General features: G+C 42.9%; 4 protein-coding genes across 8 annotated transcripts in view; all 4 read right to left on the bottom strand.

Annotated features, from left to right (window-relative positions):
* Positions 1-23,583: 23,583 nt before the first annotated feature.
* On the bottom strand, positions 23,584-25,825 carry ACTA1 (actin alpha 1, skeletal muscle; the record flags this gene model as incomplete). 4 transcript variants are annotated; one of them, XM_081997479.1, is made up of 6 exons in its annotated part: positions 25,390-25,825; positions 24,894-25,218; positions 24,591-24,752; positions 24,177-24,368; positions 23,873-24,054; positions 23,584-23,727 (listed from the first exon to the last, which is right to left on the bottom strand). In XM_081997479.1, exons 1-6 carry the CDS (start codon positions 25,516-25,518, stop codon positions 23,584-23,586), a joined length of 1,134 nt encoding a protein of 377 aa, XP_081853605.1. In that variant the 5' UTR covers positions 25,519-25,825. The 4 variants fall into 4 exon arrangements, with proteins under 4 accessions (XP_081853605.1, XP_081853606.1, XP_081853607.1 ...); XM_081997480.1 differs by having other exon boundaries at positions 24,894-25,212; XM_081997481.1 differs by having other exon boundaries at positions 24,894-25,089.
* Positions 25,826-29,409: 3,584 nt separating this feature from the next.
* NUP133 (nucleoporin 133) lies at positions 29,410-64,295 on the bottom strand (the record flags this gene model as incomplete). The annotated part of the gene is made up of 26 exons (XM_081997848.1): positions 29,410-30,197; positions 31,256-31,344; positions 33,439-33,503; positions 35,534-35,614; positions 37,118-37,236; positions 38,604-38,739; positions 40,316-40,474; positions 42,094-42,227; positions 43,440-43,682; positions 44,641-44,740; positions 45,176-45,298; positions 46,294-46,518; positions 46,676-46,770; positions 48,388-48,551; positions 50,749-50,840; positions 51,992-52,149; positions 52,836-52,983; positions 53,844-53,991; positions 54,579-54,649; positions 54,732-54,887; positions 55,506-55,676; positions 58,279-58,410; positions 60,131-60,238; positions 61,334-61,437; positions 62,251-62,369; positions 64,111-64,295. 26 exons carry the CDS (start codon positions 64,293-64,295, stop codon positions 30,061-30,063), a joined length of 3,462 nt encoding a protein of 1,153 aa, XP_081853974.1. The 3' UTR covers positions 29,410-30,060.
* Positions 64,296-70,819: 6,524 nt separating this feature from the next.
* Positions 70,820-96,988, bottom strand: ABCB10 (ATP binding cassette subfamily B member 10; the record flags this gene model as incomplete). Its single annotated transcript, XM_081997651.1, has 13 exons — positions 70,820-71,245; positions 71,865-71,899; positions 73,409-73,452; positions 73,695-73,875; positions 75,174-75,253; positions 75,540-75,749; positions 79,170-79,265; positions 81,724-81,859; positions 82,662-82,808; positions 84,409-84,543; positions 85,987-86,189; positions 86,530-86,730; positions 96,649-96,988. The coding sequence occupies 13 exons, from the start codon at positions 96,986-96,988 to the stop codon at positions 70,954-70,956; spliced, it is 2,100 nt and encodes a 699-aa protein (XP_081853777.1). The 3' UTR covers positions 70,820-70,953.
* A 9,106-nt stretch (positions 96,989-106,094) lies between these two features.
* The window catches only part of TAF5L (TATA-box binding protein associated factor 5 like), a gene marked incomplete at its 5' end in the record, with an annotated part of 17,305 nt that continues 16,357 nt past the window's right edge, over positions 106,095-107,042 (bottom strand). For both annotated transcript variants that reach the window (XM_081997895.1, XM_081997896.1), the window contains one exon: positions 106,095-107,042. This exon is cut by the window's right edge. In XM_081997895.1, coding sequence (XP_081854021.1) covers positions 106,638-107,042 — 405 coding nt within the window. In that variant the 3' untranslated portion in view covers positions 106,095-106,637.

Genomic DNA, 107,042 nt, shown 5'->3' with positions numbered 1-107,042 from the left:
CAATCCCTTTTTTTGTGCAACACCACGGCAGGGATAATTGCTGATTTACGTGCCGTTTCTGCGAGGCAAGAAGGATGGGTAGCAGCAGGGCGCCTGCCAAGGGGAGGCAACAGCCTCTGCAGCAGCAGGGACCTCAGTGCATTTTGCATTAACCTGCTTTAAAAACCCATCTCCAGTGAACGCCGGAATAGGATGCCCCTAGTCCAGCCCTGCGTTAGGCGGCCGCGGTCGCTTGGGAGGTAAATGCAGAAAACGGGGCGGCCTCTGCAGCCGCCGTTGGCCTTTCTGCGCGCCCACACCGAGGCATGGCCACGCCGGTGCGACCGTGCACCCGTTCTGCACCAAACGGCTGCGCCCCTCAGCCCGTCAGCGATTCCTGGATGTTTCCTTCTCTCGCTCTCACACTCCGTATTTAAGGCACCGCACCCAAATCCTGCCCCTGCGGGACATGACCGCCCCGGGGAGGGTTGCTGCGGGGCCGTCGCCACCGTACTACACACGCCTCACAACACCCCTCTGAGAGGAGACAGCGAGGTCCCCCTTGTCCAGCCCCAGCCCTCCGGCCGACAGGTTGCAATCGCCCCATTTTGGGTAGCCACAAACCCCATTTCCCCCCTGCTCTGCGCAGCGGCCCTCCGTCCGCCTCTCCAGCCACCGCTCCAACACACGGGGGCACTGATGGATTTGCAGAAACAGTTCTAGGAAACGACTTTTTTTTTTTTTTTTTTTTTAAATAAAGAGGCAAACAGTATTTTCCCCTTGCCTTGCCTTGTGCCTCCCCTAACAGCCACAAATGAAAAAATACAAGCTGACCCAGACACCCAGAGTGGAAAACGCTGGCACAGGCTGTTCTGTGTAACGGAAGTGCTGGTGGCTTTCACCTGAGGGGACAGGGGTTATGGACAGCACCTCTGCCTGCGCAGCAAATTGATGCAATCCCCGATACAGCTGACACAACCAAACCGACTTACTTCAACCGATGCTCGGACCCAGCACAACAGAGCTCTCGGTTTTCACATGGACCGGCTGAGGATGTGCAGCCCCGCGGTGCCCCGGCGTGAGTGAGAGGGGCGCAGAGTTGCCCGACCCTTGCAGAAGCACTGGGCTATTCCCCTCCAGCCCTCACAGCCCCCAGCCCTTGCAGCTACGGCAACAGCCCCGTGACAGCAGGATATGGGGCAAGCCCAGGGTCCCCTGCTGCGACTCAGGAAAATGCAATCAGGAGAGGCCAACTGCACTGGCGTCCAGGGCCTAGTGCTGCCGCAGGACTGTTGTACTGCTGCCTTCATAAACCTACTAAGCTCCATTTTAAAACCAGTTAGAGTTTCTCCAGCTCCCTTCGGCTCTGCCGGCTGCTGGCGGCGATGGAGCAACAAGGGAATGGAGCCTGGGCAGCGTATCTACCGGGAAGAGAGGGACAGAAGTAGGGCTGCTGACGTGCCTATCATCACACACCAGCTTCAAAAATCAGGGAGGAGCTCCTTCTGGGTGCGCCTTCTCACCATGCTGTGCCACACACGGTGCCGTATCCGAGGCAGATGTACAGGAGCCCTGCCTGTGTGCTTCGCTGGAAGAAAACCAGGCAGATGCATCCATTCTCCCCCTCTCAGTGCTATCCTGGGGATTACATTTGGGAGCTACCTGGCGTATTCATTATCCCCACCGCGGGCTCCGGTGGCAGCTGGGTTGTCCCTGCTGCCTTCTCCCCTTGCCCTTAGTGGTACCTCTGTGGTCCCACTGCGGTTGAGCCGTGCCCTCAGCACCACCTGCTGTAACGGAGAGTGTTCCTTGGAAACAACAGGGGACAATTGGTATAAAAACACCTGTAACTGAAGACGGCACTAGAGAAGGCTGCCGTAGCAGCGCTGGCTAGAGGGGAGAGCAGATTACTCCTCAGTTAACTGGGACTCTGGTTTCTTACTCTGATACTCTGCTTAGTCTATACAAGCAGCTGACATTAGTGGATTTCATATAAATAAGCAAGGTCTGGGGTTTGCAGCATTTGCTTTCCTTTCTAGAAAATATTATTTTGTATGAGATGTCATTTTGAGCCAACCTGCACAGTTTTAGCTTGGTAGTTGTGGTTATGAATATGCTGCTGTTGTTCCCAGGTATCATTTTAGAGCAACAACCGTTTACGGCTTTTCCTTCCCAAATAACTTCTGTTCCCAGTTCAGGAAGACACAGCTGTATCAGAGGTACACAGATACTCTCTGATGGCTTCCCTTCCTGATAGAGAAGAAAGAGTTCACCTTTTGCAGGGCCAGACTTCTCCTGGGGTGCCCATAAACCTGCTGCCCAGTCATTAACCACTGTCTCAGCCATCACATATGAAATGCCAGAATAACAAACACCAGGTCCTGGCACACAGTCTGTTGGTGCCCATTTTCTGCATTTTTGCCCTAAATGCTGCACTCTTCAGAGCAGTCATCTAGTCTTCATATCAGCCTGCAAGATGTCAGCACTTTGTGAATAACATAGTACTGTCGTTAGCAGTTGCTCTCACTCCATTGCACAGTACTGGTTTTAGGGTTTCTATCCCTTGCTGGCATGAAAACGAGCACCCAGCCTCCCGTGTGCAATGAGGGAAGTTGCACCTTCACAGAATCACAGAATCACAGAATCATTAAGGTTGGAAAAGACATTTAAGATCATCAAGTCCAACTATCAACCCAGCACCACCAAGCCCACTAAACCTTGTCCTGAAGTGCCACATCCACATGTTTTTTGAACATTTCCAGTGATGGTGACTCCACCACCTCCGTGGGCAGCCTGTTCCAATGTTTGACCTTCACACTCCCGCTCCAGATCCTCCTTTGCAGCACAACCCTCCCATCCGAGGGTTTGCACACACATCCCACAGGGCTGGGAGGATTGGCAGCAGCCAGGCTCGGAGAATAACTGGGAACCATTTGTATAAAAAGACCTGTAACAGAAGTGTGCAGAGACACCCAGCAATGCTGATGTTGAAGAGCACACATTACCTAAGGCTGATGCAAGCACCAGCGGTGGCTGTCGGGCACGTTCCCCACCGCCTGCTGCAATCAACCTCCAGGCTTACAGGTGCAACGACCGCCAGGCAACAGGGCCTAATCTCCCTCTAGGCCAGCCACCATCCCAAATTAGCCCCAGAGACATTCAGCAGCTCTTGGAGGAGGATGCTGAGACTGTCCTGGGTAAAGGACAACTCCTCCCTCACCCCTCTAGCTAGAGCCAAGCAGCTCGTGATGTGCCAGACGAGAGTCATTCCCCATCCTGAACACAGCAGCTCTGGATGTTCTTCGCGTGGCTATATAAACATTATTACTTTTTTAATCCTAATGAGTTTTGGCTTTGACACTTCATGGCAGAGACTTCCACGGGCTGAGAGTAGCCAGTTATTAAACGATTCCTGAATGAGGAACTACAGTATTTATGAGGCTGATACTAACACTAGAATTTCCTCCCTTACATATTTTGCTGGGTTTTTCCCTTCATTAAAAACCCAAATAAAGACACCATTCCAACCATAACACTGAAATTCTAAACATGCTTTCTCCTTCTAAAGCACGTTGTCCCCTGAGGATCTCAGTTATATCTCTTAATCCTTATTATTGCTTTCCTACAGGTAGCGAACCAGGTGGCCAGGTAGGTCAAGAGTTTCAAACCAGATCCATGGCAGATGGCTGATCAGTGCCAAACCCCAGAAGCCCCAATTACCTCCGCTACCTCCCTTCAAATGGGAACACCATAGCTTCTTGTTAGGGAGGAGAGCAGCCTGGCCTGGGAAACAGTCTTATTTCTGTCTGAAATGACCACAGTGAAGTCAACAGCAGAGAGATAACCAGGTTTTTTATGCAAAAAGTAGAAGGTAATGAAAAATGAGCACAGATGTTATTTTGCAGAGTGCAGTCACAAAAAAACACAGGGTAATTGCATGGGTAGTTTACGCATGGTTTTGACTTGCAGTCTTTTGCTTATGCACCTCCCTGTGGCTCCGAGCAATAAGGGGGGCATAGTGGACAGTTTATATGTAGTAGGAGTGGAAAATTAGATGTCAACACATCTTTCAGATCAGCAGACTGGCGTCCAGCCAAAGCAGGAGCTGTCATGATCTGAAATTGGGCTGCTAAGCTATTGCTTGGGTAAAGTCTGGAGGAGAGAGAAAACAGGGAAAAGAAATAAGCTGTTTCTCATAAAGAACTATAATTTTTTAAGTATTTAACAGCATAAAATCAAAACCAGCAAGAATATTTTGCCAGGCAAGGAAAAAACACAGGCTTCCTGGACCTGTAAAACGCTTCCTTCACCTAGATCAGTGAAACTCTGCCAAATTCTAGGGGTAGCTGTCCCAATCACTTCACAAAACAAGCCGTCACGCTGTTAATAGAAGCCTGGTTAATCCCCCAGATGCAGGTTCTTTGGTTTCATGGGCTATTATCCCTTTTAGGTCTGTACCAGCTGCCCACAGGGTAACACTGTCATGAGAGAAGGGACAGAAGAGCCGGTTCAAATGCTGGTTAGCCAGTGGTAGTGCACTGGGCTGCAAAAGTTCCCCAGAACCACCTGACACTGTTATCCGGAGCTCTGGGAAATTTCATCATGGCCAGCATGGGCTGCGACCTGCCAGGGAAGCCCTGCAAGCCCTCTTCCAGCAGCTCTGAGCATAAATCCTGTTACTTGTGCACATCTCACATTTTTCTTGGAGCAGTTCGAAGCTTTTTGCCGTTAGAGATCTGAGTGGCTGTGCCTCCAAGCACCCACGGCAGCACAGTTTACAGCAAGCTCAGCAACTCCTCTGAGCCTTGTTGAAGGTCCACGCTTTCCATCCATCTTTCTAAGAGATGGAAAGAGAGATATAGCTCCTTGGGCTGTGTGCTAGGGATGTGAGCGCAGGAGCAGGGAGGGACATCTCCCACTGCTGAGTGTCCTCTGGCTGCTGCAGCCCCGAGTCCTGGGCTGGGCACCCAGCGAGGTTGGCTCTTCACCACGTGGTGTGAGCACAGCTCGTCTCTTAAAAACTCTTACCGTGGGCAAAGGACAAGGTCCCTGCTGCTTTCAGCCCTTTCTTTCCCTTTCTTTTCTTCCTCGCTCCTACCCCGTAAGGTTGCAAGGTTGCACACCGTTGCTGACAGGTCAAGGGGGTCCTGTCAAGGGAACAGATCTTACAGCCAGCAGTAACAGGGTGCTTGGTCAAGGCGCTGCCCCCAGCAACACATTTGCAGGCTGCCTACTCAGTCTGAGAAAAATCCAAGTTTCAATGCCAGCCGAAGAAGAGGCAGGAGAATCAGGATACATTCCCTGCTTGCTCTCTTTTTGTCTCCTGCCTGAGCAGCCGCAGTGGCCAGCAGGCTGGCTGGTGACCCTGGCTCGCTGCCCGGCTGCTGCCTGTCCCATGGCCGAGGCGAGGAACCCGCTCCCAGCTGAGCAGCTCCCCATGGGCAGCGCAGGGGACCCCGCTCTTGGCTGCACACCTGAGTGTTTTCTGCCACGGATGTGGACTTCCCCAGAGGTGGCCACAGCTCCTTACAAGCAGCGGGACACAGGCAGAGGTGACTGCGTGCTGACAGCAGTCCTTGCCCCACATGGCCCCACCACATCCCTTCTTCCCAGGTGGCCAATGGATGAGGTGTAAATCCAGATTCAGCTGCTCCCTGAAAATCCACATGTATTGGCTTGCCATCTCCGACCTAGGGCTCTTCTGAAAGTTTGGGGCCGCTTTTCCCAGCACAGCTCGGTGGCTTTGTGAATGCATGCCCGTCACATGTCACATGCTGCCGTCCCACTTCCCAACAGCCAGCCTCTCCCCCTCCAGCAAATTAACCCTTGTTCCCCCATGTCGTCCATCAGATTTGCTTGCGTCCCCCTGGTCTGTGCAGGCTGCCCACTTGCCTTTCTTTCCTGCAGAGTAAAATGTCTTTCTTCGCAGCTGGGCTATCACAGGCAGACCCAGGACCTCTCACGGATTTCCTGGGTCCAATCCTGCTCCAGAAAACCATCTCTGGGCTTTTTCATGCCTCTGGGACCTGGACCCTTCTAGCTTGTTCCTGCATCTCTCTCCCTCCAAGGTGCAGCGTAGGAGCAAGCTGGAGGAGCCTGCCCAGTGCTGGTGGGGATCTTCTGATTTACTCCTGCAGGGAAGGGGCTGACCCTACCTCTGCGCCCAGCTCCCTCAGGCTTCCCTCAGGAGGAAGAGCACATTTAGTCCAACGTTTCGGATCGTGCTGTAGGGACAGGCACTCTAGACATGGTGAGGAGGCAGGAGGAGTGCTGGAAGGCAATTTCCACATACATGTCCACTGCCTTGGTCCCCTCTGCCTCCCCTCACCCCTTCTTTTGCTTCCTTTCTCTCCCCCTCACCAGTTCTGCTCCACAGTGTCAACCTGGCCACGTCTCCACCAGGAACTGGGAGAGAAGCTGGAGAGGGGATGGGAGGTGTAAGCCTGTGGACACCTGCAGCCACCTCTCCTTCTCCATGCTTAAAGGGGATAGTTCAAAACAAAGAAACCCAGTCGGGGAGCGTCTGGGTTCTGAATGTCTCGCAGAAATAACCCGTGTTATTTCTGAAGTTCCCCTGAAAGAAAGGATAAGCAGGGATCGAGGCAGTTCTCTGTGTGGAGGGATCTCACTTCCATAAAAAAATCACCAAGGCAGAACTGGATCATGGTCCAAGCGGCAGAGCCCAACACATTCACTTACAATGTGCAAGACGTTGTCAAGTTCATGGTCTCAGTAACACCTACAGGATGCCAACTCCATGAGCCAAGGGCAGCCGGTGTGCACCCATTCAGGGAGAGGCAGGCAACGGCCAAGTATCTGAGCCCACACACTTGCCTCCAGCCTCACCTCAAGCTCGTAGTGCCACGCAAAGCTGTTCTCCCCTCGTGCTCCCTTCCCTCAGGAGCTCTGGGACAGCAATCTGGCCGCTGCTCAGGATTACTTTTACAGTTCGTGTTCCTTTTTCAATCCCAGGCACGTCTTCCTCTCCTCCTTTCGCCCCTGGACCGCAGCACCTGAGGGACTGGTACGGCATTTGCCACAAGCAAGGGGTTACAAATCTCCAGCATGGGCTGGCCACCTCTGAGAGCCAATCTGTCACTGGGAGAACACCAACTTTGGGGGAGAAATGGAGGTGCCTGGGCTGCAACCTGCTCCCCACCTCACAGCAGTGAGTGAGTGCTGCTGAAATGATCAGCTCTGAAAGAAAGAGCCGTGCTTCCGACCATCACCGCTGGGCTGGCGTCGGCCTCCAGATGATGGGGACAGAAGCCGTTCCTACGGCTTCGGGATGGCTTTTCCAGCATAGGAACCCGCGTGCCTCACCTCACGTGCAAACCTGGCACCTGCCTGTCATGGGGCCCAGTGCCATCCTGAATCTAACACCAGCCTGTACAACGAGATGGACCTCAGTTTCCCAAGCAGTAAACTGATGGGTAATAATAAATGTATGGTGGAAAATAATTTAATGCTTGAAAAAGCTCGACAGATTTTGCAATGAAAGGCCTAAGGAACAAGCTCAGCTCTAGTGCATATTCCTGAATATGATTTTAAGCACCAGAAATTAGTGGCAGCTCAGTGTCGACTCTTGGCTGATTTCAGTGTCAGTTTGTGAAATCTGTGCAACCTAATCTCATTGTTCCTCCCCCTGGAAGCGGTGGGTCTTCAACACAGATTAACCCCGTCCCAACGTAAACTCCATGTACGGACACCAGTGGCACAACCCTGTGCTTTGAGATCGTCCACTGAAGATTGCCACAGCCATCCTCCTTTTTTCTGAAGCACCTCCAGCACCAGCTCAGAAAAACCTGTGTGTTAAAAAAGCTCTTCCCCAGCCCACCTAGAGAAGCAGCCCCAAAGGACCTGCCGGCTCCAGCTGGGGACGAGGAGTGGAGGAGGATGCCACAATGGAGCAGGGAGCAGGAGGAAGGCCATGCAGGGAGCTCCCCAAGAGGGCGTTTCCCTGCCCTCAGCGGTCGGTGTGCAGGAGTCCCAGCCTCTCGATGGGGCAGTGCTGCGCCCTGCCAAGGTTTGGTCCCAAATAAAGCCAGTGGCATCAAGGGCTTGGCTCTGAACAGGGACCGGGCTCAGCTGCTTGAGCTGAGCTTCTAAACTGCTTCCAAAGTTGCACAGGGCCAGCAGAAAGAAACCGGGAAATGGTGGTTGGGAAGGCGAAGGCAGGCTTGGGAGCTGCGAGCAAGAGGCTGGGGGCAGGCTGGCGCCTCCCCCTTCCCTCCCCTTTGGCACTTTGGGAAGCACTCTTGTTTGGAGGATGAGTAGTCAGGCCCCATCCTCCCTGCCTCTCGCCCAGCAGCCGCCACCTTCGCTGCCTCTTTATGTCAGGGTAGGGGGACCTCGTGGGCAGCCTTCCTACGGGGAGCGCGATGGCAGCGTGCAGTCCGGACTTGGGGAACGGCACCCCTAATATGGTCTCAGCCACGCTGACTGGCTGGGGGCTCCCAGGGGAGGAATGGAGCCCCTTATAAAAGCACCCAGGTCCTCCCACGAAGGCAAACTTCCCTGGGCTTTAGCAGAGCTAGAGTGAGGCTTGCTCGATATGGAAATTTCATCCGCCTTTTGGAGATTATCCAGGCTTTCTTGGGTTTCACGCGGCGCGAGGCAGTGGCCTGGGCTGTGCGTGACCTGGTGGATGCCAGCAGAGAAAGCCCCTTTCCGAGCAGCGCGCGGCTCCTGCCGGCGTCGCTCTGCGGAGGAAACCTGCTGGCACCGCCCTGCCGCGGGCAGCCTGCCCCGCTCCCCGCTCCCGGCACCGCAGCGGCAGCGCACACCTCAAAGGGTGCAGACCAGTGTAACCGCGCCAGCCCCCATCTCGCTGCTCCCCTCCACGGCGGGTCCCCCAGCAGCTCTGCTTTGGTTTTCCTTCTACACCTGCCCAAGTGCCTGTTTGTGTGCTTACGCCGACCACCTCATACCCCACCCACATCCCCAGCAGCCTGCATGGCACCAGGAGCCGTGCCTGGGAACCACCCTGCCCTGCCGTGCCCAACGGGGCTGGACCCAACTTGTGCCAGTGCGCCCAGCACGCGCCGTTCCTCCCCTGCCTGGCTGGTGGTGGGGAGGTGGCCGCAGCAGGGGAGCCAACCCCGGCAGCCCCAATGGGGCCAGGGAGGGTGCTGGGCCAGGGGTGGGTCACGCGTGGGCTGGGGTGACTGGTGCACCCAGGTCCAGCCCCAGCTGTTCCCTAGGGCGCGTACATGGCGGACACTTGGAGGGCTGCGTGTGCCAGGTACCTGCTGGGATGTCCACCCCAAAAGTAGCGCCACCACCCTACGCGGACAACACGAAGAAGTGGCAGAAAGGACAGCGTCTAACAAGTCTTCCCTGCCCCGGCACATCCAAAAAAAAAAAAAAAAAAAAAAAGAAAGAAAAAAGATGAAGGAGGAAAACGTTTCGCTCATTTAGAGAGCGAGTCCCTGCCTGGCTCAGAAATATAAACTCGCTAGCTGCTGACTGCGTGTCGGGGCGGCCACCACCGCGGCAGCAGCCGAGGGCACCACAAACGTGCCGGCAATCATGCTGCTGTTCCCCGTTTAGAACAGGGCCGTTCGCCCCACAGAAACAGTGCTTCGAAGGGGAGCTAGCCCGGGCAGCTGCGGCTTTTTAAAAAAAAAAAAAAGGGCCTTGAACAAAATGTCACCACCATGAAGGCATATTCTCAGGTCTTACGGAGGAGTGTCAGGATGGAAGCGGACAAAAAGCATCACACACCTTTAAATGGACATAAAATGTGCCATCGGCGGGGTGGGATCTATTTTTAACCCTTTGGAGTCGGCGGATGTGCAAGCTCTGCTGCGTGCAGGTCTCCTCAGCTAGCGGGAGGCGTGCAGCAGCCATTTGGCTATCGGCCTGGGAAGTGCCGGTGTCGTCAGGGTTCACTGAGCCTCCAGCGAGGAGGGGGACTGAAGTCTTCCCTTCCCCTTCCTTTGGCTCGGTAGCAGCCCCAGCTAGCAGCCTGAGCACACGCGTACGTGCTAAGCGCTACCGACCGGAGACCGGCTTTGCACTTGTCTTTTTGGAAAGGGCCACGCTGGGTCCGGGCTTCTAACCTCGGCGTCCCGCCTGGCCCTGCCCGTGGGAGGGAGCTGGCCGCAGCATGGCCGCAAGGCAAGGCGAAGCAAGACATGGTGCCCGCCGACGGCCCGGCGGTAGCCACTGGCGGCAGGACAGTGCCACGGCGGAGGCTCAGCCCCTCGGTCGGCACCACCGCGAAGGCGGCGGGGCTGGAGGCCAACCATCCTGGCCTGCGGCCTGGCGTTGCCCTGCGCCCCGCTGCCCCTTCTGCACGGGCAGCAGGCGACATGCACCCGCCGACCCGCGCCTCCTCCATTTCTGTAATTGAACCACCAGCCTGCCTTGCTGCGGTTTAGTTACAGAAATGGGGCATCCAGCATTTTGTAGAATCTGCCATCGTGTCTCAAGGGCTTCCTCATTGCTTCCTGGGAGAACACCTAGCTGTTCAGCAAAGCACAGTACCGATTTAAAATACAGGAAAGCAAACACTAGAGCCATTTCCCCAGGTCTCTCCAGATGAAAATGTTAACATTTGTCTCCAGACGCCTGTTTGTCCCCTCTAGTGCTCTCCATCCTAAAATACTCTAGCAAAGCAGCCTCCCCACAAGGACACTCACCAAAAAGGCCAGTCGCTCTCCAACGGCAGCTACGGACTCTGCGGCATCCTTACGAAAAGGATACCTCAAAACTGCCACTGCGTGGCTTGGCACCATGGTTTTGGTTCTCAGAGACCGGGGAGCGAACACAAGCCGTGCCCAGAGGGAAAAGCCCCAGACTGAAACACTGCATCCCCTTCGGGCACCAGAAATTATCTTGAGAATGGTTTTGACAAATGGATGCCCTTGAAAAAAACCTGCGCACCACTTGTGAGCAGCTCCCCTGGAGAGCGCTGACATCTGTGTATACTGTTTATAATGAATTATCTACTCGGCACGGGGAACCTGCTGGCTCTGTAGAGTTGTGCTAGCCTGACTTTCATCTCCCCAGCTTGCTGGTATGAATCCAGCCCGAGCTGCCCGTGAACCGGACCCCTCCGTGCACCACCCGCCGTGGTGCCCTGAGCCCGCAGCGGCACCGAGGGGGGGAAGGCAGCTGGACCCCCTTGTCCCTGCTGCCCCAAGCAAAACAAACCGTTGGTGCCCAGAAACACCGCTGCAAGTGGCAGTCGGGCTGCACGTGGAGAATTACATCCCCTCCGAGGTGGCCACGGGCTGTTTTCGGAGCAGCGAAGGAGCTGGCTGTGCAGCTTGCCGGCTCCTGCTCCAGCACCGACACTCGCCCGCCACCCCGGCGAGAAAGAAGTGACTCCTGCTGCACCCGCTGCTTGCCCTGGGTTGGGGGTGAGGGGCAACATGAGGAAATGCAGGGGATGCAGAACTAAAAAAGCTGCACTGAGCTGAGCTCGCCGGAGAAGCTCAGTACCGGCAAGCTACGTGCTCGCTGAGAGGAAACACAAGTGTTACCCATGAGCAAACCTGAACTATGCATTTTGCTAGCAGCAGCTGACGAGGGGGTGGCTTTACTCCTGGGAGAGGAGGCCGGGCGTTTGGGACCCTGAGTTGTGCTCCTGGTGCTCCCACAGCTGTGTGGGCATCCCTGCTGTTCCCACGCTCCCGCTCCCCTACCCATGCAAGGGCGGAGCAGTGTCTTTCTCTGGCTGTGAAATACTAATTTATTTGTAGTCGTACCGCTGTCTGAATAGCCCTCGGTGACCGCTTCGGTACACTGTCCCCATGGTACTCAGACCGACTGCCTGCCCCGAGACCTCTGCGGAGGAAGATGCTCAGCAAAGCTGAATGAACACTATGGCAGCCCGGCCTTGCTAAACTGGGCAGGAAAGAAATGGCCTTCCTGTGAAGTCCTTCAGAGTCAAACAATGTCCACCAGAAAGCGGCTGGCTCCAGGAGGCACACAGGGAGAGGCAAGCAGGAATAAAACCACTAGCTTCAGTCATTAAAGTCTCAGAAACAGGCAACTCTGCAACCCCACCTATCTGCTTTCCAAGGAAGATTATGATTATGAACATGCTGGACTTGCCTACTTCAATATTTATAATTTTACAGCTACCCTCTAAGGCTCCAAGGAAGACAGAGAAGTCCAGGAGGCTCTCCTTTCCTCCAGAAATCACCCTCCATCCCTCCCCTATCAAACCTCTCCGGGGAGAGGAACAAGGCCACTCCAACCCAAGATTCTCCCTGAACATTGCTGGGGAATAAGTCTGGCCAAGAGGTACAAGTAGAAAGAGTCTTCATTAAATATGCCAAACAATGAGCAATTTCATTTTCCAAGAGATGGCAGCTGTCCCAACACAGGGCTCCGTGGCCAGCTGAGGCAGAGGGGCACCATGCCTGGCTACTTCAACGTCACCAGAGAACGAAATAGAAAGACCTCATCTGATCTGGTTTCCTGAGGAGGGCTTTTGGTTACCTGTTTTTTTGGACAGTCATTCTAGATGCTTTTCCCTTCCCATTGAGTCTAAATACCTACTTAACGTGTAGGGAACTTTGTGTACGTCTGTGTGTGCTACCAAACTGTGTTTTATTAAAGATCTTTGGGGCTCCAGGCTGCTTCTGAAGCATGCTGACTGCACCACCCTTCCTTCTGCGAAGGCAGACATGACCCTCAGGTCCCAGGGTGGCTCTGAAGAAGAGAACATACGTGTGTCCCACGTTCAGCCCTGATCTGTCGTTTGCCCGGTCATTTGTAGACGACCACCATGGAAAAATGACTGACAGGGGAAAAGATGATTATGCATTCATCCAAATCACCCTTTAAAAACTCTTTGCATGTCTTTGTCCCTCTTTGCCTGTTGCCTGTGGAGAGGAGGTGGGCAAAACAGGTGAGGAGTCTTCCTTCTGCGTTTAGTGGCACTGCTGCTGTGCTCCCCAGTACCATTCCCACTGCGTACCTCCTGCACCTTTGCCTCATCACCCCTGCTCTCCGCCAGCCTGACGGGAGACGTGCACCTTCTGCGTGAGCCACGGATTTGGATTGAGGAAAACCCCAAACAGGAAGGGTCCAGCTGGGTCCTTGCTGGGGGCGAGGGGCCCGTCTCTGCCCCACAGAAGGCAGTGGCAGGCAGGGCACAGGGAGCCTTTTCCTCCCTGTTGCAGGGAGCAACACAGATGGTGCCAGAAGACCCCATGCCAGAGGTGGACGCTGACACAGTGTCCGGGAGAGCGTCTGCAGCCCGGCCTCTGGTAACACGCTCTGTCCCCGACTCCAGCTGGAGTCCGGGGAGGAGGACGCAGCTCTAGAGATGCGGCCGCATCCCCTCCTGCGCCTCTAAGCCCTGTCGGCACCGAGGCACCCCATAGCTGGCAGCCAGCCGGCGGGCAGCGACCCAGAAAGAGCCCTCGCGTGCGGCAGGGCCCTGGGCAGATGCCGACGGGGACCCCGGCCGAGACTCCGCTCCTCTCCACTAGCAGGGGTGGGGATGAGCTCCGGCAGCTCCACGCCCTCCCTCCAGGCTCCATGCACGGGGAGCGAACCACCGTCTTGACCGCAGTTGGGTTTGTGGACATGCTTCCCTGGGATAACCTCACCCTGCTCTTCCCCTCATCCTAAAACACAGCCAGGGGCTCGGCTCAGACAGACCCTCGCTCTGCTCTTCTTTCCCCACCTTGTGCCCAGCAGGCTGAAGGCGACAGCCCCTGCCTCCCGGACTTTTTCACAGTGGAAAAGCCGAAGAGCGCATTAGCTCTGCTCTTCAGGAGGCGGCAGGCAGGCGGAGATCTGCCATGCCCTTTCTGACTTCCCTTACTCTTCTAAATTATTCCCTGCGTCCCATAATACGCCACCAGAATCCCTTCCGCAATTTGGAAGGCTTATTTAGCAAGTCAGATATAGCAAGGCATGACTTTATAAATAGAGAGGGGCATGGTTGGGGACTGTGCAACGTGACTCACAAGTCAAATTGCCAGTGAAGAACTTATCAGACATTTGCTTTAAATATTCATTTAGCAATACCAAACCCTGCTCACGGTTACACGTACCATATAAAAACACCGTTCCCATATGCAATCAGTATATTTATGGTAATTTCTCCAAAACTACTCAGAAGCCACTTACCATCTTGCTGGTCAGAGATAAACGAGGGTTGGAAAGGAAAACACCTCCTTGGAGCTTGAGCTTTGCTTCCAGCTCTGCAACTCAGCGCTCTTTCCCAGCGCAAAACCGATGGGACGATGGTTATGTCATAAAACATTTCCTCCTTAAATGTTGGGTTTTTTTGCACCCATGTATCTTATTTGCCAAAGCTACTATTCCTGTGGTCCAGACTTGTGGACGCATGGTCCAGACTTGTGTCTTACTGCTTTTCAGTTTTCTTCTAGACCCTTATTTGCTCAACTGGTCCTTAATTCAGACTGATTTTTCTACAGAAAATGGAGAAAAACAGATGTGAATTATGAAATCGGCAACAAAATCTCTACAGAACAGGCAATAGATTAAATGCATACACCTTACACATTTCAGAAAGAGAATATTTTTTTAATCTTTTTCTTCCAGCTGATCACTTCATGGCCTGCCAGATTCTGGACTTACAGCAATAAAATTAATTATTCCCTCTTCCTCCCTTCTGCTTCCTCATGTGATTGCTTTTATTGCTATGGCTTTGTTTCCTCATCTGGGACCTGGCCATGCAAGCACTTAGACATTAACCAAATCCATTGTCCTCTCCGCAGCTTCAGTAAGGATTACGTGCATGAATCAGCTCCAGCACGTTTGCAAATTGTTAAATCCAGGGTTTGTCCAACCTGGCAGAGGGTGTCTGAGACTGAATAAATGGGCTGAAACTTCACTGCAATGCTGGAATAGGCCAAACCTAACCTGCACAAATGATAAAAATTAATACTGAGTGTAATGTCAATACAGGACACCTGGGGGCCTTCTCCATCATTCCCGGGCTGCAGATCATCCCAAATGCCTTCTCCTTACGTGGCCCTGCCTCCGTGTCCACAGCTCCCAGTGTTTGGCCTGTCCTTGCTCGGACCCCCATGCCCAGGCACGAGCCTTCCCCACGCCATCTGCTGACCTTGCAATATTTTCCATGTTATTCTTTGCTCTCCCCTTTTTATTTTTAAACAATGATGCACGCTCAGCAGGTGCGCTCCCTGGGCCGCCCGCAGTCCTGCTCAGCCTTTGTCGTGGGAAGCTGCAGCCCATGAAGAAGCCAAGCCAGTTTGGGCAGAGCTACACCTGGTTTCTGGATCCTGGTCAAGGTGTGACAGGAGCTACGTCAAGTTGCTTCTCCATGCAGGAACATGTGCAGTAGGCACTAACCAAAAATAAAGCAAGGTGTCAGCAGAAGTTAAACACCTCAAGGATTAAATGACACCCTTTTTAACTTGGACTTTGGATTTTATCACCAAGTTCCACTTAATGCCATATTTTGCTGTCTAAGCAGATCAGTCTTCTTTATTAACCTGTCTGGCATTTAACCCTTCACATGTGAACGGGGGGATCAAAACCCCTCGACCATACGGTCTCGGCCAGGATGGGCTGGCTTCAGTGGGCTGACAAAAATTAAGGGAAGAGGGAGTAAATCTTAGAGCAGCAAGTCTAAAATCAATTGCCATGTTTTCCCTAAAACACTTATCCCAAGACAGATTTCTCGTGTTCTCCCTGAGTTGACTGGATTGAATACTGTAATCCTCCTAAATTTGCCACTTTTATTAGGTTTGATGAACAATCTTATTGCACAGGGCTCTCGCAGGCCAAGTATAGAGGCATCACACCCAGAGCAAGGACAGGAACTGCTGGTGTTTCGGGCTGCTGGTGTGAACAGCTCAGGAGGAAGAGTGCGGTCTAGGCTCTCAGCAAGGCAATAGACTTTCTGGAAGGACAGCCAGAGGGTGGCTACTGCAGCCTCCAGCTTGTGGCCACCCTTGGAAAACTTTCAGATTTCAAAACTTTGTCTGTGCCAGAAAACTGGGCTGCATGACTTTCAGAGCTAAATTTAGGATCGCAAGTATTTCACATTCCCCAAACACCTTCTATGACAATATCTCAAAACCCTTCATGGACATTAGCTGTTCCTCATTACCTTCGTTTGAGTTGAAAAACAGAAAAGCCACTTTACTGGCAACAAGTGGAGCCACGAGTGTTGACTTGCTCACGGTCACAGAGGAAAAAAACCATGATGAGCTTGGTATGGGAATGAAGAAAAGGGAAAGAAAACCAACCTCCAATGTAAACTGCTGGGTTCCTGCAAAAGCATGGAAACATGGCATATCACCTGCAGCAGTGCTGCTGGTATTTGGTAGGAGCAACACCATCACTACTTCAAAATTATTGGGGTTAGGGAGCTCTGGTAGGTCTCTGTTGGGTTTTTTGGTGGGGTAAGGATTTCCAGGAGAAAAAGTCCTTATGGAGGAAATATCCCGTTGTACAGCTTTTTGAAAAGCACCTCAATCCCAACACAACCACTCCAGATAACTCGTGGCAAGAAAGCGAATGGCCTCAGCACCTGGGCCGCGCTTCATTTTCAGCATGGGTGCAGCGCGGAGCACGCAGAGCTCCCCGCGGCGCCCTTCGGCTGTACTCCACAGGCCCAGTGACAGCACTGCCCAGCGCCCACAAACTCAACCCAGCTGAGACCCTCACGCCTCTGTTATTTTAACCATTCTTTGCGATTACAGTTGCTAAAGGGAATTAAAAAAAACTTACAGAAGCAGATACAGTTGCCCTGAGAAACCTTGTTGGCTTCTTTTAGCTTGACCTGCTTCAGGCCTCCTCCCGCTTGCATGGGCCCCGTCCCTCCCTCTGCAGACAGCCAGCTCCCCGCAGCTACCGGCGGGTTTGGGAAGGGCAGGGCCGTCCTGTCGTCACCTGCTCCCCCAGCAGGGCTAGCAGTGCCCTGGGTCTCCCACCGCGCTGGCGACCGGCCCTTCTGCCGCTCTCTGGGTGTCCCCTTCCCGGCGCCGCCTGAGCCGCCGCCAGCCCCGGCGACCTAAGCTCAGCACGGGCCGCTGTTAGTGGCAATGTAAACTCATTTCATTTTGCACTCAAGTAGATTAGGTGATGTCTGCGCCTGAGGGACCAGCAGGCGTGAGACGAAGGGGCACTACCCCCTGCAGCCCCCGCGGCGCTGCCTGGGGGAGCACCCTTCTCCCGGCCTGCCTGTGCCCGCACCAGGGCAGCTCTTCCCCTGGGAAAAGGCCAGAGCTGCAGCCATACGGAGGTCCCTTTACACTCAGGTACCCGAAGCCCTGCCGGCAATGCTCCTGCTTTGGTGAGAGAGGACAACTTAACCAGAAGGGGTACGAGGCATGACCTCCTTTTGCAAACACAGCTCAGGTCCTCACGCCTCTGCAAGCCAGGGTCAAGGGCTGCTGCCTGCTGCCACTGGCTCTAGGCTGCTCACCTCTAAGCACATGTGAGAGCCCTTTTACAAGACAGTCCTCCCCCTTTTCCCTCCAGCAGCTAGATTCCTCGGCTTCAAAGCCTTGGTTTCCCTGGAAGGGAGAGAAGCTGCTGGAAGCCGAGCAGTGAGGGCACAGGGGGGCAGGGAGAGTATGTTTGGAGGGTGTTACGGGTGGGAGGGATGTGCCAAGGAAGAAAGCTGCTTCCAGGGATCTATATATACGCAGCTCCCCGAGGTGGGGTTACGGAGAGGCTCATTCCCGGGCTGCCTGCGGCACTCCCCGAACAGCGGGGCCAGAGCTGTCCCCGAGCCACACGCTTTAGTTTCAGAGCACGGCCTTGAGCAGCCGAGGCAAGACGGCGCTTGGCTGTGCTCCCCGCAAGCAGAAGAGGATAAGCTGCCCGGGGTCGCGGCGGTGCTGGGGGTTGGTGCGCTGCTGGCCCCAGTCCTGCACCAGGCAGCGTAGTTTCAAGGCGGACAGGGTGCCCTGGGGCGGGGAAGAAGGAGACCCCGGGCAATAAAACATTTCTCCATCATCTGCTCAACTCCATCACACACAGCACGCATCCCCGGTGGGAGCCAGCAATGCTCCCGGCTTTCCCCCTTAGCAGTCAGAAACTGCTTTAGCTTTTGGGTCCTGAGCAAATGAAAACCAGAGCCTTTGCCAGCTGCAGTTACAACTCATTCCCCAGGCTTCAAGGCGGACCCTTTCGGTCCCCTCAAATGCTGTTCTGCCCCTGAGGGACTGAAGAGGATCCTCAAAGCTGCCGGCAACTCCCAGAAAAGAGCATGAGGCTGGGGGATGCTCCAAATGGCCCTGCCGCCAAACCTGCCCACCCTGAGTGGCAGCCGTCCCACGTGGGAGCCCTCCACGCCAGCACAGCCTGCGGTTGTCCATCAGTTGATCAATAGGTTGCAGTCACCCTCGTGTGCTCCTTCCTCAAGCCCCAGGTGATGCACCACGGAAGTCTATACATCTGAATAGCTCTTTTAATTAATTTTTAAAGGAAAACGCCTGTTTGGTTCAAAAAGAGAAAGAAAGCAAAAAAAGAGGGAAAGAGAGAAGGGAAAGAGAGAAGGGAAAGAGAGGAGGGAGGGAGGGAGGGAGGGAGGAAGGAAGGAAGGAAGGAAAGGAAGGAAAGGAAGGAAAGGAAGGAAGGAAAGGAAGGAAGGAAAGGAAGGAAGGAAAGGAAGGAAGGAAAGGAAGGAAGGAAAGGAAGGAAGGAAAGGAAGGAAGGAAGGAAGGAAGGAAGGAAGGAAGGAAGGAAGGAAGGAAGGAAGGAAGGAAGGAAGGAAGGAAGGAAGGAAGGAAGGAAGGAAGGAAGGAAGGAAGGAAGGAAGGAAGGAAGGAAGGAAGGAAGGAAGGAAGGAAGGAAGGAAGGAAGGAAGGAAGGAAGGAAGGAAGGAAGGAAGGAAGGAAGGAAGGAAAGGAAGGAAAGGAAGGAAAGGAAAGGAAGGAAAGGAAAGGAAGGAAGGAAAGGAAGGAAAGGAAGGAAAGGAAGGAAAGGAAGGAAAGGAAGGGAAGGAAGGGAAGGAAGGGAAGGAAGGAAAGGAAGGAAAGGAAGGGAAGGAAGGGAAGGAAGGGAAGGAAGGGAAGGAAGGAAGGAAGGAAGGAAGGAAGGAAGGAAACCCTAACAGGCAATGTTCCATTTGATTAAATTTTTCTGTGGATTAATGAAATAGAAACAGCAAAAATTTTTCCTGTTAAATAAAAGCATTTGAAGTTTTGACCAACCGTGCTTTGAAGGGCTTCGTTTTAATGCTTCACTTTCAAAAATAAAGATCGCCACAGAATTTGTTGCTTAGGAGTTTCCTGTGAAAAATAATGGTAATTTTCAAGTGGCTTCTATTTTGTCCTTTTATTAAATCTTCTTGAATAAATATTATTGGCCAAATGCCCATGGGAGATTCACAGTCAGCTGAGTACACAGTGGAGCTGCACTGGTGTCGGCGCTGAGGGGGTGTTCAGGTCCTCTCAGCAAAGCCAATCCTAATGAATGCTAACGGGCAAAGCGCTTTTTGTTTCTGCATTTTGGAGCCCCAGGGGAGAAGTGTGTTGGGCTGCCAGTTCCCCTTCCCAAACGGCAGACAGAGCCATGACATTTTGTGGGACGTAGCCCATCCTGGGCCACATTCTACTCTCTATGCAATGCAGATTGTGGCTCTGCAGAGGGATCTGGACAGGCTGGATCGATGGGCAGAGGCCAACTGTATGAAGTTTAATAAGGCCAAGTGCCGGGTCCTGCACTTGGGTCACAACAACCCCATGCAACGCTACAGGCTTGGGGAGGAGTGGCTGGAGAGCAGCCCGGCGGAAAGGGACCTGGGGGTGCTGGTTGACAGCCGGCTGAATATGAGCCGGCAGTGTGCCCAGGTGGCCAAGAAGGCCAACAGCGTCCTGGCCTGTATCAGAACTAGTGTGACCAGCAGGAGTAGGGAAGTGATTGTGCCCCTGTACTGGGCACTGGTGAGGCCACACCTTGAATACTGTGTTCAGTTTTGGGCCCCTCACTACAAGAAGGATGTTGAGGTGCTGGAGCATGTCCAGAGAAGGGCAACAAAGCTGGTGAGGGGTCTGGGGCACAAGTCTTATGAGGAGCGGCTGAGGGAACTGGGGTTTTTTAGTCTGGAGAAGAGGAGGCTGAGGGGAGACCTCATCACTCTCTAGAACTACCTGAAAGGGGGTTCTGGCGACGAGGGCGCTGGTCTCTTCTCCCAGGTAACCAGCAATAGGATGAGAGGAAATGGCCTCAAGTTGTGCCAGGGGAGGTTTAGATTGGATATTAGGAAAAATGTCTTCACTGAGAGGGTGGTCAAGCATTGGAACAGGCTGCCCAGGGAGGTGGTGGAGTCGCCATCTCTGGAAGTGTTCAAAAAACGTGTAGATGTGGCGCTTCAAGACATGGTTTAGGGAACATGGTGGCGCTGGATTAATGGTTGGACTTGATGATCTTGAAGGTCCTTTCCAACCTTAATGATTCTGTGATTAGCAAAATCTCTATCAAAATGAAGTTAGAAAGCACCTTCAGTGTCCTCATCTCCTCCAGGATTCCTTTGTTCTTCTGCTCCAGCCTCCCTCAAGCCTGTCCCTCAGAACCAGGTTTTTCCTGTTACTTAGCTTCTTAAATAATTTTGCTAATGACCCAGACATCTGCAAATCCTGAGGAAGCTTCCATCAAAACCCGGTCATGACTTTGCCTCCCGAGCTCATTTAAACAACCCCACATAATTTTTGTCTGCTCAAGTACTCTTGCTTTCTCCAGATTTTCCACCCGTTGGTGATATTGTCATCCGGGGCAGCTTTGCACGTTGCCCACCAGGTGCAGCCATGGAGCCAAGGTACGCAGGGTTGTCCTGCACTGGTCCAGCCCCAGATGTAGCAGGCTGTGGAGCAAGCAGTGAGCTACAGCCCCAGAGGATGGTGTCAGGCTGCTGTCGGTGCAGGCAAGAACTGTTCTGCCATTACCCTCCTTCTCACAGCATGTCGGTGTCCTGCATTCTTCCTCCTATTCCCTTTTACTCTTCTGCAGTCACATTTATTCCTTTGCCTCTCTCAAATCAGAGGATGCTGGTCCTGGTGATCCTTCGCCTGCCACCAACAGCACTGTTACAGGTGCAGGGAGGATAAGGAAATTATCTAGAAATAATTTTAAATAATAAACAAAGACCAAACCCGGACTGCTGCACACAAGCAAAATTTCCCAAAACGTCTTCCCAACACCGGGGCTTGTGAGCCATGTGAAAACCCAACTCACCCGTTTCCAAACAATCTGTGTCCTGAATTGCTGAAAATCCCAAGCCCAAATAAAAGGCTGGTTTCAGATTAAAGAATGTGTTTTGGTTTGACATTAAAACCTGAAAAGGTTTGATATGGTAGGCTTAAAAGTTCGTTGCACCTCAGTTCATTGACTAAGCAACCAAAACAACAAACCAGTCATGTTTTTCAGCTGTAAAAATGCACTTTTTGGCACTTAACTTCAACAGGATGAAACTGGCATTAAGACTATCGAGAATACATGGTGCTGTGTGTTAGTACGAGCCAAAATGCCGCTGTCGGAGACAGCAGACGAGGAGATGCCAGTGGCAGCATCCCCCTCTCTGCGCGACACAGTGCCCGTGCAACATCCTAGCTGCTGGAGGATTGCCCTCTGCCCACGGCTGCGCTCATGAGCAGTCCTAAAACCAAATCTGGCCCTGAAAAACCTAGGTCTTTCTTCAGAGGGAGCAAGCATCTCCTGTTTCCTCTGATTTTGATCAGGTTGGAGGCGGGGTGGCGGGCTCAGCATCACTCCCCCCAAAAGTCAGCCCCTTCTGTTGAGGGTCTAGGACTCTTAATTTTAATAATGCAGGTGGAAAAGCTGGGTCTGCGCTGGTACCCCACAGCCAGTGCTGTCCGATCCACGAGGCTGCTTTTCTAACTTACCTTTTATCTATGCCTCTAAAACAGCCTTTTAATCAAATAGCAGAAGCAGGTCCTAAAATCCATCTCCTTAACACCTGAGATCAGAGGTCAAGTACTGAGGACTTAATGTTAGTTAAGGGTCTCCCCAAACACCAACACAGAGCTGTCAAGATGAAAATATGTGCTGCTACGCAACAACTTGCACACCCGGCCAGTAAAGGCTCGTGTTTGTTTTTTAAGATGCAACCGCGTTCCTGCTTTCCAGTCCAAGGCCAGTCACTGAGAGAGGGATTTTGGCTCAAGAGCTCCAAGGCCTGCCTGGGTCCCTCCCTTCCCCCCTGACACCAGGGAAGGATCAGGCCCACTCCTCCTGCAGGTGTAGGGTGTTTCCTTTGGAGTAGGGCTACCAAAAAAGCGTACTCATGTATGGGTCTCACTTTAATGCAGGTAAAAACAGCAAGAATGCAAAACGAGTGCACCCTCAGCATAGTCACAGCAGAGCAAAGAACCTTCCTGGGCTGGAAATTTAGCTGAAAATCATCTTTTTTGCCAGAACTGCTGTCTCCCACAGCAAAGGGACACCACAGAAGTCAAGTACTGCTTTCCTGCCAGGGCGCTGTGCTCCAGGAGTCGTCCTCCTCCAAAGGCTGCCTGCTCTGGCACACGTGCCCTGACCCAGGGAGCTGCGCCAAGCCTGGCAGGGTTTTTAGGGTGGCTCTCTGAGGGAGCTGAGCACCTGGTGGGCTGGGGACAGTGGAAGCAAAGCGGGGCCCCAGAGCCCCCCCACACCAATACGAGAGAAGCGAGACAGGCAGGGGCAGCCTCCCTGCCTCCCACCCTGCTCTGCCCCCTCACAGGCAAAAAGGGCAGGCAGACGCCTGCGGCAAGGGGAAGCCCCTGGGGTTTTCCTTCGGGCTCCCGGGGAGTCCCTGCATGAAGGATCGGGCCCCTGGAGGGCAGAGGGGGGGCTGGTCCCTGTGCAGGCAACCCCTCATGTGCTACCATGGCCAAGGGCAAGGGTGTCAGGCAGGGTGAGGAAGTGGCCCTGGCTGCCCTCGGCCCCCCGGGGCCAGTATGAAGGCAGGCGGGCTTCCCATAAGCGGAATGGAAACCTCTTTATTTAACCTGCACCCGCCACCTGCCCCTCAGCCCCAGCCTTGCCTCTGTCCATCATGCCCGCAAGCATGCCAGGGCTACTTTTTTGGCAGGCTGAGCCAAATCAAATCCTTTCCAGGTAACCCTTTCCCCCCCGGGTCCCGGGGGAGCATGTTGCAGAGGGGATGGCACCCACCTTGCAGAGGCATGATGCAACACACAGCCACCCCCAGGGCTGCCCTCAGCACCGCCGAGCTGTCTGCAACCCAAACAAGTCACACAAGAGCTGGCCCCTCTGGCTGGGGTCCTGTCCCCTCCCCAGTCCTCCTCCTGTCTGGGGAGCTCCAGCCTCACCACCCACTGCCCTCGCTGTTAAGATGACACGCTACATCAGCGAGCGATGGAAGAACCCAAGGAAAATGATGACAAACAACCACATTAGGGGTGTGACAGAATGACCAATGATTTAATGCTTCTTGAAGTTTTTTGTTTCCTTCCACAGGGCATTGGTTTTAAAAACAAACAAAACGAGGTAAAATAAATTAATTTATGTACACTTTACATACACTGTGTCACCTGGAGCTTTGCAGCAACAGTAACCGGAAACCATTACAAAATAGAAAGTTACATGGCTGTTGCAGGTCCTCGGCAGCCTGCAACCTAGAAGGTTGTCATCCTGAGCATGGTTGGCAAAGTGATCATGTAAACATGTTTAGAAGCATTTACGGTGGACAATGGATGGGCCAGCTTCATCGTATTCCTGCTTTGTGATCCACATCTGCTGGAAGGTGGACAGGGAGGCCAGGATAGAGCCACCGATCCAGACAGAGTACTTACGCTCAGGTGGGGCAATGATCTAGAAAAAGCCAAGACAGCAGAGATCAGTAACACACAAGCACTGCGGGTGCCAGGCACGGGGGTGTGCACAGCCCCACGTGCTGTCTGAAAGAGGGCAGAAGGCGGCTACTCCCATGCCTGAGTCCTTCACTCTGCAGTCTTACCTTGATCTTCATTGTGCTGGGGGCCAGGGCTGTGATCTCCTTTTGCATCCGGTCAGCAATACCTGGGTACATGGTGGTACCCCCAGACATGACATTGTTGGCGTACAGGTCCTTCCTGATGTCAATGTCGCACTTCATGATGCTGTTGTAGGTGGTCTCATGGATCCCTGCGGACTCCATACCTGGGGGCAGCGAAGGGGAGAAAAGCAGGCAGAAGTTAAGTGCAAAGAGAGAGCTCCATGGGAGGACTAAGGAGAGAGGGGATAGCTGGTGGGAGAGGTGGGAGGGAAGGGGGCACACACACCAATGAAGGAAGGCTGGAAGAGGGTTTCTGGGCAGCGGAAACGTTCATTGCCAATGGTGATGACCTGCCCATCAGGTAGCTCATAGCTCTTTTCGAGGGAGGAGGAAGAGGCAGCAGTGGCCATCTCGTTCTCAAAGTCCAGCGCCACATAGCACAGCTTCTCCTTGATGTCACGGACAATCTCACGTTCAGCTGTGAGGGGGGAGCAAAGGCGTCAGTGATTGCAAAGTAGGAACAGGGAACGCTTGCATCTCCTCCACAGGGCTGCTGGGACTCCAGACCCTCAACCACACACGAACTCCCAACAGGGAGCGCTTCAATGGGGCTTGCAATGGGGCAAGAGGCTGCAGCTTCCCTGGAGGTGCAAGGGTTGGAAGCAAGGGGGGACATTCTGAAGGAAGGAATAGTGCTTACCTGTGGTGACGAAGGAATAGCCACGCTCAGTCAGGATCTTCATCAGGTAGTCAGTGAGGTCCCGGCCAGCCAGATCCAAGCGCATGATGGCATGGGGCAGGGCATACCCCTCATAGATGGGGACATTGTGTGTCACACCATCGCCAGAGTCCAGCACGATACCTGGGGAAACAAAAAGCAGCCACCTGAGACACAGCCTACAGAGGGCCCTGTCCTGGGGGGCAGAGCACTTGTCAGCTGTAGGGGACCTGTCCTGGGCATCCTTCTTTGGGGAAGAGGGGCCAGCGGGGCACTTGCACTCACCAGTGGTACGGCCAGAGGCATACAGGGACAGCACAGCCTGGATGGCCACGTACATGGCAGGGACGTTGAAGGTCTCAAACATGATTTGGGTCATCTTTTCACGGTTGGCTTTGGGGTTAAGGGGGGCCTCGGTGAGCAGGGTGGGGTGCTCCTCAGGGGCCACACGCAGCTCATTGTAGAAGGTGTGATGCCAGATCTTCTCCATGTCATCCCAGTTTGTGATGATGCCGTGTTCAATGGGGTACTTCAGGGTCAGGATACCTCTCTTGCTCTGGGCTTCATCTCCTACGTAGGAGTCCTTCTGACCCATACCCACCATGACGCCCTGAAAGGGAGGAAAGAAAGGGGCTCAGCAACCTCTCCATGGGCAGCAGCGTGGGGCTCCCCAGCAGGCCAGGCGTCCCCACTCCATGCAGAGGGCTGGGGGGCAGCAGGGGCCTGCAGCCATCGCCACGGCAGGGCTTGAGGGGATGCTCAGAGGGGGACGGCGCCCTACCTGGTGGCGAGGGCGGCCCACAATGGAGGGGAACACAGCCCTGGGGGCATCATCCCCAGCGAAGCCAGCCTTCACCAGGCCGGAGCCGTTGTCGCACACAAGTGCGGTGGTCTCGTCCTCGTCGCACATGGTGTCGGCTGTCTGCGGGGGCAGAGGGGCACGGGCTGAGCCTCACGGCCGGCCGGCAGCCACAGGGAAGGGGCAGCAGGGCCGGGGCTTACCTGGGCTGGCTGCGGGCTCCGCGCCTCGGGCCGCTGGGCAGAGAGGCCTCCCGCTCTTCGCCGGGTAGCTCGTGGCCCGCCGCCGGCCGCCGAGCCTTTTATCGCGGCGGGCGGCGGCGGCGGCCGGCCCCCAGGAATGCGGCCCCGGCCGTCGCCATATTTGGGCGTCGGGCCCGGCGCGGCCCCGGCCCGGCGCTGCCCAAAGAAGGCGCTCCTGGCCGCGGCCCAGGTGAGCCAGGCCCGGCCGTATAAGGAGCGTCTGCCGGGCCCCCACCACCACCGCCACCCGCGGCCGGGGCCGAAATAATCCCCCGGCACCGCCGGGCCCGTTAAGGGCAAAGCAGGTGGGGGCCGCGGCGGCAGCCCCGCCGGGCGCGGGTCCGGGCCTTTGGCGGCGGCGGAGGCCGGAGCGGGCCCGGGCCTGCCGGGGCGTGAGGGTGGAGCGGGCCGGGCGGCGGCCCCGGCGGGGGCGCAGCGGGGCCGGGGCAGGCGAGGAGCCTTCGGCTGTGCAGGCCTGAGGTGCCACCACCCACAAGTTCGGGGCTGCAAAGGGAAATGCGGCCCTGACGGGCTTTGCCGTTTTCTGCACCACACGCGGGTACAGGCGGGCGCCGGGCCGGGGGGAGGGGGCGGTGGGAGAAGCCGAAGGGACAAGGCAGACGGGTGGTTTGCACGTAACGCCGTCATACGTGGCAACACATAACAGCCCGTGGAAAAGCCACAGCTTCACAAGCTGAGTTAAGCCGGGCATTTTTTCTCTTTGCTGTGATTTAAAAATGGAGGAGAAACGCAGGGGATAACATCTGTTAGACAAATGCCTGAAGAGAAACCCAGTGAAGCATTAATCCCGGTGACCGTCTGATCCCAGCAGCCTGGTGTGGCGTGAATGCTGGTGCCATTACTGAGTACCCATTGCTGGACGCTGAGCTCGGCCGGGCAGCACGGCATCCTCCGGCTATCACTGCGGCTTACCCTTTCCAAAAGGAGCGCAGTCTCACCGGCAAGTCATCTCCTGATGAGCTGAAGGTAACTGTGCAAGCAAAGAGGAACAGTTCATCTCCTTCAGCTATGGATATTTAAGCAGAGATTCCATGTGGGACACTTGGAATGTTTTATATAGAAATTCCGGTTACTCATGGAAAGAAAAGGTAGTAACACAGTAACGCAAGCCCTGCTAATGAGTTGATGCAAATCAACCTTCAAGACCTTCTCTGAAGGCACAACTGACCAAGGCTAAAAATTTAGGGAGGCAAGAGGAAGAAGAAATAGTAAGCCAGAAGCACTCATGCTGTGAGGAGTCTCCTGCAACTGAAGGCATTTCTGCAGCTGATTTCCTCCACTACAAGGCAGAGCAGAAGTACCAACAGAGAAGCAGACAGCTTCACTTCTTCTCTATTTAATTTCTGCACCCTCCAGTTTGGCAGCATTCCTCTTTACCTCTGCTGCTCCCTGTTTCATTCTGCTATAGATTTTCATTTCCTGTCAAGTTATTGTATGAAAGTACGCTGGGGATAAAACGTGCTATTCTCATGCTGTTCTTCAACTTCGCATATTATTCTTCAGTTCTGTCATCAACAACTGGCAGTACAAAAATCAGAAGCCTAAAAGCACTTAAAGGCATCACAGCCATCAGATCTATTTACAGAACTGTAACCCTCCATCATGGATTCCAAAATATGGTCAGTTGTGTTGAATCAGAAATCAAGTAACAAAAAGCCTAATGTTGCTGAAAGATAAACATTTTTAATCCTTCAGTGAAACCTGACACAAGCATAAACCCACTCTATCCCTTCTATTTATTTTTTCTCACTACCCCCATCTAGTTTACAGCAAAATGCCTGACAGCAAATGTTAAATTCTTAGTAGTTCTGCATAAAAGATCATTTCCTACACTTAGATCTGATATTTAACTGGACTGATGAAATGAAATTGATTTTGGTCCCAAGTCAGAAAACATTTGAAGTTTGTTCCCAGAATGGAGCTTCGCACAAAGATCACTATCCACAACACATAGCTTCTGAAATTGGTCACAAATGACAACTGATAAGATTTCCTGCTACTCTGGTGACAACAAAGGATAGAAGCATGGACATCCTGTACTGCATGTATCTTCCACTATTGAGAAAGCAACTATTTAAGAAACAATATATACTTCCTTGTTCAAAAGAAGCTATCCAAACTCCTTAAGCTGTTTTAACCAAAACCCAAATCTTTTTGTCCCAAGTTTATTTCTGGTTCTGTTACACTTGGGTACAACCTAGAGCTCCAGCATGACCTCCAATACACTGTGGTAAATGAAGGCCTCGTCCCAGCACAGTAATCTGAGACAGGAGTTCTGCACCAGAACAGCTTATTACATAATGAAATAGAGGCCAGAAAAGAGGAAGAGCCCCAAATCCCAGCATCTTCAAGCTTCCCAACAGAACAGTGAACCAGCTCAACATGGCTAGTACAAGAACATTAAACTTCAGTTTAGATATGGATGTTATTTTAATGAGGTTTTATTTAAGTAAACTCATTGCCTGTAGCCTTCTGTTTTGGCAATAGTTGGATGGAAAGCTGTTGTACAAATGCCAAATGCCTCCCAACCCAGCAATAGAATAAAACAGTAGCTGTGAAGCCTACACGGCTGATCGTTTCCCCGAGAACCTGGTGAATGCTTTTACACCAACCAGAATAAACCCATCCCAGCAGAGAAGCCAGATGGATAGCCAAGGATGAACAGAACTGCTGCTTCTGGAGCAAGCTTTTGGGGGCTTACCCTGCCACTCCTGACAGAACACAAACAATCAACAGGCTGGGAAAGGATGAGATATCCCCGAAGTGTTTTACTGTAGATGGGCAATTAAAAGGATTCATCTTCAAGCAGAACTGAAAGAGTCTAGTAAACGTTCAGGTAGAACGTAGTTTGGCAGGTGGTGGCAATCATGTGTTAGATTATTCCCTTTCTCCCCCAAAACTGTTAAGTTCCATGAAACCAGCTTTAAAGTGACATTTAAACAAGTAAGTGGAATTCATCTAAAGCTTTAAATGACCCACTCTTCTGAAGCAGCAGCTGGGAGTTATACCTGTGCTTCCTTCTCTCAGCTGTGCAAGGCTGCAGAAGAGCAAAGTTCACTTCTTAAAACAACCTTAGAAGATGACTGCTAGTGCATTTCTTTCCCATATTAGTTAGAACCTCTAGATAAATCTATTCTTCCAAACATGTTCAGACTCTCAGCCCAGCTTACTGTATTAGTACAGGCAGGAGGGGAAGCCACGGAAGGGGAGCTGTGCTTTTAAAACTAGAAACTGGATTCTCCTCAACCAATTTAACTTCTGACCTTCTCAGCTGTTGGATCAAGTTGTTGCAGCAGGCATTGAGCCAGACAAGTAAAACATAAGGGCACGCAAGTTGCTCTGCATTCACTCTCTGGCTGTTGAGCTACTTGCAAAAGAAAGGTACAACACATCAGATTAAAGTAACTTTTATTTAAAGATTAAAATCTGCTGCTAATCAGAATAATTAAAATTGAACAGTTTAATGTTTTTTTTTTTTTTATTATTCCCATGTCAGAGAACTGGCACAGTGGGGTAGAAAAAAAAAAAAAGAAAATTGGTAGCATCAAGCAGTAGAGAAGTCGCCAAGTAAGGAAGATCATGCTGGACTCCCACACTTCCATAACTGCTTTCCAGGTTTCTTCTGAGGCTAGGCTCAAGCAGTTGCTGTGAATGACTGCATGGTGAGCTGTTAATCTCATTTTTAAATGTATTCTAGAAATCTGGGTAGAACTTTAAGTTAAATAGATAAAATATGAAAATGTTTCAAAAAAGTTTAATCTTAGAGATATAAACTGAAAGAACAGTATATTTACTGGGCCACAGCACTTTCAATGAGAACTGTGCTTTATTCCTTTCTGTCACAGACAAGCTGAGTGACCAGTGACAAGCCAGTTACCCTTTCTGTGCCAGTACTCTTTAATGCAAAATTTAAATTACCTAGTTTCTACAGCACAAAGTGTAGTACAAAGAGAGACTAAACCTCCTAGAATAGTAATTTGTTTCTTCAGTAAGCTACAGTGTCACCCAGCGTTAATGTTTTCAGTATGTTCTCTGAACTGAAATAGGGGCCCCAGTGAAGTGAGAGCAAAAATTTCCACCTTCGGCAGTGGGTCCCACATTTCACCCTGTGGGTCTATGTATCTTTGAGTCTCAGGCAGAACTTAGACCAATGAAGACATAAAACAGCAAGAAAGGCACATAAAACAAACTTTTCTTTTTCTTTTGCCTGAAAACACACTTCTGCCTCCCCTGACTAAAGTGTCAACATCTATAAATTTAAGACCAAGTATATTACTCATTTGGATTTTATTACAAAGTTTTAGCAAAAAAAGAACAGAACGTAAAAAAAGTACACATGAATTTAACAGTTCTTTAGGAAAAAAAAAAGTAAAAAAAAAAAGAGTGAGACTTATGCTTGTCCCTGAACGTAGAGTTCGTAGTTTGCCTTTAACACATATTCAAAGTAAGCACTGTATTTCAAGTTGCCAAGTTCATTCGCTTGCAGCAAGTCCTTCACCTCCGGTAAATATTCATTTAACTGAACTCCTACAACACAAAACCTTTTATTACAGCACTGATAAAAGCACTTTCCATTAGCAGTTAAGATGATTTTTAAGTAAACTCCTATGCCTGCCTCAGAGTTAAATTACTCCTTTGGAATTGAGAAGATCTGATTCTATTATACATGTCAAGAAATGCAATAAAGCTTAAGTAGCCTGTAAAACTCAGTTTAAAAACAAAAATTTCCTACCCAAACAGAGCTTCTCGGTGAATTTATGATTAAATCTAACATCCTTAAAGCTAAAATCCAAGTCTTTACATAACACTTCACCAAAATAAAAAACATTTAAAAAAGGAATGAGAAAAAGATCAGTCATATAACAAATATTTATATCATCAGTTGCAACACTTCAGTCTGGGGTGTGAGAATGGTACAAAAGGAAAGAAACTGACAGGACCGAACACACAAACTAGAACTGTTCTGAAGAACTTCAATTTTGTATTTTTGACATGGAACCTTCTCTGTTCTGGAAGAAGTTCATATGCAGTAATATTTAAAATGGATTTGATCTAAATTGCTTCCTTCCTCTCCCTCTCCCTCCCCCCTCAGTTGCAATTTCCATGGCTGTAACTTCCCATGGTCAGCTTTAACTGGGGCGGGAGTATCTCTTTTTTTCTTTTGCTTTTGGAGAGGGAAAACAAAACCAAAAACCACCATTTGTGCTAAAATAGATTAAGCTTTTCTGAGTGACAGACAAATAGTTATTAATCCCTTATTTTACAGAACATTAAGTATTTAACTCCAGACGACATACTTTACTGTACAGTAAGAAACGGCTACTGCTGCCTGCCCTACTGAGCACATAATTTGAGGGTACTAAGACTGTAACCAAGAACTCTGCTCATCCCTTAGCCCCCCCAACATTTTACAGAGACAGAATTAGCTCCCTATGATTGTAACTATGTAGCAGAATGCATACGGAAGTTTTTATTACTCTGAGAATTTATTAACACTACTTCTTAGATATTAGTGTTCATCTTAAGCAGCTTTTGAAACAACTAAACAATTTCAAGAAGTTAAATTATATTTAAGTACACTTTACCTTCTTTCAATAGTTTTTGTAATATTTTCACAAATATACTATCTTTAGATGCTTCAATTGGATCATCTTTACCATCTGAACTGGACCATCTGCAAGTCAGAGCATAGATTTATTTTTGGTAGAATAAAGCAAGAGCAGCAATTTGCTAACATATTTGAAAAAAAAAAGCAAAGACCAGGAAAAGGAAAGAGGAGGAAAAAACGATAAAATTTAAATTGCAGGCCTGTAACAGCACACACAGGCACAAAACAAATACATTTTGTCTCACTTGTGATTAAATGTGAAGACTCGTGAATGCGAGTCTCATCTGTGGTAAGAAAATCCCAAACAGATTTTTCTAAGAGAAAGATTATTTTAAATGACAATTTTTCATCTTTGCAGAGCTTTGTGTCACAGTTTGAAGTCGACACCAACCTAACTTCTTTTGCTGTGGTTCTAACCTTTCCGTTGTTAAAATTTCCTGTTCCATGTACATTAAACTGCCAGACGAAACCAGTTCTCTTGTCACTCCCTGAACCAACATGAACCTCCTTGGGCCAATGGGACATGCTTGCAACAGATCTGGCCCCGGCTCCCAGAAGCTATTACTGACAAATCCTCTGTACCTCACTGAAACCATGATTTTACCCTGGATGTCACACGAAGTCCCAAACTTCTAGAATTTCATCTTTAATTCTACTGGGAAGAATATGATGCAAGGAGGGAGGGAAGGGTTAAGGAGATTTGAGGAAACAAACCACTCGGGCACAGAGGAGGATAGCGAGGACCCTGCCAGAATGTCAGGAGCACGCTCAGCAAGGCTCTCCATTCTACCCAAGAGCCTTACCACCATTTGTAGCTGTTAAGCTAGAAAACAGATGCTGTCCTTCAAACTAGATACTGTAACATGTCAAATGCTTACTTTTGTACATAGATGAAAGTTAACACTACCTCTTTTGAAATACTGATCAACCTCTTTATAAGCCTTTGTGAGCCTTGCTGGACTGGAAGCTCAACTGGGACATGAAGTTTTCTAGACATTATTTATTCAGTGCAAAGTGATCTCAAATTGCATCTGGTTAGCTAGCGGAGTGGGGAAGATCTTGTCAGCATTATGTGTGATTTGAATGGTTTAAATATTATGTTCAAAACTGTTCTCAGCCCAGGGTAAACAGGACACAAACAAATTATTGGACTGGTGCCATGTAGGAGTTCTGGCTTCTTCCATCTTGAAAATAATAGGAAGGGAAGAAGTTGGACTTGATGATCTTGAAGGTCCTTTCCAACCTTAGTGATTCTGTGAAAACACCTGGAATAATGTGAACCCATTTCTGCATATTCTGTGTCTCACATGTGACAACAACTTAGTCACACAACTAGGAATTTATTTTCTACAGACCACTGTCCTTTGGAATTTATCTTATGCGAAAGTGTGAATCCAAATGCTGCTTATTTCCATTCTAATCACAAATGGCACAGTGTATTTGGAATGTATTCTCTCCTTTTCTTTCTTAAGTCCTCTTGGAACATGGATGGGAGCTAGAAAAGCTGTATGATTTCTAAGAATTAGAAAGGAAAGGGAGGAAATGCCATCTGAGTTATTAAACATGGGAGAGAACAGTAGCACTGCTAGATGAGAAGATTCTTCTGACCAATTGGATTCAGCCTGTATTGGTGTTGAACATCTGTAAGAGTGGCTCTTTTAAGCAGTATTTAGGGTTTTGATCTCTTACAGTCAAGAATGCAGCTTTCACTCAAAAAAGGTCATGAACTTGTCAATGTGGTTCAATGGCCAAAAATAAGCGAAATAAAAGTTCACAGGAGTGACCTCCGCACATGTTGCTCTTAAAAAGCTTCTATTTGAGATGCTTCAAAGAAAAAAAAGTTTCAGCATCAGTCATTTCTTCTACTCTAGCAAAGGGTTCAAGAATGAAAGTTGCATGGATACATTTCACTCAAGTGCTGAGAATGCATAGTGAGTTGCCAGTGAGCTAAGCGAACAAAGTATTACAGATTTTTTGTTTTGCTGGGATTTCATTTTTACAAATGAGACACACACATTCTGATCAGATACTTTACACCTTACTAACCTTATGTTATGAAATCCAATCCTTTCAGTGAGCTAGAGAATAGTATACTAATATGCAATGCTGTAAAACTATGTCACAAATACTCCTAGTAATCTATATTCATATTGGACTTACCCATCTCTTTGGAGAGCCTTACAGAGAATTTTAAGTTTAAGATCATTTACATCCACTTCCTCTTCCTTCAATTCATATAAGGAGAAAAGACAAATAAGTTAATTTTTTTTTTTTTAAAGAAATAAATCACACTGTGACATAGATTATACCAATTAATTGGATTCTTTAATTACTCAACATTGTTTTTAAACACATGTTATTTTAACAGATGACCTGATCAGACTGTTGAAACACCAAAGACTGTTCATTTCCATTTGAAAACATGGCTCAGACTTTCTACATCACCACCCGACTGCTGAAGACTGACTACCTCAATCTGAAAAGGGGCCTGTTTTAAAGCACATGGACAAATACCAATTTGTAAAACAGCATATTTTAGGCAAGTTTTATTTAAAAATGTGCTAAATGGTGACTGAAGTCAAGGCTCATTTTTCAGCATGGCCAAGCCAACTAGCATGCACTAGTGTCCACATTAGGATGTATGTTTTATGAATATATTAGTAAATGTTTTCAAAAATACACACTTGTCTTGGAAAGGGCAGTCCCTTCATTGCACAGAAACTTTGAGATAATTGGTGTCAGAGCCCCCTTCAAAATATAACATCAGAAAAAAGACTATACATTTTTTTTCCACACCTCAATGTCCCGAAGCATCACATCTACTTTAAATTCCCCTCATAAGAGAAACCACAAACTCTTCAGTTTAGAAGCCTGGAAGCAAGAGGATGGGTCTTGACTTTATGCTACACTTTTGCAAAAGAAAAGTAAGGAAAACTAGGGAACAGCTAGTTTTTAGACTCTAGGCTAAACCACCATTTCTAATTCGTGCTGGATAGTTCTACTCTAGTTGTTAGAGACTCAAGTTGAGCAAAAAATAATTTTGAATTTCAGATTTTTAGAGTGACATTTATTTTCTTTAGACGTAAAAGACCAATATAGTTGTCTCAGTGTTCAATAATTGTTGTTGACAAAATTTAAGAGGAAAACCAATTTAAACAGAAGAACTAAATGAGTTCACTCAAGTTTATTATATTGGAAAATATTATTGTTTGGACTATTTATGTTGTAAAAATAAAGGGGGAAGTTAAGGGGAAAAAAAGGATTGACTTTTCTTTTTACACTAAAGAGAACTAACTCAGACTAACATGCTACTCTAAATAGTAATACTCTTTCCTCAGCACACAAAATATAATATAGTAGTCAACACAAGGAGTGTAAAGGACAAGTAAACATATTCATACATAAAGCAAAAAAACCCCTAGTTAATAACAGTAAAGAAATGTTATTAAAAAGAAAATTTGATAAAAGAAATGCAATTTAAAAAATTCAAAATAAAGTTAAAAAAACCAATTAATTATAAAGACATTTATAATTATCAAACCAAAGTTATTGAAGGACAACAAAATGGCACAATAGTGTTTACAAAGCACTACCACAGAAAGGATTTTAACTTGGAACCCAAACCAGACTAGCAGGAATTGGGATAATCAGAAAAGAGCTCTCATTTTCAATTACTAAGGAATACTTCCACTGAAGTAAGACAACTTTAGCTTTTTAGTAAAGACTGTTGTTAATTCAGGTTTGATGCTCCTCAGAAGTTGATTTATTCATGCTTAGTGGAAAATGACTCCTGACAAGATACTTGATCATACAACCAGATGCAGTGAGAAAGCAGACAGCAAATCTGTGGTTCAATGCTATTTACATGTTAAAAAGCTGGTGACTACCCCACATTCTCTCCTGACAATCAGAGAAACTGCCAACAGGGAAGACGCAAGAACTAAACTACTGAAAACAGATGATCTTCGTGCTGTTTGGAGAAAGCCTGTAGGGAAGCAAGGCTCTAAAAAATAAACAGTAGACTATAAATGGGAAGTGAAGATGAGGAGTGTCATTTTTCTTAAATGATCTAAACCACATTTGGCATTAAGTCTCCAGTGACTTAAAAACAAACCAAAAAACACACATCAGGGGTTATTTTTAATTATTGTACACTAAGCTAATATGTTAGCTAACTACAGATGCACCATCCTAGCTTAAATAATAATAAATAAAATCATCGCTGGACTAGAAATCCTTCAAAAATTTTTCCTACCTCATCAATATATTCCAGTAGATCAAGTGCTTTCTTGAAGTCATACTCATTGGCCCTTCTGTTCTCATCGCATATGTACATCTATGATGAGAGATTAACGCAGAGAATTATTTTTAGCCTACAAACTAATGTAACTGATATCATGGACAACTCATTGTGGGAAGACCACCATGTATTTTCCACTTACATGACCTTCTCATGAAAATATGTCTTGATTCAACTGCAAGTATTTTTATAGTAAGGAATATACTTAAGGTTTTAGAGCAGCATTCCACCTACATGACAATGGTCTGTGGACAAATGATATTGGATATAAGGCTGCTAGGTTTCAAATTTAAATGCCATTTAAGGCTGTAACATTCCTGGACTATTGTAGCCAGAGCTCAGCTCCACAAATAAGCTCTCAGAATTATTTCGGTAATTAAGCTCAAAGCAGTACTTAAGCACACGTACTGCCTTTCACCTTTTAAAACCAGACAAGTTCGCCATCAATATTTCATGCCCCATCCCCCAAATTCTAAATCAGTACTTTAAAGGAAAATTAACATTAACGTTCTTTTTTATTTACACTTTCTGAGTTTCATTCTCACATTGCAAGTAGCAAATATTGGTTTGACAATAGAGAGAATTCAGAAGGAAAACTGTCATGGTGCCAGTGCTTGGCAAGTCTTGAGTGACACTTTTTAGTCTCCCCTACCTCCACAGATAGTCTCACTTAAAGATACAGGCAATTACTTCAGAATCTGCTATTACTGCTGTTCTAAGAAAATGAGGAGAATGTAAACAAGCACCCTATCAGCTTTTGATTTTTCACAGGATTACAGAAAAGTAAGGAGTCGAAAAATCGACACCTACACAGGATCTATTTGTACCATGCATCATTGTTGCTTATTGAATATTTTTTGTGTGCATCACTGGATGGTAAAAATGTGCTGCCAACAAGGCAGAAACAATAAGGCTACTAATTGCAGGATACCACCAGAAAGGGGTGTGGAAAGGGAGTCGGCGCTATTAGTGATCCCAGTACTGCAGCCGTTCACATTTTTGTTTCAGTATGGGTTGGGGGTTTTTGGTTTGATTTTTGAAAAAGAAAAAAGAAAAAAAAGTAGAAGGACTTCAGATGCCTCTTTGCAACAGGTGACCATAAGCCTCTTCCTGCTTCTACCCCTTTCTTTTTTTAGATTGCATCATCCTTCTCTACTAAGGTGGAATTCTTTGTTCCTTCTGGCTTCCAAGTTCTGCCCTACTGAGAATGTAACAGAAGGTAAAAATTGTCTCATATCCAAAAACTGCCTTAGAGGAGTAAATTCACTTCTGGCACTGATTTGATTTGCTTTTTCTCCTAGCAGCACTCTAAAGTACATGTTCAACAAAAAGAAACTTGAACTAAAAACAGGGTTCTAAAGTTTCATGCTGGTAGAAACTAAGCAAAGATAAACAAATTCATATATCAGATCTTTAGGTGCTTAGCAAGTCATGTAAGAGATAAAGACAAGCTGTGATAGTCTCATTTATTTCATTGCACAGCGGTGGAAAACATACTGAAACTTCACCTGTGTAATGAAGAAAACACGAGATACTTACATCAATGAGCTGAGATGCAGACAACACTGGCATATCATTGAGGTTCAACTGTTTCTCTGCCAGTAATTGTTCAGGAAGTGTCTCCTGATGTAACAGAAAGCGTTCCTGTTCTGATATTTCTTTGTAGTCATTTAAGGAAATGAATGTTTCATGTTATTAAAATGTCATAAAAAATTCTGTGGAACAGTAATAACTGTTAAGTCACAGTATTATTCAGATCTACAAATGTTCATTATGAAGCATTCTATCTGGACACTCATCTATGTTCCTGTAGCACAGAAATACTTCCACTTCAATATTGTCATCCTGGTGAACTAGTTCTTACTTTCCACTCAGGCTTCCGGTGTAATGCAGACTGGTAACTCTTCTTTTTTATCAAAACCACAAGAAGAATACATAGTATTGGAGGGAAGTTATTGCACTATGCAGGAAAGTAAGTTGGTTGCAATTTTTAGGAGCCACCTTTTGGCTGAAGACTTGAGCCATGGACCTGCTCCATCTCAATTATTCCATTTTTGATTGTTTTATTTTCCAGTATAATCTGCTTCAAGGTTATAAACTTATTGGGTAGAAACAATCAAAAACAATCAAAATGGAATAATTTCAGCCAAGTGTGTGAACCCTTTCTTTTGAGTTGTACAAAACATGGATAAATACGCAGATAAAGAGCAGTAAGCTTGAGTAGTAACCTTGAGTAATATTTCAAAGCTTTCCCCTGGTGGCCAGTATTATTTATTATTAATTATTAGTATAGAATTGCTTTTTCACAAACTGACAGCAACATGTGCTGCACAAACAGCATCAGGAAAAGGGTATTTTCCAAAGTGGTAGGAATGGCAGAGCAGAAGAACTATTGCATTTGGTAATGAAGCAGAACAGGAATTCCTACTTTTCCCATTAACATCCTTTCAGCTAGAGCACAATGAAACACTGTCACTGTAACCTTTCTAGATACAGAGAGAGTAAGATGCTGAGAAAGCACTTCTTGATCACTACATTTGCAGGTACATTATTACAATACAACATAGGTACAGGATTTCCTTGTTCAGCATAAGAGTCTAAAGACCTGAGAAGAATTCAGAGTTGAGGGCCATTCAATAAACAGGCTTTAAGAAATTAAATCATTTTTACCTTGCATCTGAAATATACAGCATAGCTTCATGTACTTCAGAACTGTCCAATGACTTCTCAAAAAAACTGTGCAGCTTGTTATTTATGCCAATATTTTGCATGTTATCAGAAAAAATGGAAAGGTACAAGTTTCCCTTGCTTATAGTCCTGACAGGTGAATGCGAATACTAAGGTTACTGCCTTACGCTGTCTTCGTTATCCTGCCTGCAATGAGCAAAATCATCAGCCCGTTTATCCTTACCACATTAAGTTAGAGCCCTCAGCCTAACAGATCAACTATCTGCAAAATTAACACGATCCTAATTCATTAACTTCATTAGCCTATTCTTCGCTTTGCTCTGTTTTCATTTCTTACCTTCTATTTTCTCTTGCAGTATATCGTCTGAGAAGTCAGATGCCAGTGCAGCTAATTTGCTCAAGCCAAGAAGTGTTTTCTTCTTTGCAAAATATCGGGTCTCCATATTTGCTAAAGTCTGCAACGTTCTGTGAGCCTGAAATTAATAAAGATCACAGAATCACTAAGGTTGGAAAGGACCTTCAAGATCATCAAGTCCAACCATTAATCCAGCGCCACCTTGTCCCCTAAACCATGTCCTGAAGCGCCACATCCACAGACTGTTAGAAATCAGTTTTAGAATTTAGTATCAGAAGGTTAACAGATAAAGATTTAATCTGAACTAGTCTCACAGCTATTTATTGTTTGTAATACTGTAACCATTATTTTTAAAAGTCGTACAACTTGCACATTAGAACTCTGCATTACACTCTTCAGGAAGAGATATACATCTCTACTCCAATTATACCCCAAAACCATTTTCATTACTAATCGAGAAAAACTCTCTCATGATCAAAGAATAAATTGAAACTTCACGTATTACACCTCTGGGATCTCATTCAAGGCTTTGCCATAAAAGCCAGGCAAATATGCTTTGACAGGCCAACTTCACATACAGATTGATTTACTTGTTAGTTCAGGAATTTGAAAAAGAGAATTATAACAGTTGCAGTGATCAAACACTTAGGCAAGAATTTATTTGTCTGTTGGACAAAAGACCAGAAAACTTCTAAGCATCTACTGAGCATCTGAAGTAAGCTATCCAGACTGAACTACTTGTATATTTTAGAATCCTTGTCCCCTCTTCATAGTGCTTTGCTATAAGAGACAAAACCTCAGTCGACACAAATGGAATACTACAAGACTCTCGGAGTGGGTTTGGGTTTTTTTTGTTATTGGTTGGTTTTATTCGTTGGTTTGGTTTTGGGTTTTGTGTGTGGGTTTTGGAGGTTTTTTTTAAGTGGCATAAAGTATTTATCAACCTACAATTTTCTGTAGGATAAACATTTCCATGCTCTGTGTGCTTAATAAATGTGCATGTGGATTGAAAGAAGCCATTTTTCTTTAGATTTAGTTTATTTGCTAAAGTGAAATGCATTCATAAATCTAGCAGAAAAAAGGTAACACAGGGAAAGGGAAGACAGGACAGGAAGCAGGGAAAGAATAACTGGGCAGCCTACAAGGCAACAAAGAATCAAGTTTAAAAACAATGTCACATTAACCTATCCACAAGCACATTAGCTATTAAAAAACCCTGCTTTTATACTATGAATATGAGTGATTCAATACCCTTTTTACTTTTGTGATACCTCCAAATTCCTTTGCTTTAAACAGTTAGTTTTGAAATATAAATTTCAGGTTTTCCCTTGCTGGATAATTTGATAATGCCACTAATATTCCCTGTAAACTTCCAACTCCAATCCATGTATTCCATGTGATCACACAGTATTATAAAACTTCCTTGATATAAAATATCAGCCACCAACATGGGATGAAAAGCAGCCCTAATTTCCACTACATGGTGCAGTGGCTTCTGTGATATACCAGATGGTGCCTGGAGGGCAGTTTTTGGTACTCCATTTATAATCCATGTCACCTGTCCCTTAAATCACCTAGATAAGCTGTCTTCTTTTGATGAAGAAGAGTCAGAACTATATAATTTGTGTACCTTAATATGTACTTGACTCATTTAACATACAATATTTCAGTTTGGTTGTATTAAGAAAACCTACCTTTTGCAAATCCTGACTATTGATTTCATGTAACCAGCTCAGATGCTCATGAGCTTGCAAGAAACTGGCCAGCTGTCCGTGCTGAGCAATAGGCTGAGATAACAGCTTCCCTCGCTTTCCTTTTTCCAAATACCAGCGAAACAGGAAATCTGAAAAATTCTGAAAATAGGAATATGAGTAGATTTTAAAAGGTACATTTAAATATCTTGTCTGTCTTCTAAGGCAAAATGTTTCATAAGATACAACTGGTAAGAACATGGCAAGAACCTGCTTAACAAAACAAGACACACACACACACAAAAATAACATACTGTTCATGAAAAAACTTAAAGCGTTCTGACAGAAATAGCGTTTAAAGAATTCATCAGTTACAGTGCAGGAGATGCTGATACGCACAGCAGGGTTTATCCTTCAATGGAAGTGAAGGAAATACCAAATGCAGAGTTCTTCACGTTAGCCCACAAGAATGGAAATAGATATCACACCACCCACAATTCTAATCTTATCTTTTAACCTGTTCCTTCCCTCCACCCTCAGAACTCTGTGCTTACTACTTCCTTTCATACATGTTTGCTTCTGCTGTCACTGTTTTTGAAACATTCCCTCCTGCCTCCAGCTAAACCTACAGCCTTGTTCCTTTCAGTTATTGTTGAAAACTAATGTCTTCTTTTAAAAACACACCTATTTTACCGTCAAAAACTACAATGTGACATAACTAATGAGGGTTTATGTTTGAGATTTAACTTAGTCTTCTTAGAGTAATTTTAGAATAATGGTAAATTTTAATTGCACTAACAATTTGAAAAATGAAGTCTGAGGAGGCCACCAGTCTGATATTCTATCTATTAGACTTGATCTATTCAGCTCTACATTTGCTAAAGTAACTTCTTTTCAGAAAGTGTTACTTTTTTCCTTTTAAAAAAAAAAGGATCTGAAGAGAATAGAGAATGTATCCCCTTCTTTGGCAGCATGTGTGAGTACTTAACCCTTACTATTAAAAACATTTACTATAATTTCTGTTTGTTACTAATACTTCTGCTTGTTCTTATTAAACAACCTTTCTGAAATCTCTTTATTAGGAAACCTGTAGACTGCAGGATTTCTCTTTCCATACTTTTTGTGGAAAGCCAAACAAAATTGATCTCACCAACTCTCAAATTAGGAAACTTTTACCTCAGTCCCCCTCACTTCAAGTAGTTTCTATTGCCTTTGCCTTAAGCTTTACAATTTTTCAGCACACTTAAAAGGTTTTTGCACCAGATTTTGACAGATATTGAAAAATTGTCCAACAAGTACCTGGCAGGACAATAAAAGAAGATGACAGTAACATCCCTATCTTCCTACTCTTCTGAAGTACTTTTCTATTTATACATTTAACAATCTCATCTTCTCTTTTGGAAGTGATCCTTAAATTTATACTAGTTTAACAAAACAACAGTACACCGACTACAGAACCTCAGTGAACAAGTCACACAATGCCAAAAGATGTCAAGAGGGAGACAATGTGTTTGAGGCACGAAAAAGGTCCCATGAAAAGCCACTGCCCATACAGCTAGCACCCATATTTTTGCTGACTGGTTTTATGGTCTCAGGGTAAAATATGCCATTGAGTTCTGCACAGTGAGTCTTGACTCCAATTTTCCACATTACCCTCCTGTATGTATATGTAAATACATATGCATTAAAAAAAACAGACACTCCCCAGATCATAACTTTTACAACATTTCAGGTGCAAACATATTATAAAACACTATCTAAAGTAATTAGGAAAAAGTTACCTGATCTGCAAACTGACTCATGTAACGTTGTAATCTGGCCTGGTTGTCTGTCTGCTCACACATTTGCACCAGGATATCAAAGTCACAGTACTTCTCTGCTAAAGCAGCTGCCATCTGATACTGCCCCAGAGAAACTGAGTAACCAAGAAGAAAAAGAGTTATATCAAACAAGCTCACCTATGGCTGCTGGATGACTGAAAGCAGAGACCAGAAAAATGAAAACAAGTTTCAAGTGTTTACATCACAAAGATACTTACACATTCCTAAAGAAATGTTTACCTTACTGGATCCACACCTTGTGTGCATGCAAGCTCACATACCTACCACCTCTGTCCCCCAGTGCAGGAGGGAAGAAGAGACATGTAGAATACTAAATTGCCAGTATACTACTTATTTGCTCTGAAAATTAGCAGCATCTGCTATTGGTGCTTTTGGGGGAAGGAATGGGGGGTGGGGGGGGAAATCAACCCATGATTTAATATCTGTATTAATATCCACTTAATTATGCAAAGCAACAAAGTTGTATAACAAATAGAACACGTAAAGATAACATATTTTGAATACAAATCCTGTTACTTAAAATCTTGCTTTCTGTTTCAATCAAATACATAAGAGTTAGCAAAACACGCAATTCTGTTTGTAAGGAAGCATGAACTTTAGGTTTAAACTAATGATATAAGATGTATTTACAAGCTAACAGAGCCCATGAATGTCAGTAAAACTGACAAAGATCATTTAAAAGACTTTTCTTAAAGTTTAAGAACATTAAAAGGCAGTTATTATTAGACTATTCTATTTATAGCATTCATTTTTAAATTGAACTTTGTAAGCTTACTAAAATGTATTTGCTCCGAGTTATTTCCACTTAATAAGGGGTCTTTGCTTTCAATTACTTATTAAAGACCTGACCACATCTGCCACATTGAACAGCAGGTTTGATTATTAAATAATCAAGATGCAAAAAAGTAACTTTTTCTTGATAAACACTGAACAAACTTTCAGGCACATAACTTTACGTCAACTAGCAACACTATAAACATTTAGAAATCCATTTATTGTCTACTCTCAGCCAGCTGGCACAAGGTAAATTCCTGTCAGAAAAATATAAGAAGTTAGCAAAAAGAAAAAAATTCAAGAAGCAACGCGTCGTATTAGAGGTATGGGCATGGGTACAGTCTTGGATGCAATTCTGTAATCTGTTGTTGTTTTGTAAACATCCCATTAAAGCATAAAAACAATCTGAAGGCACACATGTAGAACAAATAGAACACTCCACCAGATTTGCATCATTTCCTCATCGAATGGAACATTTAATCCTTGCATTAAGGACAAGAGGCAGTACTTACGGAGAGGAGACAAGAGTTCTGATCTTTTCTGCACATACTCCATTTCCACATTGCTGTACCTCTCTTGATCAGCAGGGCGGTCCACAGATTTCAGCTGAGAAACATAGCCATCTAGAAAACAATCCAGCAGTGCCACCAACTGCTCAGCCACAATGCTGCGGAGGTTACTGTCCACCTGGGGGTACACCATCTTCAGAATGATTCCGTGCTGACGTATTATTGCTGTACGAAGGCCACTAGATGCTTGGGAAAACAACACAGTGAACATTAAAACAATAATCCTATCACCACAGGAATCTATGCTGAAGTATAACAAAAACATTACTATGTAGAATTAAAAAAAAAGAAAAATGCTAATAAACGTTTTAAAAATCAAAGCAATACTAATTAAAAAAAATCCAAAACAAACACATACTCCCATCTACCTTTACATATTAAATTTGGCCAAAATGTAGCAAACAAAAAACAGAAGCAAACCCACCCCCTAAACTCACAGATCTACACTGTCAACTATCAATACCAGCCATTTTTCAGAAAAAAAACAATCACTTGCACACTCTGTAAGCAAAGAATTGAATACAAACAAGAAAAAGGCAACTTCTGTTAACCTGATTTAAATACTTGTATGTAGCCATCAAGACATAACACACCAAAATAGCTTGCATGGGTACTGCTTTTCAAAAGATTTTTAACTTGGGAGCACTAAACATATGTATTTTATATGCAGAGGCCACAGGGTAGCTTAAGCACCAACTGGAAAGCGCTTGCTTCTACAAACGTTTGTCCTGATAGTTTTTCATGTTATTAAACCATCAAAAGAAAACACTTAAGGAAATGGAGAATCCTCAGCCCTTTTAAAACATTTTATGATTCATTTTAATGTATCCTATAGGTCTGCCTACCAGAACCAGTGCATACTTAAAAGAAAAAAATTAGCTTTGTCTCCCAAACTTTGTTTTTGTAGTCAGATTTGCAACACAAGTTTTAAAGAATTATCATCAATACTGGACAAAGTAAGTGTTTATCGATTCATTCCATTTCGTTCACCAAATGAGACCTTCAGCCTCTCCTATTCTTACTGACAACCTTGTAGCAGCTTTTAACAGTAAGTTTAACATTCAGATTTAAATCCTTGTGTTCTGAAACTCAGGAAAAGTATTTTTGTTTAGGATTGATAATTAATAAGCTAGTAATTTCTCACCTGTCCATGGAATATATTCAGGTTCTCTTTCTGGAAGATCTCCTGTTTTATATAAAGAGGCTCTGGACTGACGATACTGACAGGCAGCTTGTAGCATGTCCTATTTAAAGGCAAGGACGTAAGTAATTTGAAGTCTACCTGCATATACACAGACTGTAAAAGATGTTGCCTTCTATAATTCTGAAATATTCTTTCAATATCCCCCTTCTTTCTACACCATTTTCTCAGTCATATAGATGAGCACAATCTGAGCAAGAAACCTCAGTGCTCACGCATAAGCTCTTCACTCTTTGCTACATACTCATGCTTTCACAACTTCCAGCAACACTGCAACTTCTCAAGTTCTCTTTAGCAATGGCTCAGGAGGAAGAGGCACGTGCCTAATTCTGCATGAGACCATCTTTTCCTTCCTAATATATCTGGACATGTGAAAAGTGCATTCACTTTTGTTCTCCTATCAGTAACTCAGATGTACTGCCCTCAACTGGTATTTCCTTCCCCTTCCACAAACATTTTATTTAATGCAGTTTTATACCTTAATGATGTTGTTCACATTGACAACTATCTGGGCCCACTCAATTGATTCTATAGGCATATCTTTCAGGATTTGTTCCTCTTCTTCCAGTAAACATTCAAAGATGGAATCTATCTGGGACACCTTAAATGTAGAAAGAAAAATTGCACTGAGCACAAACACATTCATTACCCGCTGATACCTGAAAGCCACGTTATGAGTTGTACAGAAAAAATAAACAAATATTAGTAGAAACCACATCAATAGCCAAAAAATATTAAAATGTATCAGCTGCTCAAATGGATAATGAAATCATAGCTTATATTTCATACAATACTTAGAATACAAGAATGCCTTATTTCTGGACTTAAGTCGGAAGAAAAAGAATTCCTCTTTTTTGAAGGCAACTCCATAAACTTCCATTAATATTCCTCCATATTCTTCTGAAACATTTGGCAGTAGAAGCTCTGTTAGATAAAGTACACGGGATAACATACCTGCTTTAAAATAGCAGACTATTATTTCTATTTTCTTTTATATTTATTTTTCTCCATTAGCAACTACTGTCCTCTACAGGAAAACACTTCCTAGGAATAAGAGTTTTGTGTATAGTTCTTCTCAAGAAGGAAGACAGAAACAAAGACTGGATGCTTGACTGGAATGCAGCATAAACTGAGAACTAGCTTAGATTCACTAAAGTTAGAGACGACAAAAAATTATGAGACACTGAATTGATACAATTCCATCCAGGACAGCTCATCAAAGTAGCTCGCCTATCTGGAAAGCTTCATACTCTTCAGTTCACCCTTTAAAAATGATAATTTTAGCATACGTTTTCTGGTGTGCCAGAGAATTTCACTTTCACCCTTTTTCATTGCTCATGCACGTAGGTTAGATGGAAATAGTAATAACTTTACTTCTGCCACATGAAATTAATCAGAATTCATGTTTCAGCTGCAGACATAAAAAGTATGTACATTAAAGTGAGGAAAATACTACCACACCATCCCTATTTAAAGGGAAATTGTGTGAAGTTGAATTGATTTTTAAAGGACAAAGTTTCAAAGTACACATTAAAGCAGTGCTACTTTTCCTACATGCGATTCTATACAATGATTCAGAAATAACAGGTTTCTTACCTCTCGAAAGAACACATCTGCAGGGGTAAGACTTGGTGGAATGTCACACTCCCTTTTGTTTAATGCCATCAGTATAGCAGCATTCACTAGATCAGGCAGCCTGGAATGGTGATTCTTGAGAACAACAGCTGCTGCTAGCTTCTCTGCATGCTCAGAGAGCAACAAACGAGTTGCCATCGGCATCCCTCGTACAGGAAAGCTGCCCAGGCGTTCAAATACACCAACCTTTTATTAAAAAAAAAAACAACAAAAAACCAACACACACCACATGCACTTTAAAGAGTGTTCTAGAAGAATTACTTTAAGACAAAATAATACTCTACTGTGTGTGCTGAAATATAACAAAAATATTACCGATACCAAAAGAACAGTAGAATTTTACCTGATGAAGAAACTCAATGAAGAACGAATGTGCTTTTGTCTTATCCTCTAGCTGATGAAGAAGAATCAGAGATGTGTTGCTGAAACCAGCTGCTTCTAAAAAGAGAAAAATGTTAGATCAGAGCACTTGATATCTTCATTTCTTTGATAATTTTTTTTTTTTTTTGCCTCTCAGGTAGACACGTTTCTATAAATTTCTATAGTGTTACTGCACTGGTACTTTTTAAAATATATGCATACACATTTATATATTTGCTTAACATGCTATTTTTAATGTGGGTTTTGAACTCCATTGTAGCTGAAGTAAAGCCTTTAGAAGAAATCAAGTATCTTTAGATCAGTACAACTATTCTGAAGCACTCGATTCATTATGCTAAAATAGCGGCTTACCAGCTTATTGGAGTTTTAGTAAGATTCAGATTCAAATGTTTATCTTCATTGTGGACTAGCTATTGCTAAATTTATTATGCCCTAGACCACAGCTACTACAAAACAAAGCATTAATAAGCATTCAAACCTAACTGACTCTGCACTGCCTGCACAATTCCACTGCACAACATAAGGGGTTGCCCAGTACAGCTCTACTTTTCTTCTTCCTCAAATAAGCTTGCATCTGAAAAGCCAGCTAACATTTCCATCTGGACAATCAGCTCCTTAAATGAGCCAGTAAGGATGATGGAAGCTTCCTCATAAGTATTCTCACAAGTATCTCACCTCAGCAGAGTTCTTCAGAGCCCAACTTAATTTCCTATTTCAGAATTTTTCTATATTCTAAGTGTCCTTTAAACCGAAAGACTACCAAGACACAAGCACAGAAGAACTATCACTATGAGCAAAATTAGCAAGACTATTTCCAAGAAGCTATCAATTTTCACTTCTTGCTTTAGGCAGGATCAAATGCAGATAAGCCACTGAATTAAAAATAAAGTTGATTCAGAAAATACTAAGGATCTGATGCCTGACAATTTCTAACTGGCTGCCACACTGAAACAACAGCAGGAAGCATCATCCATCTATAACTATTTACTGTATGAACTTTCAAACTAAGTCTCTGCTCTGTAACTGGCAACTGCTGCCTAGAGGTCCTGGGGACAGTTTCAAATTAACACTGTTCATAAGAGACAGGGAAGCATGAACAAACAAGTTTCTTGCTGAAAATGTGTCTGCTTTAACCCTTTATGTATAAGAATATTCCAAAATAAATTTCGCTAGTCCTCTTTTAAGCAGACATAAATACCAATGCCCCAGAGGGATATGAGCTCACTCTACCCAGGAGCCATGCCTACGAGAAGCTGTGAAGCCATGCTGACAAAGGGCTAAGCATAAGCAAATAAACACTTTCTCTCAATCTATCTATTTGTGGAAAATAATTTAGATCTATCCAAGCAATCATGGAAACACTAAAGTGACGGCACCTGTCCCTTGAATAAAGTAACCTCAGAAATGTTTTCTTCACTATTTGTGTTTACTGTATGAAGTCAAGAACTAACCACACTAGACTGCAATTCTCTCTGGCAGTCTCATAGGATGCATCTTTTAGCCTTTCTGGAAATACGTCTAGTGGTGGAAAAGGGCAAGAGACACCTATGCCTTTTTGCAAAGCTTAAGTTAAAATTTTATCTAGAGTACTATAGACAGTTTTTCACCAAAAAACCCCACAAAACCAACCAACACCAAACACACACCCCCAAACCCTCCCACCATTACGTTTACCTTCAGGTACAGATTCAGCCCATCTTGGATCAGAGGCAGGATAATCATCCATTAAGTCCACACTGATCTGAGTCACTGCCCTATCCAGTTCGGCATCAGAATCCAGATCTGCATTACTTGGAAAAAGCTCAACCACCATGCTTTGTGCATTGACTATATCTTTCCTGAAATAAAAGAAACACAAAGTATGTGAAATAAAAACAATAGATAGGATTATAGGAACAAGAACCACTCGGTAGGATTTTCTAATATTCTTTTTGTAAAGTGCTTTAGGTTATAAACATAAAGCATTGTTTGGGCAATCTTTAAACTAATCATGGATAAAAGGTATTCTGATTCTATGGATAAAAAGTATTCAGATTCTTTTAAAGCAAGCAGGCTGCACAATCTATAAAACAAAAAAGCACAAGCCAGGAAGTGTTTCAAGTCACTTTTTATTTTATTATTCCTATTATTATTATTATTTAAGAGAAAAGATTCACCATACAGAGCTAAGTCTGGATGTCTCTGGTAACAAAGTCACTAAATTTCTACTGCTTGCTTTAAAATCTTCTCAAGAGTAAATGTAATCACTCACACAAATGGCAATAGAGTAAAAGCCCTCAGGAAAATGTTTCAGCAAATATAATGCATTATTTTTATTTCCTATAATTTCACAGAATCCTATTCTATTCAGGTCAATAAGTAAGAGAGCATCCAAATGCGTAAACCTCCAACATACGAAGTTGTACTGAAGAACTCTATGTAAGAAGTATGCAATATTCACAAAAAGCACCAATTTGATTTTGTGACTAAGAATTATAGTATTCCGACTGAGAAGGGATACTGTGATTCCAACAGATTATCTGGTTTTGGAAATACTTACATTTTTCATGAGACTTTTTGGTTTGAATGTTTATATATACCAAGGTATCTTGAAATAAAAAGCCAGCAGTGCACCCAGAAATTGCACAAAGGTTTACTAAAGCAAACTATACTTTTAAAAACTGAAATATACTGAATCTTCTATTAAACAACCTTCCATTATTTGCTCTGCATGAACTGCTGGGCCATCTGGACAGGCCAATGCTACATCTGTTCTGTGGAAGATTCCTCCATTCATTTTACCATACCATTTTTCTGGAAAAAATGTGACTCAATACTATACACATCAAATTATTATTTTCTTCTATTTTTATAAATATAACCCAAATTTTAATCAAAATAACACTAAACTTTCATACTGTTTCACTGTTTTCCTTACTACCTCCCACTTTCTTCCAACCCTGTTTCCAATCCCCTTGTTCACATTCTCAGTGATAGCAACTTCCATATTTGTTACCTGTGGTCTCAGACCTTAGCTACTCCAGTCACCTCAGGACTATAGCGATCTTCAGCAGCAGTTCTGTTTACCGACATGTTCACTTGTGAACACATGTAGATTTTCTTTCTAAATTCTGTGCATGTTTACAGATCTTGTCTTGATACCCTTTATTGTATGTGCCTAATCCCCTTCATAACCTTCTACTTCACGTGCGGCTCTGTCAAAAGCACTCCTACTTCCTGTTATCTTAAATCTGTTCTTTCCATGTTTTAAGACTCTTTAAGGAAATCAGTCCTAAGAGGGTTTGTGGGTTTGTTTTTTGGTTTTTTTTCCCCCTAAATCAATATATACTGAAAACAATCCCCTCTAAATATAATTAATCTAAGTCTACTGCTCTGTTTATCTTCTCTCTCCTCTTCCTCCTTTGTTTACAATCACTCATCTCAACATCAAGCCTTTCAGAGGCACTGCACGCCTCCTAACAGTCAGGTTGCTTTAATCAGGATAGTTTGACAAACAGTGTATTTCCTTCCACTTCCACTCCCCCCGTATCAGTCAACCTAGAAAAGATATCACCTTGCCACAGAATCTGCCATGCCAGTTACTCTCCATGGCCACATAAATAGTAATTAAACATATTCAAAACTATTACTGAAAACAGTTATGCAAATGGGGAAATCTTCCTAAAAATGAGGAAGCAAAAGAAAGAATGTTTTTTAACAATAAAACACCACTTACTAAAAGAATAAGGAAGTCAAAATAACAAAAGTTTAAAGTTGTTTCACTGGCAGTAATGTAACCTCACAGAATTTATGCAGAGTAAGCAAAAAGTCATTGAGATTATAGATGGCTTCTTTCACTAGCCATCTGGATCACTTTGTCACTAGCTCAAGATGTATCTAACACTTTCCTAATAAAGATTTATATTAAACATTAGTCATTAGAATAGCTTTAATTAAAACAGCACAAAAGTATCTTTACCAAGACAATCTCTCACTCAGAGTGCCTTCAAGAATAGCAAAGAAACAAAGCCTCAAAAAATCAAGTGCAATTTCTACCTGCAGTACTGTAGAAAAGCAGCTTTCAGTAATTTAGTTTTATCTTCTTGTGCTATAATTTCTAGCCTACTGGTTGTGTCAAACGCAGGACTCTGAAAATGCAAAGTAAAAACTTCAGCTGAGAGACAAATCTAAATCATTATGAAATGAAAAAATTTTTCTAAGTAGCAACAACATGGATTTAAAATAAAAATGCCACCTGGAAGCAGTTGTGTGTATTAAGCCAAACATAATTGCATACGATACATTTCAATGAAAGTCATATAGTGGTTTGACCTCAAGCATTTTAATAAAATTCACACAAACTGTCAAGGAACTTACGCCAACTTATTTCACCAGTCAAACTTTTTATAGTAATTTTAAATATTTTAAAATTAAAAACCAACATTTTTTACAGAGTTTAAAAGGTATTCACAAGTACTATCACCCACAAAAACAATATAAGTGCGGACAAATCTAACTAAAGATTAGTTCAATAAGAAAAATATAGTTCCATCTGAGCAATCACCACAAAGGTCCTACACTAAAATACTAGTTAATAACAACTGATTTAAAAGGTGATTTAATTGGAATAAGGATTGAAACTCACTATTACCCCATAGAAATTCTTATATTGTAACAGCTTTTCTATTCTTCCTTCCCACTCCAGGGACATCTCCAGGGCACACACATTTTTAAGACAACATGTTTGATGTAAATAAGAGCTTAATAAAGACACATTGCACAAAATATCAATAAAAATACTTTAACATATTTTTACAAGACTGTATTAAAAAAATTTATATAACAGAGCAGAAACAATATACAACCACTATATAGCCCTTCTCAGCTTAGCTTTTCAGCTCCAAGCTTTTCACAGCGTGCTAAGAAAAAAGTCTCATACGCACAAAGGAACAAACACAAAAGACTGAAGAAACCATCCTGATCAAAAAGTAAGAACAAAGTCTGAGTCTCTGCAGTAGTGTTATATCAGGCCTAGTGACATACAGTAATAAATCTTTGTGAAAAAAATATACATTTCATAGAAATCTTGACTTCAAAACAAAGGAAAACAAAAAGGTTACCCAAACTGGCAGATGTAAAAAGAAAACTGTCTTCATTACAAGTGTTTGAGTCTCCATTTAAAAAAACCCAACTTTAAAACTCAAACAAGCTAGGATTTCCACAGTGAAAATTCAAAACTGCCATAGAAACATTTTATTTCTACCCTCAGTTTTCAACCAGCCAAGCAAACAACCATTACCTCACTTCTTGGTGCAGCAACAGAAGAGGACAGGGAATCTTCAAGGTCTTCAGGAAGTACAGAAATGTTTTCCCTGGAGAAGATAGTGACAAGTCCACTTTTTTTGGTAAAGAAGATGGGGAGGCTAGTACAGGAACCTGCTCCTAAAATGCTATCTCCTAAGATGAGGGGAGAGGGGAAAAAAAGAAAAAAAGCACACAAATGCTACTTAAATTTAAGAACAAAATATAACAGTTTCATAGACAATTATTAAATTTTGTCATGAACCAACCAACAGTAACTGACAACTGCACCCGACTTGCAGAAACTGTGGATACTATTTGCTACTCAAGATGCAAATTTCCAGATACTGCAAGTTAAAAAAAAAAAAAAGACAGACCAAAAAAAGAAAAGAATAAAATCAAGATTCAGGTGGTTCAAATTCTACCTAAGGACTGATGTGTGCACCCTACTTGAACATACCTCTGAAGGTCAAGGATGACATACTTGGAGACATCTGACACATGCACCTAGTAGGAATTTTAGGCTGAGCTTCTACACAAAGTTAACTTAAAAAAAAAAACAAACAAACAAAAAACCAAAACCCCCAAACAAACCCCCACCCTTTCATATACCAAGAGTGTGGATCTACTTCATTTTCATCTGAAAAACTGTAGGGTAAGCAATACCAACACTGGATGTCAATAACAACATGTCAGTGCTTTCTCCATACACTCATGAGAAACTCCCATGAGAGAAAGGAGCATAAATATGTTTCTGCTCTCTGAAAAGTCTAAATACTGCAAAACATTCAATTAGGAAGTATTGATGTAATGTGATTTTTTCCCCCTGCCCTGCATGTTACCTTGTATGCCAAATACGATTTTCTCCTGTGGTAAAGAAATTCTTCCAGTTCCAGTGGAACAAGCAAACACTTCATCTTCCTTATAGAGGTAAGCAGCATGGCTAAAGTAATCTGGGACTAACAAACAGCACAACACTTCCTCTTCTGACTGAAAGCGTTACATACGAACAATATCACATAGACAATCAAAACCTTAAACAAACTTAGAACATTTTAAAGGCTGATGATATGAGCTGCCTGAATTTGTTTTAATTTTTAACAAGAGGATATAAGTTATAAGCCCCCAAAATCCAACAAAGCCACTTTTCATTTGTCCTAAAACTTAAAATCCTGTTTTTGTTTTTTTCCTATAATTTGTGTATACATTAAATCATTACTAATTTCACATGGAGATATAAGTAAACAGATAAACTATTCTACAGTTTTCACACTCTCTTTCCATCCTAAGATTCAATTTTAAGATGCCATTACGGGCAGGGCGGAGAGTGAAAGAAGTTTACCAAAGAAAGTTAATGCCCAAGTTTATGCTTCCAGAAGAGACAGCACAAATGAGGTATGCCAAGGACAACCAATGTGTCCTTCTCTCCCAGCAAGCCAGCTGTCTAGCAAGGACCAAAATACAGTTCTCTTAATTCCTTGTCCTGCTACAAGAGTCTCAGAGTCTGAGATCTGTCATAAATGGATTGCATGAGTATACCATAGAATTACTCTGTAGAAACTTCCACAGACATAAATCAGTAATAATCAGATGTTTAGACTTCTATTTTTGAGGTTTTTTTATCTTATGCTTTAAAATGTAAAGCACAAACTTTACATGCAGTTACTATTAAACGTTAAAAGATGCTAGTACACATTTTCCTCAGAATACTACGAATACATACTTCCAAGAACAACCTGAAGACAGAGAAGTTGATTTTCCTTTAGATAAAAATGTGATAGCTGATTTATGTACAGGCATATTCTGAAACACTGTACTTTAACTCAGTTTCAGAGCCTTCATTTGCATACCTGAAAAGATGGACTATACTGTATGACCTCCACAACAACATCATCAGATAGCTGGTAGCCTTTATCTTCTACTGTTATAAGACTGTAGTAGACAAGACATGGACGATCTCCAGGATGCCATGCTGCAGCAAGTATCACCAGCCCATCACTATTTGACAACAGATATCACACCATTGAGAGATGATTATTACGTATTTTATTTGCTCAAACTCTACCACTCACAAAAACAGATCCAAGTAGAATCACAAATAGATATTTTCCAATATTGGGGGTTTTTTTCTATAAAGAAAGACTATACTACTTGCTCTTTCAAGCTCTTTTATTAACAGTATTCATATGTCAGTACAAAAGTGAACCAAAGTTCTTGTGATTTTATGTGATCACATTAAGTACAGGAGATACTGAATTCTCTGCATTTGCTGGAACAAGTTACAATTGCTTACTTGCTGTCTTTGTGATATCGAGACAAAACAAATAACTAAACCTGATAAAATGACACCAAAAAAAGTGAAAGGAATTATTCTTAGGTAACGAATTTGTAATGCTAAAGAGATAATGATAGCATGAAGTATAGGATAACCTAGTTATGTAATATGATGTGCTTATTTTATCAACAGAAGCACTCAGGTAAAAATTAAATTGCAATTACTTACATGAAGTTTTTGCAAGAAAACAGGACATATTTATCTCATTCATAGATGAGATATCTTACTAGATGCAAGTGTACTTCCTTACCGATTCTGTTGCAAATCCATGTACTGTATATTTACTCCTCCTTTAATATCTTCATAGTTACTTTCAGAACCCTAAAAAACAATATACCTGACATAACTATATATACATAGGCTATTAAACACACAAACCCTTTCCAGGTGAGCTGGCTCTTACCCAAATTGCATCTGTAATATGTTCTTTCAGGATCCTGTTGATATCCCAGCTGAGAATATAACGTTCTGATGAATCATCAATCTCCCATTTGTTTAGATTTGAACTTGTTAGCATGTAAAAGCTTGATCTCTCTTTATCCCAAAGAACACTAGAAATCTGCATTTAAAAAAGAAAAAGCTAAAAAGATTAAAGCACAGCCTTAATATTTCGATACAGCAATCTACATCACTCTCAGTCCACAAAAAAAATCATTTCCTTGGTCAACCTACAGGAATTACATTACAAGATGACAGTATTACGATAATTTATTTTATAGATATAAAAACATCTATAGTAAATATGTTTCTCATACTTTGTTCCAACTTCTGTGGAGTTCACTGACAAAGCTCAACCCAATCACCAACCCTTGGCAACACTAAATCAGAAAGGTAAAATTACAGGTTACCATTAGTTTCTTCAAGTAGTAGTGAGGCCATTACTAGAAAGAGGCAAGACTTTGAATCATTGCATGTTCCCTGGGAAGTATTACTACTTTAAAGTCTCCTTTTATTCTGATCTAAAGAGCAAGTCAGGATTCTCCTTTACAAAGCATACAGATTTATTTGGTTTCTGTCTTTCTTTCAAATTTCAAAGGCAACAAACGAATTGAGTCTTGCCTATTTTTTTTGTCACCATACATCCTTACACAGTCTTTTATTTTTTTCTAAACACTGAGGCTAGAAACTACAGAGAGAAATTAAAGCAGATTACAATATGGAAGTTTTTCAAGCTTACCACAGCATCATGTCCAGGAGACAATATACCCAGAAGAGAAGAAACCTTTCTACCAATTCCAGAAAACATGCCCTGACCCTGTGGCAGGGCATGCTGATGAATCTTGCCAGAACTATCTGGCATCAATCGAACTAGCTGGCCTCTGGAAGATGACAAAATAAAGCTTCCTCCCTAACAAAAAGAAAAAGCAACTATATTAAAAAAAAACCAACGAAACCACCCCCCACGCTCCTGAAACAGTTGTATTGTCAGATAAAATTCTTTATGTTGGCTCACAAGGGTAAACACTGAACAAGAACAAGACACCAAGCATCCATAGTATTTGAGAGCTAACAAAAGAAAAAGAAAGCATTTATCACATAAAAAGCCTGTTTAAACAAATTTTACATATTATTCTCTACACTTGAATCAGTGCAGCATACAGCTCACAGTATACTTTTTAACATTTTAAACCATATTTTTGAAAAACATGAAAAGAAAATACATTTAATCAATCTCTACTGGCAATACCACATGTAATATTCATATGTTGAACTATAAATTAAATAACATTCAACTTCCATATGTGCATTTAAAACTTGAAGTATTACTAAGCACACTATAACTTTTTTTTTTTTTAAATAGCATCCTATCCTACACAATAGTAATCTAAATGAACTGCATAACAAATCTTCCATCTGGTTATGTCCAAAAAGACTGAGGTAAGTAATTAAAAATGAATAGTGCATTAGTGAATGTATAACTAATAAAAGATATCATAATGCTGATGTCAGACCAGGAAAGAAAAAAATATGCAGATACAAATAAAAAAGTTGTTTTCAATTGGTGCTTTTTTGGTTTTGGGTTTATGGGTTTTTTTGGTTGGTTTTGATTTTTTTTTTTTAAGAATGAATAAACATTACCATTAAGTGAAAGATCTGACTGGTACTTAGCACTGGCAGAGACTCATTTTCTTATCATTTCGTGACATTTTTATCCATGAAACTCCATTTCAGCTTAACAACAGAATTAAAATCTCATGTAATCCTAATGATGAAAAATAGTGTTACCTTTGCACTAAGAAAATGTGAAAAGTCTTGTGCATTATGCAAAATACGCCCCACATTGTAGGTGCTTATATACCTCATTTAGGAGGCAGAGACTTCTGTTAGTGCATCTCTTGCCTGTCCTAATGCGTGCATCTACATTAGCACTTTAGTTAGTATCAAGAGTCTGTTTCTGGAGCGACCTTCTGCAAGTCCCCACATACTCCCTGCTGGATCACACCACGGAGCAGAGCAGTCCCAAGCGTACCAGCTGTACACCCTTTGAATGAAACTAAACTGAAAGATGGGCTCTGACCACTAACAGACATTCATTTCATGCAGCTAGGCTGGAACTAGTTTAAAAGAACAACCCACTCCCCACAAATGGCCAGCGTAGATCATGACATAGCCTCAGCACTCACCTCTTTACTTTACAGATTCTCAACTACTGCCTTTCACTGCTTGCTAACATAAACGTAGCCTTCATGCCGACTACCACCAAGGCATTAACAAGAAGGTGCCTTCAATTCAAAACTGATCAAGGTTTGTATGTTACAGGGAATAAACAAAACCTGTTAGATGTACAACAATTTTCCAAAAAAGATGAATGCTAAGGGCCTGGAGGTTGCTGAAAGAATGAACTGTTTATCTGTACAGGAAACATTCCATAGAACAAAAATTAAAAAAAAACAAAACAAACAAACAACAAAACAAAAAACCCCACAAAAAAACCCAAAAGCCCAAACAAAACAGCACCATTTTCATCATCATACTATAATAAAAATTTTGATGAAGGTTAAATCTGTACAGTGACAGGATGACTAATTAAGTACAGTTGTCATATACATACTAATGCAGCTTTAGAACATTGATTAATAAAAGGGTTCTGCTCTGAAAAAAAATAGTTCCTCTGCTCTGAAGGCACATTGTTGTCAATGTTTCAACTACAGGTGTGGTAAGACCTTGCTTTCCTCATCTTGATATCTGAAACTTGGGCACAATTAAAGTCTAATAGGGTAGAGAGGTATTAGTGTTTCTTAACACCCTGAAACTCTTCAGAAATTCATCACTAAGAACACTGTTTCTGATTAGGTTTACAAATGTTTATGACATGCTGATACCCTAAAATAATATTTATAATACAGGATATGAACAGTAGATGTTGAAAAGGTCATGAGATAAAATGTAATTAATTAATAACCAGTTTTGAAGATAACACATATTGTAACACACACAGAATTTTTTTTATGTATTCCATTTTGACAGTTTTCCCCATTTAGGCACCTCAATGGCAGAAAACAGAATTTCTAAGAACAATTCATAACATATTTGTTCATTACTTTCATACAGAACTCTCTCAAATTCAGTCACTAGCGAGCTATACCGCAAGACACTGAGTGTGTGGTCTGCAGATTCAGGTGAAGTAGTTCCCTGGTTTTGTGACAGCAGGGTTTCTACCACTGGAAGTAATCACAGTAATAATCCTGACACTCCTCATAGACTGAGGTACCAAACCAGTCCTGTTAACCTTGTTGTTGAATCCTGCATGCTTTAATGTTATTATTTATGACTACTAGTCATCTCTGCTACTTAAATCATCACACTCAGTCATCTCAGATTGCTCCTCAGAATGTTTGATAGTTTGCTTTGCAACATTTATTGGAGATTGAGAACCGATAATGTGGAGTATGCTTTTTAATTTTTAAATTATGAATTAAAGGAGTATTTTAAAATAAATTATACTGTACCTTTACTGCTGTTAGGAAACTGCACAGAGCACCTCCAAAGTCTGTAAAAGTCTCCGTATAGGAACCTTCATGTGCAAGATTGGGCCAGTACCGCACAGAACCTTCGCTCGTAGCAACCATTATTGCCAGAGACTTGAAGTGAGAAAATAATTAATAGAACATGCAAGACAATAATAATCTGACTGCACCTTTAACTAAAACATGTTATTTTACATATCAACATTGTGGGTGACAAACCCACAAAAAAGTAATAAATACACAGGGATGCACACTGACAAACCTAGAACTGAACTGCAAAATGATTCTGTAACATAGCTTAATATGTGCAGGGAATGTTATACTTGCTTATTTTGCTAACAATAGTATTTTCTACTGGTTCTTGTTCCTGATAATTCAGGGTCTGTTACTGAAATGCAAACAAAATTTATAGTTGCAAGACAGAAAAGAGCCTGTGGAGAATTCCAGATGCCAAGAATTATAGTCTTGGAAGAGTTAAAATGCAAACTCTAATTTAACAAAGAAACTGTGCTAGTGTCATTAAGAGAAATATCAAATCACACAGTGGCTCTTCTCTTTGTAAAGACATAAGCCCACAGTGTGCCTACACTAGGACTTCTTACTCAGGAAATCACTCAGACACCAAATTCAAAGCATGAAGCAAAAGACTGTGTTCAAGTAGAGATTTAGATAGAAAGCATTGTACCTAATCTACTGGTTGTTGAAAAAAAGCAGGGAACAACAGAAGAACTGTAGCTGAGAACTGTTATTGAGCTCCTTTGAGTTTTCTAGCTGACTTTTGACTAGACATAGATTTCACAAAGGAAAGCAGTTGGCTAATGAACATCATAACAATTAAAAAAACACCACAGAATGCCTTGTCCTTTGTGATTCTGGCCCATTATTTAATAATTTTCATTTTAGTGAAAGATTTTCTACCACTAATATTTCTACTTCACCCTATAAAAATCATAGTATCCACACATAGCTCACAAGCTGAAGAAAGATAAAATTAAAAGAAAAAAAACTTGATTTAGGTGTATTACTTCCTCTTAAACTTCTTTAGGTATGACTTAGGTTATAAAGCATTTAGGGTTTTCTGAGCTAATCACAAGATATTATGATTGCTTTTCATCATCTGGAAGTGTAACACAATAGCAAGTCACAAGAAAAGATCCTACTACATACTCTGTGCTGCTTCGTCCTTCCAAAGACAAATGCTTATCTAGTTTTATTAGAGCACCGCATACATTAACCGAAAACTATACCCAAGCTGAAAAGGAGAGCTTCGCTGCTTCATGAATGACAGTAACAGACACATTAACATACTTCCAGAAAACTTAACTGATCTTCAAACCTCACCCTTTAGCACAGTCTGTTACAAAAACACACTTAGAAAAGCAATCAGTCAAGACAGATTAAATCATCTGTCCTCCCAGTGCCAGCTTCCTTATAAAGACCATCCAAGCGAAGGTGCTGGTGTTTGCTTCTCATCCATGTGTACTCAGAATTAAACCACTGCTGAACAACCTTTTCAACCAGCATGCTTTTAAACTGCACTTGCTTAGACTGAATATTTGATTGCCCTGGTGTTTGTTAACACAATACTTCTCAGTTTACTTTTTTTTGTTATGAAAGCATGCCAAGTAATCCTTAGGAAAATTATTATTTAATCTGATCCTATAACATGTAAATGGCTTAACTTGAAAAGAGTAGCAGAATTTTGTTTCAAACATATTTATTGCTTAATATCAATCCTGACCTTTGCAGTTTTCAAATAAGTATTTGATAAAATGGGTATATTCAAAGTTACTCTAAAAGTATTTTTAGACATTAGAATTTAAGAGTTGATCACCTGCAGAGAAGATGCTTCACCTGAGGAACTGAGACAAGATACAGCTGCTAAACTAGAACTCCAATGGAAGTCACTGGGTGGCAGCTGCAGTTCCTTGCACAGAGATAACTATAAGAAAGAAAGTGATGCCATAATAAATAAGAGACTGGAAGAACTTATTCCTCTGCCAAAAATTCTTTAGAATTTTTGACCCTGATAAAAATTAATTTTCAACTAGTCCAGATATTGTGTAAGGAAACCAAGAGAACATCACAAGACATTTTCAGCAAGGTTGTCATAACCGGCAAATGGCTAAAAATACACTTATTTGTGCATTTTCAAACATTACTGTTTTTCTTCATTTCTGAAGAAATTTTCTTCATTTCTTTCATTTCATTTCTGAGAGGTGCAATTATTTGACTATCCCTTAATACAGTATGCTAACAAGGGAGCAAACCAAACTTAAATTAGAAGTGCTTAAGAAAGCTGACTAGGTAGTAACAGAGTAGAGAGGTGAAACACTCCTCTTCCCACTGCTCCCTGCCCCCTTGCAATTAAGCAATCAGAAAAATTTTAATCCCTTGAAAAAATCTCTACAAGTACACACCAGAATGCATATATCTAACACTCCACTCAGGTGCATAATCTGTATAATTAACATACGTTGCACTAATTGAAAGATAACCGATTTTGTAACTACAGGTTTTCTGTGACCATACTTGCTATTCACAGAAATGATGCTGAAATAAACAATGCCCAGAGGGGGAAAAAAAAAATTCTTGACATTAGAAACCAAGATGAAATGTACGTTCAGCAACGTCAGTTTCAGAGCTGAAACTAATCTTTTTTTTTTGACAGGTTAAAAATCAGTCCCAGAACAATCTAAGTCAATCTGTAACTTATCAACTAGTTTTTAACTATTAAAATAAGCTTTACAAGACTATGTAACATAAGACACACACCTATTAAAATGCAAAGAATTAACCTTAGTGTTAAGATAACAATTACAAATGAAGAGAGGAATATAAAAATATTAAGCTCCGTCAAAAGCTTGAGCTTCAGTTACTGTTGTTAGTATGACTTCAATACCAGTCCCGCTACTTTTGGGGGAAACCAAACAAACTCCAATTTATAAAGAAACTCTTGCTTTAAAAAAACACAAGCAAATAACTTGTTCAACTAGCATAAAATATAGGAGTTTTTCCATCTTCATCTTTCAGTTACCTTAGCTACTGGAGAATGACCAATCTTCCAAATAATTAGCCTCTCCTTATGGACTAGCCAGGCCCATCCACTTTCATCCACTTGAACACTCAGCTGGTCATCAGCTACATGAGAAGTAATATTTTAAAGCATTCAAATTTTTAAAACACTGCAGACTAACCTTAAAACCAATAAACTTTCATTCTTGTATGAAAATAAGAAATATCTTTTCTATTAAACTAAATTCCATGTTAGAATTTCCACATATTTGATTCAGATACCGAATTAATACATATAGTTTAAAAATCCATTTGATAAGCGCTCAACTTTCGAGACTGAAAAGCAAGACAATCCTAGAAGCTATTTCCATCAATTTACAGCAGATTATAATAGCTTTGTAAATTGCTCAGCAATTTTTAGGATTATTTTTAAGATAAATATTTTTGGTTCCTTTTATATATACTATAAAAGGAAAGTTATCCACAGGGAAAAATTTCTTAGGAGACCAATCTCTCAAATTCAGGGAAAAGTTTGTATTACTGGGGCTTTTAGAAGTGATAACAAATGTGGATTAAAAAGAAAATAAAAAAAATAAAATAGAGCATCCACTCCAGGACACAACAGAATCAAAACAACTGAAAAACGGGAGAAAGAACCAATAAGCAAAAGTTACTAAAAAAATACTATTGGCTTGCTTTATAACCTTGGATTTTACAATATATTGGTTAAAACAGCACCTGAAGAATATTTACATGCATCCATACCCACATGGGTGTTATTACCGTTAAAGTTACATAGTTGACCAAGCTGGATTCAAACCATGGCACAGAGATTTCGGTTTCCACTGTAAAGTCAGCATTTAAATGGCATCATCATGTTAACACCTCTCTCACCTGTCAATTTTCTTGGGAAAAATAACAGATAAAATCAGTTCTCACCATCAGCCCTCTTCAGGGCTTCCATAACCTTAACAGGCAGAGAGGATCCAAAAGTCCTAACATCATAGTTAATAGTCTCACTTGCTGAGGGATGCTGGATAACTCTGGTAGGCGTTGCTCTTAAACAAAACAAAAATCTATAGTTAGTTCTTTTTCTTGTTTCTTCATCAGTTTCAACAGACATTTACTTCATTAGTATCTGGTTAGAAATAGATGTGATGAGAACACATCAACAAGGGTTTATGTAAAATACACATGCTCCCTCTGGGACCACCACCTAAAGCAGTAATTTGGTGGCCTCCTTACAAGTTGTTAGCTGTCACCAAATTCCTTTATTTTTTAAAGAACTGATTCTGAAAATGCACCACACCCAGCAACAAAATCACTGTTCAACCTCTCTACATTCTGGTTATCTATAGAATAGAGCTAACCACAATGCCAGGAGAAGCCCAACAGTAGTTCTTCCCTAACCGCAGGCCCTATTCCCATCCCCAGTTCTAACGCTGCTGTGCAGCACGCACTACACGACACTTTGAACGCTGGTGGCAGCTATGAATGCCTGAATGTTGACTATTTTATCTTCTTTTTAAATACAGAGGTTCTTATCATTTTCATATTTATCCTATACCAGGGATACATCTGAGGAAACCTCAAATTCAAATGTTAATAAGAGATGTTAATAACACTGAACGTGTGGTACTGTATATTCATAGTTTTAATGTACAATACCACTTTTAAAGAACCTTAAAACTGTTCAACTACAAAATGTTTCAGTCAGAATTTGTTACCATGAGAACAGAGTATATAAAACACCCTACAGAGAATCTGAGAGCACCTGAGAAACCAGACTAATAAAGTCTTACTACTCCTGTAGGAAAGTGAGCAAAAAGCGAGTAAACATAGATTAGTAACTCTTTTTATTTTAATTTTCTTCTTTTTTTCATACAGAAAAGTCATGCCTAACAGTTCTATCAGAATTTTCTGGAAAAAAAAAAAATCAGTGAATAAAATCCAGACAACATTAAGTACTTCAATTTCCCAAAATCTTTCAAAAAGATCCCATTTCAAAGATTCCTAAAGAAATGAAGCTGGGAGATAGGAGGAAAAGTCTTATATAGACCAGACCCTATATAAAAAAGCAATAAGCAAAAACAATACAGAGGGAAAAAAGGTAAATTTATACACTGCAGGAAAGTTTCCATTCTATATATCTGTACTGGTGTCTAAAATCTTCATCACGGTTGCAGAAGAAACAAACTACCCGAGTGACAGCAACTTGACAATACAGTATTATTTGGGACAGTTACTAAATACACAATAAAAGGCAAAACAAAAAACATCACGACAACTCCACGTACAGCTTCTCGAGTATTAGGATGACCCAGCATGCACACATCTCAAAAGGATATTGTAGAAAAACTACTGAAAAGAGATTTAAGGATGATCAGAGATACTGAGTAACTTACAAAAGATTCCAACAGAAAAAGAAATGGTAAAAGTGCATTTGTGAAACAGCAATATTGTAACCTACAATGGCTTCAGCATGTAAAAACGAGGCAAAGTTTGCAAACAGAGACAAAATATTTTCTTAAACCTTCTTGTACAGACACTTGAAAGCAAGAGCTTTCAGGCAGAGCCCTCTCATTAAGCTCATTTAGAAGTACGCCTTAACGCACTTACTGAAGCACAGGACCAATACAAACTAATTCCTGACTCTTACACATGACTCTTATATGGCCAACCTAGTCCGCACCCCCGCGGCGCCCGGTAACGCCACTGCCGGTGGCTGCCGAAGGGGTGACCAGAAAGAGCCCGTCGGGGGCGCAGGAGGGCCCGGGGCCCGGAGGCGGCGGGTCTCACCGGGCGGAGAGGGAGCCGCTCCTTCGCGCCACCGGGGAGAACAGTACCGGGGAGCTGGCTGCCGCCACGACGGCCAGGTTCTTCCTGCTGCCCGGGCGGGAGAGAGGGCTGGGGGCGGCGCTGCCGAGGTTCCTGCGGGCCGGCCCGCCGGGGGTCCGCGGGGAGGCGGGAGCCGAAGGGAACATGGCTGGAGCGCGAGGAGCAACAACCCGCCCCGCGCTCCCGCCGGGCGCCGGCTGATCGCGTCACTGCGGGGCGGAGCGCGGCGCAGCTCCTGCCGGGGAGTGGCGGAAACTCCGCGCCAGCTGCGCGCGCAGGCGGTGGGCCGCCCGGGCCCTCGCGGGGGCCAGCCAGCCGGCTCTGCGTGCCGCAAGCCGGCAGCGGGCAGCTGCCCCCGCGAATGCATCGTAGTCGTTACAGGCTCAGGCGTTGCTGCAGTTTCTACCTTAGCTGCACCCGTGCTCCCGCCGCGCCTCGGAAGAGGGGTTTTCCGCTCCGGAGCGGGAGAGCGGGACGGGACGGCTTCGGGCCCACGGGCGCGTTGTGACTTTAGGAGGATGACTCTTTCACCGTGCCCTCTTTCCCCCGCGCAGGAGCCTGAGCGGCCGCTTTCCTCACTCGGCAGCTTGGGCAGCCAGCCGAGCGGGGTGGTCCCGCAAAAACACGGGTCCCCTCGCTCAGATCTCCCTGAAGAAGGCCAGATACGCTCGGTCCTTCGGGACACTACCAAAGGGATTCATAAGGCTGGATCTGGGAACCGTTTTTCACTGAATTCGTGCCGTTCTGATGCTAACCAACTTGAGCAGAGAAAGGTGGCTCAAAAAACTGCTGGTGAAAGACCATCGCAAACCGCTGTTCGGCACTTTTGGAAGGACGTGGTAGAGTTGCCAAATCTTTAAAATAGCCTGTGCTGTAACCTGTGTTACTCCCAAAATTTCTAATGAAAACGCAAAACATATTCCATGCAAACCTTGGTATGTTTCACAGCTATGGTAAATAAGAGTCATGCACTACAACCATTCTAAGAGTCATGCACTACAACCATTCGATGGTATAGAATTAGATTTTAGTCTTAAGGGGGAACTAAATTTTCTCACTGGAAGACAATAACTGCATTGCTTTGTATGAAAAAGAGCTTTCAGAAGATAAGTATGTACCATCTACTGGGGAAGAAGTTGAGTTGTATGTGTATTACCAATGAAGACAATAAGATAAAAATTAACCAAAAATAGAATATTCAAAGATTTGCCATAATTTTTAAAAAATACATTCTTTGACTGACAAGAGTTACGGCTGTTAAGCTTTCTGTGTGGATTGTGGTCCAGTATGACTGAACCTGAAATGCAGAGGAGACAAACTTGAGATGCTTCATCTGGCAGTACTGAAGTATGAGGCACCTGTCTGTTTCAGTGCTTTGCCTTTTAACTTCATTCCATCTCCTTTTGTTCTTATTTTGTGGGAAAAGCAAAATACGAACATTTAGTGGAGCTTCACTGTAACTTTACAGTGAATAACGTAGTATCCTTCTGTATAGCCACCTCTATTATACTCTATGCAGCCATACTAAATCATCATGTTAGTGTTGTTTCAAGAAAAAAACCAAACCAAACCAGAAAATGCACACACAAACAAGCAAATGAGTAACTGAGTAAAATTCAAGCTTTCATCCACATTTCCCAACATCCCCATGAACGGTGACATTCAAATTATTTTAAAAACTGAAAGATCCCCTTCACATCTCATTTCTAAAATATTTAAGACAATGCAGTGTGAGCAGTCATTTGTTGCTAACTGAATCCTGTATACACTTCCTCAGGGAACTGCTTGGCTTCCTTCTGCTGTCTCAGTCCTGTGTTAAGCACTCCATCTTCAGGAGAGAGAATACAACTTAATCGTTAAATCTCATTTTTGACACAGAAATAGTTTATGCTGATACCCGTTAGAGACCGAAACGGTTCTTGAACTGGGACTTGTGTGGTATTTGTTTTTCACGTGAAAAGGTGAATGTCCAGCAGGCAATTTTGACAATACTGACCTAGTGGGGACTTGAACTAAGAGAATGGAACTAGTGGACTTGTATTAGAGCCACAACTTCAGAATATACGGGATTGATAATATTTTTACTTCTGTTTTTTATTTATTGATCGATGGATTGAAAAACAGTGTAGAAAATACTGCTTGGGTAGTCTAGCCACAAATAGCTGCCTACCTATTTAGAAAGAAAATTCGTTTGAAAGGATAGCAGCAAAATCCATTATCTGCAAACAAACTTCTCATGAATTGATTAATGGAACATGTGTTAATGGGACTATGCAGATGTTTAAACAAAGATGTGTATAAAAGATCAGTACTATTTTCTTCTTCATAAGATATGTAATGTTTTGCTCATCAGAACACAGAGTTCCCTAATAGGTCAGGGTATTAATCTGTTGGATCATTGCATCCTGAGTTTAAGACCCCTTAAGCAACTGGAAACAATTCTTCCCGTTCAAGACAGCTGAAAGTGTCGAGCAGTGGAAATGCAAAGGCAGAATCGGCAGAGATCACAAAGGCAGGATATTGTCTTCCATTACTCTCCTAACTGGAATCCACTCCCTTTTCAGAGAGTAAAGTAGTGACAGAAAAGAGGCTCTCTATATCAGAAGGTTAAAGCAACAAGTTGCATTAACTACTTGAAACCTGAGTTTTCTGAGTTGAAAGAACTTCAGCTCTTTCAGAGATACCAGTCATTCACTGCAGTAATGATATCATCAATACTCTATTTAAACATTAAAATAAATAGTTTAAGAAGTAGTTTAAGTAATAAAGTTACTCAAGACACTTCATTTTCAGTGTCTCATTTCTCTCAGGAAAACGTTCATGCTGTCAAGAATCAGAAAACTAATTAGGAAACAGTAAAGGGATTAAGCATATATTGAGAGCCAACCTTTCATTAAGTCTCCAAATACTCAACCCTAACTAATACACTCAGTTTAGCAAGGTAGCTTTGTAAGCAAGTACACATAGTATTTAAGCCCTGAAAGTCATCACTGGGTACTAAAAGTTAAGGAAGGAAATAGTTCTGGCCTCTGAGGCAAGGGTGAAAAGGGCAGTATTAATAAAAGACTTCAAAATTATGCCCATAGGTACCAACTAAAACATGGCAACTAGTGATAGATACTGAAAAATGTTTCTATTACATATTTGATTTACACATGTGCATGTAAAATTAATTACCTTTATTTTTTGATGTCTGGGAAATCACCTTTACTACTTTTCTACAGAGAGGAGGTATGTTTAGGCCAAAGTTGAACACTAGTGTGCATGGCATGAAAGAGATGGTCTTATACAACATGCTGCACCAGGGCTACAAGGACACTTTGAAACCTTTACCAATTCTGGATAAAGTCTGTCCTTCCTTCAGGAAATGCTCGGCAAGTTTAATTTGACTTAAATTTGACAATCAAAAGCATTTCTGCATACCTTCTGGCCTTTGGAATACACTAGCACAGCTGTTTTGAGCTCTTACTACCATCCCTCATGGAACTGACCCTCTTCCTACTAACAGTCACTTAAGCTAAGCAAACGGTGGATATACAGGATTACTAAAATCTGAAGGGGACAATGATGGAAAACACAGTGAGTGAGTGGGAGAAAGTTTGGTATATACTTCTTCCTGATGCATAGTCAGATACTCTCACGTTAAATCTTTTCTACGTTGCCTGGCCCCTCTTTGCCCTATGGACCATGCTACGCAAGGCAGCAGCATGAAGCAGTGGTCCTTAGCAAAAGATACCCATCGGGATTGTTAAGAGATACACCAGCAGTTTCCACCTTAGACGGGAAGGTCTTCAACTCTTGTAACAAAAAGAATGCAGTACTTTCATTTTTCTCTTTCTCACACCTTTTTCCTCATTAAGCTACTAGAGCTCCTACAGTTCAAAATGCAGCCACATGCAGCACTGACTAGCACTGCTGTGGAAGTATACAGCATGCCACGTGCGCACATCACATACATTGTAGGTGTGCAAACCACAAATCTGAACTTGGCCAGTAAAGCCTTCTCCTTGCAGATTACTAAGAAACTTTGTTTTCTCACCTTGTTGAGGTCTGTCGTTTGTTCCAAGGAGTATTTTGAGCAGTTCAAGCCCAAATAAAGTCTGTTATCCAATGTACCTGGTATGACAAACATTCTCCTTTCTGTGGACTAGAGCTTTTCTATAGCTTTTCACACTTTTCTGCAGACTGCAACACCTGCCAGAACAACTACTGAAAAAAAGACATAAAACATTCATTCAATTCAGCTGCAAGTAATCCCTGTAACCTGTGTAAACACATGAATAAAGGGGCTCGTTGCATCTCATGTAAAGAGAGATTACACAAGTAAAGATTAAAGTTTGAGTCCCTCTAAATACATTATAAAGAGAATAACTGGTAGTCAACACTGAAATTAAATACTGGGTCAGTGGTATTTTTAGCTTACCTTTAATATAGTACTTTATCAAAAGATAAAATTACATCTGCATGTAATTTTAATTCCTTAGCACAGTGATCTCTCCAGCTTTTTGACTATGTTCCATTAATGGCACATTAGATACACATTTTAAGCTTGCCCAGCACTAGATATCTCACCTGTTCCCAACAAAGTTTTCCAGCAACAAATTTTCCTAGCATAGATGCGTCTTAATGTGACCCAGAAAATTTCTAGCTGTTTTTAAATTATCTTCTGGGGTTTTGCATCTTCAGAAAGTCTAGAGAGAGTCTATTGGAAGAGATTTTTAAATTAGAAACATGAAGCCTACTCTTTACTGCCAAGCATACTCTCCTGCAGTTATTCAAATTAAGGTAATGCTCTTATTTTACTAGGTACCCCTAATAAGGTAGTTAGGCAAAACCTGGGATTTCTAGGAATGACATTTTAAGTAACAATGAGAAACTTAGATGTGCCTTGAAAAAGGACAAAAACTTACATAAGAGTATGTTCTTTTGGGCATCATCTTAGAAGAGAAGTGAAACTGAAGACCTGGGAAAATAGAGAATGGAAGAAAATGCATGCCAATTTTAAATTTTCCTATGCTGACAATATACACTTCCTTTGTCCTTATGTAAAGTCCCTTAGGTTTTTTGTTTGGCTGCTTTTTTGGTTGGGTTTTTTAATTTGTTTTTTAAAGAACTTTCCTCCAACTCATGCTTCTATACTCTCTAAAATGTGTTCTTATATGTAATTCTCTACAGTAACTGTAGATGGTGATCATAATCAACTTCCATATTTCAGAACAAACGGTAACTGAAAGCACAGTGCAGTGGAAGTCAGATAGAACTTTCAGAGTACATTAGTGCCACACATTTTTGAATTCCAGCATTTTAAGATTACTGACAAGCACAGAAAGCAAAAGTTCCTTAAAAAGGGAAGAGAAAATGACATGAAAATAAGATGATTGTAATTTAATTACCTGTAAAATACTGAACTTACTTGAGAATGCAGCACATCATCATACAGTGCATTACAGCAAACGAGATTTTGAATGGTCTCAATTGATGTAACACAAAGCAGAAAAATCTATACACTGAAATTATCACAATGTGATTGTATTGGGTTTGCGTGGCAAGGTTTTGGTAGCGGGGGGGCTGCAGGGGTGGCTTCTGTGGGAAGCTGTTAGAAGCTTCCCCTGTATCTGATAGAGCCAATGCCAGCTGGCTCCAAGATGGCCAAGCCATTAAGTGATGGCGGTAGTGCTTCTGGCATAACATATTTAAAGGAGGGGGGGAGGAAGTCTCTGCAGCCAGAGAGAGGAATGAGAATATGTGAGAGGAACAGCCCTGCAGGCACCCAGGTCAGTGCAGCAGGAGGGGCTCCAGGCGCCAGAGCAGAGGTTCCCCGGCAGCCCCTGGTGAAGCCCATGGTGAGGCCGGCTGTGCCCCTGCAGCCATGGAGCTCCACGCTGGAGCAGATCTCCACCTGCAGCCCAGGGAGGGCCCCACACTGGAGCAGGTGGATCCCCGAAGGAGGCTGTGACCCCATGGGAAGCCCACACTGGAGCAAGCTCCTGGCAGGACCTGTGGTCCTGTGGAGAGAGGAGCCCAGGCTGGAGCAGGTTGGCTGGCAGGACTTGTGACCCCATGGGGGACCCACACTGGAGCAGTCTGTTCCTCGAGGATGGCACCCCAGGGAAGGGACCCAGGCTGGAGCAGTTTGTGAGCTGCAGCTCGTGGGAAGGATTCACGTTGGAGAAATTCATGGAGAACTCTCCCCAGTGGGAGGGACCCCACGCTGGAGCAGGGGAAGTGTGAGGAACCCTCCCCCTGAGGAGGAAGGAGTGGCAGAGACATGTGATGAACTGACTGCAACCCCCATTCCCTGTCCCCCTGCGCCACTTGCGGGGAGAAGGTAGAGAAATCGGAAGTGAAGTTGGGCTGAGGAGGATGGGAGGGGTGGGGGAAAGTTGTTTTTAATTTTGTTTTTATTTCTCATTACCCTACTCTGATTTGATTGGTAATAAATTAAATTTATTTTCCCCAAGTCGAGTCTGTTTTACTCATGATGGTAACTGGTCTCTCCCTGTCCTTATCGTGACGCACAAGCTTCTCATTATATTTTCCTCTTCCCCTGTCCAGCTGAGGAGGGGAGTGACAAGAGCGGCTTTGGTGCGCACCTGGTGTCCAGCCAGGGTCAACCCACCACAGTGACAGACATTTTAAAAAGTTGCAATAATTATTAAAAAGCTTTCAATAAAAAGTTTAAACACATTTAAGTTTCAAAAGAATATTTTGTACATTTTGGAAAAATATAACATTTACTTTACATAACTCAAACATAAGTTATACTCTTTGTAGTTTGTAAGCTTCCATTATTCATACATCCTCTCATACATTTTCTTTTAATACATCCTTTTCTCTGGATTGTAAATCTAATGCAAAACTATCACTATTCTGAAGGAAAGCTTGTTTCTTCATTAGTTTCCTGAAAAGTCCATTTGGATTTGCAAGTAGTTCCTCATGTTTTCCACATTCAAGAATTTTACCCTGGCCAAGGACTGCAACAAAATCAGCATTCTGAATAGTAGACAGACGATGAGCAATAATTAGGACTGTCCTCCCTTCCATCAGCCGGTCCAGAGCTTCTTGCACTAGATACTCATTTTCAGCATCCAAAGCACTAGTAAGAAATGGGAAGCAGGGAGGGGAGAGAGGAGGATATTCGTTATTTTAGACAGGTTAGTTTTGTATGCATTAAGCTTATTTTGCTAAACCTGCAAACCCTTGAAAACGAACCAATGGAACTGCAGGAAAGTTTTGTGAATATGCTTAGTGCACACATCCAAGTTATAGGCATTACATATCCTCATATGCAAAAGTATGCATGGAGAAATAACACTAAATTACTTCAGTGAAAAAAATTAAGTTATACTGCAGTATAATCATCCCTCTTTAACACTAAGATCCTCATTTAAACTAAAGATTAAACTAAAGATTAAACTAAACAAAAAAGCTTTAAGTTGATGTTTCAAAATCAAGTTACGTATTACAAATTTAATTCCATGAAAAATTAGAACAGAGTGTACCAGCTATCCTTTCCACTTTGCATAAACAGCTTTTATCACAGGTCTCCCAACCAATTCACACATTCTAGAATATGCATTCATTTTGTGGGTAAAGAAAAATAAGGGGCTAGATAATTTGTGCAAGGGCATGTAGAGAAATAAAGAAAGAACACCTCACATATCCAAGTTTTACAGATAGATAATTTTTAAGTTTCGATCTATTTTCTCTCTTACCTTGTTGCTTCATCTAACAGAAGAATTTTAGGATTCTGAAGAAGAAAGTAAAATTGGTTACAATAACAATTAGACAAGATCTGAATATTTGTATCAGCAGAGAACAGGATTCATAGAGCTGAAAACTCCAAATAAGTGTACTTATTTTATCAAAAGAACTGAGTATCATTCAAGAGAACACTCAAGAGTATCGTACTAAGAGGACAAAACAGAAACAACACTCTTATATCTTTCAAATTTTGCAAACTAAAGTAAAGGAACACTATTACCAGATCACTATCTGAAAGATACAAACCAAAGATGGGAGATTTTAATGCATACTTGGCAGCACTGTGGTCAAAAGTTCAATTTCCTATTTACTGCTCTTAAATGGATCTTTCACACAGGCTGAGCTACCTTCTGCTTGCAGTCAGTCTGCTATATGTAACTGTCTAGGAACAAAAAATAACAAAAACCTACCAACAAGCAGTATTTCACCCACAAATGAAATACATAGTACTTAAAGAACTAGCATTTAAGAACTCTTCCCAATTAAATAAAAAAATCAATTAAAAAAATCACCAGCACTCAAATCCGTAAGAAGCATCTTCTGATTTACAGTACATAATCCAAATTTGCTTGATGAATTTGACAGTAAAAGCTTCAAACTTTATCTGGAAGAGAAGGGACTCCACTGCACCCGCAATCACCTATATATCAACTACTCATTTTTTAAAACTTTTTTTTTTTCCCCCAAAAAATAAAATCTCTACTCCCATGAACTGTACTTGACATGAAATGCAATCAGCTTTTCAGCATTTGTGGTAAAAGAGAACTGGTATCATGAAAACTAGAAAACCGTGGAGTGTGAATGTAAGCTGGGTTCAGCAAGGCTCAAAACTTCCAGCTGCGCATTAGCCCCAAACTGCCTCCCTCTGAGGTCCCATGGCTCTCCCTGAACCAAACTCCTCATCCTTCTGATTCTCAGAAGCCTCCTCAAATTTGCACAGCATAGATCCTGCCCTAAAGCTAGACCCACATCAACCCTTGAACAAAAAAAAAAACCCAAAAAACCACAAAAGAAAAAAAAAAAGACAGACACAACATTGTGCCTGAAATAGTATCATGTCCCAAATCCAGACCAGTTCCCCTCAAAGCTAAGACAGGGCATCTATAGTGCTGGTAAGCTGTAACCCAGAAAAATCAACCCATGAGTGCAGAGATCTGAACGCAGAGACAGAAGTGTCATATATGAGTTTATTAGCACCACATTCTTAAACTCTTCCTTCATCCTTGACCTGGTGTTATGAAAGTGAGCCTATTATACAATGATTGACCACCAGTCTCTGTAAAAACTATCAAAAAACATGACTGAAAGGTAGGAAGAAGCACTTACATAAGTAAGTGGTCTTTAGTTAAACTACTCAGCCCTTCCAAACTTCCTCAATAATGTAAAAGATATATATTTCTTTTATTTTCCACTTGCTATTGAAAAGCATCCTCCTTTTTAACCCCTTTCTACCTCCCTACAAAGTAAGTAAATAGCTATTTGGGTGCTGGCTTACCTTGAGCAGAGCTCGAGCAATTGCAATTCGTTGCTTCTGTCCACCTAGGGGGAAAAGCTCAGTAAATTGAAATAGGAAAACAAATGTGAAGTAATTTTAACTGAATGTCTGGGCTAAGCAGCATTAGGCACACGTACTTTAGGGGGCGGAATGGAGATGAAGGAGGTTTTTTTTAATACTTATAGCAAGCTATGACTCGGAGAAAAAAGCTGCTAAGAAAAATAATAGAATTATTACTTCACTCTGTAGTACCAAGATTTTTAAAATAAGAAATATAAAGATGTACCTGAAAGCAGAATGCCTTTTTCTCCAACTACAGTGTCAAACCCTTTTGGAAAATCACTGATAAAGCTAGCAGCATTAGCTATTTCAGCAACTTTCTGAATCTCCTCTGCAGTCACAGTAGAAGGATCCTCTGCACCATAGGCAATGTTTTCAGCAATAGAACAGGAGAACAGAATTGGTTCCTGATAAATTCAAAAACATAACTAATATGGTAGCTCTGTAACTACATGCATGTATTGCCTATACCTCAAATAACATAAATTCCACTTACAAGATCCAGCATTAGTTTGTTTTATATCCATACAAAAGAATACGTAAGCTAGAGTTCATTGAATTAAAACAAATTAAAACAAATTAAAACACCCTCTCCTAACACCAAAATGGGCAGTCAAAACCAACTGAAAAATAAGTTGCTCATTTACCTGACAAAACATGATGTATTTGAGAAAGAGTTCAGAAAGAACTATTCATCCAAACATCAGAAAACCTCCCCTTTGTACTTGACTATATATCATCACTTGCAACAATGATGATTCTTCTTTTAACAATGTCTACACAGATTTTGTGGTATTTTGTGCATTTAATTTATATTAAAGCTTAAAACAGACAGGAGGAATGGCAGATAGGACAAGTGATGTACTATGGGAAAATGTCTGAAACAAGGCAAGTCTGCTCGGTTTATAAAATATAGAAGAGACATGCTATCATATGAATACCAGTATGAATCACCTACTGGTAACTCAAGTGGAATACAGACATTCAAGATGAAAAATGTGCCCACAGGAAAATAATTTTTGCACAATTTTTGGTGGCGTTATTACATAAAGCAGATGTTTTGAAGTGCAACGTATACCCAGCTATCCTTATGCTTTTAATCAGAACATCAACCTAAGAGTTAATCGCACTGTGAAGCATCTGAGGAGATGAGGAAAGGAAGGTACATAGCTTTATTGGTCAAATAGTTTATTTTTAAGAGACCATTGAACATCTCTCTCTACTTTCAGAGTCTAGGGGTTGCTATGGATAGAACACTATAAGAGTAAGTGCCAACAGTACTGTATTTTCATGCTTTCCTAATGGAATTGTGTTTGCCTGGAAACAACACAGAGCACAATGTCAGTTTTCAAATGGTTGTGTAAAATACGATTGTGTAACTTCCATTAATACAAAATGGGATTAAATGTTAAGCTTTGTGTTACTTTCTTCAATGAATCATAGCAAACATCAAGATGGTCATACCTATACAATTTGCAACAATGTACTTTCCAGTCTCCACATGCACACTTTTCTTTCAAGCTAACACTTTGAATCTCTATGATTATGTAAAAACAGACTACAGAGTAACAGGACTAGCTCTGAATACTTATTTTTAGAATAAAGCATGCACAACAGCAGTTATAGTTAAAAGATGAAAGCAAAGCACAGCTTGTTGATTACACAAAATTATTTAATTCAATTAGAATTTTTTTTTCTTCCGTACCTGACTCACTGTTCCAATCTTCGTCCTGAACCACAGTGGATTTAGCTGACGGATATCAAAGCCATCAACAGTGATAGTGCCTTAAATTAAGAAACAGTAAAGTCAAGTGTGTTTGACAAGTACTGAAAAAAACGCAGAAAGAACAGTTGAGAACAATGACCCCTGGGGAATCACATACTGGAAGATCAGAAATGCAAGGCTATGCAGGCACCACCACAAGGTAACCATACACCCCAGAGGGAAACATGGTGCATCAGTGCAATAATTACATCTGGACCTCAAGCAGAGGAACCCTGACTGTTTATAAGGTGTATCTGAGACGCAAAGCATCAGCTGTCACAAATGAGAGCAACACACAAAACATACCTGAGATAGGATCATACAGCCTCAGCAGAAGGGATACAATAGTGGATTTCCCTGTACCACTTGGGCCAACAAGAGCCATAACAGAGCCAGCTGGAATGGAAAGGCTAAAATCTTTGAAAATGGATGTTTCTGGACGCGTTGGATATGCAAACTCAACGTCCTTGAATTCCAAAGCACCTCTGAATGTGTCTTTGCCCAACGTGATTCCCTCTGTATGACAAAGAATAAAATCCAGGAACGTGAACGGAAACAAAAAAAATCAGCTCAGCTCTCCTTGAACTTGATTTACAGACACCCAACAGAAATATCTTTTTCCATGTTAAATCTAGGGATAGCTGCAAGCCACAATTCAGGATCACAGGGGCTATGTTTCAGCCATGACTGAATCAGTGTGGTGCACCACTCGTTCCAGAATGCAATTTCAGGTTGCTCATCAGCAGTGAACCTGTAGGTACCTACAGCAAGAGGGAGAATTTGCATCTTGCTAACACCTAACAACGTTCACTTCTGGTATAATTATCTGAATTTTTAAACATATTATAAACAATTTAAGATTTGTTAATTAGAAGCAATGAAAGAAAATGGCAATGTTGAAGGCCAAAGTCCTGTTGCCATAGAACAGATGCAAAAAGATAGACATTGCAAATCATTTACTGCCCTTTAACTGAGCCACAAAAGTCACCTGAAACACCCTCCCCTTTGGACAAGAGCAGCTCCCTTTACTCCCTTTCCTCCCACTACTTGTTAACTGTGTAGCTTTTAAGCAAAGGCTGTCACTGGAATAAAGCTGCTGCTAGGTTTGTTGCATGAATGGCCATTTTTTAGATTTTTTTTTTTAAGTGGAAAGTATATTTAATAAATTCAGGACAACAGTGTATTCGAAGACCAATCAGAGGCATAACTCTTAGGCAACAGTTCACCGAAACTACAATTTCAGTTTGCAAAACACCATAACAAAGCATCATGAATGAACGATTGCCAAAGTCAAATAAAACCAGCTTCTTTCTGGAGCACAGCATTTTATTTAAACATTTATCCTAAGATTATCAGTACTAGAAAAAGCTTATAAATAGGTAAGACAAGGAAACACAATTTCTTTAAGCCCTGTTAAATTCCAGTGACACATATCCATACAAAGCAAACTTAATTGGACAGTGGTGCTGCATTCCCAAAGGACAGTGTCTTGCTGACAAAGTTCCTACCGGTTTTGTGAAAACTGTCAGCACCAGAGCAACACCCCAAGTAGTGTTTGTTCATGCTAAAGACATGCAACTCAAAAACCTTAATTCTTTTCAGATGCAGCACACTAGTAACCCCCAACTAGCCACAGCACGTGGTAACACATGCCCATGTTCAGTTAAGCAGTAATCGTGGATAGGAAATGCAGACACGCACCAGTAGTAATCAAGATTTCACTAGTCCTGCTGTTCCTAAAGCACATAATTTATTTTGCTTTACTTTTTCCCCAGATTCCCTCCTCTTCTCCAGGTTTTCAGTTTAGTATTAGTAGCATAGAAATGGTAAAGGCAAGAGCATGCAATTTCAGACTCCTTCCTTGACTGTAATCCATGGATATGCACATTGTAACTTGGTTGTTAGGCAAGAGCACAATGGTCTGTAAACCTTCCTTTGGGAAAAGAAATACATTTACTAAATCCTGTGCTAGCAGCATAATCCTTACTATTATGAAAGTAAAAAGTAATCGCTTTACTTATCTCTATTCTCAGTTCCAGTTACTGCACAGTCTATTTCATGGCCTGAAACACTGTAATCTACTGCAATACAGGAAGTCTTGGTACCACAAGTCCTTCCTCTATATATTACTGTAAAAATATCTAAAAGCTGTAGACAGGATGGTGCTTGTTTCTTGTTTGGATGCTAGATATAGGGGAAAAAAATAATTCTAATTTGTTCCCGAGATATTTGTTGTCACCAACAACAGGTGGAGTTCCATGAAAATAAAACCTAAGTAGCCAAGGAAGTAGATGTTTCAGGTGAGTTTGGACAGTAGAGAAACAGTCTGTTTGTTTTATTGTCTGGTGAGCCAGAAATCAACTGAAATAGTTTCTTGAGACAAAGTTTTATATCATAGAATCATAGAATCTTTGGGTTGGAAGGGACCTTTTAAGGTCATCTAGTCCAACCCCCCTGCAGTGAGCAGGGACAGCTTCAACCAGATCAGGTTGCTCAGAGCCCCGTCTGACCTGACCTGCAATGTTTCCAGGGATGGAGCATCTACCACCTCTTTGGGCAACCTGTGCCAGTGTTTTACCACCCTTTCCTATGTATTTAGTTTATACTGAAAGGAAACCTAAAAGAAGCTTTCTGTTAGCCTATGCTACATGGATGTCTGAATCTTTGTCTGATTTATGTTTTGTCTATAAAATAAAGATTGTTTTCTGGATGTTGCTACCAGTGTGACTGAACAATTCAATACCTTCAGTAGGAAAGACAACTTCTGCCCCAATACCACTGCTTGCTCTCCACTGGGGCCACTGTAAGGATGAAGACCACTGAAACAATCCAGATTTAAAAAAAAAAAAAAAAAAAAAAAATCACATCTAAATGATGATGAAATCAACAGTTGCACTAGGTCTATGAAAGGCACAGCAAACTGCAGTGTGGATAGTCAGTCATGGCAGGAAGTTTAAGCCAGCTCCATTGCTAAAGACAAGAGTGTGTAGCTATCTCTTCATTAGCCAGTTGCTGGTTACCTTTTGGACAAAAGTCTGCCTCCACCCATTGGAGACCATACAGTTACTTTTCACTAGCTATGTAAAGTCCCTGCACATTGAAAAGCATCCTACAGACAGGCTTGCAGCTGTGAAGAGAAATGAGACAGAGGCCAGACTGTGACTTGGTGTCCGTCAGATTAAGAACTCAAGGAATTCCAGTGCAGGGAGACAAAAGCAGCACAGAAATCTGAAGCACAGCATTTCAAAAGAACCCCTCTGTACCAACCAACTCAAACGATAAAACTTTATTCTCTATTTCCTAAAGCCAGAGCTCGCTCAAAAATTCCGTTTGTTCTGTTGGATGTTCTTTTCTGACTCTTCCTCTTATAGCAGTCCTTAAAAAGTTTCTATATTAGAGTACTATACAAAACAGAGGGAAACTACAGTGTTGAGAGCTCACATGGACTCTGCTATATTGCATTGCTTTGCAACATACACAGCTGGTGAAAACTCACATATGACTTTTGCTTAGTGGGATGCAGCTGATTAAATAAAACAGCAATTCACACAGAAAGTGTCTTCTACAGGCAGCTCATTGAGCTACTCTGATGGAGACAGGCAAATGCTTTTTATGCAAAATATACTCAATACTGGAGGGTGTTGTCTAGCTTCCAAACAACAAAGCTGTAAATAAGATGTTGCTGGCAATATATTTTTATTTACTGTATTTAAATATTCAATATTATGGATTAATTAAAGGAAAAAAACCCCACTAAATCTTCATCATCTGTTTCATAGTTCAGAAAATCAGAAGAATTACCACTGTATCTAGGTTTGTTGTTTTTTTTTTAATATAAGTTGCTACTACCTTTAAGTATTACACACATCTTTCTAAAGTATTGGTGACCAATAAAAGAAAAATCACCCTATGAAAAATAACAAACCAAGGACCCACCATTAAATGGAAGTTGGGGCTTCCTTTCAATAAGTTCCCATAGACGTCCACCGGCACCTAGTCCTTTCATTAGTTCGGAATAAAATGAACTTAGACCTAAACAAAAAGCAGACCAGTGTTATGCATCCGTATGGAATGGAAGACATAGAAGATATTAAATTTGCATTATACTTTTCATCACCAGCACTGAAGTATCAGACATGTCGGGGCTCTTTTACTCCAACACACTATCAGACGTGTTGATTTGAATCCTATCTAGTCTCACTTCAGAGCTACCAATAACCCTTATTGACCATTCTTATTTATATCTGTAAAACAAACCATTCTGAAGAAAAAAAAACCAAAAAAGTTAACACACATAAGCTTGCGTATACTCAAAAGCAAAGCAACTCTTTTTCATTCATCTGTCAGGAAGAACAGCATCCAACTTCAGAGAAATAGCCTTGCATACAACCAACTATATTTTCAATATCAACAGAACAGAGCACTCTGAATGCCCTTTGTCAGATAAGGTTATACTACTGGAGGAGAGGCTGGCTGAGGCAGCCACAGGGGAGGGAGGGCACAAAACCTAACGCTGAACTGATGCTTGAGAAGCTATGTGGAGAATGGCCAATGTAAAGAAATATGTCTCCCAAGTTAGCACACTTCAAACATTACTGGAGAAGCAAAAGCTAAGGACAAGGCTTGCATATAGTACTGGATCCCAGCTCTTAGCAGCTGTGTGAATCATCTTGGAGCTGGCATGGCTGAAGGGCTTTCCAGCTGAAATAAACACATAAACCAACCTAGAATCAAAAATGGAGTGAGACACAAACAGAAAATGTCTTAATTCTTCATTTTTGTGTGTCTTTCAGAATGGAGTAACCAATTTCAAAATCTCTGAATTCCAGCAGAATAAACATACAGAATAAACCACTTCTACCTTAAAATGCCTACAGTGTTAAGAGTGATTTCAGGAGGGCAGAAAACCCAAGGTATATTAAAGTAGATTTACTGGTTTATTCTTGCAGAGAAACAAGCCCAGCACAAGGTCACGAGTCTGTAAGTGTAGGCAGGGCATTTCATCATGCTGCTGCTGAGGACTATCTGAAAGCTTGCAACACAAGGCACTAGCCATGGTGAGAAGCTGTCTGCTTGGAAAAAAGAGCCAAAGCATCAACATCCTAGAGCAGGGCAGAGGGGAGAAGGCACGAGCCTCAGAGAGCGCCTTGAAATTGAGACACTGAGGTTTGCAAATTCACAACCACTCATAAAAAAAGTTATATAAGGACATCAAATACTAATTAGAAAATGTTTTTCATTTTCATAACCTGTCTTCAGTATTTGGTAGAAAACACAGCAAACTGTTGCAACAAAAAAAAAATCAAAGTCCTAAATTATGCAGCGTTCACAGTTCATTGCATGAACTCCTATATGTATTGATGATGACATATACCAAGCAGACTAAGCACTTTGAAGATTTATATGCTTTGTAGGCATCAAGAAAGGTAGGCCTCTTGCAGCAAGACACCTTTACTTCAGAGTCCTCATGAGAATGAGCTCTGTGCAGAACTATATTCTTCAATAACCTTAAGTAGAATTTTAAAAGACATTTTTATCACAAAAGTTAATTCAATGACATTTTATCAGTGTTTCTAACCCTATTTTTCATTTATTTAAAATTAATTTGTCCCATGTTTTCGAAGTGCCAGTATCTGTCTGTTGGACAAACTTGAATGATTTAAGCAGAGAAGAAAGTGTTCTGGGAGTTGGAATGGTCACCACTGGAATTTTGATACCCAAGAAAGCAGGTTTAGTGAATTTTGCTCTCAGGCACATCTTTGTGCTTCCCATGATATCAGGTTTAGTCTTAGAAAAGAAGAGTATAGACGAGCTGCATTGCCCTGCCAGTCTATCAGAAGTAACAGACTCATTTTAAAGAAGAACCCTTCCAACCAGTTGTCAAACTTCAAAGTACCTTATCTTCATTTTTGCCTGTATGCAGTAGTGGAGACTGCTCTGTCAAAAAGATGAACTGTTTGTTTCTGGGCCAGTAGATTACAGTGTCTGAGCTTCAAGGAGTCGTCAGTCAGTAAGGAAAAACAAAAGGTTAGCACTAGTGTAGTGTTCTGCTGGCACTGTTTACTTGTTCCAGCTCAAGACACTCTATACTGAATTACAGCTAAATTCCACATGCCTTTCTTAATAGAGTACGTTTAACACAGACCCACATACTTTGGAAAAAAAAATGTAACACCAGTATTATTTCTTTACACAATATACCAAGTATCTTGATTTAGACACAAAGAAAATTAAAGTAGTATGTATCTGTCACAGACACACATTGAAAAAAATAACCTCTGTATTCCTTTGGGAAAATGGAATGCTTATATTAAGTTATAAAGCACTATTTTCATTAAATCTTCAGAAAAAAAAAATGTATGATTTCTTGGGAAGATCATTTGGAAGAGACTTTTTAAGAAAGCCACATCTTTTAAGAGCTTCTTCCCTCCCGCCCCCATACTGACTGTAATGCTTTGAAGTGAAGAAAATCTAATTTCTCATTCCATACCTCCAATGCTTATTCCAACCCAGAAAGCATACATTAGGAAAGATGAGAGTTCACCAACTGTCATGTAGGCACTGCCCATTAGTAATCCTCCTTTGTATAAGACTGAGAGGACAATTAAATTTCCAGAAAGGCCAGTCTAAGGAAAAAGAGGAAAAAGCAGCTTTTGTCATGTACATCTTAAACTTCATCCTCTAAAATGTTGTTTCAGAATTTTCCTTCTAGTAAAAGAATTCACATACTATGGGTATCTAGATTTTAGGAGGACTGAGTTAAACATGAACAAAACCAATTCTAAAGCAAACCAAGCCAACAGCCAGGAAAAATCCAGTGGCACTGCACTTTGCTATCCAACAAGTGCTCAAAAAGCAAGCAACTCTTTTTTTGTGTTTTATTTTTTTCTTACCTCATTCCCCAAGATGGAAAGGAACACGAAACATTACTCTCAACCATAATCGAAAGAGAAATGTTGATAGTCTGCAGTTACGATGCAGTTTTAGAACACTGTTAAGCAAATTCACTGCAAACTGTTATGGAAAAATGCAGTCCTACTCTCCCTCCCCCATCTGTGCACTCCCCCAGCTTCCTTCGCATTGACGCTCATCTCCTCAGGAAGCCAAACCTGTAAAATGCTAAGGGTGGGGGAAGGTTTCCACTGGTTTAGTTCCCTGAATAGGAGGTGTGGGCTCAGATAAATAGTACCAAGCTATGGGGTGTGGGGCAGAAACAGAGGCTTAAACTGGCTTTATCATACCACTGTATCTTGAGGTACTGTTTCACTGCAATTCAGACCGATTTAAACCCAGTCTTCCCACAGTTTCATGTAGGTTCAATTTACACTCAAATTATTTATTTGCAGAATTATAAGTATCCTCATGAATTTTAAAATAATTGACAATTGGCATAACATGGTTGGTTTACTTTCATCAAAATACACTCACTGCTCCAAAGAAGCCTGCCCGAGCTAGTGCCTCTTTTTTAGCCAGCTGTAGCACATAATCAACTTTATTTGTATACTTCTCCATTTCAGCCACTTCTTGCCCAAAAGCTCGAACTGTTCTTATGTTTCCAATACGCTCTTCAGCTAACTACATTAAAAGAAAGAACAAAACAAACATACAGACACACAATTTGTAACGTTCATATTACAGAACATTTGAAAGTTAAACCAATATCACTACACTAATCTCCAAATACATTCCTTTGGATGCCACTGGAAAATTTCTCACCCCCCCACCTTTTTTTTTTTTTTAAATACTATTAAGTTAGCAGTAAACTGCATGCCCAGGCAGTTTGAAAAGAACTTCAAGATTGCCTTAAGTGTTAGCAGAAAAAGAAGAATATAAAAGTAGGGTTAAAAAGACACCTTAATTTGATGTGAACCACACACGTAAGAAAAACACTATTCACAATAACTTGCAATAACAACGTGGGAAGGGGAAAAATAAAGAACATTCTATTCTACAGTAAATCATGCAAGAAAGCCTACAGTTATTTCCTGAAACAATTCCACTCATTTGATCAAAGCAACACTGGGAATTAATTTAGCTCAACTACTAATGTCCTATTTCAACTCAGTATTTTAACTTCTAAACCAGCAAAGTATTAGTTCTAAAATTACCTCAATTGTAACCAATTACACTAAGTTGTTAATAGACACTGTGATGATCTCACAAAAAACAAGGCCTCCTTTTGTGAGTAAAAATATGATATAAAAATGTAATTCTCCTTCTTCCATTCCCCATTCAACCTGAAAATTTGAATGAAACACTAAAATTGCGTGTTCATGTGAAGTCCCACACCTAGTTTACAAAGGCATGAGCCTCTCTTCAACACAGGATGAGGAAGATAACAGAAGAGGGCTAATCTTCCTTTTGCACTGTCAATTTGCAGAAGTCCTACACAAGACATTGCAAGTTTAGAACAGCTGACAACTGTGGCTATTTTAACTAGGTCTTTCCTAATTATATTTCTATGCATTTTAATGATGTTTTCCCACCCTCAGTCTGTGAGAAAATGGTCACTATCACTAATATTTCTCTGCTAGAGCTTTGCAATATTTCAGAGCAGTCAGCAAAAACAATGAAGGCACCTCTACTACAACCTCTGTAAAAACAACAGCTTCTTCTACTCTCCTCCTGAATATCTGGGTATGTGCTGACATGCCCAGAAAAGTTTAAAAAATGTCAAGCCTCATAAACATTAAAGAGTGGACAATAAGGTCAAAGTCAAGGTTTCATTCCAGAGAAGGACTTGCTAGCAAAGCTTTCTTAAAAGATGGATCTCTCTAGGATGTTTCTGATGTTCAGACTCCCAACCATAGTCCAAGAAAAGTGTTTTTCAAACCTAGGTACCAAATTAAAGAGGCCTTCATAGTCTGATTTCTTTATGCTCTCACATGGCTAAAGCCTAATCTCTTTATCCTTTCCTACATTCCCAAATTCTCAAGGCCTGGTACCTCCACATTATATTGTTATGGGCAGCTCTTTATAAATCATGGTTGGTTTTGAGATCTATGAGTGTTACTGAGGTTTACCCTTCATACTGTTCAGGTGCAAAACCACAGGCTCGGCATGGCTTAGGGCAATGAACAGTACGATTATCTTCAGATCTGTACTTCATAGATATTAACCTAAATACACTAGAGCAACTTTGAAGTTAACTAGAAAGCGTCTGTTAAAAGATTACCTGTGTTGCTTCTGCAAGAGAATCTTGGGTCATTTTAGTAAGTTTTCGCAAGTATCTTCCATAAATCACAGCCAGGACAGCCAAGGGTGGCACAACGCTCAGAACAAATGCAGCAAGGCTAGGAGACACAAAAAACTAGAAGAAAAAGGTATGTGTCAGGGATTAGCGTTCAGATTAAAAATAACCCGCTGGAGTAGTGAAGTGCAACTTCCCTCGCTAGAGTTTTCTAAAACTAAGATTGTACTTCAGTGCTGCCATGCTTTCATTTATCATGTTTTATTTCTTCCAGGCAAAATATCCATTCCTCCACAACATTTGGGGAATGTATCCCACAGTTAGGACAAAGGAGTATATACACAGGGGTCTGGATTTCATTTCTAGCTTTCTCACTGGTTCGCTGTGTGGTCTTAGCCAAGTATCTTAACCTGCCAGTAAACAGGCCTGCCAGTAAACAGGCCTACCAGGAAATCTCTTGGGGATGCTGAAAGACATAAGCTATTATACAGTTTCTGAAGTGCTTTCACAACTTTTAAATAGATGGTGTAATAGAGAAAGCTTGAGTAGAGAAATATTGTACACTACTTCTGGATAACCAAGGAACAGATGGAGTCACCAGTGCTCCCTAGCACCCACAAAAACTCATAACCTGGAATAATGGATTTAATTTACTGTTGCAAAACCTTATCACTTGTAACAATCAAAGTTCCTAAATAGCTTCTTTCATGAAATTTATTGAAAGTAGATCCAGTGTGTTTTAATTTCATCTTGCTTTCTCTATTGAAAACAGAAAAATCTCTAGAAAAATTTAAAATCAACTTAATTGACAGGCTTTATAATTATTTTGTAATAATCTCTTCTTTCTGGGCAAGCTTTCATAGTTCATCTTTTAACACTGCATCATGGCAGCATTTTTGAGCAGAATGCCTTACATAAATTTATTCCGATTAATCTATGGTAAGATAAAACCTTAGACTCTCTTTGCTTAGATAAATACAGAAAGCCATAATTTTTATCAGTGACAAAGTATTAAAGCTTTAAAGCTTCACAGTTTCTAATAACATCAATCTTGGAAGCTTATTTTTATGAGGAGACTTTTTGCTATCTGTTTTTAACTCCAGGTAGACAGCAGAAATTACCACACTTAAATGAAAGTGCTGTCTTTGCTCACCTAGGCCTTAATCAGAATCAACCAACTTCAATGATTTTTACATCAGGCCCTTCACACCTTATTTTACCTACAACCATGGGAACATCATCACTGATTTTAGTATTTTCAGTAAGAACAGAGTTAAACCATTTGCCTACTAAACTTTGCTTGATAAATTCAGGCAGTGACAGCAATTCATTTCAAACTCTCATTCTCCATATTTTGGCTTTTGAGTAAACATCAAGTGGCTACAGGCGCACCATCTATTGCAATGCAGTACATGGATAACCACTGAAATACACTTGTATCCCAAGAATCATAGAATCAACACACAACAGTTTCTGGACTGAATCACGTTCGCACATTACCTAAGAGAACTGAAACAAACGTGAAACTACAAGAAGTGACAAGCAGGGAAGAGACCACCATACCATCATTCCAACACCCACAGACGCCTGTGCTCCTGCCCTGAGACCATCTGAAAGGTTTTCAGTCACTGAACGGCCCAAGAGGGCTGTATCTGAAGATAAGCGGTTTATCAGCTCTCCTGTTCTGGTCTTGTCAAAGAAAGCGGTTTCTTGCTTCAGAATAGAGGAGAACATGGTTGTTCTCAAACGTTTCACAATTCTTTGTCCTGTCAGAAACAGAGGCCAGTCAAGCATGGCACACAAGACTACAGACACCAACGATATAAAAATCACAGGATTACACAGCACTGAATAAGTCACATTAACAGAGTTTTAATATACCAGAAGATAGTGAGCTTTAAGATGTCACGTAACAGTAAATAAAAATGAACAATTATTCCAGCATACTTGCCTTTGCACTATTAGTTCACCTTTGATCTGGTAAAAAAAGCTACTGATTCCAAGAGGATCTCTCAACCAGTGCCAAGAATTTATTTCAGATCATTAGATATCCTGACTCTGTGAAAGAAGATGACTCTCAATAGCACTTTTTGCTTCTGTTTTTACCTGCAGTCTGCATGAGGTAGACACGAGTAGCATTAGCAGCAGCACCACATAAAAAGATTCCACTCAGCAAGGCACACAGGCTAGTCAGGCTGTCAGTGAAGTCTTCACTGGGATTTGTATAAATAACATCAATAACTTTACCCAGAAAGAAAGGGGCTGACATGGTAATGACACTGGAAACTGTCAGAAAGCCAACAGCAGCTGAAAATCAACAAGGAAAAGGAGAAGAAAATTATGTGGAATTTGCAAGTTCATTAATAGTACATATGAAATAATTTTTCACTTTAAATTTCTATTAAGCTTGCAAGTGTCAGCATTAAATAATCAGCATTCTCTTAAGCCCGGTTCTGAATAGGACATTTTAAGTCACTGCATAAATTAACTTAGCCAAGGCACATTTTAAGATCCTAAAAGCCTCTGTATACAATCAGAGTCCTGGAATTGTTTCTCTCGTCTAACCTTCCCCACCACCACCTGACAAAGTTAACACTTCACAGATTACATCCTTAGAGAGCATTCAGTAGCAAGTCTTCCATATCTCTCACACAATCCTTCACTCCTGTTTAGTTTGCTTTTTATTATTCATGCTTGCTACCATAATAAAGCTTCCAGCCGACGATTTCTGAGCTAGCAATGGACTGAAGTAAAGATCTGTTGTGAGAACTGTCTAAAAAATGCACTTTTATTTGGAAAAAAAACCAAACAAACAAATATTTTATTTACTCGAGGGGCAAAATCTATATACATTTGTTTCGTTTTACTCTTTAGTATTGCTGGTCTGAAAGAAAATCAGCATAGGTTTGAATAGACGTCTATTTGCTGATGAGCAGAGCTCCTGAATTCCAGTTGCAAGATCACCCATGAATCAACCTGTGTAACCATTTGAAGCTGTATCACAGAGTATGAAAAATTGCACTGGACCAAGACTTAGCCTTTCGAACTTTAACCTGCAAAGAAACTTCTTGAGCCAAGAACACAGCTTGGAAGGCTGAGAACCAGGAAAAAACCCTTATAATTGAAAACTGAACAAACTTGATATGAAAACCACTGAACCGCAACAAACAATACCATTTATACAGCATGATTTTCCAACATCCAACCCCACACTTAAAGCAACCATTCATAGGATTGCTGCAAACTAGCAGATAATGACTTTAAAAGCAAAAAGACACTTTACTGAAAATCCTGAATTTGCCTGAGTTTTAGCTCCATTCTAATGAGCTGCTTGTATCACTTTTATAAGGAAGACAGCAAAGAGCCTCCCAGCAGCAACACTGCTGTAAGAAATATTTCTAACATCTGTCACAGAGGGTTTGATGCCTCTTACCACCTCCACACACACACACGAAGCTTTGCTTCAGTTTGTACTTGAAGTGTAAATACAGCTGTGCATTTATGATGAAGAATTCAAGGTACAAAAAATGCATACCTGCCACCACCTGAAGCAAACACTTCTCTGCAGCTTCACTTCAATGCCCCAGAGCAGTCCTGGGAGAGCTCCACACACTGCCCAAACAAACTTTATCCTTGCCGATGTGTCCAACCTGCTGCCTGCGGTTCTATTCAAGATTTTTTTGCCATCCTTCTGTTGCATTACACTCAGGCCAGCAAGCATGTTAAAGGTAAAGGACTCAGATCTTGAACTTGAAACTACAGAAACTATAAGAAGCCAGAGCAGGAAGGAGAATTCCTGCTGCAAAATTATGTGATCCATGCCATAGACACATCTCACAAGCATATTATTTACTAGCTAAAACTTCCTTAGAATAAGTGACCTTATTAACAGGCTGGCTGCATTGGTGTACTCAAGCTGTGAAGCAGTGGGAAAAATCCAACGAAGGCTAGGTCATCTCCTGTCAGGAAAAGCTGGTCTATAAGGCAGCTCGAGATGGTCAAACGCATTGCTTACAAGCACAGTGCCGCATGGCAGCTCAGTCTCCACCAGTCCAGACAATTTCTCAGTTATGGATGGAACTGGACAACTGCATATATAAATATTTACTGAAGGAAGAGGACTGTATGGCTAAAAATGTCGTATATCTCCATCTAGCTGTATGGCCTTCCTAGCTTGGGTTTACCTTCATCTCTTCTTCCTTCAAACTAGCACAGGTTTCACTGTAATTACTTCCAACAGCCTTAACTGACTAAAAGGAAATACTAATACATAAAGCAAATGGAAGACTACTAAGCTACTTAAATATTAGACAAAGTTTCAGTAATATATTGGAACAATGCAGTCCTGAAGATGAAAGCTTATATAATCCAGATGTCACTTTTAATTTTCCCCTTAAGCAATATGCCTGTCTATATTCATTTAATCACAAATTACATGCAAAATAACATTCCTTAATTGAAACTCTCACTTTGATTATACCAGAAGAACTAGAAAATAGCACAAATTCTAGGCTGTTGCTCTTTTTTTGTTTGTTTTAAACTGTTGACTAATTGAAGAAACAGGAATCAGCACTCACTCTATCTCCCCATCCAAAGAGCTGTCATTGTGATAATTGGCTAGGGGGAGGAGTACAGGGTGTTCAGCAACCAGATATAAAGACACTTCAGTGACACTGAAGGTTGTCACTGGCAGGAAAAAGGTCAGAGTAAACTTTATAGTATTAGTTTCACATAGCTTGCTCTGTTACCTGGGAAATTATGTCAAACAAGTGTGTATTTTGGAAGCTTTATTTTTTAGAGTAAATCTGTTTTGTTGGCTATGAGATTAAAATAAAGGTAATGTGAAGTGGATCAACTGAACTTTTATAAAACCAGGGCTACATCAAAGTGGCAGCAAAAGCGAAGAGAAGGCAAGCTGGCTCCAGCACTGGCTGAACAGTCCTCTTGGAAATGTTAGGCAAACATTTTGCTTGTCTACTTGCACAGAAATCCAGATAGCTGTGCAGACAGAAGTCCAGATCAATGCACAGACAAAATGATGCCTTTACCACTATGGAGATCAACGTGCTCTCTGTTAAAGCTAATCTGGGCTTGCTTCTTGACAGAAGATCTGCAACTGCATTATCACAGTAAATGTATTCGGGGGCCAGGAATTGGTCACCAACTGATAAAACAGGACATTTACAAGCCATAACTAGGCAGACCTATCAGAAAGCCCTCTTCAGAACAAGGACTAAGTGACTCCAAAGAGTCATAAGCCAGTTTTCTACAGGCAAGAACAACACCAAGAGAGCAAAAGTTTCTAGTTTTGCTGGTCCTTACCAGAGCATCCTTCTGCCCCAGTACAGTATGTGGAAAAGTACAAAGCCAAAAAAATGCTTGCAAGCCTGTTGGGGGAACGGCTATTTTAAACACAAATACATGAAGATTTGACCTCAGATGAATTAAGATCATTCAAGAAAATCAGGGATGAATGACAGAAAAGTGAGGTAATGATGACATTTGGCAATGCCTGGTAACACAGCAACTGGACACAGTACCTAATTTTTACTATTCAGTTAGGTTATTAATGTTACCTCCCTGAATCTTTCAAGTATTTTACTGGTCTCATTTGAAGATCAGGTCTGGCAGGTCAGAAAGCAAGCTTTGGATTTGTGAGAAGTACCCTTCTACCAGTAACCGAGAATGTCTGTCCTCTACTCGTTGTCTGTGCAGTTTTATTCTGATACACAGTGACCTATTTTAGCTTAACACTGAATTTCCACAAGGGCATTTGGAGTGACAAATAAAGTCTATTGTATTCTACGATGTGCATGCATGGAGATTGGGCTCTGAAGCACTGATAAATTTTATATTTGTTGGTTAGGTAAAGTCCATATCCATTTGGTGAGTCCTGGCCCACAAGGAATATGTTTTGAACCGGGTGAAGGACTGCTATCAACTCTGTGAAGAGTCAGTTCTGCAAATATTTATTTCAAGATAAAATCTTCTTCCAGACTATACTGTAAGCACTTAAGGATGTTCTGTATAGTTCTAGGTTAGGTATGTCTAGGGTGGTTTTCTTTCCGTGTTAAGCTCATAAATGATATCTGGACTGCACCTATTAATATGCAAGAAGAACCTTTTAGAATCGTCCTCCTTACATTACTAAGAACAATTGTAATACTGTGCTCGGAAAAGAATACAGTGCATGTCTGACAGCACCACTGCATACCGCATTGTGGTGCGTTTTGGAAAGCTGCTGTTTTTTTGAGTGGAGTTGTGTTAATTTGCAGTTACTGTCAATATACTGAATCTTGCAAGTTACTATCTCCAGTGATCATCATGGTTTTTAGAAAATGTTTATAGAAGTATTCTATAGACAGTTTGATGTGGTTATTGAATCTGTGATGTTTTTTCTTTTCTTTTGTTATTTTTTTAAGCATGAAAGAGCAGATCAGGTTTCCAAATGGCAAAGACTGTTTTCTTTGGTGCAACAACAATACAATTGCACAACTTACGGAACATATCTTCAAGACAACTCGTGAAAAGGCTGGCATACTGTGGGTCATCTGACTGACCAGAATTATACAACAGTTTTGAGAAATTAATAGTTGCAGAAAATCGCTGTGGGACAGAATTAAACAAGAGACACAGGCAATACCTTTGAGATAGTATCTCAAGAACAGGATGGGTGTCCAGGGTTTGGAAGGCACAGTGAGATACCAGCAAAGGAGCGAGCCCCAGAGTATCGGCTTGTGGCATCCCTCATGCTCAGAACATTTACACAATGCAGCTTACAGAAGTCTATCACATTGAAGAAAGCCTGCTCTTTGAGTCATGAGGTGTTCAGGATTGACAGAAATCACCCTCAGTAGCTCCTCAGTGAGGCTCCTATGATCAAATAGGACAGACCTGCCAGAAGTCCTTTTCTATGGAGCAAACAAAATATCAAGGAGCCTTTGCAGAGTAGGCAAGGGGGGTTGTCAGAAGACCTTTCAGAGAAGATATTTAATGGGAGAAGTGTCTTTCTAGGCAGAGCAGAACACAGTGATTTGAGGAAGCCCAAGAAAGGGAAGAGTGAGGAAGACTGCCACTTTCCACAGGAGAGGAGGAGGAAGAGGTAGCAAGGCACACAGCTTGACGGAAGGCCTATGTGCAAAAGCTCCACTAGAAAGCAAAGATGGAGGCTTGACTCTGACTGTAAGCAAGAATCTTCACTTCCTCTTAAGAAAGAGGAAGGTATCTCCATTTTGCAATTTGGTATTATCAATACAAACAGTACCACAAGATAGTCTTTTTAAGACACTCCCAACCAAGAGAGAGTACAACTTTTTTTTATCATGCATTTAAAATTAAAGCATTTAACGTGTTCATATTTATCCTGTGTAGTCTTTATATCAGACCAATCTAGTTGTTATTCCTTCTATCTTCAAAATTTACACAAATAGTGAAGCAAAAACATTTCTCAGAGAAACTAAGTTGTAAGCACCTAACTGATCACAGTGGTCAGCAGCTACCGTTTCTGCAATGTCTTAACCAAAATAGCTTCATTAGCCGTTCACCAACAATTTGAAATAAGGAACTGTCACCAAGTAGCCACAGAAATGCAAACTTTTTATGGTAAAGCTACAAGGCTACTTGGACCTTTTGTAAGCTTCATACCAAAACACTGACAAAATCAGACGAAAAACTATGGGGGGGAAACAACAAGAAAAAAAACCATGTAGTCGGTTTGAATTCTGCAAAAGGCACACTGCACATGAGAAAGCAATCAGCAAGTTACCCCTGTATGTACCACACATATAGGAATTTGATTTTAAAAACAAGAATTGCCTTCAGAAAATTCAAGTTGAGTGTGGTTGTTGAGTTGCTTTGAGATGAGCAGAACCACTTCACAGTAAAGAAGAACAGTGGCCATGTACATGGACTTGTGAGGTGAACCCAAGTTTTGGCCAGGAATGACCCAGCTACTGGGTGACAGCACAGAAACAGCAAGATTTACAAGATGGGCATTCAAACCACATTCCAAATAGAAGGGTATTCTAGTGCCTCTAAGCCCCTCTGCTCCCACCAGCTTCCTTCCCATTATGTACACTACAGAATCAATTCAACTCACTGTCAAGGTTTGAATGCGTGTATGAAAACACATTTTTCAGAGAGATGGCGCTTGTCTGACTTTAAATTTAATTTTTAAATGGAGGGAGGAAAAGCATATCTTTAACAGTGCATGGATTGCCTGCTGATGTTCAAACTCGTGCTACAAAACTTGCAAGAGCAAAAGTTTCAAAATTAAACCAATTAAATGTTACTACAAACTAAACACATATTATCTGCCCCATTTAATTTCCTAAAATAACTGAAGTTTTCAAAGATACTCCTACTCAAGTACTTAACATATGAAATATCAGCTTGTACAAGTATAACTAACTGAAAGCATGACTTTCTAGTAGCAATACTCACAGCTGATGTGTTCTACATTTCTATCTGCATCTTGTGCCAAAAAAAAAAAAAAAAAAAATCAAGTTGCTTACTACCTCAATTATCCCCAATCCAAGGAATTATTAAAATAGTTCCTGAACTACATGAAAAAATATACCTAAAAATTCAGGTAGTCTTAGGGGTAGCATTTTTTTTAATTGCCTTTCTTTCATAATTTTTTTATAGGAATTTATTCCTTATTAGAAACTACAAAAGATAAATCTACAGCAATCCAGTACTGCTCATTCAAGAATGAGAAAGTGCATCACCTGGTGTAAATTCAAACTACAGAAAAATCAGATTATGAATAAGGCAGTGCTCTTCTGACTTCATGGCAAATGCTAACTTATAGGAAAACAGCTATTACAAATTATGCCCAAAATTCTAAAATAAAACCTATGAAATAACAAAGACCTGTGCACAAAACAAACCTTCTTACTTTGACTCAGAGCACAGTAAGTGTTATACAGGAAAAGGGCACACTTTGCTATTGGATTAAAAAATTTGGAGTTCCTTGTGCTTACTTTACAATTCAATAGAACTATTGTTTCCTTCGAGTGTGGTTTGGATAAAGTGCAACAGTTAGTTTCTCACAGAGAGAAACAAGGATGCAGGAGGAAATAAAAGGGATAATTTTGAAAAGGCATTTTTGTGGCCTCGCACACACAGCAGGATTTAATAACTTCAACAATGGCCCTGTCCTCTTCCCAGGGAATTGAATTTAACTGAAGACACAGGTTTACCTATATGACTGCACAAGATGAGCCAAAAAAATTCCTAAAATTACTTCCCTCTGTTAAGTCTGGGAGGTATTACAGAATTTACAAATTCCTAATTTCACCACACGAAACTGTGGCCACTAACAGAGTGAATTGCCATCATGGTATTTATCCATCTTTTTACCACTTTTAATAAGAACAACAAAATTTAACACACATGTCCTGTTTAAAATATATTCTCAGCTCTACACAACTCTAGAAGAAACTGAAGATGAAATTTGGCACATTTATTTTCATTCTTAAGAGCCTTCGGAGGGTCAGAATCTCCTTCTGTGAGGAAAGCACTGCAAGAGGTGCTGCGTGCCAGCGCACTGGAACTCCTGGCCAGAACACACCGCTTCTTCCTGAGCCAGCAGATGGTGAAGAGGCCCTGTGTAAAACAAGATGCGACCGTCTCTTTTGGTGCCTGTCACAATCGGAGCCAGTAACCTTCACCTCTGTACCTACACCTCCTCAGCTAACGCCATTTCCCCACCGTACCAAGATGAGCGATCCTAGTCTTGCTCAACTTCCTCACAAATCATCATCCTCTGCTCGCCAGGCCTCCGCTGTCATCATTGCATCTATTTCATCTTCTGTGACCGTGAATTTCAGTGCATAACTGCAACGAGCAGAATATCATGATCTGGGCCACGTGGAATCATAGAGAAGGCATATGTCACTTCACAGTGGTAATGTTATACACCTGTGTTGCCAGCTACTGCTTATATAAAATGCAAAAGGTCTGGAAGAGCTCAACTTTCCTGCAAAACAAAACTGCACCTGTAAAGCCTCTGAAGAGATTCCCACAGCAATTGCCTACCATTTATATGTACTTGAAGAGGAAATTAAATGTTTTACCCTAGGTTCATTGTTTCATACAGTGAAACCATTAACTTTCCTCTTTCTTTGAATGCAGGAAAAAGAGAGATGCTGAGTTTTTAAGGACTAGTTTCTCAGTAGAGAGATGCAACACGAACAAAACACAATGTATTTTAACAGATTTTAGATACAATGGGCAGATGTGATTTCCCTACAACCACCTACAAGGCATGTTACCCGTATTTGTTATTGCTGCACTCTATAATGACACAAAGTATTTTTCTTGTTAGCTTTTCCATCTTCCTGCTTAATTACAGCTTCACAACAAAAGTTTTCCCTCAAGTAGGATGTCAATAGAGAAAAAAAATTTAACATAAATTTACACCTCTCCCAGAACCAAGACTAGCAGAACATTGAAAAGCAGTTATTACATTTGCGTATTTTTTTCATCCTCCTGATTTGATACTATAAAGTTGTGGGGTTTTTTTTAAACTTCATTCAGGCCAATTTGTTATCTTAAAAGACAAAACTTCACACAGCTGTTTTTTAGTAACTGTGATAGTTGATTTACTTAGATAAAACCATCAGCATACTGCACAGATTAAAGATCTTTAGCCCTATTTTAAAACACAATTACAAACAAGTATACCATACCTTGCCTGTAACAAACAAGCAAGTGCCCAGTAAACGGAACTAAATTAAGTTCTCAGTTAGCTTGGAGCCTTTGGCTCTTAAAAACCATCCTTAAAATAACTGATTTACTTATTTGTTTCAATTTCAATGGGGGAAAACCAAAGAACTTTGTTGTAAAATCAGCAGGTAATCTATCCCATAAGATACGCATTTCTTCACCAAAATCTGAATAGACTGAACATTAGTTACTGGCAAAGGGCATTTTACTTTTTAGTCCATAAGCCAATGAAGAAAAATAATCCCGAGCAAGACTGAAGCCTTACTGAACATTATACCTTTCCCCCTCTCCATCCAGGCCTGTCCCATTAATTTCCCCCTGCTTTTATTCTGCACAACCAAGATAGTGGTATTAGCTACATAAAACAGGTGTTCAGAGCATAGAAAATACTTCTAATTTCTTATAAAAATTCATTTGGATTCAGATTATTTTGGCTATGTAATGCCAACATATAATGAAGCTCTGTAACTATCCACTGTGAATAAAATCCTGTACAAAGTACTTCCTATTTCTCAAAACCACCTCTTTATGTAAGTCTACCTACCTCACCTCCTTTCTCTCCAACACCGTTTACCCATTCCATGGGAGCTACCCAAGCTTTTGCAATGTCCTACAGACTTCACGCTGCCATAATAGCATGTATGCTGTCCACCAAAATTTATAGGTTGTTTAAAAAAAAAAAAACAAACAACAAACCACATAATAATTTGATATTTTCTTACTAACAACTATTATCCCATTATCCCCATGAGAAATAATGTCAAGAAAAGTTCGTTTCTACTCTTTGTAGATAATATCACTCTGTTAAGGGCAGAATTTATACAACCATGGTGTTTGACTTCACCACATAGACACTAAAAATAACTAAATAAATCGTTTTCAAAACAACTCACAAAAGTTCTAGGCAAGAAATTTTTGAGAGACAGAACTCCAATTTCTCTAATACTTTTTTTTGGGGGGGAAAAAAAAAAAAAACAACTTTGGATTCCTCTTTTTACTTTATTCCATATAGTCTCAGGCCCGAGTTTATTGCAGGCTGCTTGTGAAGCCAGCGTTGAACACGCAGAGAGGCATTAACCAACATCACTAGCGGAACAGAGCCTTCCGTAACCTCCAAAACTTCTGCCTTCCCTTCAAAACAACAACAAACGAAGAGACGGCGAGAGGACGTGCATGTTTTCAGCTTTTTGCATCTATCCAATGCCCACTTAAAGAGTCCGCGCTGCGCTCTGACGCTACCAGACGCGCCGCTTCGGGAGGGAAACGCGACCTTCCCCTTCGCCCCGGCCGCGGCCCGCTCCGGGCCGTGCCACCCCGGGCAGGCGGCCGGGGCAGGACCCCAGCCGGGCTCCGCACCCGGCCTGCCGCGCACTTCGGCCCCGGGGGACCCTCCGGGCGGGACGAGGGGAGCCCCGCCGCCCCCTCCCCGCTCGGGCAAAGCCCCGGAGCGGCCCCCAGCGCGGCGGCGGGACAGCCGCGGGCTGCGGCCGGTACCTGTCAGTCTCCAGCGCTCGGGGTGCGCCAGGGCCAGCAGCCTCCGAGCCTCGAAGCGCGGCGGGGCGCCGGTAGCCCCCCGCGGAGGCGCCGGCGGCTCCGCGCCCGCGGCAGTGCTTACGGAGCGCGGGGCGCTGCCCACCGCCGCGGGCGGGAGAAGGAGACGGCGGCGGCAGCACGGCGCGCCCGGCGGCGGGGGGGCGGGTGTCCCGCACGTGCTGGCCGGGCGCGGCGGGGCGCGGAGGCCGGCGGCCCCGGCAGAGGCCCGAGCCCAGGCGGGCGGCGCCGCTCGCCGCAGCAACGGCAGCAGCCAGGGCAGGCGCGGCGCGTAGCCCGCCATGCGGCCGGCGCGGCGGAGCCGAAGCGGCGGCGCTGGTGGTGCTGCAGCCGGTCCCCGCCGCGCGAGTCTGCGGCAGAAGGAGGCGCCTCCGAGCCGCCGCCGCCGCCCATGGGCCGGCAGCCGGGGACCGCGGCGGCCCAGGCCCGAGCCGGCCTGCAGAGTGCTGATAAGGCTGCGGTTGTCGGCCTCCGCCCGGTCACCGGGCCGCGCCTCGGCCCCCAGCCAGCGCCCTCTGCCGCCGCCCGGGCCGGAGAGGGGATGGGGTGCCCGCCGAAATGGCACCCGAGGCTGCCCTGCCTGCTGGCGGCAGGACCCCGTCTGGGAGGGTGCCGGGGGCTGAGACGCCTGACCGCGAGAGAAGGAAGGAGGGCTCTGCCCTGCTCACCCGGGCCCTGCCTCAGGAGGGAATTTGCTCCCGTCCCCTGTTCCTCCTTCCTAGGCCTGCGTGAGTCACACCAGGGGAGGCCATCTCAGGCCTTGGTGGCCTGTATCCACAGCGCAGCCTGCCGCTGTCGGTGGGTTTGGTCTTGGTCTGGGCAAGAGAAAATCTCCAGCCAGAGGAGTGCTCTGGCCTTTCAGAGACACCGTGTCCCCAGGCCTGTGCTCAGGCTGGCAGGCACCTACAGGATCCATATGAACAGGCCTTCACTGTTACTATTTTCTTCACATACTACTGCACAGGGTACAAGCCATTTTCCGAAGAATCTGCTGCCCCTTACCCTGATTTAAGGAAAGGAAGCTGAGTCACCAGGGATGCAACTTCCCTGAGGCTGTGCAGTACTGCAAGCCAGAACAGGAAACTGACCCCTCCATCCCATTTGCCTCCCTGGGGAGCTGGGTATATAGGGATACCTAGGCTTTACTTTTACATTTTGAGTCAAGCTTATTTATGAATTAGTCAATGTCAGCTTGTGAGATTTGGTTTGCAAGAGCACTGTTTGAACAACCACGCATTTGAAGTCTGCAGATGAGTAAAATTGTATTAAAATATCAAGAGAAAACATGAATACAGTCTTTTGCTACCACAAATGCTACAGTCAAATTCCCAGTATTTAGGGAAATCGAGGGGTTAGCACACCCAGGGAACATGCTGAGGGATGGAGACTCATCCTGAGAAAACCACCACCTTGCTAGAGCTGTTTCCTTTGATATTTGAGTAAATTAGCATAAACCTTCCCCACAGCCCTCAGGTGATGGCTGAAACATTTTGAGACCCACGCTGCAAAGGCAGCAGCACAGCAGCCTCACCCGAGATGTTTGTTTTCCCTCCTTTCTCATACCCAGCCTCCCCGCTCTTTACAATGCCATTCTTTGTGGCTGCGAGGAGCAACTGCATGTTTAACTGAAGTCCCATGATAATTTTCTAGTGCTTGAGGTGCCTCACAGAACCAAGGCGAACAAAGCCCCCAGGCAGCAGAGCACCAAGGCCAGCTTTTGGCTGCCGAGGCCAACACCACAGCATGGGGTGACATGCAGTCACTCACGTCAGGCCTACACATGCCAGCAGGTGTTTAGGCCACCGCTGACCCCACTTCACGCAAGGCCTCTGGGAGCAGTGTGCACGTGGGAAGCTTACCCCTACCCGCTCGACGGGTGCCAGGGCAGAGGCTTCACCGGCTCCCGGCCATCAACGCCTCGCTTTTAATTACCGCTTCGACCAACATTTCCGTTAGGGACGGGCCGCTTCGCCTTCCCCGCAGCGACCCGCGCCGCGGTGGCCCGCCAGGGGGCAGGGCGCCACCCAGCGCCCGCGCAAAACGGAGCATGAGGCGGTTTTTCACGCCACTTCTCCGCGCAGAACAGTTGGGGGACCTTTCTGGCGCTCACGACTTCCCTGAGCTGCCCTCGAAACAGAGGCGCAACCAATCGATCCCTCGGGCGAGGAGGAGCGAGGCTGGCGGGACGGGGCGGAGTTGCTCCGGGCCGGGCCGGGCCGCGCCGAGTGGGCCGCCCGCCGTCCCGTGAGGGGGTGGGCGGGGGGTGTGGGGGTGTGGAAATCTTGACCTGAACTCCCCCCGCCCCCAGTTTTAGGGCGTTTTGAGAGCTTTTGATTAATTAGCTCCCCGTTTGAAAAGACAGCGCTGCGCGTTGCGGCCGCCGGCGGGCGAGGAGAGGGCGCGGTCAGCGCCCTTATGCGGCCTTCACCCCACCAAACCCTCGTTCCCTGAACAAAGGGGCTTTTGGAGCGAACCTATGTGAGATAGTCCGTAAAAGGGGGAAAGATAAAATAAAATAAATTTTGGTTTAATAGGAGGAATGGTTAATTGAGCCTGTTGTGGCCTGCGAGGAGCCACACACCATTGTGGGTTGCGTGCCATGGTGCTCCCCAAGGGCCAGTGCCATTCCTTGCAGCCATGGGGACACATCACATACCCATACCAGCCCCAGGCTGGCCACCCCACGTCTCAAGGGCCTGGGGGTTAGTTGGGGTTTGGGACACAGTACAGAGAGCAAACTTCTGGCCTGGGTGCAATACTGGGCTCCTGCCCAGCCTGGCACAGCCCAGGCCCCCTGCCCCTGCGGAGTGCTGGAAGGTGCGGAGAGGAAGCCCAGTGAATGCAAGGGAGGATACAGGTGAAAGGGAGGCAGGTGCAAGCACCGCCAGAAGGGCACGCTCAGGAAAGTTTGTAGAGGTGTGAGGTTGCATCTCCCATAAGAGCTTTTGCTGCTGTGGGCTGTTTGCTGCTGTGGGCTGTTTGCCCAGCCTGCGCTGTCCCCAGGTTATCTGATTGGGTATGTGAAAGCTGATGGGAGTTGCATGTTGTTGATAAAACTGAAAATGTTAGATTTATATTCAGTTATTGCTTGATACTGACATAGCTTTGCAGCCTGTTCTGCATGTGCAAGGAGAAACAACTGGGCACTGCAGGACAAAACCCTTTGCATCGAGTGAAGTAAGCAATACAAAAGCAATACAGTGCATTGAAATTCTACAATGCAGAGTCTTTTGCAGCGCCGTTTGAAGGCAACCGAAGCACTTCCATCACAAAATTAAACCTGATTGAAGCATGCAGTTCCCACTGCCAGGTGCACAGCACACCCAAGCCAGAGGAGCGCAGGCAGCTCGAGCAGCGAGGCGTGCTGGGTGGGGCTCTGGCATCCCCACACGTAGGTGTCACTGAGACGCACGAAGTGATCACTCAATAAAATTTTGCAGGTAAGAAGCACCACTTGCTTGCAATAAAATAATCCACACAGACTCAAACAGCTCTTTAGGAAGGCAGGTTCTCTGCGCTCCCATGTTTCCTGCACTGGCTGTAGCATGATTGGAGAACGCAGGATGGTTTCTCTTGAGAGACTTTGGAAATGTAATAAATAATTATGGATGAGTAGCTAAAAAAAAGAAGAGAGAAAGCCAAGCACCCCTTGCCTCCTCCCTGGTGAGGAGATCTGACTGGCGAAGGTGATGAGAAGTTTAGATGCAGCAGAGCTTTACGTTCCAGTTTGTTTTAGGCTTTGCTTCTGGGGAAAAAAAATAGTGTAAAAAACCACAACAAACCCCAAACTCACAGATGGTTATACAGTCATCCTAAGTGGTCATGAAATATTTGCACTAGTGGAGTTGCCAGGAGGGAAGAGAGTGCCTAAAATTCTGGCTATTCTTTCCCAGTTTGTTTACCACATGCAGATTGCTCTGCTATTGCCTTAAGCAAAAATGGCAAAAGCAACAGCAGTCCAGTGCATAAGTCTCCAGCTAAGCTGCTCACCAATACAAAAAAATGAGCAAAAGCTGTGCAAACATGCCTTGTTTCAAATCCAGCAATGGGTTGAAGTTGTGATGTGTTAACCTAGAATACTACAAAGTCGCATGTATGCTCTTTGAGCTCCAGACCTCAGGATGTCTGAGCTAATAGTTTGGGCTTGGCCGCTTTCTGGTGTTGAACTACACGCAGGTCCAGAAGGATCTGTGCTAGGTCTAAAGGGCAAGTTGTCATTACATGAGTTTTGCAGTGTTTTTCTGGATGCCAGACAAATGGCCTCCCTCCAGATACAGTTGGCACTAGTTTGCCAGGGGTTGTCTTACAGCGTGACCCCAGTTTATCACTGCAGCAAACACATAGCAGTTTCTGCCCTTATTTGCACTGTCCTTTCCCTCTCCATGAACTATGAAGCATCACTAGCTATTGCAAAGCTAGGTCCAGGGCTGGCCTAAGGCAGACGTCAGAGTGGACGGGTACTATCATTGCTGTCCAAAGATGAAGAAACCGCTTCTGGCAAGAGTGGTTTGTTATCTAGCGGCCTTGTTCCCCTTAGTGTCCACCTACCTCTTCTGTATCCATTGCTTTCAGGAACTTCCCGAGACCCATGTGCAACCCAGCCTTTGAATGCTTCAGTGGGAGCACTGCTGTGCCACTGAACGGAGCCGTGGCACTCACTGCTTCTGTCTAGGTAGCCTGCTTACCTAAGTGTGAAAGAGAGTAGAGTCTGATCTAGCACCTTCCAAACTAAGGGTGGCGTTTCAGGATATCCCCCAAATATCCCAAAGAATATCACAAGATCAAAGGCTTCTCTCAGATGGAAACAGGTAGTTCAGTCTGTTACAGCCTCCTTGTGTTAAACAATTTTAAGACACAGGAAGGGGAAAAAAAAGCAAAACCAAAAAATCCTGAAGGAAACACCAAAACCAAACATGCTTGATTCAGGAAATATTTACAAGCAACTTAAGAGCATAGGAAGGCAGCTTTCAACAAGCTGCCTGACCAGCCCTGCTATCCTACCAAAGCTGCGGGAGTTGGTGGTGTTGCGCCATGTGTAGCAGTGTTGAACAGAAGCATCACTACTGGGCGGGGGGGGGAAGTGATAGCTAAGAAGCAGAAGTGGACACCATCACGGTCCTAGTCCCTAACACTCATAGCTTCTGCACCACCTCCCATCCCATTCTTCAGAGCTTCATCTTCGATGGTGAGGTAGAGGGACTCAGACAGACTTTCTTCCTCCTGTTCTCAGGCAGTGTCAGAGGAGCACCATCCATGAGCTGATACGCTTGTACAATGCTAAACACCATCAAGTCCTATTCTTGGCTGATCTCCTGGCTGTATATTGTAAAATATTTTGCTATCAGGCTTGTCATAAGCAGAAGATCTGACTTCACTGAAGATCACAAACTTACGCAAAGAGAAGACAATTTTATCCTAGAGAGAACTGCAAAGATTTGGACTAGGTAGGAAAGCAGGGCTACCAATAAAGCAAGCGCAGCTCTGAAGTCTTCATCCTTGTCTACCCCTCCTCTTAATACAGCCGATCCCTTCTCCTATTTGAAAAGAGGATGCATTTTTAGTTACAAAGTAACACATATGATATCAAGTTATAGAAATAGCTTCCACAGCTGCCCAGTTCAAGAATTTCACCGTGCCAAGAGAACATTTCTGCAGGATGACAAACAGGGTGGATAATGCCTTGTCTTAAACTGGGCACTTAGAATATACCACCTTCTCTGTATAACTGCTGCTCAGTGCTGTTGTGTAGCAGTGTCCAGGAAACAGAAAGCCAGATGCATGTTTAAAATTGTTAAAAAAAGATCACCAGTCCGGAGACAAATTTTACCAGTATTTTGTACTTGAAATACACTGAGCATGGTGAGCATTGTTGAGTTATTTCAGTCCGTTTGGGCTCCTGTCCAGCACTTTAAAAAAAACTCCATAGCTAACGTGCAGCATAACAGAACAGTCTTTGGCGAGGGACATCCAGGCAGTTAATTTAACTGTCACATCGGTGTCTTGTAATGGTACAGTTTTAGAGCCTGGCTCACCATGAGCAACTAGACACCAGTCAGAAGGAAGGCCATTTCAGGACTTTGTTGAAGAAGCCACTGAGCCTGGAGGACTAAACAGTCAGCCACAGTTGAAACAAGGTCAACAAAATGGCCTGAAGTCCTTTTTATTTTTCTTGGCAAACCTGAAGGACCTGTTAATGGAAATATCATTTCTGTAAAATACTTTTAGACTTAAGACACTTGTAAGCGACAGCTTTTTCACAAAGGAACCAGACTGAGGAGGAATAGGATGAACTTCACCGCTCGGGAAGTTACAAGGTTTAGACTGAACAGCGTGGCAGCACGCTGCTCAGGAGATGCCAGTGTTAAAAGTGGGAAGGGCAGCTTTAACACAGACCTGTGAATGGGCATAGCAGTTTGTTTATTTGAGCAAATACCCTTTCCTTTCATCAGTATTCAGTGACTGAGTACGGACTTGTACCTCAGCTTTGTCTGTATTTCCTGTGGCCTGGACTACCTGACACCTTTCGAAAGGGTGTTTTGCTGTTCATGGCCTTTATCAATTCAAGAGGTTAGGGAACAGAGCGAAACTATCAGATAACAGATGTCAAAACCAAGGAAATACTTCCCCCCCTCATAAAATCAAGGTGTAGAACTTCTTGCTGCAGCAAACTGTGGATGCTACAACTATACAGCTGATTAATAAAAGTGATAAGACAAAATCAATGGAAACTAAATCCATCAGCAGCTATTGCAGATACATAGCCTGCAGCTCTGGAAAACCCCACCAAAACCAACGAACAGTAACTGTCCAAAGATAGGCGTGTGTAAACCATGGCAGGATCGCTGTCTATATGCTCTCTCCGAGCATCTCCCGTTAGCCGCTGCCTGACACCATGCAGTGACTGATGCACTGTGCATCGTCCAGGAGGTGCATGAAGTGAGCAGAACTTTGCAGGGGAAGGAGTACCCAGTCACGTCCGAGAACTGTGTTACACACAGACTCACAAGCAGCAACAGTCCCTGCTATGACACTTATTGAGTGTTTAACTATGGCAACTGGAATGCTTTTGCGTTTTTTTATGATATATATTTAAAATAGAAAAAGGAAGGGATCTGTGCAAATGCAGACTTATTTCTGAAATATACAGTTAATAGAGATTACTGTCCAAATTTTGCTAGACTTAATGATATTCCTTCCTCCCACTCATACTTTTGTCCCACTTCTCCCTTGAAATTCAGCCTGTCAATCAACTGCAGACATTTCTTGTAGTCTAGATTATTTCCTGGCTTCCTGCCTTCAAACATTTACATTCCATGAGCACCAAAAACTGTCCACACAATACATAAAAGTGTATAGGTTTGAAGTGCATCATAAGTGACATTATTTTTCCAACACTTCAGAAATCACTTTTACATCTTTTAGCCTATGTACTTATAGTAGGATTTGCTTCCCAAGTCTCTTTACTCTTGTCACTTTTGTATGCAAAATACTTCAGAATAACCCAACTAATAAAAAGAAACTTAGTTCTCTGGCCATCTCACCTTTATTTTTTTCCCTCTTTTGGTTGCTGTTTTCTGTACTTCAGGACTTAAAGTCCAGCTGCTCTAAATCTAAACACTGCTCAGGACATATGGAATAAATAGCAAAATGAGTTCCAGTGAACACTGCTGAGCCATATCCTTTTTAGGTATTCACACAGGCATTCAGCCAAGCACTTTGGTACTTTGCTATGATACAAGAGCAGTCATTTCACAATTAAATATTTGGTTTAGAATCTACAGAATGGAGCAAAACCACTCAAAACAACCATAGAGATTACTGCAGGTTGAAGAACACAATGCATTTAGTCTGGTGAGCAGTATTGGCTCAACAGATCTGAAGGAGAAAGTCTCCCAAGAGACCTGCATAGCACAAAGTATCAGCAATAACAACCATCTCCCATACTGTTGGGTTTTTTTGTTTGGTTGTTGTTGTTTTCTTTTTCTTTTCCAAAATGCCTGATCCTGGTCTGGGATTGTTGAGCTGCTTCACACTTTTGATAGCCAGCTGAAAGAAGATTAGGAGTGCCATTCAGCTCCAATCGTACAGAGGGGTTTTTGGTAGTCACAGAGCTGAGCCACAGCACACACTGTTACTAACCTCAAAAAGGCCAAACACTTTTCTGAGAAAAGGTTTTGGTCGTTTACCAACCTAAGTAGGAAAAAAAAAACCCCACTAAGGCAATTATGAGCTGTTGTCTAAACTCTTCAATTGTGTGGATGTTCTCAAGAGAATTCTCTCATGCAAATCCAGAAAGTCTGAGGGAAGCTGAAGGGAATTATCACTAAATACCGATAGCCTGTCTAGAAGACATTAGGATTGTGCTTTTGCTTGAAATGGGCATTTTAGAACGTCAAACCACAGGGTAAATACCATGCAATGCTACAGAACAAGATCTTTTGGTGCACAGTGCCAACCTCAAGGGGTACCTAGATCCTCCACGTGCATTTCAGCTGACCAACAAAGCTGTGTCAATACCCTACTCCATGACCTGCTAGGTCAGCTCTGTGGAAAGCAAGTAGGGGGATACCAAAACAGCACACACCAAGTGAAGTGAGACCACCAGATTCAGCCTCCAAGAGCCAAGCAGGCTCTGGCTCAAGCAGTGCAGGAGAAGCATGCTCCTGCTCTCTCCTTCCCATGAAAGTCTGAGCAAGTTTCCCAGAAAGGGACCAAACCATTTTTATTTTTATTTTTTAAACTAAATGCTTTTAATAGAAAACAAAATACAAAATAACTCTTTCCAGAAAGCAGAAATATTTAATCTCTCCAAATGACAAACTAGAACGTGCTTTTTCTGCAGATCCTTGTTGTAAATGCTGATGATTTATGTCACAAAGTGTTCATGAAACTGATATTGCAACATTTTGAGAAAAATCCAACACTGGCAGAGCTGCCTCTGTGTACACACAATAATTTAGTAATACTATTTTCTCCCATGTCACTTTGTGTGTGTCTCTCTCCCCGTCCCCCTCTCCCTAGACTGCCAACTTCCATTTACGGAAATATTTCTGTGAGGTGCAGTGGTGGATTGACATGCCCGTTTCCATTAGGAGTCCAAACTTAGCCACCTCAGTTCTATACTGCCCTCCCTCCAGACAAGGCAAGTTGTTTATTACCCTTAAAGCCACTGCTCTACCCTCACTGTCCTCCCATCCTCAAAACACAGTGCAACCAGATTCAGAAAGATTCCTAATTAATGGAACATAAATACAAAATATCACAGCTAGTACCAGGAACCAAGCCCAAACAACAATGCAGAGATCGGCCCCAACTGAGGTCAGATTTCCATCCCCTTACTAAAAAGAAAGATGGTATTTTCTACTTAGCTAGTCCAAAATATTCCGGAAGTGCTGTAGGGAGCTGTCATATTTAGGACTACTATCCCTGTAGAAAATACGTAACGTTCTTTTAATATAAGGGTCTTAAAATGCTGGTCCTCTGCAATACCAGGAAAACAAAAGCAAAACAAAACAAAAAACACTGGGCCAGTAGTTCTCCACACACTCAAGCCTCAGTTAACAGTAGGTATGATGTGCCCATCATTCAATGCAGGATATTTAAGTGCAGGTCAGCAGCTTATCTGTTTGGCAGTTTCACTTGTTTGGACCAGGCTTTTGGTTTCCCCAAGCTACTGGATTTCCTCCCCTTTTCCCCATCCCTACAAATACAAGATTATAATGTTTACATATTTTCATCTCCTCTCCTTTTTTCCTTATTCCATTCAATAGCACAGGCCTTTTTGTGGGCAAGACATTTTAAAGCATTTGCATCACTCTGAACATGCCTTTCAAGGGGGCAGAGGAAGAAAAGTGTTTCACAGTCAGTAATCTCAGCTTGCAATGGACTCTGGCATTCAATACACCCACCCACTTCCCTAAGAAAAAAAAAAATTAATGTTCCTGATTTTCTTGTGCAATTCCAGTCACTAGAAGAAGATTACAGGCCATAAACTGTACGCTCAGTACATTATTCATTTGTCCGGTATATACACCAACCAGTTCACTGGAAGACCCATCTGCAGGGGCGTTGCAGTAAGTGTTCCGAATGTCCCAGACCCGGACTGAATTGTCCATCGACGCCGAAGCAATTAAACTACTGTCGGGGCTAAAAGTAAGGCTGGTTATATTGTCTGTGTGCCCCCTCAGTTCTTTGTAAAGAGTTCCTGATGCCAAGTCCCACAGCTTTAGCCGCTGGTCTTCACCTGCTGATGCCAGGTACTTACCATTGGGAGAAAACGCAAGCGCTAGCACGGGGCCACGGTGCCCAGTGAAAAGACGCACCGAGTTGCCTTGCTG

This window comes from Phaethon aethereus (assembly GCF_964289735.1).
Source record: "Phaethon aethereus genome assembly, chromosome: 3".
NCBI lineage: Eukaryota > Metazoa > Chordata > Aves > Phaethontiformes > Phaethontidae > Phaethon > Phaethon aethereus.
Note: the sequence above shows the minus strand (reverse complement) of the source record. Positions and strands in the feature narration are given on the sequence as shown.